This window comes from Telmatherina bonti, assembly GCF_933228915.1.
Source record: "Telmatherina bonti genome assembly, chromosome: 17".
NCBI classification, from domain to species: Eukaryota; Metazoa; Chordata; class Actinopteri; order Atheriniformes; family Telmatherinidae; genus Telmatherina; species Telmatherina bonti.
Window position 1 is genome coordinate 23,197,859 of NC_136615.1, and position 138,216 is coordinate 23,336,074.

At 37.9% G+C, this 138,216-nt stretch overlaps 2 protein-coding genes across 2 annotated transcripts in view; both read left to right on the forward strand.

Annotated features, from left to right (window-relative positions):
- Nucleotides 1–16,186: 16,186 nt before the first annotated feature.
- Nucleotides 16,187–120,986, forward strand: LOC306768652 (matrix metalloproteinase-17-like; the record flags this gene model as incomplete). Its single annotated transcript, XM_079257067.1, has 10 exons — nucleotides 16,187–16,321; nucleotides 76,976–77,108; nucleotides 77,955–78,090; nucleotides 93,905–94,191; nucleotides 103,875–104,051; nucleotides 104,462–104,564; nucleotides 108,736–108,818; nucleotides 111,706–111,858; nucleotides 111,950–112,207; nucleotides 120,661–120,986. 10 exons carry the CDS (start codon nucleotides 16,187–16,189, stop codon nucleotides 120,984–120,986), a joined length of 1,791 nt encoding a protein of 596 aa, XP_079113193.1.
- A 14,569-nt stretch (nucleotides 120,987–135,555) lies between these two features.
- Nucleotides 135,556–138,216, forward strand: part of ulk1b (unc-51 like autophagy activating kinase 1) — a gene marked incomplete at its 5' end in the record, with an annotated part of 20,781 nt that continues 18,120 nt past the window's right edge. Inside the window, 3 exons of the mRNA XM_079257105.1 lie at nucleotides 135,556–135,645; nucleotides 136,862–136,954; nucleotides 137,181–137,222. Of these exons, the coding sequence (XP_079113231.1) occupies nucleotides 135,556–135,645; nucleotides 136,862–136,954; nucleotides 137,181–137,222 (225 nt within the window). The remainder of the gene's footprint in view (nucleotides 135,646–136,861; nucleotides 136,955–137,180; nucleotides 137,223–138,216) is intronic.

Sequence of the window (138,216 nt, forward strand, 5' to 3'; positions counted from 1 at the left end):
TGCCACAATTTACCTCAGCATTGTGAAGCAGGTTTATCAGCGGTGGACTTCTGCTGTGAAAGAAGCAGCAGTGAAACACTCTAAAGGGCACCTGATACCCTAAATGTGCTCCGTCTGCAAAACACAACATTGCACATCTGGTAAGAAGTTGGTAACACAAGATGATGTGTGGGGATTTTTTTTTTGGTTTTGTATTTTATTTTTTTTTTTTGAATACAAGAAAGCAAAATACTTGTATAAAATAGCCATTCTTGCCCCGTACATATATACAGAAATTTATTTTCTTTTTGGCTTTAGTTTTGTCCTTAAGATTTATACCACAAAGTGCTTCTGTGTGGAAGTGGCTAAAATCATTGCAGTGTAGATAAGCTATGACAAGTTTATGAATAAAAGCAGCATGTACCAATATCTATTAGTAGAGCATCCTGAATAACTCTTAATCCATACCTGCCACGACAAGAGACCTACTTCACTCCAAACTATAAGAGTTATACTGATCTAAATGCAGGACGATTTGGTCAGAATTCTTCCCCTATTTGAATGGATTAAGATTGAAACCAGTTGTTGTTGACAATATCTAAAGACTTTTGTTATAGGACTTCACTTTCTGGATGATCAGCGAATAAAAAGGACCCATTAATTTCCACCACAACAGTAAGTGTACTCTATTGAGAGGGCAAATTATAAGCTACCCTTTCCCCAAGAGAGCACTTAAATATTTTTTCTCCTGTGGAGAGACTCTATTCACCATGTTTTTGTTCATTAAAAGGGCATTCATCGTGGCATCATGTTTTTTCACTCAAAAGGACACTTTGAATTGTGTGTGTGTGTGTGTGTGTGTGTGTGTGTGTGTGTGTGTGTGTGTGTGTGTGTGTGTGTGTGTGTGTGTGTGTTCTAGTTTTATTGAAAAGGTTTCAGCATGTCAGGCTTAGTTTAATTCTAAATGGCACTTTTTACAGTTTTCCAGCAGATGATGACACATGCAGTGTGGGACTGCATTTCATCGTCACCTGTGGGGATATCATACCAGCAAAGTCATATTCTCTTCCAAAGAAAGGGCACCCGTGTTGTTACTTCATTCCAGATGGTCCCAATGAGAGGGGTTTTTTTTTTTCTTTTTTTTTTTTTTTTTGTCAGGGATTGCTGTCCTCATTTACCCTTAAATAACACTACTAGCACACCTCAGGATTTTGTCTTTTTTCCATCTTTAAGGGAATTCTATTCATCTTCCTTCTGAATTCTGATTGCACTAGCTAATGGGGTTAAACTGGAAGCTTGTTGCATACAAGCATATAAATTATATAGAATAAGTACATAAAGCTAATCAGTTGTTTTTTTTATCTTGATATCCTGGAAATTGATGCTTTTGAAGATGCAAAGTCATCCTTTGCTGTGCAGAGGTTGGACATTAAAGCCAGAAAAATCAAATCTTGTATCAATCCTTTGCACGCACTTTCCAGCTTCCTATAGCATGTTTTCTTCTTAATACTATTCTTTATTCTAATTCTATCAAGCTTCTCACTGATATTTTGATGTCAAAGCAAGAGGTTTAGTCATACAGCTTGTGGTTCGTTCATTCTGAGTCACTTTCATGTCTTTTGTTTAATTAGCAACTGACATTTAAGAGGCAGCAGGTTATGGTTGGATAAACTTCAAACGTTATTAATCATCTAGCTTGTAAGGACATTTATTTTCACTGCATTATTTCAGAATGAGTCAAATCATATTATTTTCTCCAGAAACCAGAGATGAAAATTGAATACTTCCACTAACTGAAGCCGTATGGTCAAAGAAATCCTTTACCATATTAAATGTGGTGGCTACAGAAAAAAAAAAAACTCCTACATTCAGAACATTGTTGAAGGGTTTTGTCATGTTTTATTACAGTACATCTTCTGATTCAAGGACATCGGTGTTCTATCTCTTACAAAAACTGACAGAATGCTGCAAGTGATGCCATTCAGTCTAAACTTCCAGTATGTCTAACTTATGACCTGAAAAACTGCCAAGAACGTACAGTACTTTTCTTTCTGTGGTTAATTTTTCTACACAGTCTAAAAAACGTAACTGTTCTAAATTAATTAATTAACAAATCACAGGATTAAGGTGTTTGTGCAAATGCACATCTCTTTCACTGAAAGCCAGGATAAGAGACACCTGATTTTGCCTCGGGTCTTTTTACACAGTACAAACCTGGGCTTTATGCAGTCGCACTGACAGAATGCTGCAGGCTGGTAATTAGGCTGGATAACTAAATAGCTATTAACCTCATTGTTTTTACTGTTACTTGCTAATATAAGAGTGTTTAATTGGACTCCCTGGGGTGTTTTCATGGCCTAATTCTGTCTGTTCTGAGGAAAATGAGACAGCACTTTGGTGCAGGAAGTCTTGTCGGCCTATATACAAGGATTTTGGAAGAAGTGGTATTTAGTTCTATGTTTTTATATATTATTAGTTAACTAAAATGTTAAGTTTTGTTTTTTTACTATTCATTTCTGAACCTTAAATCGTGATTTATAATATAATATAATATAATGTAATCTAATATAATATAATATAATATAATATAATATAATATAATATGATATGATATGATATAATAATTTAAGTTCTTAAATACTACAGCTTTTTTATAATAACAGTTTGCAACATTATGGCATTGAAGCAGCACCTATGAAAGCAATCTTTCATTTGAACTTGTCTACTAGTTTAACACTTGTTGTCAATATCCATTTTTTTTATTTTATTTTTTTTTTATTTTTATTGTTTTGCAGGCAAGACACGGCAGGCATTCAAAGACATGTACTGAACACTGACAGCTGGAAATTATGAGAATGGTATCTGAGATAGAATAGCAATGTGTGAAGAGCAGATGTAAGGGGAATATAGAGAAGGAAAAGGAGGGAGTAGACTATTGGTTCCATGATGTATTGGTCTGTTGCATCCCCTATGGTGCCGCTGTTTGTTATCTGTCAGAGTCACTGCACAGAGGAAGCAGGAAGGGGGGGAAGCTAACTAGTCCTCACTGTGTTGACATTTATTAGCACTGAATAAATGATGCCTAACAGACCACCCAACATCTAAACATATAGAGTACACAGAAAAGCAAGCAGTAAATCTTGCTGCAGTGTAAGTTGTTATTGCTAGGTGCTATACTTAATAAAATTAGGCTGTCCCAGGGGTTTGGAGAAAGCAGCCAAGGAAAGTTGTGTAACTGTATAACAACTCCATGTAAAGATTGGTGGGGTTGGTTATATATTACATAAATTAAGTAAGCTCATGATCAACTAAATAACACAACCCATTAAGAAGAAATCGTGCTAAAAATCATGAAACCTACTTCAAACAAGCAGCTTACATCATTGCAGTATTTTTCACAACTTTAACTGAGCATTTAAAGGACTCAGCTCAAGATGAACTGGCATTATGCTCGGATACGTCAGCATGTTGCTCTTGACCTGTTTCGTTTAAAAATTCCATGCCTGCTGGCAAAAGAGCGGGAGGGAAATTGTATGTGTTAAACTTTGGACATTCATCTCTTTTACATGGGTATTGCCCTGAATGCAGCCGCCCGCATGCTGCCAACAACTTAGATTTCATCACCCTGTGCTGAAGCTGGGTTGTAGCCTCATATTTAATAAAGCGTGTAATCATATATTTGCCATGCACAAAAATATGGAAATGCATTCTAAGGTCAGTGATATGACTGCCGTGGAAGCAAAGTACTGTAGGCGTGCAGTAACTTTAGTTTTTGTGATCATGCTCCTGCTTGCCTACTCGATTTCTCTTCTGGAGGTGAGATTGTCCGACCACATGTAAATTGGCTTTAACTTGTGGAGCAGCAGGCAAATCTGTTGGAGGATTCCAACTGTGTTGAAAGAAGCAGAGTTGCTTTCCATAATTTATGTTCTCTTTCAAAAATGGAGCTCTGAAGTTGGAGGGAAAACTGATAATGGTTTCCTCAACTGCAGCTTAGCTAATTTCCAGTGTTTAAATCTGAACCCCAGTGGCTTTTGAGCAGAAGATGAAAGGAAACCATGTCAATTTCAGGATAAACCTTGACTGTTGACGTGTTGAGAGGTTTGCTGGGCAACCCCACTCCACCACCCCCACCCCAACGCACTGCTGCTGTCTTGAATGACCCTCTGCATTGAGTGTTGCAGCTGAAATGAGTCAAAAGAGTTCCTTTTTTTTATTCAGTGTTGGGTCAATTAAAGAACCAATACTGAACCTGAGTGATGCACAAGAACTACATCAATCAGACTTAGTCAGCCTCAAAATGTCAATGTTCCCTCCCAAGACGTCGTCTACCATGGTGGTTTTGGTGGTCAGTCCCTTCTTTCTGTCTTCTGGCCATGTTCCAGACTTCAGCAGCCACACATTTCTGTTTGTTTCCATTACTTTCACTCATCCAAAGAAACATGAAGAAAAGTGAGTAAGCATCAAGGCCATCTTGTGTATCTGGCTGCAGTCATTTGAATAGTAGAAGAAAAATGAGAACAAGCATGGCGTAAATCGACATTGCAAAGAAACTGAGTCATAGAAATAAAAACTGGTATATCAACATAATTTAGCATCAATGGTCACTGATTCTGTGTTAACTAACCTTACGTTGTCATGGTGTCGTGTCACCAGAGGAGACTGGCAAGCATGAGCACAATGTTATTTGTGTACGGTGCTGAGTTTCTTCTTATTTGAGTATCAATATCGATGAAGCTCATGAGGTGGCTGCTGATGGGGTCATAATGAGGTCTGTCATGGCTTTTTTGGTTGGAAGTTCACCCACTGTTGGAATGAAACCATGGATGAGGAAATGGCATGGATCTTGAGGGCTGATCTGATGTCAGACGGGAGGTCAGTTGGGAGGCAAAGAGGATGTGATAGTAATAAAAGAAACAGTTCCACTGAACCACAGACCTTCGTCCAGGATGATGGACAAGATGTGGTGAAGTATCTAGGGAATGGCAATGAAAACTGTGTTTGTTTTTATATGTATGAGTAACATGAGATATTCTGGTAAAAACAGCTGAATTAAGTGTGATGGATGATATTTTTCTGAGGCATGTGGATTACAGAATTCATTTGGGAGTCTGCTGGGGTTTATCAAGTTTAAGCTCAATCCATGCACAGATAAATAAAGCAATGGATACAATGTTTGTAGTCTGTCTGGGAACAATTAAGTGAACACAAACAGAGAGGGGAAAAGAAGTCTGACATACCTGCAGCACATTTTATAATGTCCTTATTTATGTAAGTCTCAAGTTAAAACAGATTGAAGCAATTTACCCTTTTTTCGTCCCTTATGTTGTGTCGCCTTGGCAACTTAAAACACTGAAATGTCCCTAATTTAGTCCTTGGTTGAATCAGATGCATTATTATAAAACAGAGGTGGTCCTCAGGAGTGTTGGAAGTTTCCCTGCTGTTACATACCTGATTCAAATCATTGGGTAATTAGCAGACTTGTGCAGAGTTTAATATCAAGCAGCGGATAAGTTAGCCTGATGTGCATCAAGTGTGTGTGTCGGGACTCCCAATGCTTGCAGAGCCGGAGTTGATCACCCCGGTTATAAAGGGATGCACAGATACTGACTCAAGTCTTCCTGGCTTAACGTTGTGGTGCCTGTTGATACCTCTTTCCTGCCCTGTCAACCACAAACTGGTCAAAGCAAACAGCCACCCTCCCTGAGCTAGGTTCAGACAGAGGTTTTTCTTTCCTGATAAAAAGTTTTTTTTTGTTTTTTTTTCCCACTCTTTGCTCACCACATCTCGCATACTGAAGATGGGGGACAAAAATGAAGACAAGATTTGACGCAATTTCTTGATTTTCCCTAGAAAGACAAGTATTTGTTTATGTAATGGAGTATTTAATGAACAGTATTTACTATAAACTGTGGACTTGTTTTAATTGGATCACAATGTAATGGATTAAATTGATTATGTCTGTAAAAAGTACCTTGACATGACTTTTTAATGTGAATTGTCAGCATATAAAGAAAACTGAAGTAAAGGGCTATAACACTTTAAATTTTATTTTGTAATTCAGTTATTATTAATTATTTTGCATGTTTTTCAGGATCAAAGGGAAAACATAAGATGATAACCACTAGTAAAGGCTGTGGGACAGATTACTTCTAAAATCAGTATTATTAGATATTCTCTCTCATCCCTGGCAGCAATGGCATCAATAAGTCTGTTAGTGAATAATCCAACAAATGTTCAAGATTTTTTTCTGACAGGTGGTTTTAGCAAGGAGTTTCATTTCTGTTTGATTTTGGTTGCTATGGAGATGGAAATGTTTACCTCGGCCAGAGCTCTTCTCCATGTCACAAACATGGCAATATTTCTACAGAATTTCGTTGCTTCCATCTGCAGCTTTGACTGCAGAGATGGTATTTATGAGGTGATGCTCAGACTTCTTCCACAAACACCACTGCTGGAAACTGTGGCCACACAGTTTAATCTGTGGCTCATCGGCTCAGAGGAGTTTTCTTTGATCATGCTGAGAGTCATTCAGATGAATCTGGGCAAAAAGCAGACTTGGCAGGTTTCTTTTAGTGAGGAATGGCTTATGACTGGACACTTCACAGTAAAATCCTGATAGGTGCACTGTTGTGCTAACAACTTTCACGCTGTCAGGATCTTCCATCTCCAAATGCAACTCTGAATCTTTCTCAGACTGAACCTGGCCTTGTTTGCCTGAGACCCTTTGTCTGTTCTTTATTTGACAGAGCAACAAAATCTAAATACTCTACTGGTGATTAGTCTTTTTTTTTTTAACTATTTTGCTTTAGGACTCTTTAAATTGCGCAGATTTGTTTATTTTTTAATAATTAAAGTAAGTGATGATTCCTCAGGTTCGTACCTTTACATGATTTAGTCCTGCATATCTACATTATTTCTCTCAACCTCATAGATTTCCTACATGACCATTTTCAATACTTTAAAGGCTCAGAAAGTCTGCAATATTTCTTGAAGTTGTAGAAATATTGTTTGGATAATATGGTGAGATGAGGAAAAGCTGAGGGGTACAACAGCTTCCCACCTACAATGTTGGCATGGGGGCTTAACTGGTCTGAAAAGGTAAAATTCTTGCAGACGCCTCAAGGTGAAATTGTTCTTGGGGGAGCAACCTATTCTGCACATTGTGCAATTTTTATGTCCTCAGTTCCCATCTCTTCTGACATATTCTAACTGTTCCAGCAACGTGTCCACATGTGCGCATCCTTCTGTGGATTCCGACAAGAATTTAACCCAGAATTTATCATCTTCTAATTACAACCCATTAATCTCATTAAAGCTGATTAATTACAAATCTGCGAGCACAAACTTTTGCCAGGCGGAGAACATGACTGATAAAAACAATGCTGTAGATTGTTTGTGTAGTCGGAGAGGGAGGGAAGGAGCATTTCTCTCGGTGCCACCGTAAGAAATCTGGAGGAGAAAGGATAATATTTTAGTGATGAATGATGTTGCCAGCACACCTGCGGATTCTGTTAAGGAGCGAGGAGAGGGCTGTTGATCTAAATCATTGATGTCTCACACTGATGTCCCACGTTGAGAACCAACAAATGAGACGAGCATGTTCTTAACACCGAGCACGTTTTCTATTAGAGCAGCAACTGTAACAAGATGAGAGCAGGTGTGGGTCTCTCTTCACTGCTTTGACTATGGTATCACTGGCAATAAGAGATCATGTTAAGGAGACAAGGAAGGCGCGTGCTCTGCAGGTACAAATATATCTCTAAATACAACTTGCATTGTGGCCTCTTTGTAACTGTCAGTCATGCTTGCATACTAGATTTAATTCTTCCTATATCTTTTAATTAAATCTTTTAATTATTCTTTGTACAGTAGCTTCTCAATTAAGTTTATCAAGAAACGATTACTTAAAGGCATCTTATCATCTGAACCTTTTTTTTTTTTTCCTTTTTTTAAATGTTTAGATGATAAGCTTGATACAACTCTGTTTACTGTGAAGCTCAAGTCAGGAGGATTAGCTTAGCATCAGTAGCGGTAGCAGGGAGAAGCAACCAGTCTTGCTTTGTACTTTGGTCACAAAATCCAAGCTGATGTCCTGAAAATTTGTATAATGGCCACACTGATACACAATACGAAATGCTGCAGCCTCACAACGACTTAAAGCCTGTGCAGTGTTTGTGTGACTTATTTATCTTTGCAAATACAGATACATATCTGGATTAGGTTTGAATTGGGACATGCTGATACGTGTTCACATACAACATATTTTAACTTCCTACTCGAACATGGCAGGTTTTTCTTTCTGTAGCGCATTGGGTACCTCTTTATTGTTGTGTTGTGATGCACAGGGAGCTGCTTCGCAGCTGTATAATGCCATTTATCAATGTACAGCAGGCAGCAGAGGCTCATGGCAGTGCTAAAAGAAGGTGGTGACTTGTATAGGCAAGACATAGGGGCGTTAGAGAGTAAGAAGATGACAGAGATGTCCATCTTCGATGCACTTCATTATGTAGTCAGAGGAGCAATGCTTAAGTTGGGAAAAGATTGTTTGTAGATGTGGAAATAAACTCGTTTTTCTACATTGTCACATAAATGCTTCCTGTCTCTAAAACATTGCCGCCGCCGGAAAGTCTCCCCTGAGGGGTTCCTGATCAGATCTCAACGAGTTAGGAGTAATAAGGAGTTTTCATGTGTCGTGGTTTTTTGTTTTTTTTTCTTGTTTTTATGTTGTTGTTTGGGTATCCTGTCCAGATGTATCTTGCTCCTTGTGTTATAACTTTCCCACAACCCTTAACTCAATGAGCTTAGCAGTAAAAGCTAAGAAAAGGAATGACTGAATGAATGAATTTTACTTATATTAGTAAATCTGAACTTTGCTTTTGTGGTGAGAAACTAACGTCTGCATGTTATGTGTTTAGATCAACATATTCTTATTACGTATTCATAAAACATCCTCCAAAAGGTTATGCGCAATTTTACTGCTTTTTGTAGGAAATCATACGAGCCATTTGTGCAAGCGACCTGTGTTGATTATGTTTTTCAGCTCGGAGATATATAATCTCCCAGGCTCTGCTTCAAGCGTGATCATGGATTTAATCTCTGAAAGGAGCCAAGTTAACTTTTCTTTTTTTTACTCAGCATTATTTAAGGCTCAGCCATCTGTCCCTTGGTTGTAGCTGGTTTTAAAGTATATTTTCTCAATTTAAAGGAGAAAGGATGAGTTAAATATTGAACATCCCTCTTCATTTGCTTTGGAACAAGAAAAAGTGAACAGGATTTGTTTGAGACTGGGCAGAAAAACGGGGCTTGTCCCACATAAAATATAAACTAAATTAATTTTTTTAAAAAGGCTCATTTTAACTAATATATTTTGATTTTCAGATTGATAGATAATTGTATTCCTTTTGTGTTGTTGGTTTGTTTGTTTGTCGTATATTTTTTTCAATGTGTACTTTGACAGTAATGTGTTGATTTGAAAAATTGTATTACCTTTGTTATTGACTGTTTATTTACTTTTTTACCTTCAATTTTTTCTTTCTGTTTTTCTACATTCCAGGGAGCCTTTTTAAGATCATGCAAGGAATACAAAGAAAAATATAGTCTTAATTTTAATCCGACATATTTTTGCATTCTTTTGTTTAATAATCTGTTTTATAAATTGTACAACCACTAAAAAATGTAAAGAAATACATAGAAATAAAAAATAGAATTGCAGTCGCTACTGGCTGGCATCATTTTAGCTTTTCTATGTAAACAGAGCATATTTTCCGGTCAAGGACAAGGAGTTCTGACTTCTGCTAATTCTGCTAACACCCTCAGCATATACTGTACATCAGTCCATTGCTTGTAGAGACTAGTTTACTGTCTGACTTTTCACTGTGTAACATTTATTGCTTATGTTGCACCACTTCTTTCAGATGTACATTTGAAAAATGGACTAAAATGTAGTTTTCCACTTTCAAACTTCCCTGGGGTGACAGATATTGAATTTGCATCTTTTAAAACTCATTTTTTCACAACAGTCCCATAAACTCCCTTTGCATTCAGCATGAAATGTAAATATTTGGAGGGGGACTGCACTTTATACAACTCAAGTAGACTACTGTTTTTTATAAGAACAGTAAGTTATTTTCTCTTTGCTGTTCACTCCATTGGATGTCAGCAGAAGAAAAGGATGTGTTCATAAATGTAACCAAAATTAAAGGGGTGCTATTATGGTATTTCAAGTTTTCTGAGCTTTCTACAGTGTTACAGTATTGAATCCTCATCAGACATGTGAACGGCACTGTTTTTTATCACCTAAACGCATGTTTGAGTTTGAGTTCCAGCACGCTCTCCGTTCGGTTTTCATGGCGACGAAAAACGTGTCGTTTTAGAGAGTTTTTTCTACTTCGAAATCCTTGTGACGTTCCGGGGGATAAGGTTCGGTGATTGGTTACCTTCTACTGGTTAACAAGGGCATGTACAAATACATCAGGCGGGTGGAAAACGTCGGATAAAGTTATTTCCAACGATGGCTGGTGAGTTTACCAAAGAGAGACATCCTGCTGCATTCGTTGCTGTGGGTTGCTGTTTTCCACTTGTTTTCAGGATCTGATTCAGGTTCCAACATGTAGGGCTGTATGCTATGTGTTGACATTGTATTTTTTTTTTTTTTTTTTTAATTGAGTTCATATTAGCGTAATCCTTCTGTTTATGAGATGTTACAATGACGGCGAAAGCTGTTTCGGTGCGCGCTCCCGATGTAGTGCAGTGGCGGGAGGCGGGGCTTAATGTGGAAGAGTCTCAATCCACCCGTTTTGCCCACAGGCTGATCTGACAGCCTACGGAGAGGGTCGGTCTGAAGTAAATAAAGCGATTTGTGACAATAACTCGATCAATCCCAGCCCAGTCCCAATTCTGAGCCCAGAAATAAAAATAAATTAGCCTGAAATGCACATAATAGTTCCACTTTAATGATCCTTAGACAGTTTAGCCATTATATCTTTCTGCATGACCAATATAGGAGAAATATTTTTTTAAAAAACCAAAAGTTTAAAAAATTGTCTTGCATGCACATGAAAACATATAATAAGAGACCAAGTAACATTAGATCAAACATTTAGTAGTCATTTGTTGTTCACAAACTTTTTTTTATTAACTTATTATATTCTTTTTAGTATTGACTATTACATATTTTTATTAATGACTTAGTTTAAATTGTCATTAATGTTAATGTTTGCTTTCTTAATGTCTGTTATCTTTTAGTGTTCAGTTTGTTTAACATCTATTATGATTTTTTATATAAGAGCCACAAAAACGTTGAAAGTATGTGCATGTGGCATGGAAAATAAGAAGCCATCTTAGGAACATTAAAAAATAGCTGTGGATAAGTGGTTTGATCTCACTAGCAGCTTTAGTGTATATGTGCAGCTTTTTCACAGGGACTGGATGCTCCTGCTGTATTGTGATGAATTATTTCAATTAATCCTTAGCAATGAACGTTTACAGGTGCTTTTAAAGAGAGAAAACTCACATGCGTGCAGGTATTATTTTAAAGCATTCAAAGTAATAGTTCAAAAGTAAATGTAAGTACAATCCCGATTACATATCAACTGGGAATGCTGTGGGAAATATAAGTTAAAATTCAAACCACAGTTTACCTTAATTTATCACATAAATCCACATTTTATATTTTGATACCTTGGTAATTTTGCATTGAGCAACATTTTTTTTTCAGAAATTGTTTTGTTTTGGGTTGTATTTGGTTGCAGATTGGTAAACCTCTACCCAGCTTTGCATCTGAGAGGCTTCATCTCTCTGAAATGCTCCTTTTACAGCCAGTCATGTGACTGGCCTTTTTCCAGTTAACCGAGTTGTCAAGCACTCCTCCAGATGTTTTGACCTGTGCTGCATTTCCAGCTTTTTTTGCGTCTGTATGTTGCAGCTTCTTTTAAGTGTGTCGCTGTCCTCAAATTCAAAACGAACATATTATTTCTGTAAATAAAAATGTCTCTGTTATATCATCCGATATGATGTTTATGGGAATGAAATATGGGGATGTGAGATTTTCAAATGTTTGCATTCTGCCCAACTTTTTACAGAAATAGGGTTGTGAGTCCTCTCCAAGCGCAAACAACTAAAATGCACTTTAAGTCATGCTCACATGTTCTAGACAGAGACAAATGAAGTCTTAGTTTTTAACCTTACAATGTTAGGATGAGTGATGGGAATAATGGGAGGATCAATTATGTAGCTTGTGTAGTGTGAATATAAAACAAATAAGACATGAATTATGTGGTAGACATTAATAGTTCATCAAACACTGTCTCCAAACAACATCCCGATAAGTCACAAATAAACTGGTGTCCCTTCTAAGTAATATTGCATGACATATATTGACAGTATAGCTCATTCATTTTCTCTTCAAGACTCAAAGGAGAACAGCTAATAAACTTTATTCAACACTCATTTACTGGGAAACTGGGTTTTCTTGTGTGTTTTACGAACTGAGTATTCCAAAGCAAAAGACTTTGGATTATATGTAATGTTTAAATAATTATTACATTGATCCCTATTCAAAAGAACCTAAGAGTGGGAATACTGAGCTGTGTTCACCAATCTGGATAGTCCCTGCTATGCTTACTAAAATCAGAAGAAAGCTTCAGTGGAATGAAGAGTACAAAACCTCAGTATTTGATAAATGAGCTCCTGTTTTACCTGAGATAGTAAGTTTGTGCTGATATGTGACAGTTACCTTTTTAACAACTGGCTGTTGGAAAGCTATAATAAATATCTTAAATACATAAACGATTTGAAATGGAGATGTGATGGGCAATAGAAATAAATGAAATGGGTAAACTTAATTTGTGTCCGTGTTCGCTCTAACTCAGGCGGTCATTATGCATTTCAGTCCAGGCATGAGGCTGCGCTACAATAAAGGAGAGCAGTAAATCATAAGTGAGATTGTGGTCAGAATATGAAGACTGTCTGTCAAACACAATGTAGTTTTGATCCTTGCCTGAGTGTAGGTGCACTAAGGTGTGTGTGTGTGTATGTCTGCAGTATCATTTAAAGTTATGAGTTCATTTTAAAGTGATTCTCAGCAAAAACACAAGGTATTTTTTATTGTTTAAAACTTGTAGAAACTATTTTCCTATGTACAGTATACTGGAAGGTCTCATTGGTGTGGTGCAGGTGCAGCTTCGGGTCAGCATCACCAGGACTAATAAGGATTCTTTGACACAATGACATTTCATGTGGGTGGACAGTTCCTGTATTGGGGCCTTGAACTTGGATCCTGAAGTTAAACTTTCTTGTCAGTTTTATAACTTTATTTCCTAAGCTTTAAACTGCAACAAAAGTTTTCTCGTTGCTCATGCTTCCATTGCAAGACTGTTTAAATGGAAATGTATTTATGTTTTGGTTTTTTTTCCTCATTACTCTGTAACAAACTCATTGTGTGTGCAGTCATTTTTCCATGTTACAAAGCTCATATTCCATACCAGAGGAAGAAGTTATTAACTCTCACAGATGAAGGGCTCCTAAATGGATTGAAACGCCTCATTTGTTAGTCCAGGGTTCATGAACTTGGCAACATTACGATGAAAAAAGTTGCCTTACAGACTGCCAAGTGGCTTGTTTGTAATTCATTAAATCAAAGAATGAGACTTTGTCTTTTTTGAGTGATGAGTCGACCAGTCAGAGTAGACTGGACCTTTCAGCTAAAACTAAGCATTTGGAAAGAAAATGGCAAGAAGTGATAACAATTTACATAATTAGAAAAAAAAAAAAAAAAAAGACAGTTTTAACTTTTTCAAGAAAAACACAAAAAATAAATGATCAGTCTATGGATAATGCTTTCGTTTAAAAGCCAGCAGCGGCAGCAGCATTTATCAGAAACACAAATGTAACACAAAAAGTAAGGAATTTGCTTGTAGTTGCTTGGTTGTAACAACCTGGAACGGTTGGAAAGATGGTTAATTTCTTTTTAAATGGTCTTTCATTTGCATGCAAATGTAGTTGTGGGATGGGCAGCAAAGTTGAGAATGTGGAATGACAGCAGCTAATTGTTGGAGATGTGATTCACATGTTGGCCATTCAGCAGTAGGAAATGGTAGCAACTTTAAGCTCTCTTTCTGGTGCTAAATGGGGTTGGCTTCAGGACTGCAGGCAGGTATTTCTGACAAACTTGACTCTGCAGGGGCCAGCAACTTGAAGAATAAAGTTCCGAGATATGAGATTGTTGCTGGTTGCAGAATTTAACTTTAACATCACTCTGCACTTAGATTGCCTTCAATGCTGACCGGCCTTGTTTTTTCCACCTTGTTTTTTGTCACACTGCCTTGGTCAAAAGCTGCTACTCTATCAATGCAGTATTCATCATAGAGTGTTGTACACAACTTCCTGCAATTCCACCTGACCACTGTAGCAGAGTACTCAAAGGTGCTGTTAATCAGGCACCAGTTAGGCTGTCAGCACCTTGAGTATCAGGAGATGAAAACAAGAGTTAATAGCAGAGTAAGCTGTTTGGCATTTAAAGATTTAGCCACATGCCTTTGCTTCTCTTCCAACAAATTTTCTTTACAAATGTTGCGGTATTTAAAACTTCAATAAAGAGGCTTTCCACCAGGATAAAATTTGTTGTCATAAAGGGTTGTTACAACAAAGAGATGATCAAACAAATAAAAGTTCCCTTCCTTCTTTTCTTAAGATAAATTGACATTTTTTTTCTTTCTTTGCTCATATCAGGGCTGTAGCAGAAGTCACCGACTCCAGTCCTTGAGGGCCAGTATCCCGCAGACGTTTCCCTGCAGCAACACACCTGATTAAAATGAATGGGTCTTTAAAAGACTTGTGCAGAACTTGACAAAATGCTGTTGAATATCCATTTTATTTTAATCAGGTGTGTTGCAAGGGGAAAAATTAAATACCTGCAGGACACTGGCCTTCAAAGACCAGATTGAGGATCCCTGGACTACAATATCAACATAATTCTGTCGAGATACTGATGTGTTTTTTTCTTATAATTTATTTATTATTAATAATCAAAGTGTAAATATATTAAATGATAGCCCCTTCAGGTTGAATTCAAATGATCTAACAGCTGTTTGAAGTAAGAAGAAAACGCTAAACTCGTCAACCGGAAGCGTGACAAGTACACTTCAAAATAAAACGCTAAAGTTAAAAAAAGGTTTATTTAATTTTTATCATCAGATATTTATTTACATGTAAATTAACAGTGGTGAAGAAGATAGTTTCCAAATAATTTATTTAGTATAAAATACATTATCAAATGTTTAAAATTAGGTTCAAACCGGTTTAATTAAGTTTAATTCCTTTTCAAGCTCACTTCAGTCAAAACATTATCTGAAAAACTCAGATTCACAAATCTCATATAATGACATGAAGGCTTACACATCTCAAACAGTTTGGTATTACCATTTTCAAGGTGTTTACAGCAGTCAGCAGCTAAACCTACAATAATAGATTAAATGTTAAATTGGATTAAAGTGATTTAGTGGACCATTCTTTGCATCATTAACTCCAAAACGTTTTAATAATGTTATAATGTTAATTATGTTAATAATGTTATAATGTTTTCAACTTCAAAAAGTACATTTCACGGTTGTCATAATGACCATCTAGGCTACGTTTTATTTTATTTTATCATTATTATTATTATTTTTTTTTTTATCAAGCTACGATTTAAATTCCCGGAGATTTTTCCACGTGTCAGTAATCGCACAGTCTAGTTTTGTTTCGCCGTAAGGATTTTATTCTGGTACGAACTTCCGGATATTGAATTGGTTTTTGTGTCTGACTTAGGGCGCTCCCGCGCGCGAGACAACCGCACGCAGCTGGCAGATGCCGCTTTCACTCCTACCCCGCTCGAGACGCAACCGGAGCTCGCACTCCTTGTAGTCAGGGAAACCGTACGTTGGCTGGACTTGACATAAAGAGAAGAGTCGCATCTCTTACGGGAGCCCAGAAGGTGTTTGCACCAAGTTTTTCCCAGTTTTTTTTTTCTATGGAAAGGAGTAAAGTGCTCTGATGGTCGCAACTGTGTCCAGCAGCTCCGCTTTTCATGTGTTTTACGTGTTTGAGGTGAACAGTGATGTAGAATTATCCGGTGACGTTTCACAGTGTCGGCGTGCCATTCATTCCGTGGATGCGTCTTGCGGGGTCCATGTCTGAGCCCTTCGGGATCAGCCCGTCATAGGGCATCATGATTTCTCTGCTTCTTCAAAAGTTGATGGGGAATATCTCCACTGAGATGCTGCTTTTAGTGCCGATGTTCTGTTTTCTACCCCTGACTGGAGGGGCTCCTTCTCTGACGCCCGAGCAGCTGGACATGGGGGTGGTAAGTTTTTTTTTTTTTTTTTTTTGTTTGTTTTTTTTTCTTATTCTTTTTCTCCCCTCTGCCTACTTAGATAAGTTTTCCCACCTCGCCTCAGTTTTTCTATCATCCCATGACCAATGGGCCAGCAGCTTTTTTTCCTTGAACGTCCAGTAAAGAGCAAACGCTGTCTTCTCCACATACTTGCTCTGAATTTTAACATCGCTCTGCAGTCCAATTCACGAGCCAGAGTGGCAGCACAGCATGCAAACAGCAGGAATAAAAATAAAGAAAGAAAATGTGATCCTACTCTTTCTCACGAGCACGAATCATCTCATTAGAACACGAATTCCAAATGATGATGATGATGATGATAAATAAATGCATGCGAGGGGATTTGTTTTGTCCTCATAGGCTGTTCTAACACGTCTCAGATAGACTAAATCCACGAAGGATACTTTATTAATTCTTTATCATCCTCTGAAAGGGCTTAACAGAGAGGATCCACCACTGCTGTCAATCACAGAGCTGAATTAATTCACAAAAATAGGCATAATCATCACTAGAAAATGCAAATAAATCCGTTCGAGCTGCGATTGTGTTTTGAAATGATGTTAAACTTGTTCTTACCCGGTAATTCTTGCTCTAAAATGCATTATTAATTCTAATGCATTATATTTTTATGTACATATGTTACATTGGGGATGCAGTTTGAAATCCTCTGTGCACTGGCTTTATATGATGCCCTCAGATTAACATGCATGCATGGCTGCTAAAGCAAGAGTTGGGATGACTTGATGCCTCTAATCTCATGCTTAATGTGTGTGTTTGCAGTGTTTTGAGGGACAGTGCACAATGCTGGATTTAAAAGTCTGAGAGCATGTAACATTTTTATTGGGAAGGAGTTCAACTGTAACACCTTTCTTTGGTTTCACCGCTCGGGGCAACATTAATTTTTGCTGCTGCTCATCCCAACTTTGAGATTTCTCTGTCTTGCTTTCTGTCAAGTCCTAAACTTTTCATTTTGACAACATTTCTTGGGGATTACACTTTTTTTTATTTCTCAAACAGAGCTGTAATAAATCTATTCCTTTTGTATTACTTGGGGTTTTGCTTTGAGTTTCTACTTTAGAGCATTATATATTTCCCGTTTTTTTATTTGCTGTCTTGCTGTTGATGCGTCATGCGCATCTTTCCAAAAACAGTTGTATTGTGCATCTATGTTAGTCATCGTCTATTGGAAAGTAAGAAAGGGAAATTTAATCTAATCCAAATAAAAAGTAAGCAGGCTTTCTACAGCGAAAACTGTCAATTTAAACAGAACATACCGTACACCTGAGCGCTTACATCGCCCAAATATTCTCACAGCTGAGACATGTACCAGGAAACTTGACATTAAAGCCATAATCTGTTGCACTTCAGCTTCAATCAGTTGTTTCCCGAAGGTCAGATTGCCAGTGTCTGATACGCTTTTTCCCTGAAGTGGTTTTTTTTTTTTTTTGTGTGTTTGTTTTTGTTTTTGTTGCAAACACAAACAGCCTTGAAACAAGTAATTGCAAAAGTGAACTAGTCTCATTTCATTCAAACTTCTACTTCATAATTTGTGACTTTCTGGCTGCAACATGAAGGTATGCTGCTTCCTCATGAGCAGTTAAAACATATTTAATCAACATGGAAAACTAATACTGGCGACATCGGCTAAAAATGTTCCTTTATGAAAAAATATATATTTATGTTTCTGTGCAATCTATTGAGGAGGCCGTCGTGGACTGGGGACATGTAGAGGAGGACGCGTCCTTGCTGGGTTCCAGTTATAAATGGGATAAAGTTGGTTCAGAATTTAAAGTTATGAATAATATTTATTTTTTTTCTCCTTTTTCTTCATTAGTGTCACTAAACCTTGTAAATCTTTAACCCTCTTATGACCAAGCATGGCGTTTCAGGGACCGTTTCTGGTCGTTGTCAACAGATAGAGTCAGTTTAAGACAATAGGCAGGACGTAGTTTTTTATTTCAATGGAAAAACCAGTGACACAAATTGAATGGTGGTCACTGGGAATGAATGTAAAAACATTACTGGTAGATAGTGGAACTTGTGTTAGTCAACCAGTTAGAGCTGCACAATATCTGCGATGCGCATGTGATCTGCAGTATCGCTTACATACCAATGGATTTGCAAGGATTTTTTATTTCATTTTTACACCTTTGGCTAGTTTGTTGCAGAACAAGGATTCATGTAGTCACATGGAGGGTAGCAAAGGAGACAGAGATGCTGATTTTATTCAAAATGCATCTTCGTCCTCGTGTGAAAATACATACACATGAAGCTGAACTTGGGTTTTTATACATGCCTGCATACTGGCTTTATAAAAGCAATGAAAATGTCGGTATGTAAATGTAAATGAGCGCTGCGGAAACACGTCTTCACATGATTCTCTGAGTGCGGAGATGAGACGTGATCATGACAAAATAATTAAAAAATAATAATAAAAGACTCAGCAGTCAAGTCTCATAGTAAACCACAATACAAACCTCAGTGGGGACTCATTTTCCATGCATGACTGAAATGAGAACAGAAAAAACTTGAACTTTTGACATGTACTGATGAAGTGGACAAAGACTGTTTTACAGAGTGGAGTCGCTCTAAATTTCTTTAAAGCACAGCTCTCTAAAAACAAGTGGACAGAAGTAAAAGCTGCAAAAGGCAGCATGTAATTCTCAGCATAACACCGGTGCAGAACTGCTGGAGGGAGTGGGCTCAACTTTTATGTGCATTCACAAGCATGTGTGTGTTTGTGTGTGTTGGAGCAGGAACTCAGCGTGGTGCTGTTGTGAGAAATGACACGCTGTTGTGTAAATTACATGAATAACATAAGACTGGAACGGTAACCTTAGATGTGATCTGGAGCTATAAAGAAAATGAACTGAAGTGGATGGTGTCATGTCATGGGTTTACTGTTAGGTCGACTGAAAAAGTTTGTTTTTATAGATTTATCTCAAAGCGAATGATAATTCTTTTTTTTCTTAACTGTTTATGACACAATGTTAAGGAACACCAAAGGTGTGCAGATAACAAATACATTGGCTGAGCATGAAACCCGGCCGATACAGATCCAGATGAGAGAAGCCAACTCTGGTCCACCAATAAACGTAGCTCTTGTTTCTCTTTTTGGGCCCGAAATACAGGAGGCGAGCTGAGCTACAACGCGGGCCCTGGGAAATAATATCTCACTGTCAGACGTGGAAAAACGCTGTAAAAGTTCTGATAGAAATACGCTTAAAGATGTGACGCAGCTCTATGTTTGGTTTCGGAACATGCTGTAGCCTTTTTCTCACTGGAAGTCTAGACACCGTCTGGAGAATGGAAACACAGCAGCGTTCATACGGAGAGCAATTTTAGAAACTGTTGACCTTCTTCTTATCAGGTTAATATCAGAATATTCTTGTTCATATAAACGCACTCACTTGTTTGCAGCTGCACGTTCCCATGGTAACACACAGCAGATGATTATTCAATAAATGCTCCAAAATAGTAGCTCCGGGAAGGAGAGCACAGGTCTCAGGACATGACAAAAAGTATACTGAGGGAGTCATAATGGCAGAAGAGATGTTTCCTTTTATCGTAATTATCAGCAGTGTTATTAGTCAGCACACTCGCTTTGTGTGAATCTTCCTGACAGTTGCTCTCTCCTGTAACACACTGTCTTTTTTAAAGTTTACCCCAGGGAGCCGCTGGGTAAAATCATTTGCATTTTTAAAAAAATCCACACTGCCTCTGAAAATGTCATAGCTGGAGTGTGTGCATGAAAACAGCAAACACATGACACCGGACATTCTGTCTTTGTACTTTAAAGCTGTTGACTTAAGAATACCAGGCCAGTTTTGTGCAGCGGCGCGTACACAAGCTTAATGAGTGAAACACAACAATGACATGAAAAACGCAGCGGCGTCACCATATGAAGCTGTTATCATAGCAGAGAATATAATCGTCAAAGTGGGGGCTTTCCTAGATGTTTACATGGCGACGGGGTTTGTTCTCTGCAGCATGAAGTCAGGACTTGCTGCGATATCTCAATATTGCCAGTAAAGTAAATATGTTCTTATATGCTCGATGGACTTGCAGTTAATATGCCTCTTGGAGGAGTTCAAGCAGATCATGGACTAGAAATGACTATTTACTTGGTCTGAAATCACACACACATTCTCGGTTAATGAAACTATCCGACCACTTGTTTTGGATGCTGTAAAGGTTGGAAGTTATTGAATGTTTTAGTAAATATTGCGTACATCATTGCTGTTAGTTTTTCTTGAAGTTTGTTGTTCATCTACATTCGAAACTAGTTCCTGCTAAACACTTCAAAACATTTTAGCATCCAACTGCCAGGTTTGCAGATGGTACACTGCTGCCATTTTTATATCTCACTTTCCTCTTTTTTTTTTTAAAGTCTGTCTTCAACTAAAGTTGATATGATGCATTTTCTTGGCTTATCTCATGTCATGTAAAAAAAAAAAAAAAAAGGTTTTGATCACCTGGCTGTAATTTATTTGTAGTTTCTTTGCATTTTTTTTCAGACGGCCAGTGTTTTTGTCTCGCTCTGGGGATAAGCGGCGCTGCCAAGGGAAAATGGTGGGGTAAACCCTGGTCATGTTGCCGGTTTATTACAGCAGTTACAGAGAAATAGCCAATCCTCTCAACCCCACAGTTTATTTAGGATCACCAGTTAAGTTAATATATATCATTAGAGTAAAAAAAACAAACGTAAATGCGCTTAGAAACTTCATGTGGATGGGGGTGAAAACATGCAAACGCCACACAGAGGGCAGGAGTCCATACAGATGGTCCTTATTCATTTATTTTTCTCAAAAATGTTCTGAAGTGAAATATCTGGGAAGGATCTAAGTTGTAGCTGTGATAATGAGTCAAATGAATATTAATCTGTCCCACAGTTCCTCGTAGCAGCAGCGTTTCGAAGTTACGCTTCATTATTTTCACACCGTTCTTTGTGGAATTCATGTAAATAAGTGTGAGGACAGAAAGGTGTGAGCCGCATTTGACAACAGTATCTTTTCTGTAGCTTTCTATTCATTATTGTTTAATAATCAAGTTAGATTTTGACTTTGATCTAAGTTTTAATATGAAAAATACTATTTTGATGTCTTTAAAACAACTGAATAATTATGTTTGTTGTAGCCCCCAGTTAGCTGCAAACCCACATTGTGTGTGAATGCAGGTGGGTAACTGGCTTTGATGTCGTTTACCACTTTGACTCAGAGTTGTTGAAAAATCACAGGATTATTTTTTTTTTAACTCGCTATTGCACCCCAGGCATGTTCATGTTACGTGTCAACACTGCTCAGTGTATGCTGCTGAGAGTAGCAGATGTAGAGATGAGACAATAAGAAAAGCACTTCAAATATTATATATACATATATATATATATATATATATATATATATATACATATATATATATATATATATATATATATATATATATATATATATATATGTATATATGTGTATATGTATATATATATATGTATATATGTGTATATGTATATATATATATGTATATATGTGTATATGTATATATATATATGTATATATGTGTATATGTATATATATATATGTATATATGTGTATATGTATATATATATATGTATATATGTGTATATGTATATATATGTATATGTGTATATGTATATATATGTATATGTGTATATGTATATATATGTATATGTGTATATGTATGTATATGTATATATATGTATATATATATATATATGTGTGCACTATCTGTATTGTGAAATTCAAAGCACTGCTGTGTGCTTTTATTCTGTTCTTTGTACAGCTTCTGACATAAAGCTACACAAAGAACAGAAGAAAAATGATTTCTTCCAATTTTTCTAGGATCTGATAAAAATGAGGCAAATCAAACTCTTTTTCCAGACCCCTGCACCTTAATTACACTTTCTGCCATTTCCCACATGAAAGATTGACTTCCATATTAGTGCTGCTGGTTAGGTAGACGTTGTGACGTGATGTAATATGAGGACAGAAGGGGTGAGTGTGAACAGCTTGTGAGAACAGTATCACGGGGTTTGTACTTAGAGGAGTGTTAGGGGTGTGAGTAAGCAAGAGGCTGAGTCCTGGACTGGATGTTTGGTCATTAGAAAATACTAGCATGTGTGTGTGTGTGTGTGTGTGTGTGTGTGTGTGTGTGTGTGTGTGTGTAGCCAGGGGGCAGCAACTGGTCGTAGGTCCAAATGTTGTGTTAATTTCCTAAATGTTGTCAACTTCTTGAAGGCAATCCATCGTTACTCAAAATGTTGTTTTGTTTTTTTTAGAGATTTTTATGTTTGTTTTGAATTTTAAATGATTTCTTCCAAACCTACTGATGAAAAGATTTGTCACTGTCTTAGAAAATGGACAAACTAGAAATGCCAACAGGGACACAGAAGGAATACAGAGAAAGCCGTTTTCTGCTACATGGCTTCAGGAACACATCTCCCTTTCTCAAATGCCTGAACACTGTCTCAAGATTGAAATGTCAGAATGACTGCTAACCAAACTGTTAACTTTAAGCTTTTTGTCCATTTCATCTGCCCAGAAAGTTTACGTGTAGTTTTTCTGCTAGTGGTATGTATTATACTGCTACCGATATGGCTATGACATCATGAGCTCAGTTGTTGCTAGGTTACAGACACAACATCCTCACGCATTCATTGCGGCGTCTGGAGATTTCAGCAACAGTTTTTCTCTCTGCTGCTCGTCCAACAGTTTGTCAGCTGCCCCACCAGAGAAAAAAAAGATGTAAATTTATTTTATGCAGATGTAAGAAATGCAAAGTTCAGCGGGAAATGCAACACTGAGCTCATCTTCAAGAAGAAACAGATGAGACTTGACTCTTCGAGGAAGCTAAGATCATTCACCGTCTGCTCCAGGATGTTGCATATCTTCTAAATGTATTAGTCTGTTGTAAAAGTACTATCGGCTACATTATGCAGCCATTTGTTGGGATCAGCATATCAGAACCAGAGACGAGTAAACTGAACAAACTGATTATAAAGTCTGGATCTCTGTTGGGGACTCTGGAGCTCCTACAGCTGATTCGACAGATGTTTCTGAAGATAATGGACAAACTTTGCCCCCTCTACACAACAGTAAGACAAGAGTATTCAGTGATGAGCTTTACCTTTTGTATTTAGTTTATTTAACTTCCATGTTTTTTCCTTTTCTTTATTTTTAAAAGTAGGAGAAATTTACGAGCTCCTGTCTGACATTTGCCCTGTTTAGATGGTCATGGTTTCCCACAAAAATGAACAAGTATTATTGGATCTGAGAGATGCTGAAACTGATTGTCTTGAGTGGCTGCAGTCATCCACAGTGCCGCCATCTCTGATGGCATTAAGGGTTAGAGTGCTGCATGGGCTGCTGGCCATATTGAGATAGTGATTGTTTGTTCAGCTTGAAGAAAACTCGTATTTCCCAGTGCCGCCGCCTATATTTCTCAATAAAGCAGGCACTTGGAAAAAAAATAGTGGGTGTAGCTTTCTTTACTCTCATGGTTTACTCTAAAAAGCAAAATGTGGGAATCTCCTGTGCTGAGAAACCACAAAGACTTGAAAGTGCCTTTCAAGTTTATAATTTTGAACCCAGCTCGGCCATTTCTTATGAGTTACCATGGAGAAAGAACTTTGCTTGCAAGTCCAGGACAGGTCTTGCATTTCTAGGCGTTTTTTGGGGTGCTAAGAAATAGTTGAACAGAAAGTCTTTCTTCTGTTCTCTTGAGAGACCACAGAGATGGAGCTCCTTTGTAGAAACTCCGGGGAACGGGATCTGTCTCCTCAGTATCCCTATGTGACTCCCTCATGCTGGAGATCAAGGAGCAGGAAAACTTAACTTCATAATTAGAACTTATGCAAAAGATAAATGATATGTAACTATGAATTTGTGCATACTAAAAGAGGAAAAGTTGAGACAGTTGCTAAAAATCTGATTTTAAATTCCACCAAAGTTCTGTTATTGGAGAAAATGTGTTAATTAGAAATTTAGACAGTTGTGGGCACTTGAATTTTTTTTTTCTTTTGCTTTCACTTTGAAAAATAATCAGATTTCAGTGTTTGATCGTGTGTAGCAGTCAGTCTAAGCAATCTAATCTAACTACAGCTACTTATTCATCATGAAAGACAGAGAGCATATCACGGTAGACAGCTCAGATGATTATTAGTTGGACGGTGACTGATTCTTGTCACTGAGGGGGCCGGAGGACGCACTGAGATTATCATTTTGCGCCACTGGAAGGTCCATAAAGTAATTATCAGATGATTGAACATATAAATTGGCTTTCCATAGCTGATATGTTGTGTGCATGTGTGCAAATGTGTTTGTGATGTGTCAACTCAAACCATGAAAAATCCATGTAAAAATCAGTCATCTGACGGCTACAATCACTCCAACCAGTTCCATTACACTTGATGTTTAGTTGACATTGTGTGTTTTATTGGGTGTGTCCTCTCAACAAACCACACTTTGAGCTTTTTAGAAACTTAAACCATTCAGTCGAGCAAAGGCCAGAAATGTTCACTGCACAGCTATGTTACCATCCAGCTTCTTTCTACTACTGCATAGCTCGCATTGGCAATTTCAGCACTTGAGGGAACCGAGTCATAACAGCTGAAATGTAATGTGCTTTTTGTTCGGTGGAGTATTTTCTCCACCGAAACAGAGCAGTTATTTACGTGGAAACGCACAGCTTTCCCTTTTGATCACAGGGCGTGAACTGATCAGGTCGGCATAAAATAAAGTCTGTCAAATTACTGTGTACTCAGTGGGAAAGAAAGCCAAACATAACATATAATTGTAGTAAAAGTATGCCTCTATCAATTACTACTTATTAAATTTTAATTACCTCGGAGCACCACTCATCACTTTTACTTAACTTAAGATTCAGGAGGATGAGAAAACCTGAAATATACTTAATTCAATAAACACAGTCTCACTTAAAGTAGTAAATTCTCAGAACGAATGAACCAGAAATTGTACATTCAGAAATTATGACAAGAACGGATGAATTGATTATACATATTTATTACAATGATGGTAAACATACAGCAGTGAAAATGAGCAATGATGGAGAGGTTATTGGTGAGATGGTCAAGTGAATTTGTTTACAGGGATTTTCATTTATGACAGTAATAATGAGAGGTAAAAATGAATTGAATGAAATGGGGCAGAAAGGAACTGGTTGGAATTGAAGCAATTAAATCGGTATCGTTATTTCACTTAAATCTTTGTTAAAATTATACTTAGTGATATTGTGTTTGGATGAGAATTCAAATTTATACTTTGGTTAAATTTGATGTACTGTTGAACACCACAAGTGATATCAAAGCGCTATGAAGATCCTACTTTTTCCCGCTGGGTCAGTTGATGGAGCCGGCGGGCCGGGTGGTTCTGTCCTGGACTGCAAGTCTCCGGGAAATGGACCTTCTGGCGTCGGGAGAAGTAGGTCTGGAGCTGCTCTGATGAACGGGTTGGGATCTCTGTCCAGCAGAATCCCAGAACCAAGGGCGGTGTTTCTCGTACTCAAATTATTCCAAAGGTTGTGTTCCACGCGTACTGTCTGAGGGTAGGCAGTACTTGTACAGACGCAAAAATTAGTGGAACTGCGGTTCTGGTGAATTACTGATCTCAAAAAGGAAAAATAAAAATGTTCGCTGGGTAAACTTAAACAAGGCTTGTTTCGCCTTCAAAACAAATATTACTTTTCTGTTCAAACTTATCTCGTTAAGATCTTACGCGCACAAAAGAAGAGAGATGGAGTAAACTTATGAGAACAAAGAAACAGCTGCGTACAGCGGAAAGTTGCGAGAGGGCAACGAACTTAAGTCAAAGTACAAGAATCACGGCGATCGAGAGTCAAGGGCCGAGAGAGAAGACAAGGGAGGACAAAAACCCACGAAGTCCAGAGCGCGGGTCCATTTAACTGGACCCTTCCTCCTAGGTCCTGACCAATCACAAACCACTAATAGTCAGAAGGCTGGTCAGTCTTACCCAATCAGGTCAGCTTTGATTGTTAACCAAGAGGGTAGGAGTGATTCAGGTCTTATTTCACTGCGGGCCCTGGTTCCTTTCTCCCATTTCATTAACACGATCATGATAATCAAATTATTAACTTTGTTTCCTAGCTTTAAGCATGGCAATCAACATTCTGGGGACTCATGCAGATGTTTTGTTTGCTTGAAAAGGGAACATTTACCAATAGTAATACTTTTACACATGAAACCCAATTGTTGCATATTTCACATATTTCTTATCAAGTGTGGATTAATCCATTGGCATGACTTGTCTTCCTCAGCCGATGAATCCTGAAAGAGAGTTACATTCTTATCCATTCCTATTATTTGCTTAACAGGGGTTCCAAACTTGGAAGGATATAACCAACATTATGTAGTAAAGTGTTCATGATTGATTCTGATGTGTGATCAGTTCAAGGATTAAAATCACATATGAGAATGAATAAAAAAGGGAAACTTCAGTCAAACCTATCAACAAAAATCATGTAGGCTACATTAAACCAGTTAGTGAAAGGAAATTTAAAGGAGACACAAAGAAGTGCATCTGGAGTTTCTTCCTGTGGGAAGAGGGCTGAATCTGTCACCCAGAATGTATATTCGGGGAGGATCAAAGCAGAGTTGCCGGGTCTCTCTCCTGGCGCCGTTGAGTCTTATCTGGAGGTGTAAAGGTGTCATTTTGACAAGAGCCAGTTGCTTAGTTCGATGTGACATTCCGTATCTATTGACCTAAGATACGGAATGTGTTAGAGGTTTTGTTCAGACCATCTGGTTTGGGGTCTGCAGGAGGTCCTGAAAGAGAAATCTGGAGGTAAATGTGAATTGCATGTCTATCTGGGGGGGAAAAAGAAAAGAAAACTAATACACCCGAAGCCGTCCTCCTCTTTCGGGTCACAAAAGGTCATTTTCTCCAGTCCTCTAGGATGACACCACTCTGACTGCAAGAGGAGATAAAGAGCCCATAATTTAATCCAGCCAAGGAGAAAAAGAAAAGGAAAATAAAAGTTGTTTTATTCCTCCTGGGAAAGCCTTGGAGGCTACATAATAGTATAAGAAATGTAAAGATGCCAGGCAGGACATCCACATTCTACATTTTGCTGTTTCATCACTTAAAGAAAAAGCAATCTGGCATCAATTATACTGGGGTTGTTGGGGTTGCCTGCTTGTGTGCACCTTAACCTCTCCTCCCTTAAAACAAATTGTCTTATCAACACTTTATCAATTACATTTAAGAGCACTGCCAAAAGAGAAGGAAAAAGTATGTACACCTTTATGAATAAAAGAGGCGGAACAAACCAGATTATGACAACCAAAATCGCTTCATTCACAGGAGCATTTCTTCTAAATTTACAGCTAGTCGTGCTTATTTTTTGCATGATTTGAATTTGCAGAGTGGTTTGGAATAAAGATGGGTCCATTTATATGAATGCATTTTGTAATTAGGTCAATTATGTGCTGAACAGCAACAGAAGCAGAACAATGACTCAAGTAGTATTTGGCTCCAAAAATGAAGTTGTAGCTTCAAATATATTCACACAAGGATCTCCACTCACTCTGCTGTTTAAATCCCATCTCATTTTCTTCAAGTGTCATTAATCCCCCACCCAGCAGCAGCGTATCAGGAGCTTTTAATATAGAAAAACAGATGGGAAATGTTAATATTAATAATTCAGTTTTTGTTCAGAAGGGTGTAATAGGGTTTTTCATTCGACCAGTCTGGCCACCAACAGTTCCACAACCCTCATTAGTACCTCATTTCCCTGAAATTTTGCTCACATTTCCTCTGTCTTAAAGACACCCTCTTCTCTCTGTGTCTGCCTCCTTGCATGGTGCTCCTGCTTTTCACATAGCAGGGTTTCTTCTGTGCTGCCTACCAGCAAATCATGATTCCTCTGATTACTCTAGAAGCCCAGGGATAGAGGGGCTTAAAGAGGAAACTGATTGCATGAAGAGTCAAGGATTGCTGCACTAAAATAAATGAGGGTCAAGGAAAGAAGACATGCTTATTGGTTTTGTGCCTGGAGAATCAGATTTATCAACGAGCATAATTTACTAAAAGATTTTAAGGCCCTGGATGACTGATTGGTTTAATTGTTAACCTAACAAGGGAATGAGTGATGAATAGGGGTACATGATAGTGATTCTTTACTGTGAAATCTTACTTATGCCACATAATTTATCTTGTATACATCACCTATTAACCAACTTGGGGTCAACAATAACAAGGAAATAATTTTGAAGGTGTTTTCAGGTGTAGTTTGTAATTTCATGGAAAGCAGCCCCAGGGGGACACAAGCTAGTGCCGTCCTTGTGCGGTTGCCAAGCCTTGATATATGCAGAGGGTTGTGTCAGGATGAGCATTTGACATAAAACCTATACCGAATCAATATGTGAATCACTTCCCTGTCTTGGAGATGAAGATGGAGGCAGATGATTTGACATGATGCCCGCAGGGAACAGCCTAAAGGAAAATGAGTCATTTCCTAAAAAGCAAAGCGTGAAGACACAGTTTTGTTTGCTCATGCATATACTTAGTGTTAGGTAAGAATTACTGGTGTTCAGTGATAAAGATAATCACAGCAATGACTTTAAATGGCAAGCAAATGGACAGTGGCTTCCTGACAAAAATATGTTTTCATATGTGAGTGGATCCAGTGTGTAGTGATGACTGCACTACAGGGAACTACTTCAGAGTTGTGTATATGTGAACTGTCATTGTCTAGATGCCTTTCAATGTGTTATTTATCCCAATCGATGATCTAGCACAGGGGTATTCAACTGGCTTCTACAGTGGGGCTGCAATCCAGCAAACCCACTGGACTTCGTACTATGAAGGACCAAATTAAATACCCTTGCTCTGGCATTAAAGGTCAGAAGAGTCACATTTTCACACATTCAGAAACAGCAGTGGCATAAAATGGCAAATGTGATTATTGAGATTTAAATGGCTCATTTTAGGAGAATAAAACATGCTAGTAATAATAGTAAAGTGATTAGATAGTGATGAGAAGATCCTAAAGTGGCACTGGTTGCATCCACTTTTGAGAATGGTCATGACCACCTTGAGTGTCTTTGCCACCGTCAGAGGTTGCACACCTGCTGCTACAGCTTTCAGAATGGTTAATAAAGGCTACTACCATTTGAGAATGATGAATGCACATTGTTGCATCATTCAGAAGGGTTTATGGAAGATGCTACCATGTTCAGAATAGTCACTCACTGGTCTGGCCACTGGTCTGGTCATTGTCCGTGTCGTGACCACTTAGAGTGGATACGACCTGAATCAGCCAAATGCAAAATGGCTGTACACATTCTGGCAGTGGTAGCATTATGAACATTGTCAAAAGTGGTTGCAACTCGTGGCACTTCAGGATCCAGGCACCACTGGATCAGATATTTTTCTGTTATTGATCTTTGATTTTATTACCTGTTGCACTTTTAATCAAGCACTGGTCTTGAGTTTCTAATTTTAGCCAGGCGTATTTTATGTCTTGTGCTCAATCAGGCCACTTGAGATGACCAGTCAGAGGTCACTACGGCAACCTCCCAAGGTCTTGCTCGTAAAGGAATCTGAAATCAGACTCCAACAAGCTTACTTATTGACTAATTGCTGTCTGTTTTAGGGAAAGTAGTATAGATAAAGAAAATAAATAAACACATTTTTGGTATCCATGTTTTCTATCTTTTTAAACTTCAGTGTTTTGTGAACACATTTTTTGTGTTGGTTGTGTCTGTTTCCCATACAATTCTATGAATATCAACCTTCAATTTCTTTCTTTCTTATTGACCAGTCAGATTTAAGGGTTAGAACCTCTGATACAAACACTGATTGTAAAAAATGATGGAGCGGACATCCTGGATGAAGGTGTTTTTGTAACTTAGCAACACTAAGTGTTTGAAAGAAATAACCTGAAAATGAGGTTTCAGCACAAAATCCTGGTCAGAGCTCAAGTCTCTGGCGCGTGTACCTTCAAGTCACCTTCAGTCCTCATTCAGGATGTGTGAAACAGTTCAACATTAAAGCACTGAAAACATAAATAAAAAAGAGCAGCTTGGATTCTAGTTTATATCTCAGTGTTTGATTAAATTCTCAGCCCGGATCATCAAGATACTTTTAGAATTGCTGTCCCACTTCCATCAACCAGTGTGACCTCCTGTGTGTAGAAATGCATCATGGGAATCATATTCAGGGCAAGGAGATTATTTCAGGAACAATGTCATGTGGGAGATGATTTGCATATTAAGGAGACATTATTTCTCCATAAAGATTGACAGAGAGCGATTGTTCAGCATGTTCCATAGCACTTTTTCAGCTTTGCAGGGAGAGGAAACCGAGTTCTTCAATCAACGCTTATCTAATATGTCACCTCAGCCGTGTTCAGTCCTAAAGCTCTCCAGAGATGCCAGGTTTTCAGGGAGGACTGTCAGCTTTATTATGGAGTTCATGATTTCCTCAGAAATCAATTCAAAAAGGATCTTCAGACCTCTGACACCTCATTGGGAGCCATTGTAGGATAGCTGTGTGGGAGATGAAATACTTCTCCAGATGCCTTCAGACAATGATCACATCGATTTGTCAATAAAGTTTGGCAGCACCCGAGCTTAATTAACTGTTGGCTCAGTCTTGCAAGTTTTCCGAGCATATTTCAGCTTACTTTATATAAGTTAATAAATATATTTTTTCATAAAAAGTTGATTTATGCACACACTAAAAGAGTATTCCATATTAATTTATTAAATCAGAGTGCAAACCTCTTACAATGTTTGCATCTACTAAAAGCCTTAGGCCATGTTTGTGAACTATATGGTTTGAATTGATCTTACACATTCAATTTTATTTATTCAAGTCAAGCACAATGCAGGTGAAGAGTTCAGATGCAGCCAAGTTTTCGGTTTTATTCAGACTTTTATACTTTAATCCTAAATACTTTCAAGAATGCAGTTAATTTATTTTCATAAATCTTAACTTATTCACAATTTCAAAGCAGAAAGCATATATTCTTTGAGGGTGTTATTGTCAATGTATTAAAAAAATGGATTTAATCATCCAATTAATCTACATATTCAGCCCCTTCAATCAGTATGTCATTACAGAAGCACAGACAGCAATGAAAGCCATCAAATGATCTTAGAATGATCCTGCGTGATTGACACATCTCTCCTCATGGAGTTTTATTTATTCCACTAGGCCAAAATGGTCATATTGAATAAAATTCAAGAAAGAACATTTGTTCACAGTAGTGCACATGTATTTAAGCACTACAATAAAAATATAAATAAAAAGACAAACATACCATATCTACCTTTTTACTTGAGTAGAAGTAAGTAAGTACTTGCTTTTAAATATTCTTGAAGTAATAAAAGCAAAAGCAGTCGCTGAAGAAATAAACTTATGCAGTGGTTTAGCTATATTCAAATTATGTTCATCTAAACATGATTTAGTCAGCAAATAACATAGATGCCAGTTGACTATGAATGTCATGTTAACATCAATATTTGCTGGAAACACTAAAAACAAGAATCAACTTCCGCCTTTAAATAACATTAGAAAAGTGTGGAAGTCTGTTTAACTTAGATAAGAGACTGTCAAACCTTAAGGGGATTTCCTAAACTTTTCTATGCAGCGACCCTCCTGTGGAAGTATGTTTGGTCCAGCAGGACCCACCACATATTTCATGCAGCAAAAAAGTCATGTCATCACCATATTATACCAAAGTGTGTTGTTTAGCCACAGCAGCCAGCTGTCATTTGCATGCGATAACATCAAAGTAAATGCTTGTGGATAATAACACTGTGCTCAGTTCTCAGCCCCATTTTAATTTTTAGTCAATTTGTTTATTATTATTCCTGTCCTGTTGGCTTTAGATGGCTGCTTCGATTTAATCAGCTAGTATCATAAATCCAAAAGTGTTCAAACAGATGTGGACAACAAACAAAGCACCAACCACCAAATTATAGAACACAGACTCATTTACCAAGGCTGATAATTTAACCACATTAAATATTGAACTTTTTTATGTAAATTACCTTAATTGTTCAACATGGCTAAATGAAACACTTTAATGATCTCATCTTGCCTTTGTGCTTGCTGCAAGTACTCATTTATCTCAAAATAATCAGTGTGTATTTGCTTTTGACAGAAACGATGGATGGGAGTTACTCTTTAGCCCAGATAGACATGATCCTCTTCTTTTTCTGTCAACTCTTTTTGTTTTCATGGCTTACCGTAACTTGCTCATTATCTAGCTTTCCACATAGGAAACCCTAAACTAACTCCATGTGGTCTTTCTATTTTAACTGAAGCAGCTTGCTCTGTTCTGCTCATGCTCCAGATCAAATATTTGCTTGCCATTGCTTTTCACTGCCTCCTGTAATTATGGTTGTCTCTGGAATGGCATGATGAAGTTCAAGTAATCCTGAATTCCTTTAAACCACCAAATATTTCCCTGTGGATAACAGATCTCATGCTCCACCTCAAAACTTGAAAAGATCAGATACACACTTCAGGGATCTGGGGGCAAGTTTTACTCCTCCTGGAAAGTGACTGTGTCTCATCTCATGAAGTAAAGTTCTTTCCTATTGCTGATGTTTGTAAAATGATGGAAGATGACATACAATATAAGTCCTCTTTTTTTTAAATAACATCTATTGCGTTTTCCTGAAGTTTTTTTTTATATTTTTATTTTGTCTTTAGTTATTTTTCTGTTAAAGACTTTCTGGAGTCTAATCATCATTTATCTCTAGGGACCATAATTGAAATCAAAACTGTAAAGTTATAATGCAGTAGCAGGAAATAAATAGCCCTGCGATGGACTGGCAAGCTGTCCAGGGTGTACCCTGCCTTTCGCCCAAAGACTACTGGGATAGGCTCCAGCTTCCCAGCAACACGTCATCAGATTAAGCTGTAAGAATAATGAATGAATGAACGAATGAATGAATGAATGAATGAATGAATGAATGAATGAATGAATGAAAAATCAAATATGCTTTTGGACTCAAGGAACTGTTGACTTCTCACAATTGCTGGATATAATACAACCTCTTTTTTGTGTGTTTTTCCACACTCGTTTGTCACATCATGTGGTCAGTGCATTGAAAAGATCTGTACAATATTCTTTGTGAAACACAATTTTATTTTGAAAATGGCTGTACTCTGGCCCGCCATTTTACAATTAGTCCTAGACTGTCTAGATCTAGGGGTAGACTTAGAGTTGTCACATTACCAACATTTCAAACTGTATCAATGCACAAGTAAATAGTCAATATTTGATATAATTTTAGATACCATGGGGTTTAAATATGAAAAATATTTAGAGGCACATAAAACATTTTATTAACATGATCAACTATCTTTTCTATCTCAGCATGGAACATTCTTTCTCAAAGGAATTGCAGATGCTAGTTAAATAAATGTGCACATAAATGCAAAAATAATTCACCCAAATACAACACAATTTGACAATAGTTTAGGGTTGTCTCAGATTTTATCCTTTTAACATTCAAATATTCCAAAAATCAACAATTTCAACAAAAAATATGCAAATAACGCTTGTCTGAGGTCATGCAAAAAGAAATGTTAATGGTTGTCTGGGGTAAGACAACACACAGAAGACACAACAACTAGAAAAACATTATTAAAGTACACAAGTAGACAACAACCAGTTAAATTAAACATCACACACTTAAGTGCTGTGTTCTCAGCTACGTTTTTTTTTTTTTTTTTTAAAGGCTAAAATTGAAAGTGCACAAATTTTTTAAGGCACACAAGAGTTTGAAAGAGGACTTTAAAAGAAGGCTGTTTAAACGTCGGTCTCACTGACCTTAATTGTCTTCACTGTTTTAAGATTTCTGGCAATAAAGACAAGCATGTCAATATGTTTCCTCAGAGTCTTTGCTCATCTAACAGTAGTGGTAGAGTTGACTATGTCTTCCTTTTAGATCAAGTTTTCTTAGCTTCATTCTGCAACTTTTTGAGAAAACACATTTGAGAAACTTCAGCTAGCTAAAGGCTACTAGTTGCGACTAATGACATATAACATAGCAACCAACATTAATTGAGCATCAACAAAATGCAGCTAGTGTAGCCTATTAGCATGCTAGCAACAGCTAATCACAAATCAACATTAAGGCTGACCACTGGCAGCGCCAACGTCAGTAATACGTGTAAAACATTAAGTTAAATGATGAATGGGACTTTAGGTATTTAACCTGTCAGAATTCATAGTGAAGGACAGGTTGTCCGTCCTTGAAATGTTTGGCCAGGTTCCACAACATCCTTTGAAATCACTATAGTATTGTATTGGGATCAAGCTGACGATTTACACCTTTACGCCTTAGTTAACCAGAGCACAGACTTCTACAACCAAAGAGAAACCATCAGTGCTATAGCCTAACTTGCTGCACAACGACTGGTCCAGAAAAAAAGTGAATGGTTATTGGTCCAGTACGTTAACCTGCTGCTACCACCTGAAATTTTAAGAAATCTATGCTGACCACTGGAAAATGCCATTTTTGTAAAGAAATCTAAATGACCAGTTTTATATTGTTCACCAACTGCAGGCAGCCCTTTTGTCACTTTGTGAAAAACCAGCTCAAAAGGAGAGCTCTCCCAGTCCCGATTATTCTCAGGAAAGGGGCATAATGTGTGGGATGTTGACATGATCTATCCTGCAGCCTAAGATGCATCCAGTCAATGAAACCTTACTGTCTTTTACTGTATTTGTTATCAGTTATCTTTTCCTTATATTGGAAGTGCAGGATGGGAGCTGTCCTCTCTGTAATGATAATCATCTTGTCTCCTGCTTATTCCTCACTCTCAATAAACCCAAGATAAATAAAATGGCAGCATTACTCTGTCCCCTGAATTGAACTTAGAGAAACCCCAAGCAATAAGAGATCTTCACTGCACTGTCTGGAAATGTCTGAATTGGAATAAATGTGTTTGAATATGTGTTGAGGAAAAAAGCATCAGCTGTTTTTTCTCTGCACATTGACATTAGCAGAGGACTGATGAGTGATAGTAGATTTTGCTTTTTTGTTTCAAACAGTAGGGCAGTTTGTGCAAGGAATGTTTTGAACAAAGAACAAAGCTTCAGATGGAGAGCTTGAAGTATACGTTGAAATGAACCCTATATAGGCTGTGCTCTCAATTCAAGCCACATTTTCTTCTTGAATCTGGGTGAATTTTAGAAAGAATAAAATAAAACAGACCCAGAAACAATTTGCGCAACTGAAAGACTTCTAATGTCTAGCTAGTGTCTGGGAGTAATGTGTTTATTAGTATTATAATAAAAGCTTGGATTCAATAAGCGTTAGGGCATAAAAATCTGTCTCTGCCATGGAGAGTCAAATCACTTTGTCCCACCATGTAGTAAACAAATACAATAATTTGGAGAGTGACGGTTACGTTCAATATTGTATCTTGAGGTGCCCATTTGCTCAACAATTATTCACTTGCTAATTAGATGTTTGCTGGGTCTTTCTTCCCCCTTTACAGCTCAAGGGAGACAAACAAAAAGACTTATTTCTCAGTATGTTTCACCCCAAGTGACAATTAAACTAATTAGATATCCTCTGCCAAAGAACGAGTGATTTGGCGATCAGTTTTCTTTTCTTTGTCTTTTTTTAAAATACTGATAACTCAATGAAAATCCTGAACAAAGAACACAAGTGCCAAGCAGCTTGTACACTTAGACGTAAAATTAATGACTGCTGTTTTAGTCAAGTGTGAACAACTGAATATAAATGATTAGGAGGGAAACACTGGCAGTGATCTCAGGGTGATGTTTGCTCCTTGAATTGGAAGGAAACTTTTTGAAAAGTAATATCCAATCTGAATAAATGCAATAATAATTGGACCTCATCTATTTCAGTCCTTCTAAAGAGACTCAAACTGAGGGCATCAAAGAGAAATAGATGGACTGTATTGGTGATGACGGCAGGCCATCAAGGATGCATTTGGATTTTACACATATAAATATACATCTGAGACCTGAAGCTATACAACATTGGACTGAGTTTGGTTTTGTGTACCAGCATTTAAATAAAATCCCTTTTGCTTATTTTAGCATTAAAAAACAGGAAATTCTTGCTTGCGATTTGATCTTGATTGATAAGCTGGAGGAAAATCTTCACTCAAACCTCCAGCTGCCAGCATAACAGGCAGAAACTTACTGTGCACCTCCGTCGGCACCTTTATTTTTATACCAAGATGAAATTACATGTAGCAGAGGGAGACTAACAAAATTATTAGCCAAAGTAATTTGATAACTGAAAAATTAAAGACGGTCACGCTGCTCCTTGATCTTATTTGGTTTAACCAAATTAAATAAATGGATCATTTATCTGTGGATGTTTGCCTTCCTTTTGTAATCATTTCATATGGATAGTTTTATCTCTCTTTTTTTCTTTTCACGCAATTTAAAATGAAGCCAACACCAGAAAGTGTAACATTTTCCCAGATCTGCCTTTAAAAATACAGTAGCAGTCAGTATTAATGTATTTTAGATTTTACTAATTGAAATAAAAAAGGAAGCTGGTTAACAGCCAAGCACAATGCAAATTTGGTTCCTGGAATGATATGTCCTCAATCCAGGCAATATTCACACCACAACGCTACACATTCACACCTGGTGCTGGAGGGTTTGTCACTGCAGAGCAGATAATGCTTGATTAAGTGTCAGAGCTCACACTGTCTTTGTCTGGTTGAATATTCACACAGTTGGAGAATATGCTGACTTTCCACCCGGTCTTTCATGTGAATTTAAAGAAAATCCATGAATGTAACACTTGCAACACCAACCGTATGTGTGCCGGTGTGTATAGTGTCTGCAAAGAGATTAATTACAACTAGAAGCTTATGTTCAATGATTTTTGAGCCTTATCTGCAAAGAGGACCCATTGTTGCATCTGTTATTGTACTGATCCACAAAATATGTTTGAAATATTTAGAGTTTAAACTTTGATGCTAGTTTTCATCTTACCATGTCAAATTTAATTTTTACATTTAAACCATGAACCTAAAAAGCATTTGCTGGTGATGATACCGCATGTTTTGGCCATTAAATGATAAAAATAAAAGTTTTTCAGTTTAAGATTAAACCAAAAAGAAAAGCTCTTGAGCAGCTCCCTTTTTCTCGGGCCAGATATTCAAAAGACAACTTTATACCATCTGTTGCAGTGTGTTTTCTTGTCTATATCAACAAGAGGTTGCTGGAGGCCAGTGGAGTTTTTAATGCATTTTTAATGCATTTTATATTAGAATGAAGATGCAGCTTTACATCACTGCAGAATCCACCAGACACTGTTTATAACTGTGTTTGCTTAAATCTGCTCTGTTGTGTGAAATACTGCTGAGGTTAACAGAAACGCCGTAGCTCCATTAATGCTGTTGCTCTTCTTAGATCTCGATCTGCTTCCTCACACATATCATATCTAGTGTTCCCATCACTATTTGTTGACATGATATAATTATCATCCATTATCATCCAGGACTGTAAGCCTATCTCTCCGCTTTGTTCCACGTATGCAGACTCAGTCTGAATATTTTCTTTTTCTTTTAACCATCTGTGTTGTTATCGACCAGATTTGGTTGGATAAAAAATTTCTGCCCAACAGTTTTGTTCTGGAGGTTTGCTGGTATATATAGAAGATACATGTTGCAGAAGGATGTGTTGCTGGATTAGTTAGTTGATGTTACTTTAACATGGTTCATGAGAGGAAATGGCAGAAAGATTCATACAAACTAAATGGTGAGTGTGTGTCAAGAGTAGCCACACCTATTATTTTCTATTCTAAAGCTACACACTGGCGACATCTGGCCACATACAAAGGAGCAGCCTGCGTCACTTCTTTGGCACTGTCATCTTTTCAAGTGTTGGTAAAAATACAGCCAACACTCATGTCACATTCCAGCTCATGTTTGATAGGATGTTCTCAGAGAGGTTTAAATGGTAAATTTACCATATAGTACCATTATAGCAGTCATCCAGTCATAGACCACCTAATATTACCACTATGTCACATTCATCTATTCACACACATGCTCATACAGCATTTTACAGTTACATTCTAAGGGTTCGCTATTCCCCAATGGACACATCAGGGTTCAGTGTTTGCAGAGTTCAAATCGGGTTTGTTTGGGAAAACCTACAAATGTGGCTCTTGGTTCATACAAAATATAACACAAAAGGACTTGTGGGTAAACATACGGTTGCTCTGGTGCGTGGTCAAGAACAAGGTAAAAGTTCTGAAAGAAACATGACAACCAGTGACCACTAGGATTTGGTGCAGCTCCATATTTTGCTCTTATATGGTATAAAAAAGAGAGATGCTGGATTAACCAATAGATTAGCTAACTTTCTTCTTTGTTTTTGGCTTTTGTTCTCTTTCAGTAATTCTTAATGCAGTGCCACCTGTGGAGAGACTGTACCTAGTCTGGTACATGTGTAAATGTGCCCACACCGTCCAGAATTCCAGCTCCATGTAGATGCTAATAACTGAACACACATAGTGAGCACTCTGATGGCTTCAGGTAGCAAGAGAAGCGACAAAAATGCAGATGTAGAGCTCATGGCTAAAAATAAAATAACATGTCAGCTAATTGGAACTATTACAGCGACAAGAGAGATGACACATTTTTGCCAAGCACCAGGTCAAAACATTGCAAAATCCGTACTGCCATGAACTGTACAACCACAAGGAGGTACACAGAGAGCTCCAAAAAGGCAATGTTAAGTCATGCAAATGTTTTAACGTTCAACAGACATCCATCCATGCATGAGAGTTTTGCAAGTGGAACATCAAAGCAGCATCAAGTCTGATTTACTGTCGTCTTAATTTTCAACAGTATTATGGCATAGCACATGTCTTTCCTATGCTGTGAAGCCCTACTATGTGGCGCATTATTTCAGCAGACAACACAAAGGCTAAAGTGATAGAAAAGGAATCCATATTCACTGTACTTGGCGGTCCTCCTCTTTCTGGTGTTAGAAATCAGAAGTAAGATTTCTCTGACCTGTAGAAATACGTAAAGCTGAGGTATAGTTCACCAGTCACGAAATGCCTCCAAAACGCTGCTGACTAAAAAGAGTGTATTCACATTATTTAAAAGAATAAGGTGCTAGATGACAGCTAATTTTACTATTTATATTATGCTGTATTTTATTAAATAAGAGTTTTGATGCATTGGCATCAGCAGATAATCACATTTAAGAATCAAAATCAAAGGCAAGATAGGAAATCGGTGCATATTAGATATTTATCAGACATAATGCTTGTTTTCATTTTAAGTGCATAATAAGACCATAATTCTGTCATTTCGGCTGGGTATTTTTAGAAGTGTTGTAATCTTGAAAGAACAATGGGAAAAAAAAGTCACTGAACTCAAATATTTTTCCCCTGGCTATCAGACTGTCATGAGTGTAATACAAGCTCTACTTGGATTTTTCGCCTACACAGTTTCATAGCTATGCAGCTGTGTTGTGCTCTGCCAGACAAGCATCTTATTACCTTATGGCATCACAGTGTTCTCCAGAGGAGGTGAGTTGAGAACAAACACACTGCCACCCCCCTGACATCCAGCATGGGTACACACCAGAAAGAGAGATGCGGAGAAAAGGCAAGTGTGCAGAGAAATAAAGTAAATCATGTGGTGGATTTCGACGAGCTGCCTGTTTTTGTCTGGAGGTTTTGAGCATTTGTCCGAAGCAGGCCAGCGGTATCGCTAGAGTTCAAACTTTGACCCCATTTTCCAGGCTGCAGCTGGGTTTGAATTGCAAAAGCAAGAAAACCCCCATTGCTCCTTATTTTATCCTATTAATCTTTCCATTCTTCAAGTCTGAAGTTTTTGCTTCTTGCTGTAAGAGCTAAGGGTCTGGCTGTGGAGGGGTCTGCTGATTCACAACCAGGCTGTCCTTTCATTACAGGCTTATTATTGCTGTAGGTACAGTACAGTGCCTCTCTTCCCTAATGAAACAGCACAAACCCAGGCACTTCATGTCTTTCTGCAGGTGCAGCACACTCTCACATACACAAACAGCAGCAGCATCCCAATTTCTTTTGCCCCTCTGGTACTAGACTTTTCTCAGAAAAACCTTTCAGCACATTTACAATAACTGCTCATCACCAAGTGGTGTTGGATGTACTTTTCACTGCTTGGAGCTGTGGGGATTTCTAAATAGGATCCTGACTTCTTTGTCTCTTTTTCCAAGACCTTTTACTTGTTTTATTCTTTCCTGTTAATGCTGCTCGGTAACAGATAACATCAGTTTGCTTACGAGGTGAGAGGTTTGTGCGACAGTTCAGGAGATGTTTTGTTTATGTTTGTCAGACATAGCCGAGGCGTAGACAAACATGAATATAGCATGTGTGAATACACACAAAAATGATGTTGGCTGCATTCACAGCATCCCCAGTCATGTTTATTCTCCCATGTGCTGTGCAGATTTGTGCGCGTTGGGTTGTTTAATAAATTCTTTAAGCTTTTCTGTCTTTCAAGACTTAAGATTTGCATCTATTAAACAAGGATTTTCAGACTGCTGCTGCACCAAGTGCACAAGTGTATCATGCAGGTTGAGGTCAATATCAATAGGGCATGAAGCTTTGCAAACACAGCACAGTGCACTGGTCTGATTTTCCAATGAGCTTTGTGGTAAAAGCTGAACTCCCCCTGACCAAGGCACTGACAGAGGACGGTTGCTGGAGCTGAATTTCTGAAGAGTGAGTCTATTTTCAGGGTCAGGGCAGAACTCCAGCCTCTTGCTTGCATCCTGTCTTAACAGGGCGGGCAAATCTTTCACAGACACACCCACTCTAAGCAGGGACTCTGTCACATGGAGAGATGATGACGAGTCCGCCCACTTTAGTTCTCTTTTAGGTATTAGGAAGTATGTTAGGCCTTGCAAGAAAGGTTTCACCACTGTTTATGTCTTATAATGACATATTTTCATTTTGCACCATATATAAATACCCAAAACCTATATTTACTGTATATAAAGCTAACAACATAGTTTATGGTTTTGAAATATAGATTAAAAACACTGAACTTTAACCAACAACTCTAATAACCTCTTATGTGTTAGACCTATTATTTCTGCCTCCTAACCAAAGTGACAAATAATAAATTAGGTATGTCTTCGTATGTACAAAGTTTATATGTATCTTGGTCTCAAAAGAGACATGTGAGATTACTTAAGTGTCAGAATTAAGATGTGTGGTAATTTGTCAGTGTGAATTTAGCTGGAACACAGTAGAAAGTGTAAACAGTTATTTCCTCCAAAAAGAAAAATCACATTACTTTCTGTGAAAACCAATGTAGCAGCTAAATCCATCTTGGGACAGTGGTCTGCAACATTATAATAATAAAAGAGCCATTTTTACACCCTATCCCACCAAATAGTTTGGTTCTCCATGTGTCATGACAAAACAGAAATTCTAAATCTGTGCAACATCAGTTTACGCATGTATCTGCTCAAGCGGTCCACATCACTCTTTTCAGCATATATTACTGAGGTTGCTGGGGCTGCTTCTGTTTGCTAATCTGAGATGTTTGTTCTCATTTTACTGGTCTTGTCCTTGACAGTCTTTATGTAGAGGGACATGTCTCTAATTTTAACTGAGTCTAGGAATAGATGCCCCAACATTGTAGTTATTTTGTGTATTTTCATTTTGTGTGCAGACTTATTTTCTCCTGAGTTGCAACAAAACCTACAGCAGCAGTGAAGTTTGGGGATTTGAGCCACTTCTTTAAAGTTTGTTTGCACTATTCATCCTCCCACAGAAGCTCCGAAATTGCTTTTTAAATCATCTCCAGCTTGGTGCTGTCAAGCAAATGTTGTGTTTGTTCTGGAAATGTCTTTCAGTGTTCAGTTTTTGTTGCTTGCTGTTGTTTGCTAATTCCTTGGCACAAATCATATCGGTTTGCTAAGATTCTTGGCAATAAACATTAAATAATCTTTCCAATCAGAATAACACCATTTTTATCTGGAGCCAGGGAGGATGACCTGAAGAGCTTCGTGAGGATGAAGAGCCACATATTGCTGACCCCTGATCGAGGAATTAGAAATGCAATGTTTGATGAGTAACTGTGCAGAAACAGAAGCTGAAAAAGGGAACCTGAGCAGTTTTAGAGAAGTTGTAATAGAGCTGTCATACAGGTAAAATATGTCAGGAACCCATTGGCCAGTGTTGAAATTCTACACTTGTGTCAAGGAGAATAGAGGAATAGACTCCAAATACACCCCAGAAACACCATGATGGCAAAGAGGAAGTAAAGAGGAGAGGAAGACTGAATAAGTGAATACTTCATTATATTAAAAAAAAAAAAACAAAAAAAAAAAACCTCCTACATTTTAATGTGAACTGCAAGAACCTTCATGAGTCATTTTAAACAAAGGCAGACTCGGTGGGCACATTTGTGGAGTTTTTTTTACATTTTATTTCATTCCTTTTTTTATGAGGTGGACTGAAGTCATGCTAAATGACTTAATGATTGTTTTCTTTGCCACTCTTTGGCTGCTACCTCAGAGAGCTTTTGTCCCACAGTGATGAGACAGCAGAGTCTCCGCTCTCATATTACATGCTGTTTGTGTGGTTTGCCTCAAGTAGAAGAATTGGCTGAAGCACCTCAGTGGACATTGCTGTTCTCATGTTTTCATTGTATTGAGATAAAATTTCTTTGGGTTTGAATTGTTTTGTTTGAGTGGTAATGTTTGGTAGAGTCTTATGGCTTTGGCTAACAGGACTGATTCTTCCTCATATGTGCAAATATCTGCATGCCTGTCATGGTGCCAACTGTACAGGCGGCTCTAGTCAGCAAATTAACAATATTATAGGGCTCTAGGGAATAGTATAAATTTGTCTTTTAAGAGTAGTGATGAAAGTTGAACAAGGTCACATTTTTGGCGACATATTATGTGAAGTTTAAATAGTTAAAAGCACAAACCAAACTGTATAGCAAAACAAAACTTTTGCATTTATTCCAAAAACTTCTTTAAGTGCTCTTTGATCCCACCAGAATCATGCAAAATTATGGTTTGCACATTCGGGAGTGAAGCAAACTTCTCATCTGTGCTTTGGCACTTCCCAAAATGGACTTTACAGACCCACTGTAAATTACCCAAAATACATTTTTAGGTTATAATTTAACAGATGGCCATTTTCATTTGTTTATTTTCTAGGTTTTAAGGGGAAGGAAAATCTAAAACAGACCAAGATCTGTGTTTATATAAGCAGTTGCCACCGTCTCTGTGTGTGTCATCATGTACTGCCCCCCATTACGAAACCTTTCAGCCTATAAATCACATAGAAGATCCATAAATACACCGTGTATATTCCTGCAGTTTATTTGAACTTGAAGCGGACAGGGATGCATTCTTTCTTGCACATGAAAGCTTTATGAGCAAATAAACCCACACAAAGAAAAGGAGGAAAGAAACACATCTAACGTTGACTTTCACACACTTTCAATCCACTCAGATTCACCCTCTCCAACCCACACTTGGAGGAAAAAATGTTCAAAATTATTCTCGGCAGAGAGCTGCACATGTTGACAGTCGAGCAGATCTGTCAAGAAGTCATGCATGTGTGTCTGCTTATATGCATATGTATGTGTGTGATTTTGCATATTTCCGTCTCATTGTGGCATGCGAGATGAATGTCTCAGCAGGGACACTGGGCAGGCGTTATTCAGACCTTCTGTTTACGGGCTTTGGCTGAGTGCCACGCCACATTACCGACCTCAGAGAGAGGAACTTCAAAGAGGGTTTGAGGGGCTTTTTCCCCCTCGAGTGGAGCCGCTGAATCTTCAGCCTGCTAAAAAATAAAACTTCAGTTACAGGGGCATGTCCTAATTGACTCAGAAGAAAAAAAAACTTCAGTTTTCTATCTCCAAACCGAGCCTGATTTATTTTTACTGCATGCACTCTGTGTGAATCCCCCTTGGGGGGCTCACATAAAATCTGCCTTTCACTGGATAATTTTGTCCGGTGTTCATCATAAGTCACCAGGACTTCTGACAGCTGTGGAAAAACTGACACCTCTTTAATATGGAGTTGTAATACTTTTTTCTGTGCTTTGATGGGACCTAAAGAACATTAAAACCCATAAATAGACACTTATTCTGGTTTCTTCTTTTTTCTTTGTCAATCACACTTTTTATTTCTAATGAAATGCATAATTTGAGCTAAAAATGGATGAAGTCCTCACTGGACTTTAGAAAAAAAAGAACACAGACTAAAAAAGGAAAACATGGACACCGGCCCATCTTTCTTAAAGTAAATGATTCAGCAAAATGTTATCTTGGAAGGCCAACTTTTAAAATGCAATTCATGTTGCTGCGTGATTTGGGAAAATAAGTAACTAAGGTTGCAACTAAGGTCCAGCCTGCTCTTCTTCTCTTCCTCTGTTCCAGTGGATTCTGGCTGTTTTGGGGGATTTTTAATTTTCTTCTTTTGATAATCAATTTTCTGGGCGTTCCAAAGAGACGGGAAGGGATCTCATCTGAGGATACTGCGATCAGTCTTCTGCTGTCCTGCGCTTTCATCAGAAACTCAGTCTTACCTGGATGTTGTGCTTGGAGGAAAGTGGTTTTCCTTCTGCTCTTTTCAACATGAGGCCCTTGTCCTGAAGCTTTTTTTTTTTTGAGAATATTTCATTAATTTTAAAGAACATGAAAAAAAAAAAGACAAATTTATGACAGTTATAGACATAAGACAAACCAAGAGAAGAAAAAAAGGGAAATAAACAGCAATATGTGGACTATAACAGACCTCATGAGGTCACTTTTCACAGGCTTAAAATTTCAAATATTACACATAGAAGAGAAATTATGCTAAATATGCTCCTAACTGACACATCTAATTTTATACTTAAGAAAAAAAATGATAAAGATAGAGAAGCACCAAGCGTGCGCCAGTCCACAGAGCAGCAACCGCACCGTATCAGATCTACTACATCAATTGGGAAGCGGTTGGGGAAGGGTGACCACAATGTATCAAAATAACTCACATTCCCTCCCAAAACCGGGCATAGTTACTCCATTGGTTACACTTTAAGTATCTCCTTGTACCATTGTTGAACCGTTGGGGGTCTGGACTTAACCCACTGAAACAGAACACAGCTCCGAGGCAACAAAAGAAGCTTATATAAAAGTTTTTGTTGTAGACCTGAGTAGGGCTGGGCAATATGACAATATATATTGTTTGGATCTCTATCATTTCATGAGACTGTATTGTTTACGCCACAATAAGGTGTTTTACTGCAGTATTTTACGTCAAGATGCACTTTACAGCATGCACACTGCAATATATAAACCTACATGGAGAAAGATGGTAGCAGACACGTTTCAGAGCAGGGTAATTCACTAAAAGATGACCAGCCAACCAAAACTGATGAGCTTGTTCTTAAAAGAGGGGAAATTTCTGTTGCATGGATGCGGTTTGAATATAAAAAGACCAACGTAGAACCCACAACAGACTAGCTCAAAGTCCCAACAATGGACTCCAAAACACAACTAACTCATCACCAGCGCTAGAATCAGGATGAAGAATACAGAATAAAGAATAGAGTCAACGAGCAAACGCTGCAAAAGCAGCCCCAAGTGGTGGCGAAAGCACTCACAATAAACTCCAGACGCCGCAACAGGCTTTTCCCCGTGTAACCTCATGCGGCCATAGTTCCTGCAGATGGAAAGAGATCCCTGCTGCTGCTGTTGCCAAGCACATCTGACACATAACCGATGACTGACACAAAATTACACAAACAATTTCATGTTGTTATGCATATTGTTATGGGGATATAAAATGAGCGATATCGGTACATGAGATTTTGGTCATATCGCCTAGCCCTAGACTTGAGAGAGAAACACAGGTTTCTCTGCAAGTTTAATTGAAGCAGGTTGGGTTCTATTTGTATAGTCTTTGTGAAAGTTAAATGAATTTCCTGTGATATCTTTTCCCAAAATTTAAACACCAAGGGACAGCCCCATAGCCTATACACTGAATATAGGAACCAACCTCTTATTTTTAACAAAGAAGGGTGAGATCTGAGGATAGCAATAATTTAGGAAGAGTATGTTGAAGTCCTTAGAGGATCCTATATTGGTTCTATAAGAGTCTATTACACTAGAAAAGCTTTATAAATGATTGCATGAGACCAGTCTTCACCTGCAAGCTCTGTTGTCAAATCTTTGCTCCATAAACTCTTGATTTTATCAATATTACACAAATGGTGGGAATAAATAATTTATACAAGTAAGAAATCATTTTCTTGTTTTGTTGACACTATAACATAGATAAACCACTAATAGAAGTTATTGGATGAGTTTCCAAAAGACCCAGACTACTAATAAAATGCCTGACCTGAAGGTAATCATAAAAATATTGGCCTTAGTTCTTATTTGTGCTAAAGACAATAGTTTATTACCATCAAATAAGCCATTCACAAATTTAATACCAAGATTGTACCAAAGTTGGACTATATTTTTGCAAAGTCCTGGGAGGCAAGCCCTGTTCTGTGTGATAGGGAGAAGATCTAGCGTTGGACATGTGTTAGTGAAAAACGGATGAATCTTCTCCCCTGTTCTAATTGTGTTCGGCATGATGGGGCTAATTTTAACCTCAGCAGGAAGCAGAGATTTCCCAGCAGCCAGAAAGCTGAGGGGAGACAGAGAGTGGCAATGCCAGGCATCAATCTTGTATCAAGTGCTTGGAGTGTTTCAGCCACTCAAGCACAATATGCATATGACAAGTCTAGTTCTAAAGTTTGAGAATCAGGAAATGCAAGACCACCACTTTCCGTTGGGAGTCTCAGTGTTTTAAGACTGAGGCATGGTTGTCTACCATGTCAAATGAATTTGGATAAGACTTTATCTAATTCAGAAAAAACAGAGTTATTTATCCTCAGAGGGAGCATCTGCATTGCATACAGAATTCTTGGGAGAACATTAATTTTGATGAGGCTTGTTCTACCCACCCAAGAGATTGGGAGGTCAAACCACCCGCTCAGATCATTTTTAACTGATCACAAGAGAAAAATTAAGCTTTTGCATTTTATTCAAATAATCAGACATCTTAACCCCCAAATATGTGAAATCAGAATTTTCCAGAAGTTTTTTGTCAAGCAGTGCACACAGAAGCACTTTTTCACACCTGCTGTAACTGTTGTGCAAGCTCTGCACTGCCTACAACCTGGTTTCATCACTGAGACACCCCCACGATTTGGTGGGTTCATGGATGTTCTGATGCCTTTGTCAGCACAGCTGAATCTCTCACCTTGAAGTTTTTAATGATTCAGTACACAGTTCTCTAAGATGGAATAGATTCAGCAGAAATTTCTTGGCATGTGAGGCTGGTTTTTAGGCAATCCAATGATGCCCGTCTGGGTTTCAAGTTATTTTTCTATTCAATATCGTTCAAAGTGATCATGTGACTGCAGATGACTTCTATTCAGTGATGTTGACTGATTATTTTGTTAGGACCTTTGAAACTATGATAAAAAAAAATTGAATTTACTTTTAAAAGTTAACCCTTTCAATGAAAGAGAAATATTCATCTGAGTGCTCCAATAAAACAGAAGCAACGTGGCTCACCAACTTGAAAACAAAAGCAGCAAAGTACAACACAAAAGTTGAGTCACTGCCAAAACCTTTGGCCAGGACTGTACTAGGGTGACAGCCTGGGATGCAGAGTCGAGAGTCATTCCTCGCATTGCAGCTTTGTTGTCATCTGTGTGTCTCTGTGTTAGATATGAAGTGTGAAAAGCGTTTTGTTTTTTTTCTGCAAAACTTGAAAAGCACAAATTGGCTGATATTAGTCCGTCTACCCATCAAATGGACAAAAGGAAACGGTAAAGTTTATTTTTTCTTTCAAACATATCCAATAAAGACATCACTATACTGTTATGTTCCTCAGTGCATGTTATGTACTGCAATGCCCAGTGGAAAGCATGACGGAGTGCGTGCGTCTGTGGAGCGAGATGTCCGTCAGAGTTTGCAGACTAGGCTTTTCTTTGACAACAGATACAATTGTCACTCTCAAAAATTCCACATTGAAATGTTGATTCATCAAAAAGATTACTCTTACTTAAGTACTACTGATATTTCATGGTAGCTAATAGGGCTGTGACAATATGCTTTTGTCCCGTTCAATTCGATGCCAATTTTTTGGGTGTCGTTTTGATTTAAGTTGCAATTTTCACGATTCCTCCATATTGATGATTTTTGTAAACTTAAAACAAAAAAAACATTTTTTGCTAGTCATTTTTCTCAATTTCAATTAGGAAAAAAAACAACACAGTAGCCAAATCCTCCTGCTGCTACTATGATGCCCACAATTAATAAGATCAATAAAAATGACAAAAATTTTATAATGTATTTTTTTAAATTTATTTTTAAAAAAAAAACAGATTTTTTAACAAAAAAATTTATTCAAAAATTGTGACGCAAAAAAACCCAATATTCGATTTTTGAGTCGATTTTCCCACCCCTAGTAGTTGAGTACACTGCATCCTTACTGAACACAAAATGTTACTGCAGCTGATGGTTTGCTGCACATAAACAGTTGGGTCAGACATCCTGAATAGCTTTTCTTGCATGGCTTTGCATGATGCATTTTTCTGCCACCATCAAACACACACACACACACACACACACACACACACACACACACACACACACACACACACAAACAGTCCAGTCTGATCAACGGAGCATAAGCAGAGGCAGTCAGTGAATAGGCGATGTCATTAGTAGCTGATGTCACACACAAAGCTCGACCGCAAACTCTGGAGCACAGGACCAGCTGGTGTGAACAGCGTAAGAATTTTTTTTTTTTTTTTTACTTATCTTTGTGTAATTTAGCTGTCTGAGACAGTAAATGAAAAATTTTATTTGGACCATATGTTTTTTAGGCCTCCAACCCTTTCATTCATGACCTATTTTTTATTTATTTTTAAAATGCAATATTTTTTCACATAAATTATTTCACTCCCGAGGGCATTGGTTAGTGGGTGGCAGTGAATTGGATGGTACATTTATGTCCACCGAAGTGGCTCATGTGCAAGCCTACATCCTCATCCATGCGTACACTAAATAACAGCTTTTCACACAGTGTGCAAATGTTCATCTGTAATCGTGCTCAGGAGGAAGAGCTCTGAAATTGTACGCTGATAACCCACTTGCACATCCTACAACACAGCACTAAAGAGGTGCACACACAGACATGTTCAACACGTGCACTCGAAAACACAATAGGGACAGCAGGAACAAGGGCTCTTCTTGTAGTTATGTCGTTGTATTTTATGAAAAGGGTGCTGATTGTAGCAGTGCAGTTAGTCCAATGTGTGCACAGTTTGTTATCTGTATGGCGTCAGACCAATCAGGTGTCTGTAATCACCTAGAAGGTGAGGAGATCAGGTACTAAAAAGTGACTAAAGTAAGATATGGTAAGTTTAAAAAATAAATGGTCAAATTACTTATATATATATATGTATATATATATGTGTGTGTGTGTATATATATATATATATATATATATATATATATATATATATATATATATATGTATATATATGTATATATATGTATATATATGTATATATATGTATATATATGTATATATATGTATGTATATATATGTATATATATGTATGTATATATATGTATGTATATATATGTATGTATATATATGTATATATATGTATGTATATATATGTATGTATATATATGTATGTATATATATGTATATATATGTATATATATATATGTATATGTATATATGTATATGTATGTGTATATATATATATATATATATATATGTATATATATATATGTATATGTATGTGTATATATATATATATATATATATATGTATATATATATATGTATATGTATGTGTATATATATATATATATATATGTATATATATATATGTATATGTATGTGTATATATATATATATATATATATATATATATGTATATGTATATGTATATGTGTATGTGTATGTGTATATATATATATGTGTATGTGTATGTGTATATATGTATATGTATATGTGTATGTGTATATATATATATGTGTATGTGTATGTGTATATATGTATATGTATATGTGTATGTGTATATATATATGTGTATGTGTATATATATATGTGTATGTGTATATATATATATGTGTATGTGTATATATATATATATATATATATATATATATATATATATGACATGTATATATATATATATATATATATATATATATATATATATATATATATATGTATATATATATATATATATATGACATGTATATTTATTTTTAAAGTACTGCTTAATTAAAATTGACCTAACCCTTTGCAGAAGTGGCTGTGAGATATTATCCCCCTGTTCCTCTGAGATTTCGGATGTTAGTCACAGGGCACTCTCTGTGTAATCATTAGGTTACTTTGCCCTGTGCGCACAGCTTGCGAGTCATTAAATGCATTACATTATATTGGTGTCTCTGTCAGTTACCTCCAGTGTGGCAGCCTCTCAGATCAACTCCTTCTATTACCAAGTCTCCCTCAGTCTTTCCATCCTTCTTGCTTTCACTGCTGCATATTTAACAGGATTGACCAAATGGCAAGCTCCATTAACCAGGCATGTCTAGGTCACTTAGTGCTGAAGATCTGCAGGAGAGGGGTACCATTTTTAAATCTTTCCTCACTGTCAGTCAGTCTTGTTTTCTCTCCTCCACCGCCTCAACCAGCAGACTGCAGTTGTGTCTCAACTCGGCAGAACCAGCTGTCTTTAAGCCTTGGATTAAACGATTCACTTACCAGCCGCATGTTAATCCTCGATGTCATACTCACGCTCTCACACACACTTTGTTGGCTCACGTGGGGGCTCTAAATTGAATTATATTTGCATCATATGAGAGTTGGATGCATGTAATTAAACACTGATGTTAGGCTGTTATGGAAACTTTGTTCAAAAAGAGTGCACATCCAGCAGAATGTATCCATACAAGAATTCAGCAATGTGTTTCATTACAAGCACATTAGATGGAGGTACTTGTCTAATGAGGTGATTGAGTGCTTCAGCAAGCCGGGGTGTGTGCCATCTGCTTGCAGCATAGTGACTTTGAATCCAGCAGATGAATATTAGTGTACTACACTACTTGGATTTCTGTTTGGGGTTAATACAGTGCATGTAGCAGACATCTTCTTAATATTGTCTTTCATTGTGCAAAATATTCAGGAAAACCTACTACAACACATCACCATGTTTTAGTTACCTCGCCTGTTTCCCATTAAACAGGCAGATAAACACTAAAACTCCAACTCAGGTTTTTTCTGTCGGTCTTGGCAACCACAATGTTTTTGGTGTCCCTGCTTGGTCATCATTTTCTCTGTTTTTCCTTAACTCTGTACCATTGCCTTTTGATTGTTCAATATGAGCTTTTGCATGGCTCTTGATTTTGCATGATGCCTTGAGGATGTTATATCAGTATAGGCAGCATTTGGTGAGGAGGAAAACCAGACAAACACAAAAACGAAAGATCACCAGTGTTCCTTCGTGCTCGGGGGAAATACAGCTTTCAGGAGGTTTTTCTGGATTTATGCTTAAAAAGCAGAAGCTCGCTGTGGTACACCACAGGATTGTTTACTCTTGCATCTTCCTGCACATTACTGATTGTGCTAAACGTCTGGCAAAGTTTACTGATGACACAACCCTGCCAGCCTTACAGATGTGAGGCCCCTCTTAAGATATTTGGATTTGAAAAAGAGAGAACTGAGAGCACACAACACTAAAAACCGCTTAGCTTGACATCTGTAAAACATGCTCTGTTTTTACAAAAACCAGCATCCATTAACTTTTACAGGGGGAGAGAGGCTTTTCTTAATGTGCAGTTGGGGTAAGTTGTAGTTCCTCATATCCTATATGATATGAGGAAACCAAACCACAGTATTCTGGTGTATACAAGACAGGGGGCCAACCAGCTGCTGAGCTTGAGTTCTGCATGACAGCCAAGCCAGGAAATCAGCAAGAAAGTGGTCCGCCGACCCTTTCCACTCGAGAAGCCATCTGTTTCTGAAGTCCCCTCGGGAACACGATTCAGTTCTATCTCAACCAATGTCCTCCACATCCTCAGGTCCAATAACATGCTCTGTGGCTCACCAACGATGAAAAACAGACCTATCAGCTTAAATACTCTTAGATTGTGCCCTTTCCAATGGCAAGATAAGAAACCTTTAAAATTCTGTGTGGGTCTGGATCAGTTTCCTAAAAGCAGAATATTTGCCCTAGCAGGACGTTTCTAGCCATTCTTACTGAACAACCGAACACACATGTACCAAAATACAACACTGATTTCACATTAAATGCATCGTGAACTTTCATCTTTAAAATGAGCTTTAAACTAAAATTTCAGATACTTTCACACCTGCACAGCTTTCATTTGAACTGGAGGGAAGTGAAGTTGGTTGCGTGTGTGCTAGGTTGCTAGGTTGTGCTAGTCTACGAGATGGTAATCTGGTTATCACGTTTAGTAACTTGTACGCATCTCTTCCAACAGCACAAATATGAACAACTACTGCAACATAAAGGCTCAGACACACAGCATTGATTGGTTAATTGACTTATGATCAGCTTCCACGGAATTAAACAGATTGCTTGATTGAATAAATCTACCCTTTTATTGTTGGGTTTCCAAGCAGCACTAAGTTGTCTGGTTTTTAGCATCTGAGTCAAAATGAAAAGAAAAAGTAACATTTAAACTGTTCAAAAGAGCTGAGTCTGACAGTATCTCAGCATTTTAAACTGCTTCACAAGTCTAATTTGAATGTGATAGGAATTTTCACAGCAATACATGTTATGTATTATGTTAAACTAGTTATACCAGAAGGATTTATGGAATTTTGTGTGGTGCTGCAGTGCTTTTCCTAATAAACAGCCATCTTATTGGGTAAAATAAATTGTTTTGTCTTGAGTTGATAACAACTGAATAATAATAAATATAATAAATATAATTGAAAATGTTCTACATTTTATATATGGCCCCAGGTAGAATAGCTGAAGCTTTGCTGCAGATAATTAGGATCCAATTAAAACAATAAACAATCAACTGCATTCTTAAAGGAGTAAACAACTGTTCAATTGTCCTAAACATGTAAAAAAAAAAAGGGATATTTTTGGTTTCTTCCATGCAACTTTTCAATACAACTTTACACAGAAACCACTGTAGCTGTGTAATAATAATTTTAAAAAAAATCATTGTGAGAAAAACTCTTTTAGATCGTACCGATGTTATACTGTTATGTCACATCAGACATCCAGATGGCAGCATGTAAATGATTGAATCACTTTACAGAATTAATAAAGATGTGGTCTCATATGTTAAAAACGTGCTTACAATGATTGAAAATTATATTTATTTGTGTATTTCTGTGTGACTAGTGAACACAACATACTGACCAAGTGAAATGAGGACTTTTTAATGGGAATAGTAGTTGGTCTGAACATTATGTGCATCACCCGGCACATTGCTGATCATTTCCTCCCATCTCTAAATTTTTACTCACTGGAAGGCAGAGCATTTAATGTGATTATTGGCTTTCTGGTGGTCATTTCTACAGCTACGCTCGTATGTGCCATCTCTGATGCCGACATTTTATTAGATAATGACTACAATACATCAAGAGCACTATGGCTGTTTACAATCAGCTGTTTCTGGACATTCACTAGTGTTAATGTCGATAAGCACACCTAGAAATAATATTCTTCCAAAATCCTCAACTTTGTTTTCCTGCAAAGAACTCATCAGGATTTTTATGTAATGCACAAATGAAAAAGATTCATGGTCGTACACCATGTATAGATTTGTCCAAATTCAGATTTTACTTCAAAAAATAGTATTAATGCTTCAAAAGAGGTAACATTTTTAACATTCATATTCTAGATCCAAAAGCGAATCAGAAAATAAAACAAACTAAATTAAAGAGGAATACATTAAAACGCCAGCATTGTACCAACCACTTAAAGATATTAATATGCTGTTCATGTTGTATAACCTGGAAACTATTCAACAAAAAAATGATCACATGAAAAGGAAATGGCTTTATTTACAATTTTATGGACTCTTTTTCTAATGGCCGAAGGAGGACAGAGGAAGGTCAGAAACAGATGACGTGTATTTCGATATAATATATCAACAAAAGTGAACTCTGTATGCCCCCTAGAATGAATTTAGTGAATTAAACAGCACTTAAAAAATCAACTAAAATTATTTTTATTATCAAAATTACCGAACAAGAAAAAAGTCTTCAAAGCTCTGTAGTGACTACAGGCCTTCATAGCTTATTATTTTTTATATCGCATTAAACTTGGCAAAATGCCTTTTTTCCTTCATGATGTGAATAACTTTTTAGAGATATTGCTTGCAAATACACCGATGTATTATGACTTGTAGAGTATATAACAGGTTCAGTATTGATATTCTTAATGTCATAACACTTGGCATCGATCATCTGGAAGGGACTTGTGCTCGGAGTCGATAAAACATGGAACAAGCTCAGAATCAGGAAAAGCATCGATTGAATGAGCAGCCGAGGAGGCGCCAGCTGACCCACCAGTAGACTCGGGAGTGAGAGTCATTGGGCAGCGCAGGAACTGGACCTGGGGGGGTAACTTGACAAACAGACTTTTTACTAATCTTTTAATTAGAAAAGAGAGACACTAATTACAGAAGAGGTTTTGCTGTCTTTAATCGCATGTTACATGTAGGAGATAATTCAAACGAAATTTAGTGTCGTAGTCCTGGTAAATCTTTATTTTAGTGCTTCGCAAGGATTTAAAACCACTTTCAAGTCAATATTTTTTAAGTACGATCAGTATCATGCACATAATGAATAAACTCATTAGCACAAATTTAAACCCTTTCATGAATAAATATGTAGCATTGTTTCAAGCTTTTACCCATAATCCCTTCAATGTGTTCATTTTTCTGGTGTGACAAGCACTTTTGCCTTCTATTTGCAGCCCACAGGCGTTTCCACTTTTTTTATGTTCCATTTCTATTCCATTTCAAATCACTTCATATTTCCAGTAGATAAAGCCAGATACAGTATCATATTCTTGCATATCTGCTTCTGTGCCATACCATGTCTTTACTCCTTAAATGCCTTTGAAAAATGTTTTTCATTTCAGTACATTTTATAGATGGAAAGCCCTTCTTCCATCTATATATGAATATTGGTTATGCCCTCAGGAAAACAAATTCCCATTCAGTTTACACCTATCCTACCAAAGATGTGAGCACCAGATTGTGGGTGTAAAAGAATATGTTTTGAAAGTGGAAGTATTTTTCTGAAGATGTAATTGCGAAAAGAAAATGTTGTCAGTGATTTGTGTGAATAGAAAACTGGTGCAGGTCGTTAAGTCTACACTCTCTATCACCTTCCTCATTCCTCCAATAACTGAGTGCATTCATCTGTTTAATTCTGTCTCCTCTCATAAAAAATCTCCACTTTCCTCCTCTGGATGTCCAGCTGGTGCTGTTGGTGCCTTATTGTGCGAGATGGAAAGTCCAGTGAACAACAAAAACACTATTCTCAGTTTATCCCTCGGAGCTTGAATAAAGGCAATTACATTGCTTTTCGTGGTTCTTGAGGATTTATTTCTTCAACTCAGAGCAGCTGATGGAGAGTTTCAGGCTTCTAAGCTGTACAGCTAAGCTTATAGCAGCTATGTATGAAGTACACCTTTAGATGAAGTTCATGCACTCCAATGCAGTAAATACAAGTGTGCCTAATATAAGCTTCAACAGACACATTTTAGAAAAGCAGCTCTGTTTGGCATTTTGCTGAGATTAGTGATTAAAAAAACAACTTGGAAGATGTGATGACTGTGGTCCCCCATTCATATCGCTTCACACTTATTAAGAAATTGTGACTTTAGTCAAAAACCCCATTGGCATTATACCCATTGTGTCTTGGAGTTGGCATCTTTATCTTGCTTGTCATCAAATTTGACTTTATCTATATTAAAGACAAAGGAGAGAAAGCAGGTTTCAGTCTTACTCTGCTTTACAGGGTTGAGTTTTAAAATATGTCCCATTAGTTCATTTTAATCAATTCAAATTAAACAAGTCCAAGAGCAACTCATAAAACTTGGACATCTGTTTTTTTCTACATGCCTTTTTTTCCCCGTTGATGTGGCCTTAATCTTGCATGACTTACCGAGACTCAGTGAGATCTTACCGTAAATCCATATCTAGTTGTGTTTTCCATACTGGTGAATGTTTTCAATCACTAGTATTGGTTACATTTAACGGTAAACTATTTACCAGCATATTACGACACACATTAGCACCTAAGGCTAAGACCCCGTTCACACACCTGGCTAAATCGGCCCTCCACATTCCGCAGTCCTGACAGATGCTACAAAACACACAAGGCTAGACCAAGAGTTTTGGGGTTTTTTTCCCCGCAGCATTTCTGGTTGTAAATCAAGGGAAACACTGTATAGTTTGGGCATTTCAGAAATGCTTTTGAATGTATCGCATCAGATTATAACAATTGTCTGATTACTCCCAGACAACTACTTTTGTTTGTCATGGTAAACGGCTTCCTTATCATAGTCATTTGAGAATGTTTTTAATATGTCAGAAAAAGATATAATAACTTCACAATATGCTTTAAATGAATCAAAACTGAATCAAAATCAAAACGATTCAAGAAATTAGTGACGATTTGCAGCCAGACTGCTTTACTTTTACACTTTCTTGGTCTTTTGTATGACCTGGTTAAGGTAAAGAAGTGGTTATTGTTGTGATAATAAATGTTGTAGTTTACAAAGTCAAAGCAAATCGATAAGCAAAGTTAACAAGAATCACGCTGAAAAAAGCATTTCCATTAAAACAGCAGATTGCAACTTCAGCATTTATGCATAGCTGCGTTTCTGGCATCAACATAAATACTTCCTCCCTGAGCTTAAAGAGGGTCAGCTTAATCCTGCCAAGCAGTTTATTACAATGTGGACATAGAGATGGTCCCATCTGACTGATGGCACTCATTCTGTTCTCTATAACACATAAAACTATTAAGTTAAGAGGCAAGTGATGCTTACTCTCTTTGAGTTCTCATTCAGTTTGTCCTTGCATAATCTGACATCAAATATGCAAGTGTGAAAGTGACACCCACACACACACACACACACACACACACACACACACACACACACACACACACACACACACACAATGACACACTTAGAGTCACATCCTGTTGGAACATCTTGGATTAAGAGTGACCCAGGGATCAAGATATGCTGTTAGCGTGGTGCACTGATGGCACCACTGTTTCACTCTTTCACCCGGCACTCTGTATCACAGCTTAAACCAGATGCACACAGAATGCAGGAGCCTGCTAATGCACTCATTTGCATTACAGACAGTAATTGGTTTTTCTTAGAATTTATGTTGTGGATATTTTTACGCTCAGCTTGCACACCACCTTTATTTAAATTTGTTTTCAGAGTTTGGAATGAAAGAGAGGAAAATATGGGAAAATGTTTAACTGTAACACGTAGTTGAGTAGAAAGAAAGTACACTCCATATCAGTTAAGAAGTCGCAGCCGTCTTTTATTTATTATTTAGCAGAAACTAAGCCCGAAAGTCCAGAGTACTGTGCAAAGCATGCAATTACACTCTCATGATTCTTTTCCTTTTCAACCGTTCTGTTGTATGTTGTGTTTTCCAGGTTATTGTCCAGTTGCATGATCAATGTGAAACACACGCTGACTCTTGGTCTGATGGATCTGTGATACTTTAGTTGGGAAAGGATTTTTTGTTTTACTTACTGATGACAAGGTGTGCAGGTCCAATTAATCATCCCTTTGTCACAATACTTCACAATTCATATGAAGTGTTTTTGTTGGTTTTATGTTGTATTTTTTTTCCAAACATGGTGCAGTCCATTGTGTCTCATGTCCTGTCTTAGCTCTGGACTTTCAAAAGTTCATTGTGTCGGGAGTTTGGAACGGCAGGAAGCTTTTTCTCCTGGCAATTCTTCCAAACAAGGCGCACTATTTCAGTCATCTCTAATTTTACTTTCATGGACTTTAACATTAAATATTGCTGACTAAGGCCTGCAGAGTCGGAGATGTAGCCCTCAGGTTTTCTTCAGTTTCCCTTCCCATTGCACAGGCAGACCTTTGGGTGAACTTGCTGGGATGTTAACTTTTGGGTGGACTGACAGTTGTATTGAACGTTTTCCATGTGTGAATCATCTTTTTCATAGCAAAATGATGGACTTTTGTTTGGAAAAGTCTGATGGACAGCAACAGTCTTGATGTTTTTATAGAAGTACTCACAATTTTTAATCAAGTGTATTTGACTAGCAGCACCAAGCTACTACTTACATGCTTTATCCCCGTGGAAACGGTTAAGATGGAGTTAGTGTTTTTTCACACACTGCTTCTGTATTTCGGTTTAGTTTTCTTAAATAATTTAAAGACTCACAATATGTTATGAGCACTTTCTTTTATACATGATTGCATGTTACTGAGTATAATCTTCACTAAACCAATCAAAGTTAATTTGAACACATTTTAAATAATTTATTTTGTATAAATTAGGATGATGTTGATTAAAAGTAGAGTATGCTAAACAATAGAAGTGACCACAAACAGTGGAGGACCATGTGTTGCATATAGTGTATAAAAATAGCCAGTCTATCAGAGTTTTATATTGTCTGTTTGTGATGATAGATATATGATAGGTTTTTCCTGAAAAAAGAAATTATGGATTTTTTTTTTTCTTTTTCCCACATAAATATCTGACTCAGATGGGATTTTGGTGGGCAGTATAACCAAAACTTTCCTTTTTGATCTAAAAAACAAAAATGTTTTTAGAAAATTTCCTTCATAGCTTATATTTTCTTTCTGTCTTCTTTAAACCATGAACTATTTGGGCAATTCCACCAAATCCTTTTCATCATACCACATGTTACATTTCACTTGGAGACTCACCAGGCCACAAAACATCCATCTGCTTTCCTCTCCATTCTGAACAACAAATGCTAAATACCTCAATTTAACACTAATTATCAGGACAATGCTGCATTTTTGTTAATGCGTCAAGATCTCTTAAGAAACAGTCTTGTTTCTAGAGGCTTTTCTATAAATATGTAATCAACTGGCACAGCCCAGAGTGCATTTGGCTGTGGTGATTTTCACTGTACATGATGATTTATGGGATTATGTGTGACTTTCTATTTGCAGTTAGAGATGTTAGAGTGAGAAAGGCTGTTGCTCATTTTCACTCACTCCAGTACAGTTGTCAAGAAGAAGGAAGTCCTGTTAGTTTGCAAAGCCTAAGACAACAGGTGAGGAATATTCATTACAGAAACGGATAATGTCTTGGCGCAGCGTAATTCTCACATTTTTGCTGTCTGGCGGTTCAGCTTCATTGTTTTCGTCGGTGATCAAACATGAACGTGAAACCATTTCGGTATGTCAGCTAAAACCTCTCCTTTGCAAATTTTAGATCGTCTCCCTTTTCACCCAATCAGTTTGCACAGGTGAGACCGAACCTTTCATTTCTTCAAGCCGTGGCATTTGCTTAAAAAATCCCCCCGTGGCTTTGGTTTTTATGAGGTCTTTAGTCAAACACACAAACTGTCACAGCCTGCCTGTTATATCATCCCAGTGTAATACTTTAAGTAAACGATTTCTCAAAATAAGCTGGTGATATCAAACGGAAAGCTGCTTCAGCTGCTTTAGAGAACGATAGCATCGCTGCTGCTTTTTGCATACACTCTCAGGGTGATACGGAGAGAGGCTGTTGAGAGAAATGTGCTAGCCTGAAAGCTGTTACCAAAAGTGACACTATGGGACTTTTCTCTGATGGTCTGTTAGTGGTTTTCATTAATTTAAAATATCTTGATGTTCTTTTGCTGCCACCAGGAATTCCTTAAAATGACAGAAAAGCTGTTTTTGTAATATTTCAGTGTTAAACATTTATGGCAAATATGTAACATTGACCATTAACGCAGAGGTGAGACAACACCATGTTTCCTCGAATGAGATAACCATTAAAAATTATTTAACTAGCTAGCTGATTATTTATAATCATAAATATAACCAAGAGATGTTGTCAAAGCGGGTTGATTGGTTACCCTAAATACATGCTCTAAGTTAATCTAAATTGCCCATAGGTGTGATCATGAGTGGTTGTTTATCTCTGTGTGCCGATGGATTGGTGAGCTGTCCAGGGTGTACCCTGCCTGTCGCCCAAAGACTGCTGGGATAGGCTCCAGCTTCCCCTCAACCCTTAACTGGACTAACAGGTTAGGATAATGAATGAATGTGATCAAAGGTACTGCCCGCTAGTGGCAGCAGGAGGTAAAATTAATCACACCAGAAACCTGCCTTGGAGCAAACATAATTTAAAGTGAGTTTTACATAATTATATAATTATATAATAGAAATTAAAAACAGATTTTTTTTTTTTTTTTTTTAATTGGGGAAGGATGGTGTTTTGACATCTTGCTGTAGTTTCAGCCATGTCACACCAGGTAAAAAAGTCCCTCGTCTGTTTTTAGGGGCTGCAGTCCAACTAACATGCTGAGGAATCACTTGACAAAAAGCTGTTGAGGAAAGCCATTTTGTTTGAATATGGATTTTTAGATGTTACTCTGCTCCAGCACATCCTAAAACTGTAAACCTTCAGGACCGGATCTGAGTAAAACCATTTTCTCACAATTCCTGGTTAGAATATTGAAACTACTTTGTTTAGGTTGGATAATGATCGGTTTTGTCTAAAATACAATCTCTTATCATAACTATGATCACCTAAATAGAGCTTATTTTTCTGTTTGCCTTGGTGACACCTCAGCACAGCACATTACTATAACACGCTCACTTCCTCTGAGTGTAGGTGATAAAATCGCATCCCACAGTCAGCTAAATGAATACCATTTTCACACTTTATATGAGGTCACATTCATCACCACTAGAGGTCGGATATATAGGATATATTTTTTTAAAAATATATATGGAGTTCTTTTCCACTGCAGGAATGAGCCACTTAGTTTGGTTTGTAGTGGAGGACAATCATTTTTCATCCAAACACGCAGTTATTCGAAGAATAAAACATATAGAATATATAGAATATAAACATAAATTCAGCCAGTGTTTGCACATTTTTTACAGCCTTGGAAATGCGTCAAATCACAACAACTTTGATGAAACTGCGACCAATCTTATCACTCCTCCATGTGACATGGCTCACATATCAACTTTTTTTTTCGGCACCATGCATGACACTTCCCCTGCAGGTTAAGAAGCTACCATACATACAGGAGCTGCAGGTCCTCAAAGCCGCTGGCTCAGGTGTGAATCCTGGATTTGTCACGGCATGTCACCCCTGCTCCTCGCTCTCTCTGACATGGCGTCAACCAGCTGTGGAATCAAGACCCCCTAACCTAGAACTATTTTCCATTGCATTGTGGTGGAAGAGAAACAAAAGCTGTCAGGTGAAAACAGCGAGACGTGGGAACAGACTGAACAAATCACAGTGATGAGATAAAGAAACTTTAGGCACTTTTTCAAGTAAAAAGAAAATCATAAAAAACACAGCAACTTAAGTAGGAACTTTAGACAAAAACTGCTGTAAAATCAGGAATTTAAGTTGAAACTATCACAAACTACTTTTTGACCAGTGATTGTGGGCAATTAGTGAGAAGCTGTTGGCAAGGTGAGTTTATTTACAATATGTAGCCCGAGGCAACAACAGGGTTATTCAAAGTGCTTTACAGAGACAATAAAACATCTGAATATAAGAAGCATAATTTAAAATTAAAAAAAAAAAGAAGGCAAGAAAAAGGAATAAAGAAATATGCAGGTATGGACTCAAAATAAACTTAAAACTCTTTTGAATGAAATGTACTGAAATGCAGCTGAGAACAGGAGGGTCTTTAATTTTGATTTAAATAAACTGACAGTTTCAGCTGATCTGAGACTTTCTGGGACTTTGTTCCAGACATGCAGAGCATTGCAAGCTGAATGCAGCTTCTCCATGTCTTATTTTGACTCCAGAAACCTGATCCAAATGACCTGAGTGGTCTGGTTTTTAATGGGACAGGAAGTCTCTGATGTAATAGCATTGTCTCAAATGGCATAAAAATCTAAATTTACCAGAGAGCATTGGGCTGCCATGTTTCAGTTCACCCTGGTCCAGGGGCATCAGGTCCTCCAGACCCAAGTTCTTGGATTTAACATTATTGTGTGTTGTAGCATTTAAAAAAAACACATTCCAAATACTGGACACATATCTGGCTAACTTTTGATTTTCATGTTTTACTTGTCTGTGTTTTCTTTTATTTTTCTTGTGCTTACAGAAGCCGCAAAGAAAAATCTGTTTACCGTGCATGCCTTCAATTGGAATTTTATTAGTCATAAAAATCTGAAGTTTATTTAATTTTTTTTACTATTATTTTTGTAGCTTGATATAATGAGTTAATTTGCTTAATTTGATGATGCATATCCTACATTGCTACCAAGATACCTTTTAACCATATAAAGTCAAGTATCATATTGGTGCATACAGTTATTGAGACATTTTGCATCACTTTATGGCAGAAACTTTACTCAAAAACCTGTTGTACACCATTTAGTACTGGTCTCCTGCTGGTTGGTGGACACCAGAAAGCAGAAGATTACACTACAATAATGTTGACCAATGACATTGGTTAATGGTTAATAAACATTGAAAATACCAAAAGAAAAATTGTTAAAAAAAAAAAAAAATCAGATTTTATTAAAGGGCCATAAAAGACTTCAGATTTAAAACATGGACCTTTCTGCCCATTCCTTCTAAAGTTGGGGCTTTAAATGGTTAAAGTTTTTCCAGCACTTCGCTGTAAGAAGTAGCAAGTTGTTTTATAAGCGACTGACGGACTGGAAAATAAAGGTTTACCTTTTCCCCCAGAGACGTTGAAGAACAATGTAAACACTAAAGTGGCCACTGCTACCTCATTGAGCACTGAGAGACAGTAAGGTCATGAGGTTAAACATCTCCTGGCGATTCATTTCGTGTCAGTAAGGCTGAGGTCGACGGGACTCAGCAGCTGTTCGTCGGGAGGGGAAAAACAGACGGATGTTTTTGTCAGATGGATCCCACAAGCAGGAGCATGAAACAGTCAGAGCTTTATGTAGAGGGAGACAGGGTGGTAGGGTGAGCACTGACCTCTTGGGAAATCAGAAAGAAAATTCATCCCATCTGACAGGAAGTGTTTTATGACGTTGAAATGACTTTAATCTGCAACAGCAGAGGGAGGAAGTGTCGCGGAGATAAATACAGAATGCTTCTTTTTGTCCTCAACATCCGTATTGGCTCTTTCTGCTTTAATCTCTGTGGGGATTATCAGTCTTATTTTCATCACAACACACCACTTTACTCGAGGCATTGAACAGATAGGTCAATGAAAGAAGAAGAAATGGGAATAGAGAGGTAGAAAACAAGAAACAGAGAGATGAAAGTGAAGAAGAAATGCCTGTGAAGCAATTTATCCATGGCTGTGCATGATTAAATTGGAGCTGACTCCGAACACAAACAGTTTTAAAGTCTTAGATAACGCGGCTCATCTAATGATTGCAAACACTTTACCGCGATATGATTAGAGACGCTGTAAAGCTGTGTGCATGTGATGTTATTATAAGAACCTAATGTAAATTTAAAATGTTCAAGTTGTACATTTAATATGTTTTCTTTTTCAAATTAAAGAAATACGGTAAACTAAGTTTATATTTCCGATTAAATTTTAAATGCATTTAAAAAGTTAAATAAAAAAGATATAACTCCCCTTTAGGGAAAACTAACGTATTTTTCATTTATTTCATTAATTGATGTGATCTATATGGAGAAAAATACACTACTTAGGTACTAAGGCTTACTGAAGTATTTCTTGCTTTAACTGTTAAAAAGTACAGAAGCTTCATTAATTCAAATAGTTTTCAATAAAAGTGTCAATGTCCTCTGTAATGCAACTGTAATAAAGCTTTTTGGCCTCTGTCAGAGAAAACCAAATAAAGTCTATTGATAGCATGCAGTAACAGTGAAGCAAGCCTCTTTCCGATTTCCCTTTAAATAAGAAGTCTTACAATATATTATATATTGTGAGACCTCCATGTTTCAGAGTTTAAGCAGAAACAGAAAATTATTTTATTATCTCTTTCATTTTTGTTGTCCAACAAAGCCTAAGGCTGTGGTACTCCTGGTCTCCAGTTTTACTTTTTTTTTTTTTTCCATTGCATACAAAGCTACTTTTTTAGTTTGAGATCTTTCAGATGAGTTATTTAAACCAAATACAACACAAAATATTGAATAACTGATTGTTAGCATCACTGATTAGCATGATTAACATGCAAATTTATCAGTAAAAGAACTTATTCTCCTCTTTGGTTTATGTGTGCAGCAGGGACACTGGGAGCGTGACAGCATCAGCTGAAAGACCTCCGGTCCCGTCTCTGTGAGGTGCCGTGTGAGACACTTTTTATTCACAATCATGCAACCTGATTGTTTTCTGAAGAACTATATAACTAATCAGACATAGTGATGTTGTGATGCTCATGAAACAATAAGACACGGACAAGCAGACAGAGACAAGTTGTTTAATCACCACACGGGTTTGGAGTTGATGGTTAACCTGCACATCACCAGTACTTTTTAACTATCATGATGGCATCATAAACCAAAGCAATTTACTGCAATGGCAAGACTAGGAACTGAGCTGTGCCCGATAAACAAACAGAAAAGATTCAAAGGCACATTGTGCTGTTGTTTCTAGCCTTTGTGGTGTCACATTAACACGTTAGTCCACCTCACACCTTTTAGTTTGCTGTGATTATTTCAGTGTAAAATAAAATAAATAAATAAACAAATGAATAAAAAAGTCATACTAGAAGTATAGAAGTATACCTTACCTCAAGTATGTTTTGGACAAAACATCCAGTCAGTTCAGGGAGATGTTACTTTAATCAGACACAAATGTAATAAAACAAGCTATGGATTTGCAACCTTTATAAGCAATGATTATAACTCCATTACTTCGGCAGTTCTCCATGGTGATTTTCCTTTTCTGTTTGACTTGTCCTTATCCTCATACTGTAAGCTTACAAGGCTTCATTTTGTGACTGTATCTATTTTTTAAGACCTGAAGTAAAAGCAGCACTTACATCCAAAAATGCAGTCAACCGTCCTCTCAAAATCACATTTGTTCAAAGCAAGATAAATGAGCAATTACATGCTGAATGGCTGTGGCATTGCATGTTTGGGTTTTTGGCATTTCTTGTTGTCTGCAGCTGCGTTTTCAGGTAGCTTGCAGAATATCTTGTTTTCTGTTTTGGACATTAATATATATATATATATATATATATATATATATATATATATATATATATATATATGGATTTGCAGGGTGTATAGTCGCCCTGCGATGGACTGGCGAGCTGTCCAGGGTGTACCCTGCCTGTCGCCCAAAGCCAGCTGGGATAGGCTCCAGCTTCCCCGCGACCCTGACTTGGAATAAGCGGTTCGGAAAATGAATGAATGAATGAATATATATAGTCTGGCTCTCTGGTATAGGGGAGCATAGAATATATCATGCCGAATCCTGTAGCAGGGTGTTTTACAGCTGCTTTGAGAAAAGCAAAGTGCATCATCTTAGTGTGGGAATGATTGGTGTGCCGGGGGCAAATCAGCTGTGTGGTGCTCAAGTTTTACAGTCACTGCTCCTTAATTCATTTCAATTGCCGTCCTGTTGATGTGCTTCAAAAATGCCAAATAACTCGTCGTCGAACACAAGTGGCAAATTTAAGGAGCCCAAAGTTCAAGATAAGTTCCTAAATTATGTAAAGGAAAGGATTTATGACAAGAAAAAGAAAGATTGTGTAGCCATTTGAACCTGTGCTCAGTTCTGTCTACATTTTACCATCTTTAGCTCCATCTTTAGCTGTCTGATGCTTAAGCTGTATTGATTCAATTTGAAACGAAAAGAAGTGAGCAAAAAACAAAGGTTATCACTGAGAGGTGGATCGGAATTGCTAAAGACGCTGCAAAAGGCAAGGCAAACTTGGCATGTGCAGCTTTAGCACAGAGCTTTGACTGTTTTATTTCTGATCTAAATTCAGAAATTCTTGAATGCATCATGGTTCCATGTATGCTGTCTTTATATAATGCCGCATCAAATCAGTGTGTCTGACAAAGTTCCTCTCTTTGTCTTCATCTTGACCTTAGAGCCGCAAGAAGGCCCAGCTGCCTCTCTAGTGCTCTTGCTAACTTGCTGTTGCTTTCTCATCAGTCTACCTGTCCTTCCTCCCTGTTTCTTTTCTTTCCCCTGTGCCTCTGTTTAGTAAGAAACTGATTGAAATCATATCTCTGCTGAGTGACCTCATGTCAAGATGTAGCAGGAACAAAGCTGAGTCTGTGTGGGAGGGGAAATGGAGCTGGAGACAGACAGGTCAGGGAAGGAGGTGAGGGAGAAAAAAAGTTAGAAGACCAAGGAGAAAAAAAAAAAAAAAAAAAAAAGAAGACCAAGGAAGGACTAGTTTTATTTTTTAAAAAGTTCCCGAACAGATTTAGTGGTCTGTATTTGAGATGAAGAAGTGTGTTTGTGGAGTGTTGATGAAGAAATGTTTTAGTTGATGGTACATGTGGTAATGTCCACATAAATGCCTAAATCCAGGGTTTCCAAGCAGAACATTGTGTTGTGCTAAAATGATCAATGATACTTCACCTGATAGAAGTTGTTATGGTGACCGAGGAACCGTATGCAGCAGAACAGTCCCAAGCTGTCCCAGTTTTCTGTTATAGGATGGATGACCCCTCACATCTTCCTCTGAAAACTAATCCATCAATCATTTTAATTTGTAAAAATCTGTCCTTGCAGCATAAGACTCTTGTCATAAGAAGCCAGTTCCTGAGGAGGTACTTTTAGACTTTGATAGCAAAACTCAACTTTAAACTAGAAATGCTAAGTGCAGGGTACCTAAAGAGAAGAAAAACTATGCCTGTAGTACTTTAAGACCAACCTTTCAATGTTATGAACACAAGCCATAGGTCACAAGGACATACAAATCCATTTAGACTCCGTCTGCAGGATTACTGCAGACATCAGCATCATTAAATGTCCGTTATTGTCAGTACGAGCTACCATACTCGACTGACATTGCAGCACAAAAAGTGAGACGTTAGTTAATGGTTAGAAGTGTGGAAAATAAATTAGATGTAGTCTGTTAGCAGAGCACATCTTAAGGCATGTAAACACCTATGTAATTTCAGTTATTTTTAAAAGTTCAGTTCAAGCTACGCTATACACCACATACCCAAGTCTGGGAATCAAAACTTCACTTAAAATAAGCATCATGAAGAAAATATATAGTTTCACGTTCCAAAAACCTACAAAAAACCCCCCCCCCAAAAAAGTTAATCAATTCCCGAGTGCACCAAGAGTTATGGAATGTTTTCATATATATATATATATATATATATATATATATATATATATATATATATACATACATATATATATATATATATACATACATATATATATATATATATACATACATATATATTTATATAGTTTGGAGACACTTTCCCTTTAAATCCAATGGAAAAGTGTGTCCAGTCCACTGTGACTGGGAGTTTATATATGTATATATATACGTATATGTGTGTGTGTGTGTGTGTGTGTGTGTGTGTGTGAGCATTTATTTGATTACATCTGGCCTCCAGCCTGGTTATGTTCTGCATCAATGTTAATGGTTAATGGAGAGGTTTTTAATCAATATAAAAAAATAACACTGTTCACCGTTAACATCAGTTTGATTTGTTTTTACTGTTTCACCATTTTGGTAAAACAACTATATGAACAGACATTATACTAGCTATAGGATATGACATTAATAAGAAGCATTAGTATTGATCATATTTAAATGTTTGAAGTACAGATTATAAAGAGCTGATAACTGTTAGATCAGGCTACGTCTGAGTCAAGTTCGTATAAAGTTTTATGAGCAGATGCATTGAAAAATAACTGTCCTGTTTACTGTGTGTATACACAATGTTTATTCGCTGTGAATCTTACTGCATTCCTTTCACAGCTGCAATGATTTGAACTGGAGGAGCTGCTACACAGAAAGTCTCATGCTGCTGCAACTCAGCCACATTTGCTTTGCATGAATCCCACAAGTAATGTTAGCTTTGCTTTGTTTCCATCTACGCTGTTATAAATTGTTTTTGAATGATGACGCCAGCATCTTGTTGATCAGTACATCACTCTGTGCTGCACTTGGCTGGTTTGGAGACACAGACCGTACCAGTCAGACTGAAAGATGACCATCCTAAATTTCTGACTCTGCAAATAGTCTAAGCCTGTCTTTAATCGCAAGGCTGTCAACAGGGGTCTTTTATCCTCTCTTTCTGATGCAGGACTATCATTTTTAGCCGCTATCAATGGTTTCCCCAAGATTCTTTCACCTTGCACATTTTTCATCTGGGACAGCTGAGAATCACACACAAAGGCAAAGCTTTAAAAATCCACGTCTTATACTGGCTATTGCACTGTTAATTCCCATGTTCTCTCAGAGCCTGATAATAAACCGACCCATTCAGTTATCTCTTATATTTATATATATATATATATATATATATATATATATATATATATATATATATATATATATATATATATGTATATATATATATATATATATATATATATATATATATATATGTATATATATATGTATATGTATATATATATATATATATATGTATATATATATGTATATGTATATATATATATATATATATATGTATATATATATGTATATGTATATATATATATATATATATATATATATATATATATATATATATGTATATGTATATGTGTATATATATATATATATATATATATATATATATATATATATATGTATATGTATATGTGTATATATATATATATATATATATATGTATATGTATATGTGTATATATATATATATATATATATATGTATATGTATATGTGTATATATATATATATATATATATATGTATATGTATATGTGTATATATATATATATATATGTATATGTATATGTGTATATATATATATATATATATGTATATGTATATGTGTATATATATGTATATGTATATATATATATATATATATATATATATATGTATATGTATATGTGTATATATATATATATATATATATGTATATGTATATGTGTATATATATATATATATATATATATATATATATATGTATATGTGTATATATATATATATATATATATACACATATACATATACATATATATATATATATATATATACACATATACATATACATATATGTATATGTATATATATATATATATATATATATATATATGTATATATATATATATATATGTATATATATATGTATGTATATATATATATATATATATATATTTATATATATATATATACATATTCTAATGATTTTTTAATACTGCTGATTTTTGTACACTAAAAATAACAAAATAAAATTTAGAAAACTCTTTGCTCGTCATTTTTCGTGATTTTAGTTAGGAAAAAACCACACAGCAGCCAAATCATCATTCTGCTGCTATAATGCCCAAGAAGACAAGTAAAAAAATCAATTAAAACTGAAAAATACACAAAAGTCATCTGGTGTCTATCAAATGCCAAATTAAACAATACAACCAATTACTTGATAATGTCAGCACTTTCTCACTTTTTGTTAATTTTTTCCTTCATTAATTCCTTCAATGACTGTTTTATATTCAGTATATGGCAAACCAACACACATGTAAAACTGTAAATAGACTTTGAGTTTACTCTGTGGTGCCAGTATGCTGCCTGTGTTGGCTTGAAAAGTAGCGTTTAAACATTGAGTTTTATGGAGAAAAGGCTGTTATGTTCAGCTTAAATTCACAGCGTTGGGTAGGAAACATGTTTTAACAATGGAAAAACGCTGTGAAATGGGAACTTATAAAAAGCAAACTGGCAACAAACTATACTGAAAAACCACCCTGTGGTTATTAAAACCCAGCCCAGGGGGTGCAGCTACTGGTTGCACTCTGGCCTGCTGTCCGACCTCGCTCTGAAACGCTGTGTAAGGTCAATGGGGAACATGGGATGCTCTTTGTGTGTGGGCATGAAGTGCCTCTTTGTTTTTCGTCTTTTAACCTATGGTATTGATGCTGCTCGTGCATGACTGGCATTCACACACTCCTGCTCTATCTTGTGGTGTGTGAAATCACAGTCAAATGGTCTGTTTTGATGTTTACAAGGCTGTACAACAGAAAGCTCCCTTGAGCACAAGCTTATGTTAAGACTCAGGAGGCTCAGTTTTCGTTCCCTCAATGTTCTTCTCAGTCTTGCCTTTTTTTTTTTTAACAACTATTTTATCCTGTTGTTTTTGCCTTTTCTCATTATATTTCTGTGCCACATGAAGTGTTTTATAGAGTTAGCTTCTGACATTATTTTGCCCTATCACACCCTTTTGCTCACACAAATTACACCCTAGCAGTAGTCACAGTCACTGTACAGTTGCTTATGTAAACAGCAGGCAACCCTGACAGTTAGATTGATGACAGAGTTCGGGATTGTTGACAGTTCAGAACAACAACCTTGCTCGGTATCCGCAAGTACACAGCACAGTGATGTACCAGTTTCTAATAAACAGCCCCAAGGGCATGTGCAGTGGTCATTTCTGCAAAACTGTGCCAAAGTTCTTATAACCTTCAGTTTTAGTTTGGTTTTGCTTTTGTTCTTCATTTCCAACCTGTGCACTCTTACTTTTCTGCCATGTTTAGCAAAGCTTACACTGAGTCTTGTGTAGCTCTCAAAGCAGGTGTTGAAGATGTGTGAGCTAATATCAAACACAAAGGCAGGTTCTAAAGGTGTCTTACGGAGGTTTAATTATACCTTTTTTTTTTTTTTTGTATAGCGCCACTTCACAACAATGTTGTCACAGGGCACTTTACATACACGAATCAACATACACATCAATTCAAGCCAATTCATACATATCCTATAATAGAAACCAACTGATTGCATCAAGTCATGACTTCGATCCAATCCCCCATCCTGAGCATGCACGCGGCGATAGTGGGAAGGAAAAAACTCCCCTTTAACAGGAAGAAAACCTCCAGCAGAACCCGGCTCAGGGAGGGCAGCCATCTGCCTCGACTGGTTGGGGTGGATTCAACAGGAAAGACAGATCAACATGTACAACTGTACCTATTCAGGAAGAGCTGCGTAAAAAAAAGGAGAAATAAGTTACAGACGGCAATATTGGCATATATTTATACATTAACATATTAGAGAAATAGAGCGAGGTACTTCTCAGTGCATCAGGTAACATCCCCATTGCTACATAAATAATGGTTGGCTAGACTACCGATAACTATAAGAGCAATTAGTGTAACCTGGATAGTTGGAACTTGTTTTAGCAACTTATTTGATAGTTAACCAAGCACATTTCATTAATCCTTTATGTATAGGTCCTATTGGTACAATTAAATTAAGCATGCTGTTGTGCTGAACTGAGAACGTTAGCATGTCAGTCAGATCACAAGTATCCCTGCAGTCTGACAGCCAGCCAGTCACCTGGCTGTAATCTCATAGTGCTCAGCCCATTTTGCACGGCCAGGACTGCTGCATCCTTATTGCATTTTGTTTATATGTGCCGAAGATGGAGTAGACGGGTATTGTCATGAAGTCTAATGTCATGTTGCCTCTGATCTTGAAATCCTGTCACCAGGGCAGCATTACAAGCACTGTTTGACAATGAGTTAAAAAATGAGAAGAAATCCACTTTTTGCATGACAAAAGCCAAATCCCATCAACTCTACATGTCACTGGTGGAGCTGAAGAGCTGCTTTAGCAAACAGACTCATTCAGCTCCACTGTTCAAAGCAGTGATGCATCATTCCTGCCTGGGGCATCTTTATTAATATTTATTAATCAAGAAGTTGGAGTCCAACATGACCCTTACGCGCAGGAGTTTGCATGCACCTACCATTCGTCTGAGCAGTTTCAGGGACACAGTGTAAAAACTGTACTAGTTTCTGCACTGCCTTCAGAATACATGAAACTTAGGATCCTTGCAAACAACCTCTTTTCTGGTTTGTTGTCTCCATTGTTCTTTGGTTCTGGTCTCTACCCCTGACAAAAAACAAGAATCCACATTTCTTTGCAAAGCAGAGCGTAGCTGGAAGACAATACAAAAAGTTCTTATTCTTACAAAAGACAGCAAGCCAGAAGGATTCAATCTCATCTGAGACACAAGGATATTGGAATTTCGACATTATTTCTTGTCGTTTTCTGCGTGTTTGCTAATAATACTTGTTTATAAGACAACCAAAGTCTCAGCCATCTGCATGACGCCTACTTTGCCATGGTTTATCATAGATTTAGAGCGAATAAACTGATGGTTGGCTTTGATTTTTCTGCTTTCTTGCTCATAGCACCAAAATGTTTGCCATCAAGCTACCCTTTTCTATTTCTTTGCCTTTCTTTAAAGAATCTAGTGCAATCAATCATGGCCTCTGGTATCATTTAATTTCCCTGCAGGCATTTATTTAGGTGCCTGAGCACTCAGTCAGCAACTGATTTGTGAAATTCAAATAAATTAACTTTGGTTTCTACATGCTGCTGATTGTTGAAAAGTTCCTTGTTGCACGCTGTGCTGCGAATGTGTCTCCAGGATTTTAGATCAGCTGCCACTCAGCAGTCTTCTGTTTGGTTCTGGACGGATTGGTAAGTCTGCTCCAGGTGTCTGTCATGAAAACTAAATAAAAACTTTATATGTACTCAAATTTCTTATTTGCCTGCCCATTCACTTAGTTATTAGTTCTACACATGATCCTAGCCTTTAAACATGCTTCTGCCTGTAATTATTACCTGAAGCTCCTTGTTTGTTTGCCTCTCACTGTCTTAAAGCAAAGATTTTTAATGGTAATTACAACTGCAATTGATCTGTAAGAATCTTATACAGTATATTAATAAAAGGTCGACTGAAGCATAGCAAATGAAATGCATTAGTACTATGATTTTTTGTGTTTTTAATTTTTTTTTTAAATATTAAAGCATAACAAAAGTTATTTTAAATGAAGTCAGTGACATGATGTGAAACTGTTTTTGCACCACATTAGGCAAGATGCTGAACCTTTATCTGCTGGTTTTACTGGCCTGACTCCATGCTGCTGTTACCTCGTGAGACTTGGGGAAATTCAGATGGAAATTTAACAACAGGGATCAATATCAGTCCTTTTTTTTTCCTGTAGCTCCTGTAGAACATTCAGTCTGCTGACATATCATTCAGTCTGTGAAAGGTGAATTGCTCTTGAACTTTAAAGTGCTTCGCTAGAAGCTCCTGCTCAGCAGTACCTGCCCCAGATTTGCAATCCTTTTGACCCAGACTACAACTACAGTATAGCAACTGTTTCAGGAGCTTTTTCATGATGCTGAATACTTTTTGGGTGTGTTATTGGAAGGGGGTCGGGGGAGGGGGTGTAAAATCTCTACTGTATACATGCTTTTTACTTTTTTTTCCCTCCCAGATAGAAAGGATGACTTGATATCTCAGTCACTCATCTGTTCTGGGATAGCTGCAGATACTAAAAGTGCCTTCAGCATATTAACAGTAATATATGTTAATATGTTTTATAACTATATAAATAGGAAAGTATTTCTTCTGTTTATTATATTAAGTAGTATTTGCCTTATTTTTAGGCAAATACTTTTTAGGTGAATACTATCATTTTTTGTAGTTTATGCAAAGGATTAGGGTTGGGGTTCCACCATCCTATAAATGACTATGAATAAAAGAGCAAATACAGCGTTACAATTTTATTTCAACTGACTTCTTGTGTTTTTGTTTTTTTTTTTATCTTAGAAGCAAAATCAATCCAGATATCATTTTTATATATTGGAAAAAAACTGAATATAGAAGCTGTTATTTAAACTCACATTTACTCATAGTTCTGCTTGGTTGCTCAACATTTCATATTTTTTCAGGAAAGAGTTTTCTTGTCAAATATTTGGATTCTGTGAACTTGTCTTTCTCATATGCAAAGTCAATCAGGTGAGAGAGCAAATACCAGAAGAACCAAAGTCCCTTATTTTATTCATTGGATTTGGACGGCGTTGCCAAGGGAAACTATTTGCTTTACTATTTGTTTTTATTACTCAAAACAATCTGAAAATAAATCAATCAAAAAAATAAATAAAATAAAAACAACTGATTGTCAGGAAGGCAAATCATTGGGGAGGTAAAGCTGAGATTGGTGGAGATCAAGAGATATGATGAAAAGCAGTAAAAAGGGACAGATTTAGATAACAGAGGACATATTTTATAGAAATGTGTGATTATAAAGATTTGCAGGAAGTTAAATTTGGATTTTGACAATTAAATATATAAAGGTCTTCACTAATGAGCAACCTGTTATATTAGTTGCACATTTTGCAGGTAACTCTGACCTCCTTTTTTTGTTCTTTGTTTTCTTTACTTCAACAACCCTCCTGCATGTTTTCATTGGTGTAAACATAGTCATTTAGGGGTAAGCAGACAAAATAAAATGATCAAGAATTAGCTAAATCACACAAAAAGTCTCCCTGCAGCAAAAAAACAGATGAATGAATAAATCAAACAAATTAATCTGTTTTTAAGGTTATTTTGAATGCCCCTATTATAGACGGACACTTATAACTGAAAAGGTAAAACAAGCACATTCGGCTCAGTTGACAAAGCTCCAGAAAACCGCAGACTGGAACAAAAGAAATCTGCCTCACATGCTGTTTTCCTGTTGGAACCTACACATACCTCTCTCAGATGAAGTACAAGCGTCATATTTACATACAAAGAAAATTTATTTAGGAACAGAGTCTCACTACAAACTCATATATCTATATATATATATATATATATATATATATATATATATATATATATATATATATATATATATATATATATGTATATCTATCTATCTATCTATCTATCTATATATATCTATATCTATATATATATATATATATATATATATATATATATATATATATATATATATATCTATATATATATATATATATATATATATATATATATATATATATATATATATTATAATTCAGATGTGACTAATAACATCCATTCTGGCTGTGTTGCTGTTTTAACTGCTAAAAAAATGTCTGTTTGAACACGTTATTATTATATAAGGGAAAGTCAAATCAAATGTGCGAAGGAAGAAAAATGGTAGGAACTTTGGAAAAGAAAAGTGAGGAGGTGTTAATATGCAACTTCAGTCACAAAAAGGATCTGATGCTCTGGGAATCAGTGAAACATAGGGATGCTGAAACAGTAACTGTGGATTCAATCAATATTTAAAAACTGAATAAGAGAAACGATTTCATATGAATGTAGAAGCTCTTAAAGCTGGGGTAGGTAATCTTGCTCAGAAGCATTTTTTTTCAACTTTGGGTGAAGTGGTTTCTCATCCCGATAGTAGTCTATACATTTTGTAATCATGTACAATAAGAAACATAGTTAGACCCCTCTGTTTACTTTAAATATGTCAAAACTCTAACCAATCAAAACGTTCGGGCCGAATTGAAGTTGTTCATTTCTTATATTTTGTAAGCTTCTTCTCCTGGCTCTCCTCCTCCCACAGCACAAACCTGATAGCCACACCCTGCATATAAATAGTGTTAGGATGAAAATACAAAGTAGTGAAGAAGAAACTCGGAAGGTAAACATGGCTGAGAAAGGCAGAATGGATTTCCCCGACCCGGCTCAGTTCATTTGCCTCCTCCCGCTAAACAGCTGAGAAAGAGAAAATCATGGGTGGAAAAAGCTGCGAACTAGAAAAGCACTCAGAGCGTGCAAACCTCTGCCAGGGACTTTAAAAAGAAAAAAAAAAAATGGATCCAAATGGTAGGCCGGATCACCACCAAAATGAAATCAGTTCTTTTTTTTCACATTTCCAACAACTCCTGAAAATTTCAATAAAATCTACTCATAACTTTTTGAGTCATCTTTAACACAAACAAACAGATAAATGGTGGTAAAAACATAACCTCCTTGGCGTAGGTCAGAAAAAAGCCTTGGCTCATGCAAGGAGCAAAACCAAAGGGGGAGGAGCCAAGACAGGGTGCTACTTTGACATCTTGCTAGCTCCCCAACATTACCTACTCAAGCTTTAAGGCTAACTTACATTCATTTAAACATAAGGCTTAATACAGAGAACTCTCTATTTAAATCTTTCATTTTTAGGCGTTTCTGATTTATTGTTGTTTGTGGTTGAAGTTGTGCTCATGCAACATGAGGGCCACAAACTGACCTGCAGCCTGTAATCTAAATCTTTGGATGACAGTAATATGTGTGTAAACTGCCTTAGACATGGTTTAGTTTAAATTAGCTTAAAATGTTTGCATCCAGACACAATGCTCTTACATTGTACACACAGAACAGGTGTCAGACATTTGGGATGCTTATAATCCTTTTAATCTCAGGTTTTTGTTTTTTTTTAATCTCCCTCACAGGACTGGCTGAGTAAGTTCGGCTACCTCCCGCCCCCTGACCCAGTGACCGGACAGCTTCAGACTAAGGAGGCTCTGACCAGGGCCATCAAAGCCATGCAGAAGTTCGGAGGACTGAAGGAGACTGGAATCTTTGGTATGTGCCTTTCCTCTCTGAAAGCCTAAAGATAAATGCAGCCCTCGGTTACTTTGTAAGTTCTGAGCATGTCAGTCTATGGTGTAAGTACCTGGGGAAGAATATAAGCTTTGAAATATGTTACAATCTTAGCAAGGAAAACAGAGTGTGGCATTAGAGAGAAGTGAATCAATATCACTGAGACACGACCCTGAGAGGTAATATTTATTTCAGTTTTATGTATTGGGTTGCATTGCATCGCACAGCTGTCTACACACCAGCAGACACCTTGTAAACATAAATCATACTTGCTGTCAGAGAGAGAGGCTGGAATGACAATGCTGCTGTGTGACTACTGTATGTGATTTATGGTGCTCGTATGTGTGAAACAGAGCAGTATATTGATTAGTGGGCCTTCTATTTTCTCACACTCATAATTTCCTGCAGTACATATTGACATTCTCACTCATTCATACCTCAGTTCTCCTGCAAACAGCATCCTTCCTTATTTCTTACATCTACAGCAATAGGAAAGTAGAAGAAGATGCTGTGAGTGATCGTATGAGCCGTGCATGATTCTAAGCAGGTTTATGGTATTGTGTGGTAATCTTGGAGTATGCATATATTTTGTTGATTCAAATGGCTTCTCAAGCCATGCACATGCCATTTTGGGAACATGACTTTCAGCTTCTGAAGCAACCATTTTTAAACAAATGTGAAGCCATATTGTTTGTCTATAAACAGGTGCAATGCATTAAACCTAATATGAGTTCATGTTTGTTGACATTGAAGGGAAGTTGTAACTGTGCTGTACAACGTTGTTAATTTGCAACACAGTTATGTGTCCTCACTTGTGCTGTCCCTCAGACCAAGCCACGCTAGGTCTGATGAAAACACCCAGATGCTCTCTGCCAGATGTATCTGACTCCGAGGTGACCACAGGCCGCAGGAAACGAAGCTTGAACTCGCAGAACAAGTGGAACAAGAGGCATCTGTCCTGGAGGTAGGGCACAATTACAAAACATGGAATGATCACATATAAGAGGTCTAGAATAACTGTAAACAGGTCAAAGAAAAAATGAAGTTACCAGGTTGCAGTGTATTCAGCTAGTCTTACAAGACCAAAAAAAAAAAAGAATTCAGGTCCATTCCACGCTTGCTGACATCCATTGGTAAAGATGGGAATAGAAATGCCAAGAACAGTTGCCATTTGAATGGGCAGTGTCCATCAGGGGCCATCAGACAGACATGTTATCATCACCAAGTGGATCCAGTGGCCTCAGGTGCAGGGATGACTGCACTGTGGGTAACTACTTCAACATTGTATACATGTGTACTGCCCTCTTTAAGGCGTTGCTTATTCCAAATGTTGCTCTAGCACCTGTCAAACAAAGCTAGTACTCCTGTTTAAAAGAGTTTCACTTCACTTTGAGTTGTTTGTCCCTTCCGAGACGCCATAAACGCCAGTACAACAATGGCATCTGCTATATGTGGAGACCCACTGCAAGATATCTTTAATTCTAAAGTAATGAGATAACAAAAGAAACACATTTTTTAATGGTTTATTTTATATTGATGTAAATGACCTTTGATTTTGTTCTGGACTGCACTTTTAAACTATACTGACCATCTTATTGCCTTAATTAGAGATACAATTGTTACATCAGTCTTAATAGTATATCATACATGCAACTCTGAAGCCTGGGTGGACCCTAAATGTTCACTATTTGTTAAAACTTTGAAGTTGTAGATAGAGTAGATTTAATTCTCACTTTCTGTAGAAATCATTGTGTTTTGACAAAATTTGCTTGAAATGAATAGAAAGTAAAGGTATCCGAACATTTTTTGACAAGTCATGGGGAAGTAAACTGCAACAAGCCACTGAATGTTACTTTTGTGCACAATGAACAATAATCCATGTTTTGAGTTTTTCTTTCATAAAATTCAAATGTTCCCGAGTGCGCCCTCTAGTGGCATCCTTCAATAACACCCATGATCCAAACCTTCAGGTGTTGACAACCTGTAGCTGTTTACTTCTCCTGTTGCCCACATTATTAAATTAATTTTAAAAACATTTGTTTGTCCTTTTTATGGGAAATAGCCAAATACCTTCACCAAAGAAAAACAAAAAACATTTTTCAGATTTAAAAAAAAAAAAAAAAAAATAGTACTCAAGTTAGTTAATTACTTCCTTTCTAAAAGTAATGGAGTAAATAATATTTGAATAAATGTAAGATTACTTTTGGAAAATGCCCTAAATTCAGCATATATACAAGCATTAAAAATGGGCAATCCATAACTAGCACTCTGTGGATGACTGGAAAATGGAATTAGACTAGAAATCACTGTATTGTTTGATTCATAACAAATTCATCTGCTATGGCTTCGAAGCAACCGCAAAGAGTCACCTGACTGCTAGAAAAAGTACAGTAGCTGAGCTGCGGGGTGCCAAGAGGAGGTTCTTTGTTTCTACTATTATTTTCAATACTTATTTTATTTCGTTCATTAGATTAAATGGCTGATACAAGCATTAATCTTGTCATATTGAGACTATTGTTCTGTGATTTGGTCCAGTAAAACTAAATGTGACCTGGTGAAGCTGCAGGTGGCTCAGACCAAAGCAGCCACTCAGTTATTCAACGTCCTCATCAGACTAGAGTATCTATAATGAACTACCATCTAACCAGGCTAAGTGTGGGAGATCAGATGCAGCATTCATTGATATCTCTGATCAAACAAGAAGTTGTGCCTAAAACAACTAAAACATTGTCATTTTATTTCCGACACACAATCATTTTACAAGGCGGATTTCAACATGTTTGTTTTATGCTGCTCTCACATGGAGCTTACTTAAAACAGAGGGCGATGAATTACAGAACAATGGTGCCCTGAAATGCATTACTGGATTTTTTTGGTTTCAGATAATAATAATAATATGATCAGCTTGATTCAGTTGATTTTGGCAAAACTCCAGGAAGAGGATCTGCTCTGAAAGGTCAGGAGCTTCATAAGGGGATTTAATAAAACAAACAAACGAACCAGTGTGTGCAGGTAAGTGCTTTAAAAAGGAATTCTATCTGTGCTTATGTGTTAGAGGAAGGCGGTGAGATATACCGTATGGCTGGAATCTGCTGATAAACACATGCAATCCGAGGGGAGTTAAAGACGAGATGATCTACTGTAAGGTGATGCATCTGCCAGCTTGTGTAATGTGTGTTTACCCATGCAGCACAAATCGATGCAGTGGATATAAACACACAGGTGCTCGGAAGTAAATGCAAACATCCAGCAAAAATTTTAAAAAAAGATAAAACCTTGGATATGCACACATACCCAGAATGAATTTTTTTTTTTTTTTTTTAAATTGGAAAAGGCATGTTAATTTTATTTGGTTTACAAACATCACTAGGCTAATTTAACAAAGCGGACTTTGGTTAAAAAAAAAAAAAAAGGCTAAATGAAATTTAAAGATGTGCAATTCAATTCATAAATGTAGTTTTAATGATTAGCCTATGAACATCCTGACAGAGCTGTGACATAAATCAAGGAGAGGGGCGATGTAGTGCCTCCGGAGTCTAGATGCTAATGGTGGTGAAGGAGCACAGGTTGCGGACAGATGAGACGGCAGATTGAAAGTCAGCCTGGAGGAAGTTGACAGCAGAAATTCATTTTAAAAGACTCGTTGGCTTGAAAAAATTAAAAGGAAAAAAGCTGAGAGTTAAAATGAAGTTGGTTTGACAGTTCAGGAAAATGGAAGTGACAGAAGAACAGAGCAGGAGGAAAAGTCCTTACACCTGGAAATGAGTCAGGCTTGATGGAACAGATTATAATTAAACTTATATAAGTGTCTTAATGGATGTAGTCACCTTGAAACCACCCAGTGGTTTGTACACTTCTGCTCTGAACCTTTAAAGCTGCCACTTTGTCCATCACTGTTGGGGTTTCTAACATGAGGGGGGGGGGATGACAATCCAGTTGCAAGTTAATGAAAAGATACCATCCCCAAAGTGCAACTTCCCTTCTCTCCTTCCCTTTAACTGGGACTGTGACAAAAACATGATCAACATGCTGCGTTAAAGACAACGTGAGACTATTGATTGGGATAACTCATTAGAGTAGTGGTAACCGACTTGCTGGTCATTAGAAGAGATTACAGATTATTTCAGTCTGTACTTCGGAGTGGACCAACAACTAAGACGGTCTGAATGTGTGGAGGTGAGTGAACTAAACTAATAGGAAGGCAAGAAAAAAAACAAAAGAAATTGAGTCATTGGTGTCATTTTGGCCAGAATGAAGACAAAATCAAGCGAGATGAAGTGAGAAAGTAGGACATCGTGGCACCAGAGGATTGGAGTAACAGGTCGATGAGCAGGAACCTTCAGCTGAGGAGGAAAGCTGCTGAAGTGAGGTCAAGCGAGTGAGGAGGTTCTGGAAAGCAGATGAAAAGAGACAGAGTCCAGACAGAGCAGAGAAGGTGGAGACCATGAGATGGTGGGATGATGGTCCTGTCCTGTTCTGTTCTAATTGTGTAACGAGGGGCTTAAAATTTGTCATAATTTCCTCCATACTTTACCACTTCAAGCTTTTAAGAGTCCAAGCACGCAGCCACAGTGTGAATTCTACCATTATATGAGCATTATATGGCAAAATCTCAGTCGTAGAGGCTTCCACAATCTAAACTCTCTACTGTGATTTATCACACCTATATGTAGGCATTGGATTTAAAAAAAAAAAATAAAAAAAAACCTTCCAACCCTGATTCCCTACAAGTCGGGCTCATCCAGGCAGGATCAGCTGGACAGCGGGAGTGTTTTCAGCAGCTGCTCGGTCTGTGAGAGCAATGGCTTCAGAGGGATGAATCACCTGTCACCAGGGGCAAGATAGTCACGGCTTATTGAAAACAAATTACCTGGACACTTTGTCCCTCTGGCACTTCCCAGTTGAAATAATCCTCCACATCAGTGGAGGCTTTCAGTCAGAGGTTCAAACATTTTCTCAGGGCGTCGGGATGTGATTGCATGAGGGGTTGCCGTATGGTCTCTGCTGACCTGGAAAAAAAAATGAGGTGGCAGGCGGCCAGAGCGGCACACTGTACTGAGGCTACAAAGTCAAAAATCTGCTGAAGGTGACCAACGTGCACGCTGCTGTGAGGATCAGTTGTTAAATAACTGCAATACTTTTTTCTTTTCTTATAACCCGGCTTTTCTTTGTGCTACACCTGCCAGCCATCTAGAGCCAGTCTCATGACCCACACCGTCTCTGTCAGCACAGGGACACCACCTTTCTACTCCCACGCTACTGAAAGCTGACATTAACAAGGCTCATCTTTTGTTAAAAAAGAGGGGGTGAAATAATCTCCACCTGCAACTCCTGCTAAAGAGCAAATAGTTTAAGTTTTAAACACAACCCTGTGGATTCTTTGATTTTCAGAGATTTTATGGTTACTTACAGAGGATAGAAAAAGTTTACAAACAACTTTTTTCACATTCAATTCAGCTTCATTTGTATAGCGCCACTTCACAACAATGTCGTCTCCAAGTACTTTACAGACACATCAGTTCAAGCCAATTCAGAATAAATAGCCATGTTAAGAGAAACCAAGTGATTGCATCGAATCTTGACTTATATCCAATCCCCTTTCCTGAGCTGCATGAGGCAACAGTGGGAAGAAAAAGCTCCCTTTTAACAGGAAGACAAAGCCTACAGCAGAACCCTGTTCAGGGAGGACAGCCATCTGCCTCGACTGGTTGTGATGGAGAGAAGAGGAAAACCAATCAACATGTACAGTAGCTTTTATTCAGGAAGACCTGTGGAAAAAAGAAAAATATGTTAATGATGGCAATACTGTCATATATTTATACATGAAGGAAAAGGAGCAAGGTACTATTCAGTGCATCAGATGACGTCCTCATGGCTGCATAACTGATGGATGGCTAGAATACCCCTAGCTACAAGAACATAACCTGGAAAAGTACATGCAGACTCCAACTCAGAAGATGCTTTACATCTATTGAAAAAAAAAAATTATACACAAAGATATTTAAAACTCAAAAGAAAAAAAAAAAACTTGGAAACATACTTATGCAGTTTTAACAGATTTATTATACATTTTACTGCAATCATTTCTTTATTTTAATTACATTATTACATTGCTCTTTGCTCTTATAGTTATGGGTAGTCTAGCCATCCCTTACTGATGTAGTAATGGAGACGTCACCTGATGCACTGAGATGTCCCTTGCTCTATTTTTCTAATGTATTATTGTATAAATGCCAATATTGCCGTCTGCAACTTATTTCTACTTTTTCCACAGATCTTCCTGAATAGGTACAGTTGTACATGTTGATCTGTCTTTCCTGTCGTCTCCACCCCAACCAGTCGAGGCAGATGGCTGCCCTCCCTAAGCCGGGTTCTGCCGGAGGTTTTCTTCCTGTTAAAGGGGAGTTTTTTCCTTCCCACTATCGCCGCGTGCATGTTCAGGATGGGGGATTGGATCGAAGTCATGACCCGATGCAATCAGTTGGTTTCTATGATAGGATATGTATGAATTGGCTTGAATTGATGTGTATGTTGATTCGTGTATGTAAAGTGCCCTGTGACAACATTGTTGTGAAGTGGCGCTATACAAATAAAGCTGAATTGAATTGAATTTAAATTAAATACTTTCATGAAGGATTTGGATTGTTGTTGGTCATTTCACTTTGTATTGGATTACTTTTTTTCCACATTGCAACGTCACTCAACAGGACACTATTGTCAGGATTCCGTTCCTGGGCCAGGGTTGTTTCTTTTCTTCCATTTATTTTTGGCACTTCTAGAGGTTTTAGCTCTATGTCTAACTCTCCTGTTTGTTTTCTAGGTGCCTCGTCTGCCCCTCCCTCGTGTGTCCTCTCCTCCCACCAGCCTCCTGACTACTCTCATGTGTATCCTCTGTCTCTCCCTCCAGTGTATTTAGATCGCTGCCTTCTTTCCTTCCTTGCCAGATCGTCTACATGACATTCCAGTGTTACCTAAGTGTCTTCCCTTCTATTAAAAGCCCGTGTAGACTCAACCTGTCCAGCGTGTGTGTCCAACTCCTTCCAGACCTGACAACTATACCTTTTTTTTTTTTTTTTTCACTTCCCACTTTGAACTTTTCAACATAATGTTAAATGTTAACAAATGCCCTTGGCTAAGTAGGACATCGTAAATAAATGGTTTCAACAACAGGTCCATGCATTTAATTACCATCATCTGTTGCAGGGGGCCAGCAACAGTTATGGACACATGTTTCTGATTATACTCCTCTTTTCATTTTAAAATAAATAAAGATATCCCAAACTGCCCAAAACATTTGAAGAACAATAAGACAGAAAATCCCTCCCATTTGAACATTTACACTTCAGCAGATTACAAAGACTGGACAGTATCTGTAGTTTATGCATCAGGCCATTTTTCACGACCGCTACTTTGAATTCAGGGTCATTGGGAGGCTGGAGCCCATTACCAGTTGCCACTGGATAAGAGGCCGTTACACCCTGGATGGGTCACCAGTCCATCACGGCAGAGACAGAAACAAACAAGACAAACCACCACTCACACTCAGACTCTTGGACAATTATTCACTGTCAAGTCTGAATCAGATATTTGAATAAAGGCATAAATAGTGGAATTTTCAGTGCCTTTCTGACACTGCTTTGCATATTTTATCTTTTTTCTTGCCTCTTTTCCCCTTCACTCCCATCAACTACTATCAAAGCCCCCCTACCCCCCCCCCCCCCCCCCATCCTTTTCAGTCTTTCTCATCCCATTTCCTCCTCTTCCGTCGTCATTTTGTCAGTTAAGCTCCTCTGCGAAATTGTGTCCGAGACCGACTGCTCCGTAGCGTCAGGGTGTTCTTTGATGTAAGCAGTTCTTTATGTAGGTATTATATTTGATTGATGTGGAAGCATCCAACAGCACACTCTGTTCTCGGATATTTATTTGTAAGTCAATGATGCGCACTCTGAAGCTCTGCTGCTGCTAAACAGCCCTCCAGCCACCGAGCTGATGATGACTCCTTCTTTATGCCGCTGCCAAAATCTCCTGCATCTGCACTTTTTTGTTGACCAAACTGTGCAGGCTAATGCACTTATCACTCTCTCACTGCTCATGAGTCACGCTCGTAAAATTTCAAGAAATTAGACATTTATGCTGCAGTTGTTCAGCCGGATCCATCGGATGTTTGTCCCTCAGGAGCTTAAAGACAAAAGAAAAAAAGCAGCCAGTCATAAAACAAGAGCTCTTAAAAAAAATTGGCCTACATGTTAGTATGTAAACATAAGCCCGGCTTTTACTTATGTTTCCCCACTTGGGGAAATAACACTTCTACTGTAAAAATATACAAAAAAAACCTCTTTAATTTAACGTTATAACTCAGCCAGACAGCTTACAAGGAAATGGTTATTTCATAAAAATAGTTGCACAAAATAGTTGCCATGTGACCTTATCTTTCCTCGTGCTGTAAGCAGGAAGAGATGATGATAATAACTCCTCCTTGGGGGAAGTGGACTCTGAACAGTTGGATGTGAGAATTGAAGTGGAGTTTAATTAGCAGCAGCAGCAACAACAACACTGGTGCCAAGTTTAGAAATGGCTCTCAGGTCATTTCAATGTAATTAAAAAAAAGGAGGCATGCAAAAGTTCTAAAAATATAAAAGAAACAGCTATAAGATCACGTATAACTGAGTAACAGAGAGAGATTGCTGGAAATGTGGTCTTTCAGTTTCTCCCTGTGTATGAAAAGAGGGTCAGTAACCACTGTGGCTTCTGCATACCAAATGAGTTAGTTTGCAGTCAGCTCAGTTTAGCTTGAAAACTGGACAGAAGAAGCTGCTCTTACTTAAGTCGATACTTCCACCTCACCCAAAGCTGACACATTATGATGTGTTTGTTTATGCACAGAAAACGCAGTAAAAAAGGAGGTGTAAAAACCTCAGATTGTCACTTTAAAAAGGGAGTTGTATGATGGAACAATTTTCTTAGCCAGATGCACTGACTTTCTGGAGAAGCAGCGTTACTTTGAGGTTGTTTGGCGCCATGTGGAGACTTCGCTGGCACAAAAGCAGAAAAAAAACAAAAAACATTTTCATTTCACCTTAAAATGTCAAACTGTTAAACAGTTCTCTTGGAAATGCATTAGACTGATGTGGCAGGAGTATGTGAGAGGTGTGTGTGAGTGTACCAGCAGACTGATTGAAGTGTCTTGTACATTCACTTTTCATTAGACAACTGAAACCTAGGGCGCATAATTCCAGTCTTGCTCATGTCAGTTATTTAAATTGTTTAAAAATGATAATTTCCCCTAAATATATTAAAAATATCACTAAATGATATTTAATTTGCTGGTGTTTCCTTTCACTTATTAAAAACTGCTCTTTTATTATGAAAATATTTGCAACAAAAAAATTCAGTTAGCAATGAAGATTAAAAAGAAAATGATGCCAAAATAATTGCTAATTAATTCTAATAATTCCAAGATAACCTCTTCATAATTGTGGTATTGATTTGAGGTCATATCGTCAAGTTTTACTGTAGACTGTAAAAAACCTCAACATTTTTTTTTTTTAGAGTTTTGTGAAGTTCTCTTAGCCCTAGGTTCATCCTGAAATGCAGAAATCACTGCCAAGGAAATGGATCCTGAAGAAAATAATGAAATAAAACCAGTTGAAAAAAAGCAACTTTAGTGTCAAATGAAAAAATGATGCAGAAGCAGAGAATCCTAACTAAAAATAACAGCGCTGTTGCAAATAAAGCTTACTGATAGATGCAGGGAGCAAGGCGGAGGATATGGCGTTGAACAAAAGGAAAAGCTGGAGGCTAATTATAAATGAGGAGCAGGTGCAGCAATCAGTAACTTAGGACCAGGTATAATCGGGGAGCGGATTAAACAACAGAATGTAGATGATAATAACCTCCACACTGGGAGACTAGTAAGATATTAACCTGACCCAGAATAGGGAATCCTGATTTACAAAGAAATAAAGACTGATACAGAGAAATGGCACAAAATAAAATCATAAAAACACTGAAACTTCCAACTGAACTTAAGGAATTCTTACTGAAAAACCAAGAAACCAGAAGCAGAAACCTAACAAGAATTACACCCAACAAACAAAACAAATCTTAAAGAAGGCAAAGAATCGAGTTAAACATTGAAACCCAATTAACATACATCCCGGAGCAAAGATTGAACACAACACAACTTAACAAAAGCCAGAAATGATAATGAGTTTAACTTGGACAAACAAAAACAGAGAAACAAAGCCAATCCTAATTCAACTAGAAGATACAAAACAAGATATGGAACCCAGGAAGCTAAAATACAACCCAAACCCAGACTCTCGCAGATACTGCATATTGCATGACTTTCTCCTAGTGTGGCTGCTTTCTTGTCTTTTACAGCCAGACGTGACATGCAGGGTTGTAACTCCAGGCAACTGCACTTTTCTATGTGGTGACTAATCTGCAATTCACTCATGATAAACTTTAAAGTGAATTTAAATAGGTGAATTATATAAAATCAAGTTGTAACAAAAGGGGAAAAGCCTGTCAAGACCTAAACTGTTTCCAACATGTTAATTTCTGCTTTAAAGCGATTTTTAACATCTGAGCCCATGTGGACTGAATAGTTTTTTTGCAGGCAGCAAAAAGTGAAGTTTTTGCTTAATTCTTCAGTCTGAGCAGACTATTGTTGGTCATTAACATCGAACAGTTCAGGTGATTACAGGCCTGCTTTTGTAGGAAGAAGTACAAACTGAAGTTTCTCTGCTGTATACAGAGAAATGACATAATTCCAGTACGGTAATCATTTTATATCGCAAAAAATTAAAGATGGGTTGAAAGTTAAATTTACATAATGTAATATTGGATAACAATAAAGTTGTGTTTAATAGATTTGTCTGTAGAACGGAAGAAGAAACAGCAAAATCATAAAAAAATCAACACTTTAGGCTGAACAAGGACAAGCTGTTGTCATGATCTGTGTTTTGTAATCTTAGTTTTGGTCTCTTGTTTTGTATCTTAGTTCTGGTTTCCTGTTTTAATTTGAAGTTTTCCTTTCTATGTCCAGTTTCTTGTTCGCTGGTTCACCTGGTCTCGCTTTGTTCCTGTGGATTTATACTCCTTGGTTTCTGTTCCTCATTGCTGGTTCTTCTTGTTAGCTTCCTGCATTCCTGTGTCAAGTTTTTTTTCTTTAGAAATAAACATCTACATTCAGCCTTCCTGCCTCCCTATCCTGCATTGGGGTCCACCTCCAACACCCTTTCGTGACAGCTTTTTAATGTGCAGTTGACTGCTTGATTAGACTGTAATCAATATGGCAGTTAAAATCAAAGTGTTTGATTGGTAAAGTTTAGATTCACGTCACGATTGGTAAAGATAAATTGAAAGGAGACAGCACAGGGAAATGACACCCGCTTCATTTTACATGCACCTATTGTCCCTGGATGTGAGCACCAGTAGTTCAGAGACTCTTCACTTCATCCAAGATGCAGGGCAGGAATCACCTGACCTTGGCTGGCTTACCTGCGATTACATACACACGCACACACACTTACCCACAAGGTGATGCTCAGTACATTTAGATGCAGATGCATGCTTGCGGCTGACAAAAGCGTGCACCTCGCTTCTCCATCTTTCTCTCTCAAATACTCTGCCGAACACACAGACATACACAATCACCCACCCTCGTCTGTTTGAATTAGGACTAATCAGCAGGTGAATTGTCTGTGGAGGCTGAGCCATTTGCTGTGACCTTGTCTAACTCAGTGACGGTCAGATACTCAGGCGGTATGAATTAATGGACTGTGCAGTCACAATTTTAGCAAACAAATCTAAGCAAGAAAAAAAAAAAAAAAGTCTCACTGTAAAGCCCAAGTTTCCCTGCAAAATAGATGGACCAATCAGATTTTGAAGGGGCTTCCTGCATATATTTACATGCTAATGATAAACTCTATTTTAAATGAACACTTTGTTATTGCTTTAAGCTAACATTGCGTCTGAGCTAATACCGTCCATCTGTTGTGTGACAACATGTTGATATGGACATGCTTGCAAATTAATGCATTAATTAGCTCCACTAATGAACTCATTTGCATCACGAGATGTTTTTCAAACGGTGTAGGAACAACAGAACAAAACAGTGTGTAGCTTTAATGAAACTAAGGATGATGTAAAGCTGTCAAGATCCTAGAAAGGATGTCACATGAGGCAGGATTGTTTACATTTTACAATAAAGAAGTAATTTGTATTGTAAAAATGTAACGTAAGGTTTTTGGTCTCTACCCTACTGCAACAATTTGTGGGGGAGTTCTGTGGAAAAGTAAGGATTCATAATTGGGAAGAAAGTAGAAAAATGCAATAAAAGTTCAAATTATCAGGGAGTATGGGTCTTGAAGCAGCACAAAGGAATTGTTTAGCAATATTCTTCTCCACACAGCATTTATTGGCAAGTAATAAAGCCAATACAGGGAAAATGGAGGCCATCATATTATATAGGGACTCGTATAGAGATATACGATGTCGACATGCTGACAAATGAAAACTTAAGGACCAAACACAGCTCAGCACACTCACCGTTGGTGCAACACAAATCCATGTCTACTTGTTATAAGTATTTTTCAATCATTTGCGCATAGTCTCAGAAGTATCTGACTTATGCTGTGCTACTGTTTATGTGCATGCTGTTGTTGTTTCAGCTTTGCTCTGCTGTCAAAGTGGACAAAGATCTGCTCTGTGGTGGGGTGAAACTAAGTGTTGTTGGGATTTGGAGGACTGTACGTATTCCACATTTCCACTGAAAAAATGCTACATCTGTGAAGATATGACACGGTTCTCAAGCTTTATGTGTGTATCGAACAAGTAAAGTTAAAACATCATAATTACAGATTTTTTAAAATGGTGGTAAACTTTGATATTTTGCACTGTGATTTTGCAATGAGGCAATTATATGAAACATTACCTACCTACATACGGCAATCCAATGTGCCGAACATGATCTAAAGAAACAGACGAAAGAAAACACATAGTGAGATATGATGATGATGATGACATCAGTGAGAAAGCCATCACCATCATCAACATATATGTGTTTGTAAGAGAACAGTTTGTACTGTATACTGATGTTAGAGGTGCTTTAGCTAAGAAGATTAAACCTACTGATTAAATGCTGCTCGAAGTCACTGCACAGACATGACAGCTGCTGGTGTGAGTTCCCTTCAAAGACCATGAAATAGAGTAAGTGGGTATAGAAATTGGATGGATAGATCATTGTGCGCTCAGCGTTTGCAGAATGAATATTCATTTATATCAAGACAGTTTTAATGCCCTTGACAGGTCCATAGTCACTCTGCTTTCAGCTCCGTTTGGTCTTCACCAGCTTACTTACGCTGCTAATTGTGACACTTCTCTGTAAAAGCTCACATCGTGTTAGGTCACTTGTGTTTCCAAATAGGTTCTGCATCTTTACAGATTTTTAGCTGGAGAGAAGGTGCCTGCTGTAGTCAGCAGAGACATGCTAAACCGTGAAGATGCAGAACAAAAGTTGAACATTGTTGAATAAAAAATGTCTTGCATAACACAATAGACAACAAATTAAATTGCTGTTGCAGAAAACATTATCAGCCAAGGCCGATGCTTCACAGTTGTTAAAAGAAAGTTGTGTGCATCCAGATGAAAGGCTCAAATAATTTGGATTTCTACAGTTTAATACAACTTAACCGAGTAGCTTTTTGGTTAGCTTGCTGAAAAATAAACTGCTAATAGCAGACAAAAGAAATACAGTGCAACAGTCTAATTTTCCTATGGGATTAATAAGGTTTTGTTTAATTCCATAAAACAAAAGCTCTTGATGCAAGTGATAATTTGCTCAAAGCATAAAAGAGGCCTTGTGGATGGCAGCTTCTGTGGCAGATTCTCGGAAGCTTGACTTCATTCATAATCTTTTGGCTCTGAGCTACAAGCCGGGTCATTTGAACAGCTGTTCCTCATGCAGGGATGAAGAGACTAAAACGAAGAGTTGCAAAATCTATTCTCTCAGAAGGTTTCCATTTCTGGTTGCTTTTTGCAATCTATACAATGTTACCACATCCTACACACTGGACATTTAAAGTATCAGACTTATTGTTTTTTTCAGGGGTCATACAGTTCAAAGCTTTGTTGAACATATATTGATTTGTCGTGACTGGAGGGATGCATCTGATTTGTGAAAACCCTAGAGGGCAGGGCTTTGTAACTGCAGTCCATGAGGGCCGTTGTCCCACAGGTTTGAAATGTTTCATTATGTTAATACATCTGGTTTGTTGTGCAGAACATGACAATGTGCTGTTTTGATTCATTTTTATCATGCATGTTGGAGCAGGGAAAAGTCTAAGCCAGGGCTGTCTAAGTCTGGTTCATGAGAACTACCATCCTGCAAGTTTTATACACATCCCCTCTCCAACACACCTGAATCTAATGATTGGCTTGTTAGACCATTAAACTAAAAGACAAACTGATGAGGAATTTCAGCCATTTAACCTCATAAAGCTAAATGTATCATAATTTATACATGCGGTTTCTGAGACATTCCCCATCACTTTATGGTTGAAACTTTACTCAAAACCCTGCTGTGCACTGTATAATACTGGTCTCCTGCCCCCTGGTGAATACCAGAAAGTAGATTACACTACAATTTCTTTGACCAATGACAAGGGCCATATAAAAACTTTAAAAATGGAACTTTTCTGCCCAGCTGTTCTTAGGTGGGGCTTCAGAGTTAACCCTGATGTGTCAGAGAAGGGATGCAACTTGGTCACAGGGGGTTGTAATCTGTTACCTGTGAGATGTGGGAGTCAGTTAATTTAGCAACAGTTGTATGTAACGTGGAACCTTCTTTCTTTTCTTTCTTCATGTATAGCGCCACTTCATGACAATCTCATCTCAGGGCACTTTACAGACACATCAATTCATGGCAATTCATAATAAGTGGCCTAACTATGAGAAACCAACAGAGTGCATAGAATCCTAACTTTGATCCATTCCCCATAATGAGAATGCATGAGGCGACAGTGGGAAGGAAAACTCCCTTTTAACAGGATGGCAAAACCTCCAGCAGAACCCAGCTCAGGGAGGGCAGCCATCTGCCTGGACTGGTTGTGGTGGAGAGGACAGGAAAACAGATGAACCTGTACCCCAGCTTTTACCCAGGAAGACCATTAGAGTCAGTACTGTCATATGTTCATGGAAAAGCGGCAGAGAAATTAGAAGGAAGTGCTCAGTGCATCATGGGACTACCAATAGATAACTGGACTACTCCTAACGATAAAATTAGTTAAAAAGGAAGGTCTTTAGCTTGATATTAAAGATAGAGATGGTTTCCTCCCAAACTCATAGTGAGAACTGGTTCCATAAGAGAGGAGCCCGATAGTCATACTCTAGAGACTCAATAGCCATACTCTTAAGAAACTCTGGGAACCACAAGGAAACCTGTAGTCTGAGAACAAAGTGCTCTGTTTGGAATATATAGAATTATTAGATCGCTGATATACAATAGAGCTTGGTCATGGAGAGCTTAACTGTGTGGAGAATAATTTCAAAGTCTTCCCTAGATTTAACATAGAGCCAATGGAGAGAAGCTAGACCTGGAGAAATATGATTGTTCCCACTAGTCCTCATCACAACCCTCGCTGCAGCATTTTGGATCCGCTGGAGACTTTTCAGGGCATATTTGGGACAGCCCATGAATAAGGAATTACAGTAATCCAATTTTGTAGCAACACAGGCATGGAGTAATATTTTTGCATCACTCTGAGACAGGATGTCCCTAATTTTTACATTATTGCAGGTGGTAAAAGGTGGTTCTAGAAACTTCAATGTAATGCAAGTTCTCAATGCAGCCAACTAAGGCTCAAGTCCTGCCAATTTGCTGACATGCTGTGTTTAAAAAAAAAAAGCCAGCTAGTGCCCAAAAATCTTTTAAAATATAAAGACTGAGATGTTGGTACCCTCTAAGCTGCGATATTATAACATGTTCTAACATTGCTGGAGCATTTGTATTTTTACATAATAACTGGTGGTATAATAGTCAACTAAGTAAGATGGAGAGTTTTATAATTGTATCTGCAATGCAGTGAAAAACGTCCAAACTAAAATACTCGAGTAGTACAGTATTGAAGTAAACATACAGGCATCACATCACACCTCCGTTTCTCTCCAAAACACAATGGGAGATGGAAAGTCAGTGGACCAAAACCGCTACCCAGCAAAAACATTTAACTGATGCAAATTTATGTCCGTTTCTCCTGATAAATGAATGAAGAAACGGCAGACAAGGTTTTGAAATGTATTTGTCTTCACAAACAATGCAAGGTCACTGCATGTTTGCCTCAAACAAGAAAGGCTGAAACAGAGTTCTGATCTGCTGCACTGTCTGCCTCATTTAACATTTAACATTCACGTGCCTAACTTATTTTCCTTAATATGGAAGAAATGTTTTCATCTTTAAAGGAAGTTACCTAGTTTTATGTTTGTAGTTGAGACGGCACCATAAATCAGGTAGGAGTGACCTTTATTGGTAGTAGGAAGGGAAAAAAATATTTTTAACTTTGACCCTTACCCTTACCGTATGCATCAAAGTGTCAAGTGAGAAACTGCACAATAAATCAGGAATAATATTGTTTAAAAGGGAAATGGTGACACCTTTTATCTTAAAATGATACTTTTAAGTAAAAAGGAATGTATTTATTTGTCAGTCATTCGGATTCCACTGGTAGTTATTTTACTTCCAACCAACATATGATCCTTCTCTTTGGTTTTTACAGGGTGAGAACCTTTCCTAAAGATTCAGCCCTGCTGGGCAGAGACACCGTCCGAGCCCTCATGTACTACGCCTTAAAGGTCTGGAGCGACATCGCACCGCTCAACTTCCACGAGGTGGCTGGCAATGACGCCGACATTCAGATCGACTTCACTAAAGCCGACCACAATGATGGATACCCCTTCGACGGGCCAGGGGGAACAGTGGCGCACGCATTTTTCCCCGGCGAAAGGTTCACAGCTGGGGATACACACTTTGATGATGATGAGGCATGGACCTTCAGGTCACCAGGTAAGAAACTTAAGTCTCTAAATGTCAGCTTTATACACACATGCTTGAACATAAAACGTATTCAATTGCATGCTGAAAGAAAAGCGTGAGTGTGTGAAAGAAAACCAAAGCTTAAAAGAGAAAGATGATATAGTTGTAGGTGGAAAACACTGGTGAGAGGACAATAAAACAAGGAGATTGGAGCAGTCGGTGTCCACAAATGGAAAAACTAGACTGCTGACTTTACTTTGGAGGCAAGCTGTGCCTCTGTCTCTCCTATTCATGTTCCATATTTCATAATGAGTGTTTCATTCGATTGAAACAATAGTATAGCATGCAGTGGCCTCAGTGTGGTGACCAAAGCATCGCCGATTGTTATCACAAGCTTATTAGAAGTCATAAAAGACGCCCTTTCATTTCCTCCAGCTGTCACAAACAAACAAGCCACTCGTATATGCCCGCAGATAGCCATTAAATCAGTTTTTTTGCCATTAGCTGAAGTAATTGAATTTCACTGTCAACTTGCATTGATCCCACTCTATGCCACAGGATTTTTTTTTTGCTGGGAATGAGTCTATTATATTTGAATTATTGGGGAGAAAAAAAGCACCACATTTATAGTGACTGGAAGTGTATAGCAGAATCTGAGAGGTCCATTTCTTTACCGGGGCCATGATCTACTTTTACCGGACATTTGTTTTTCTTTTTTACTATTTACATATTTGTATATTTATTATTATTTATTGGTCAGTACAAACCGGCTAGTATTCAAATACTAATTGGCACCATTTAACCACAACATTACAACCTTTTGATTCACAGTGCACTGGTCACCCACGAGACCTCAAAGAGCTCATCAAAGCTTAGACTCCAAAAAGATATCTAGAAGTATCAGACACCAAGATGTTAGCAGTAGATCCTTTAAGTCTGCGGCTTACATCCACACTCTTCCAGCACGTCCCTACGGATGCTTGATCACGTTGAGATCAGTTGAATTTCGGAGGCCAAATCAATACTTTGAACTCTTTGTGGTGTTTTGAAACCAGTGGTCTTCTTAAAGAGGCGACTGGCATCAGGGAATTCTGCTGCCATGAGGGGTCAGATGTAGTCAACAGTATTCAGACAGGCTGAACGTGTCAAAGTGAGATCTATATAAATACCTGGAGTTAAGGTTTACTTTCTGAATGGTGCCCCGAGCAAGTTTGCTTGTTTTTCCATTCTCTTTTGGTTGCTTTTTTTCTCTCAGTGCATCCTGCTACCATCTCCTCCACATTTAGGACAAAAAGCTTCTTCTTTCAGCAGTAGTTCTTTTAGTGGATTGGACCACACAGGCCAGCCTTCATCCCTGTGTGCATCATTAAGTTTTGGTTGTCCATGATGCTGTTTCAAGTTGACTTTTCAATTTTCCTTGAAGCACTTTGGGTTGTTAGTAGTCAGTGCTTGTCTTGAGTACCAAACACCTATCGTTTATGTGCTGACACACTCATGTAGCCATCACATTGTGGGCTTTCATATGTCAGTCAGATCCTGGTCGCTTCCATCTGCTTAAAACCTTACAGCTGAATCAGTCTCTACAGTTGCATGTATTTTAAATTGTGCTTGAGAAGTCTTTTTTAATTTACAGGACTTCTGCTTGTAATGATGGATTTTGCACTCTGTAGCACTTTATGGAAAAGTCTGATATTTTCAGAAATGATGGCTAGTGCTTCAACTCAGAGTTAAATTTGAAGTTTTGTATTGTTTTTGTGTTTGGATTCTTAATGAGACCTTGAATAGAAACTGTCTTTTACACATCAGACACTGCCAATTCCCTTGCTGACTCATGGCTGAAATCATTTGGGTGGAGTTTAGTACTTTAGGACACAGTTATGTTTATCTTGTCCAGCTGGTTCAAGGCTTTATGTTGAGGCGCTCAGTCATATCCATTGTGCAGGCATAAGTGTGGTATTCAGTTTCTAGCTTTCAGCAAGAAAGCTAATCATTTCGTTAAAATGCCCAAACCTTCCTTTGAATATGAGATCTAAATATGCCACCACCTGTGAGTTATAACCTTATTATAGCCAGAATGAGCTGCTTTCCACATTTTTATAGTTTCAAAGTTGGAAAATAAATGTTTATGTGTGATAATTCCAAGATGATTGCTTGCAATTTGGATGGAAATACAATTCTTCTCTGCAGTCACTCCTCATGTTTATGACAAAAATCTGAAAGGTGGATCAATTTAGCCCTGAAGACATGGAGCTAACAGCTTATAAATGATGCTTATAAGGTAGGTATTACACAAACAGAGCCAGTCTTGATTTCGGTCTTTTTTTTCTTGCCCCATTACATCTGGATACTATCTTTTTACTGCAGCTTAATTAGCTTTTATTATAACTCCCAGCTGGTGTGTCATAACATGATGGCATGATGTAGCTGACTGCAGCATTTGTATCAATATGGCTTTGATTAATTGGAGCAGAGCAGTAAAAAAAAAAAAGCGCAATTCAGACGTCTCTTTTTATCAACATGACCCCAATGTGTTCACCTGTTCAAACCATGCAATTATCTGACAGTAAATTGACAGAAAGAATAATAAGAGTGAATAAAACTCTCTGCAAAGGATTATGCTCCTGAGCAGTGATTGTTTGGTGTTTAAAAACACGGCCTCATACTGTGAATCATCTTTCCTTGTTAGATGTGCCTGCTTTCAAGGCTACTTTTTCATTTTCAGTGATGGAGGGTGAAATGTACAGTGTGCTTGTATTTCTTATAAGGGGCTACAAACAGATTTCCCATGGCCAGTCACTGCCAGTTAAAATAATTGTGTTCACTGCTGTCTGTAAGCTCTTTTAGAATATGGCTTTATTAGATTCTTTAGATTTAGATTAGACTGTTACTCTTTTATTTGTTTGCTGTAAAGAAGATATTGCTCCCATGCTTGAATATCTCTCTTACTCTTGAGTTTTGAGACTGTACTCAAATGTCGTTTGCATGTTGGGACTTACCTTAAGTCCCAAAGTCTTACTAAATATAGCATTTGGAATGCTCTGTGTCTCTCTAATGCACTTGAACCAATAATAGTCGACCAATTAATTGTAACTCAAGAGCAATACGACATACACATATTTCAGCCTGACATTTAGTTAATTATATAGCATTAAAGATGTGCTTTTAAAGGTAGTAAGTGACCCACTGCATAACTCCTACTACGCTCAATAAAAAGTGCAGCCAGGGAATGTGTAATAGCATACTTGTGTTGTTTTAAACCTGCCAATTGTTAAGAAGTATTCATTGATTTTGGAATGGAGGGGTAGGATGCAGGAGTCTGAGTCTATCCCAGCTTCCACTGGAAGAGAGGCAGGGTACAACCTGGACAGGTTCCCAGTACATCATGGAGACAGAAACAAGCATCTATGTAACTAACTTCTGTAACACTCTGAGGGATTTGCAACAGGATGTTGTTTTTGCAAACACTGGAGATCCGTTTTTGTGGTGTCTGTTGAATATCCAGCATATAATGTAAAGAAATGCTCTGCAAAAATCATTTTTTATTTCCGTAACATTAATCAAAAAGCGCCCTGTGATGGACTGGTGAGCTGTCCAGGGTGTACCCTGCCTTTCGCATAAAGACTGCTGGGATAGGCTCCAGCTTCCCTGCGACCCTGCATTGGATTAAGCAGTTAGGATAATGAATGAATGAATGAATAATCAAAAGCATCAGGATCCTCGTTTTTCTTCAAGACTGCCTTTGTATATAGATATATTCCATGCATATCAGCAGTGTGTTCAGGGAAATGCACAGCCACAGCCAAGCTCGACAGTACAAATGATTTCTCACCTTTTCAGGCCAATCACTTGCTGTGTTTACATGAGGCTCATTTAAACAATTATTTTGCTTGCTACTCATGAGCTGGTGAGGTTTTGCTCAAATAAAGGTCAGTCCTTGTCTTGTGGACATTTACATGGGATGCTGCGCATGAGCAACAATAGCTAAAGCATTGGATTGCTGTGTCTGGACTTAGTTAAGGTTATATAGACATCTCAGCTTTAATCCAAAAAGTTTTTTTTTTTTTTTTTTTTATAGTTTTAATGATCTGTTTCATTTCAGCAAAGTAGTCAGAAGTCAAATGTCAGAACAACAGCTAACCTCACTGGTTGTTCAACTTGCTGCACTGAGATCTGTCCACTCAGGTTCAGCTCCATCCTCAGATCCTGTTTTCAAATTCCAACTCAAATTGATCGCTGCATTTCTCCCTGGTGGGGCTTACCGGACATGTATTCTCGTGGGGGATAATTAGCACATAGATTTATGTTAAAGCCACATGTGAACTGTTGACACGCCGGGTCATGCGGTTGTAATTACACTCACATAAATAAAGGGGGAACAGGTTCATGGAGGGATCTCAGGCGATGAAAGTGGCCATTTATCTCAGAGATATGCCTCAACCAGAATTGTTGAGAATTGTCACATCAGTCAGGTATCGTCCTCGATTCTGCCTCAGTGTTTTTGTCCATGCTGATGGCTTTGAGATATTTCCATCAGCATTTTGATTGTTACTCATTGTTACAAACTGAAAATGCATTATTCTTAAGTCGGTCGGTGTGATGTCATTTATTTCCTGCCATTACATTTCCTTTGAAAAAATATTATCCCCGCTGCTTATATCAGAAATAATGTCTTTAGAACTCCCAGCTTTACATTTCTATTCTGACTTGACACATTAGCTTTTGATATATGTTGCCTTTGTAGTCAAAGAGCCAGACAGGGGAGCCGTTTGCAGATGCAAATGCAGTCACTGTTCACAGAAAGGTGTGTTCAGTGGCGCAGCCTGGCCCACTACTCTGGAATAGAGACTTTTATTAGCTGATTACCTTCTGAGATAGGCAACAACAGATTGCAGGAAAGGGATCCAAAACATGTGATTGATGTTATTCTGATATAATGTTAGTATTAGAGTATTTCTACCAGAGAACATTGAAAAATGTGTTTGTATTGTCTTGCTCAGGCCCTGTGTCCAGGATTTACCCTGCCTCCCGCCTGAAGATTGCTGGGATAGGCTCCAGCTTCCACGCAACCCGTAATTGGAATAAGCGACATAGACAATCCGTGCATTTACATTGGAGTTTTAATTCCTGCTTAATTCTGAATAAAAGTTCATTCATGTAAACACTTAATTCCTGATGCAAATTTCTTTTCTGAATTAAACTTTATTCCGATGTAAGTGGCTGGTTTATTCGCATTTTAGTTCCAAACTATTTAATTCCTCTGTCATGTAAACCTTAATTCCGCTCTAAGTTAATTCTGGTCATTCAGCGCAAGCTTGTTACATTGTCCTGTCCCGATGACACACATTGTTTAGCCTCCCGGGTTCGGTGGTCTATCTTTCTTGTCCTCAGTTGCTGCAAAAAATGAAGTAGTATGCTCATGTTGAGCTGGTACTTCAATTTATAATAAAAATAGCAACAAAGCTGGTACTTATTATGTAGTTTTTACAGGTTACGACTGAAAAGATGAGAAGGAAGGAGCCAACTTTGTTTATTTCCGGTATATGTCACACGTCTGTCCAATCAGAACCCTTCCCAACCCGCAGCTGTAAAGAGGAATTTAGTGAGGACCTTTTTCATGTAAACGTTCATTCGGAATGAATATTTTCATGTAAACTCGTAGGAGAATACGTTAATTCCTAATTATTTATTTTCGATTTATTAATGCCGAATTAAAAAACACCATGTAACCGTACCCAATGTCTTGCTCTGTGTGATTATCAAAGGCAATTCTTTATTTTATTGTGTGTATCATAACTTTTAAATGAAAGATGACAAACCTGACCTTTAGCTTTGCTTTGAGGCCTTATAGAGTTCAGTAAACATGAATTAATATTTTAGTATTTTCATCTCTCTGGATACTTTTTTCATATATTTATAATGATTCAGGTCCATTCCTCCCAAAAAATATCAATATCAAGGTTTCAGCTGTACTTTCCTGTAATGTACTACACATGGGTAATGATACTTTCACTCTAGGGGTGAACTATGCAGTAAAGAGATAAATGGGTCATCTGTAGGTGCAAATGTTATTGTAATTAACCAAAACACTTTTTCTTTAACAGTTTGAAGAACACATCATGTGCTGGAGTCTTCTATATTTCCAATAGGAAATATAAAACCCTACCACTACCTAAACCTCATTATAATAGTTATGGAAAGGTGAAGTGTTAATGGCAGGTTTTTAAATGATCATTTTCTACATCTGTCACCATTAAGCAAAAGAGTTGTTTTTGGGGTTTTTTTGGGGTTTGTTTTTTTTTAAACTTCTCCTGAATGATGGCAGCCATGTTGTCCCAGACATTAGCTTTACCAATGGGAGCCTTGTGGATTTAAGGCTCCCCTAGAATCCCTGTTATAACCTGCAATAAAGCACATTAACCTTATAAACACGAGTGGCTGAATGATTTCAGTTAAAGGGGTCATATTTAGCTGTTTTTGGATTTCACTTCGCATTCCTTTAGTGTGTTATCTTGTCTTTGTTGGAGAATAACCTCCGTTTGGTCTGTGAAAATTACCAAATAGGCATCAATAGAGGCTGGTTAAGTATAATAATAATAATAATAATAATAATAATAATCACTGTAAAATGAATTAACCACATGACGCAGACATTTGTGGTTCGAAGTGGTCATCCTTCAGTGTGTGTGTTAAAACAGCATGAGAGCATGCATGTTTTGTAAAATACAACAGATTGTGCACCTGTTTCAGCCAAGCCTTGGGCATCATCTGTAATATTTCATGCACAGCTGGACAGACGGTCAGAAAGCCTGCTGGAGATACTTCATCATCAGCTCCTGATGATTTCCCCCACATGTACACGAACATATGAGGAGAACGCCCTGCTGTCTCTCAGCTGTTTTAAGGTTTCTTTTTACTGCATATCATTTCAGATGTTCCCATGAAAATATTAACTCCTGAGTTTTTATGGCACAAAGTAATGCAAGGTCACAATATTACGCACATCAGATGAAAAGGATTGCCCTTGGCTCACTGTGTTCCTGTTTCTTTCCATCTTTCATGCAGTACGCCACCCTCATTAAACTTTAACCGTATGCTGCAGCCTTTTGTTTGTCACATTCTGTTTACATCACGCTATATCTAAAGAAGAGGGCCCCGTCATGTGCCGTGCGTTCGCCGCGCGTCATGGAATCAGAAATATAGACATCTTCTTTACGCCAGTTCAGTTGTTTAGTCTGTTTTCTTCTTTCTCTCTTGTTTTCTGCATTAGCAGACAAACTTGCTGAAGTTTGCTAAATCTCTCAATTCTGACGTTGACTGCAGGCGGTGTTGTTTCTCTGTTAACCTCAGACGGAATGTAAATACGACTACATGGTACCTACTTTGTTCTCTCCCTCCATCCCTCCTTTCATCCACCTTGTGCGCCTGTAGATTAGAGTTTGCATTTGGCTTCTGAATATCCCAGGTGTTGTAAGCGCAAGTGCACCTCTCCACTTGTCCTTTGTCTTCCAGCGGAGCACGGCACCAAAATGTTCCCAAGTCGAGGCTAACGTGAGGTTAACGGAATGCAGATTTCATCCAAGCCACTGAGGAGCTCTAAGCTGGCTTGGCCCGAAACGCTCACACTTACATGTTTTTTCGCAAATCTAAATCGCAACACCTCAGGTTTTTGTCTTCCTTAGCAGAACCAGACAAGGACTTTGTTGGAAGCTTCGCCTTTTTTTTTTTCCCTTTAGCTGAACATCCAGGGAAATTTGCTCTAATAGCCTGCAGCTAGGTAAGGTGTCTTTCCACACTCAGGTTTTGATTGGCAGCCCAGGGGCTCAGGCAGTATTACCATAGTTATCTCACTTCACCACATCTCACAGCACTCGCAGCCACCGGAGCTGTCTGTCATGCCTCTTAACTTGTAACCTGTGGACTTCATTCAGAGGGGATAGACGTGCAAACAGAAGCTGTGTCAGTTCGACAGAAGTTCTCAACATTAAACAGCAGAGTGATTTTCATCAAAGCTGAAGGTGCTAAAGAGAAGATTTAGATCCATAGCCAAAGTATTTTATGGTTTTATGAAAGGAAATGTTTCTTTGGTTGCATGTCTAAAAAAGTGAACACCATTGTGTTTTGTTTTGTTTTTTTTTTTACAAAAAAAGAAAAAAAAGAGGAAAGTTTCCACACTTTTCTCTTTGTATCAGACCTGTTTTAAATTCTCATCTTATTACTTTGAGCCCGGTGCATATTTGTTAGGCATGTTGTAAAAAAAAAAAAAAAAAAAAAGAAAAAAGTGGCATACCCATGATGAAATGAGGATTCACAACCAGGTCTGTTTGAGTACTACTGGAGTCAGAGGAAACTTGTGAAAAAAGTTAAATTGTGTAAATGTCAATATATCTATTAGTTATGAAGAATAAATGACGATAGCACATGTCACAGATGTAAAAAAGTTTCAGACTCGCCTTAAAAAATGACAAACACTTTGCAGATGAATATGAGTTTGCCTTTGGAATGATGCAGCTGGATGAATAAAACTCTTGTACATGATAGTTAATAATGTGACATTGTTTCTGAAAAGAAACCCTGATAAAGTAAACAGAACAAAATGAAAGAAGTTTCAGTAGAGGCAGCTTGTGAGGTTGCCGAAACAGCCATTTTGGCAGTTTGACACCATCTGTTCTCTGGTTTTAAAAGGTTAAGCTGTCCCAATCAAGACTTAGATTCATTAATACCGTGCCAGCATATAAGTAGGGCTGGGTATCGATTCAAATTTCAAGAATCGATTTCGATTCTGAAAATTTTAAATTAATTATCACAATTGGATCTGATTTGTTCTGATTTAATATGGTTTTAGGTTGGTATTATTATTTCTTTTTTTCTTTTTTTCTTTACATGACTGTGTTGTTATATGCAACATATGAATACTAGTATTATATTGACATTCAACAACAAACTAATGAAGTATTGGAAGTGAAAGATGGCTGTAAGGAGCAGTCCCCTTCCCAGAATCACTGAAAAATAATTTTCACATTTTCTTTCACCGACTGGTACATGTTTGGAATGACTTCTTCAGAGAGATGTTTGCGAGACACCATAATGTAGTGCGGTTCCGCTACTTTCATTAGCCGCCTGAAGCCCTCATTTTCAACAACAAAATACGGGTGCAAATCCCTGCAAATGAAGCCCACAATGCCTGTTATTTTTTGGGAACATGCAGAATTGGCTGGTAGTTGTAAAGTTTGCTTGAGTTTCATCTGTTGTGGACAGCTTAGACATGGGATCTTGGTGGTGTCTCAACATGTGGTTCTTTAGGTTTGTTGTATTTCCGCAAAATTGATTTGCTTTTGCCGAGTTTGTCTTTCTGTTTGTCTTTTCTGAGTTCAAAATGTTTCCAGGTCTCAGCCTTAAAAGTTTCAGGTGTTTTCAAAGCCGGGGCTTGGCTAACAATGCTAGTGCCTCACGCAATGCTGATTGTTTTAAAGTCCTCACATGAAGCGCGCATGAGTAAATTCAGTGACGTGGCAAAAAGATTAAAGTTCACCGGGGTAAAAATTTCTTTTAAAAAAATCGGACTTATGGATCGATCTTTAGGAATTAATATGAAAATTGATTTAGAGTTGTTGAATCGATCTTTTCAACACACCTTTACATATAAGGACATTTTTAAAGTTATGAAAACTGCAGTAACGACTGCTTTGCGTTCTTGCTCTCATTGTCCCCTCCAGAGTCTCATGGGATGGATCTGTTTGCGGTTGCAGTCCATGAGTTCGGCCACGCCATCGGCCTGGTCCACACCTCAGCCATGGAATCCATCATGAGACCGTACTACCAGGGTCCTGTGGGAGACCCTCTAAAATACGATCTACCTTATGAGGACAAAGTCCGTGTCTGGCAGCTTTACGGTACCAGGACACATCCATCTTCTTAGTGTGTATGAAACATAGAGAGAGAGAGGAGTTAAGTTCTGTGCAGTGGAGTTATTGATTAATGAAAACATGGATGCAGTTAATTGGACCACTTTATGGACTATGACCTTATCACACCATTTCCTGTTGTAGGTAGTCGGAGCGTGCAGGGCACTGACTAATGATCATGAATGAAATGTAGGAAAAAATGAAGAGCAGTTTGGAAGAGAGTTTGGATGTGTTCGTTAAAGCTAAATTAAATACAAACACAGACATTAAGAGTCGACTGCCATACATGGTTACCGTAGATCTAATGCTTAAAAAAAACGAAAAGTTTATGTATTTCAAACAAAGACTTTTTTTTTTTTTTTAAATGTCTAATATATATTTTCATTTTAAATCTCCAGGTGTCAGAGACTCGGTGTCCCACACCATTAGGCCGGGCAGCTCCTCTCAGACACCTGAACCTCCTGTCCTGCTGGACCTCCCTGAAAACAGATCCACTCTGCTGTAAGTCAGAAATTGTATTTTTAATTTCATTCCAAAGGCCAAAGGATTTTCCCAGCTTGCTGAGATTTTTCTGCCTATTACTTTGTTCAAAATATTTGAGTTATTGGGATGTAATAAACGCTCCATGTGGATGAACACAGAAGCTGAAGCTAAAAGCAAAGAGACTCCTTTGCAAACTAAACGTTGTAATAAGAAGCTTGTGGGACAGCAGTTGAAAATCTTGTTTTCTTTAGCTCTGATGTTATTTTGAAGAAAACCTGCAACTGGATATGATGTATGCTAAGCTCATTTGGTTGCTATTACCTTTTAATTACAGCTTGAACAGCCAGAAGCTGAATATTTCAATAATCTCTTACTTTTGGCTCATAATAAGTTGTTAAAGTATTTTAGCCAGTTTACTGAAATAAACCAACTTTTTCCAACATCTCAGCTCAGTTTCTGGTTTCCTTTAACTCTGCGCCACTGTATGTAGTAATCCTTTTTTATTTAATTCATAGCGACACCGCAGAACATTTTCCTCCATGTGTGGGACAAATTCCATCTGATAGGAAAACTATAAGAAGATAATTCTGAGCATACTTTAGGATGCTCACACGTGTCATGGCAGTGTACTCCTGTGCACAACTAATGGGTCACGACACAAAGTAATTTTCCAAATTTTGCGACCATCTGGGCATTAACTCATCATTTGGCTTCAGGGTGCCTCAAGAGAAGACATCACACCCGTTAAAATGCTCAGAAATGGGCAATGGAGCATGAATATGATTAGTCAGGCTGTATGAATGGAGATTAAACTATATGATTAGAACAGATATCATTAATATCTTTTTTTTTTAAGTAGCGCAGTAGAATTCAACATGAGTGTGAGCCAAAGGAAAGATGGGGCTCAGTTGTGATATGATTGAATATAGATAAATTGCTGAGTGACACACTGTGTATATGTATTACAATCTTCTCACTGAGTAATTTCCTCCTGATTTGTAAAGGGAATTCATTCATTTCCATTCATTTATTTTCCGAACAATCTTATAGAGCTGGAAATAAAAAGATGGCTTCCCTTAAATTGACCTTGTTCATTTGCATTTATAATTCTAATAAAACAATACAGTTAAGCATCGTTGTGCTCAACTTTATGGAATAATTCATTCAAAGTAATGAATAAGGTCTAAAGATCCCTAATTACAAAAGTTCAGATCAGACGTGAATAGGCATAGTTTAGAATATAAATGGTTATTTACAGTGTGTGTCATCGGAAATGAACAAAATACCAAATAACTACAAACCCTGCTAAGGCAGGGATAATAGGAGTAAAAGAACAGAAATGTAAATTAATAAAGAAATGAATGAGGGAAAGTTCTTGGTTTTCATATTATTTATTATAAAGTGTATAATTTAATGCAAATTATAAACTTAGCACAAATCTAAGGGAATGCTTGAGATAAATCTCTTACCACTGGAAAACTTGTTTAATTCACTTTTAAATGGTGCCATATTTGTTAGAAAAATGCATTTGTGGGATGAGCTTATTGTTTTTGTCAACGGATTTTACATATTTGCAACTGTCAAATATTCATACTTGTAGCTTGAAGCCTGTACAGTTTATTCTTTCAAGTACCTAGTCTGAAGAATTCCTCTATCTTCAGTAAAACTCAGTAACATGGACAAAGGGTGCAACACAGTTTTATGTTGAATGTAGAAGCGTTGTGTAACACTGGTCGCAGTTTTTGGGAAACAGGCTCTCCTTGCCTTATGTGTCCACCCAGACTTTGGTGGTTCCTACACTATTAAGGTCACATATCTTCACGCATCTAAGGAGTTTTTTGTGTACAACTCTTTGAAAATTAAGATGGGTTGCTTTTGAGTCAAAGTGTAGCGACGAGCCAAACTGACCTTTAAGCAGTGAATAGTCACAGTGCCACAACAAGTGGGGAAATATCAAATGCAAATGACAGATGAATAAATAACAGCAGAAGTGAACATGGAAATAGTCATGGCAAAGGCTAAAAATTCACAGTAAAACGCTAAAAGAAGCTAAAGTAAATAAAGAGAAAAACCTAAAGCTTATGAAATGAAAAAAATAAACATTTCCATTCCATTGTGTTCTTTTATTTCTTCTTCTCTACTTTCTCATTCGTTTTCTTTCTCTTAAACAAAATGATTATTTTCTCGGGTTTCATACACTGCTTACAGAGAAAACATCTCAGGACATTAGGAATACAACTAAACCCTCACACAGCTACAGTTTTTAAAAAGATATCAGTAATCATTATGAAGATGGGATTAACATGAACTTTAGAGATGTAACAAGCAAACTTGGCTCTCTGATCCTATTTAAAACGAGAAAGCGCTTATTATAATTCTGTCTGGTATCACTGTGTACACCGCACCAAGTGTGGATGAGAGAGAAAAGAACATTAGTCTCAGGGGCAAGAAGACAAGCAATTGCGTAGCATGGTCATGGTAAAGCTATAAGACCCTTTATAAGCTGCCTAGCGTCCTTGTTACAACAGCTACTGATATTATTAAACTAAAATCCAGAGTCCCTGAATGCGGCTGACCCCAGATGAAGAAAAACACCGCTGGACTTGTAGAATATGTATCGACGCTCAGAATATCCTGAATCTTCCTCCAGTGGTGTCTTGTACAGCACATTAGTCTAGATAGTAAAACTATTTCCATAACATGCATCTGAAAGCACCAAACATGTTTAATTCATCGTTCTATTCCACCTGATCACCCCTGGATAGAGCTGAATCCCACTGCTGGGAGAACACACCCATTAAACCTCAGATAATTCTATTGTACAGTCATTTGGCAGGTGCTTTTATTCAATACAGTGTACATGTGAGGACTGATCAGTTAACAAACCTAACCCCTCTGGTTGATGGGAGGGAGTACAGAAAGCACTTAAAGTACATGTATGCAGCGTGTAAACGTGGAAATCAGTAGTGTAAAGTGGTTGCAAGTCAGTGTCTGAACAAACCAAGCTGAGAGCAAACAGCCCACAGCCTTATATAGGCAGGTGCTCTGATGACTGGAACCGCACATAGCACACCTACCTACAAAATAAAGAAAAACATAGTTAAGCCAGGCCGTCACAGCTCCAAACTCCCAGTAGAGAAACGTCATGTACTTGTAGTGATTCCCTTCAAACGTATGGTTATTTCTTCCTTGTCCGTGGCATTTTTGTTTGCTGTAATGCTCTGAAACAATTCTGCGTTACAATGGAAATGAAAGTGTCTGTTCTGTATGATCGGAACATAAAGTTCATTTTTAATTCTTTCCAGAATCACTGTTTTTGTTTATAAATAATCTGATAAATTTCATTCTGGTATGATCCATTACGGTTTTGCATTATTGCTTCTTGAACTAATAATATAGTAGGAAGGGTAACTGGCTGAATGATACATGAAACTGTGCTCCAAGCCTCGTTTCAAAAACTGCCCTGTACTTTGTTTTTCTCAAGCAGATATGCACTTTTAAACAAAGAATTTCCTTCGTATTATATCTTTCCAGGCTTATAAAACTTACCATCCACTGCTAATCTTGCCCTTTCGTTAACTGTCCATTTTTCACCACCTCCATCTTGTTTGCGATGGGTGGAAAAGCTAGATTATGCTTGTCAAAGGTCACAAATACAGACACTAGGCAGCCGTGCCTTGTTACCAGAGCTGTGAATAAGGATCTTTGTTGTTAATACCAGGGCTGTCAGCTTCCCACTCACAGTGGAAGGTCTGTGATGCTGATGGCTTCATCATTGGCAGGCCGACCACGTCAGAACTTTAAATCACTTATTAGCCCAGGGGATAAATACACTGGAAGACCTCCCCATTTAAGCGTAACAGTATTCACCTCATGTTTAGCCTGTTTAATTGAAGGAATTACATGCACATGCATGCTCACATACAGACTCTCTCGGTAGGCGAGTGTAATTAGAATACAGTTGTTTTGGGGGGTTTTTTTTCAGTATGCAAGCAGCTTTAACCAGTTCAGGTCATGATGTCTTCTCCTTACAATGAGTGTGGTTGTTTAATATGAAAACCTTCATTATGTTTTAAATGCTTAGTGGTCAGAATGTAAATACAATGCCTCCTTTTCTTCTTTCCAGAAGTGTAACGTCCCTGTTTTGTCTTTTTTTTCCATCTTTCCTTCTGGCTCATCTGTCTCTCAGGCTGGCGCAAGATGCCCCAGACAGATGCACCAGTCCTTTTGATGCCGTGGCCCAAATACGAGGGGAGGCTTTCTTTTTTAAAGGTATTTCAACCTTAAAGGGAGAGAGCGAGCGAATGGAGGTTGCATGTTTAATAAGAATTAGGATTTTATGTTGCTGTTTGGTGCTGATGGGAGTCATGAAGAAATTTAACTGAGGGAAAAAAAAAAAAAAAAAATCATGTATCTCTTAATGAGATACTGGTTATTTCCTCTGGCACCAGATCAGCTCTAACACAAGAGGATAATCCAGTGTACAGAAATACAACAGGGACCTTTCCTTAGCATTCTGGAGTCTGGTGGCATCTTGTGTAGTGACCTGCAGCTCAGCTGGCTAAAACACTGGCATTCAATTAAAAAGTACACAGTGGGCTGTTTGATAAGCCGAACGCAGAAAAAAGGCCGTATGCTGCAGTCAGAATTTAATGACACGCATGATACCTCTCAGATGGTTACAGGCAAAACATTCGAAGGTTTGAGGAAGACGGACTGTAATAAGTTACTTCTACAAAATCTTATGACTTGTACCAGAGTGATTTCATTAAAAACCAAATTTATTTGTTTGTTGAAACAGTGAAAATACTAAAAGACTTGATCGTGATGTTTTTCAGTAGAAAGCATTCATATGTTTTGTGTGTTTTATGCCCTGATTCACCATAAATAAGATGACTGCAACCCAGGGACGGCTTTATTGGTTAATACAAAACACTATTTTCCTTAACCATAGGCTAAAGACCATCACCCAACCCAGGTCTACAAGAAAAAAGCGATGTGTGTGCTCCTCTGCTGTTTCTAATAAACCTCAGATGTGTTTGACATAATGGTATTCAAGTAATGAGAAGTTAAAATAAGGAAGGAAAGTTGGGGGGGGGGGGGGGGGGGGGGAGGCAGTTTGGCTACAAAAGACAAAGAGTCTTTGTTTCAGAATTTAATATTTTTCATTTGAAACATTTATGATGTCATAAATGGTTACACCTGCATGTTGGAGCTCATTTGCTTCAGGAGCTTATTAACCTACAGAAATGATAGAAACGGGGAACAACAGTGGTCCAAAATATGAAACGATGGAGGTACAACCAGTGATGGATTATGAAGCAATGAGTCTCTGGACACATACCAATACAAGAGTTGCCTACAGTTGTTTTGTAATACATTACGGTCGTTTTGTCTTTTTTGGGGAGATTTTATGTCTCTTTGTTGTTGTCTTTTTGGTTTAATTACGAACTAATTTGAATTCCTTTTATGGTATCCAGTGATGTTTTGTTGAACTGTTCCAGCTTTGTGGTTGTATTGTGCCATTTTACGGTTGTCTACATCACACTCTTGTTTTATTTAAAAGAAAGCTTTTTCTATGTTTATTTTTTGTGCTTTTTTCTGTTCCATTGTTGATGTTTTGTATGTCTCTGTGATAGTTTTATCTTTGTGGTTGCGGCAGCTGCTTATTATATACAGTAGTTTGTGTCTCATTGCTGCTTTTTGTGTCTATTTGAAATAACTCAGTCTATTGAGAATCAGTTTGAGTGTCGATGTTTTGTCTCCTTTTATGACTGTCAGTTCTTTGATTTCTTTTAACGTGGCACCACTCAACTTTGGCAGATTTTAATACTTTGCCACATCCTAACAAAGAATAATTCTTTCATCCCGACTCACCTCTGAGCTCTCTCCAGTCAGTAAAAGTCAGTGTGATGTTGATGCTTCTCATTTATTTAGCTCTGTTTTATTTTTTTTTATTCCACTTTCTATCATAATGTCCTCTTAGGTTTCACTGCTGAATCCGTCAGGGTGCGTGTACAAATTGGCCAGTGGCCAGTGTGTGACGCTGTGCTTTAAATCAAAATGCAGCTATCATGTGATCCTCCAAGCTGGAAAGCAAAAGTTGTAAACCATATATATTTCCCTCAGTCCTGGGATGCTGCAAGCCAGAGACAGCACCTAGAATGTAAACAATGAATGTCACTGGCACAGATTTTTAAGGTGGAAAACTGGTGTTTTTGATTTAAACCAAAAAGTATCAACTAATTTCCAACAGAATATCAGGGCAAGTGGCCCTCTGATGCATTGGGTCCTAAATTTTGTCTTTCTTCCCTATGTAATAACCCATCTCTGGGGGACACAATTTTAACCTGAAAGATTGAAAGAATGAATAAGTTTAGTTCAGAATGATTTGATAACTGATCAAAATTATGCAAAAGTTTCCCCTTGTTATAAATTGCCCTGTCATATTCTTGTTTGCTTCATTTTTTTTCTGGGTAATTTTCTCTGCTTTGAATGTTTGAGACAAACCAAACCCCATGAATCTCAATTAAATCAGTCATCCTTAGAAACAAAGCTTTAACTTATGGCAAAATGTGATTCGTCCACTGCTGATCCGTCTTCAAGATCAAAGGATGATGCAGAGGAGTTCTGCAAGAGCGAGGTGACCGAGACAAAATGAAAATAGTGACAGCTGGACAGAAGACAAGCAAAGAGGTGAATGGAGCGGGTATAAATAGAAAGACTGGAGGCGCATGGACAGACAGGCGGCTCCAGCAATCAATAGAATGTGTGGCTTCAACATGTAACATGACAAGTTCACAAACCATCCTATATTATGCAACCTAATATAGTGTGCAGTGTGTTTCTACTGAATCTAAAATGAATCATTTTGGTCAGTTTGTTCATTTAATCAAGACTCATTCAAAGCCTCATTTAACAAAAGCAAATATTATCTTATAGGAAATGTTGATTTCTGATGTAAATGGAAAACATGACTCTTGCCAGTCACCTCATTACACAAAGACAAGATCAATATTCTTATTCTGATTCCCCACTTGTATTCTCACCCAGCAGACACAGCAAACTGCATGCCAACGATCCTCCAAACCAATCATGGCTTTTCTTGTGTTATCATCTGGTGAGGAAGTTCTAACCAGACCTCCTCCTTCTGTTGCAGGGAAATATTTTTGGAGACTAACAAGGGAGAAACACCTGGTGTCTCTTCGTCCAGCTCAGATCCATCGCTTTTGGAGGGGCCTCCCTCCCAGTCTGGACAGCGTGGATGCTGTTTATGAGAGACCAGGGGATCACAAAATAGTGTTTTTCAAAGGTGATAAGCTCTACCTGATCTCACATGGGCTCAAACATATTCATTCTGAAATATTTTCCTTTTAATTGTTCCCTCTGCATTCACCCCTCAGGTCTTAAGTATTGGGTTTTCAAAGACAATAATGTAGAGGAGGGTTACCCTCGTCCAATCACTGACTTTGGCCTTCCAGTGGAAAGAGTGGATGCAGCCTTTGTGTGGTTGCACAACGACAAAACCTACTTCTTTAAGGATAGCAGCTACTGGCGCTACGATGACCACCTCCGACGGATGGACCTGGGCTACCCTAAAGATAGCGCACTTTGGAAGGGACTGCCACCACATCTGGATGACGCCATGAGGTGGTCTGACGGTAAGATGCTCCAGTCTTTATCTTCTATTCAGCTTTAGCAAACTGAGAAATCGCTCCAGAGTGGGTTGCCTTTATGATTAGCAATAAAAACACATAAATAAACGAGAGAGTAACGTTTAAAAACCATTCTGTCTATGTGCTCTATACCTAGATAAACAGACAGAGAGAATACAGCTCTTCATCAATGCTTTTGATTTTCATAGAAGTGATCGGGGCTTAGTAGGTCTTTCACTTCTCGATGTTTCACTTCTGCATCAAGGTTTCTGTCATTTTATTAACACGGAGGCAAAATAAACTAAGGGCATAAAAACCCACCTTTGCTTCTGCCTTTGTAAGGAATAAACCAAAGCTGGAAATTAATAGAAAAAAAAGAACACAAGGAAAGATTTATAGAGTTTCAAGTGGTTCCAAAGAAAACTATAAAAACTATGTAGAAATAACATGTGAATTTGACTTGGAGTCAGAGAAAACAAACTTTATAGGAGAATTTGATGAAGTTAGAGACCTGGAACCTGATGCCAAATAAACATCTGGAATATAAATAAAAAATTCCAAAAAAGCAACAATTTGAAGGACTTTTTTAATATGAGAATTTATTTTACCATGTCTAACATCTAATAGCATCCAGGTAGGTTTGATGTATGACATTGCTGGGGCATATGAGTGGCTCGCTGATGTCCCTGGAAGACACGGATTTTTTTATACTTATGATCAACATGAGTGCAGATGGTATCATATGGCAGACAGGAAATCTAAAGAAGTAGCTTTATGATGCCAAATATTCTATGCAGGCATAGACAGTAAGCTCTTTGTCATGTTTTTTGGCTAAACGAAATCCAGGATTGTTTTACTTCATAACTTCTGTTACTTTATATAAGTTATGTATATGATCATTTTGACTCATTGCAGTTTTATACAATTCTTGATGTGATTACACATTATTATTGTTTTCATTTTTGTTTAATAATATGTTCATTATTTTGGTCTATTTTTTTAAGTGGTCTGTACAACAAACGGAATTGTTGTTTTTGGATTTTTTTTGTTTTCTTTTCTTTTTGTTTATATAAAGTTCTGGTAATCTCTTCAGTATGCTATATTATGACTTTTGAAATTTAAATGAACTATATTGATCAATTAATAACTCTTAGCACCAAACCCACCAGCCTGCCCATCTCTTCTTCTCTACAAACTGTGTAACAGCTTTAATTCTGTTACCTGAAAAAATAACGTTACATTGCTGAAACATTTTTCTAAACTATTATTATCACTATTATTAATGACTAAATAGCAGCTGGAGAATATTTTCATTCCGCCTTCAACTTTAATGTTGACCCACTAATATTACTCCTGATGTCCACTTTTTTTGGCTTCTGACGTGCTGACTGAAGACACAACCACCATCAGCACCGCTCTCTGCCACTAGCTAGCACTAGCCAGAAGTGTGACAGACTTACGACAGAATGAGTAACTGCAGGTCACATTAGCAGGAAAGGAAAGATCAAAACCAGTCATGACAGCTGAAATGGTTTATAAGACGGGACTTTCTAACAGCAACCTTTCAAACAGTTTGCACATCAGAATTTATACCACAGTGTGAACATGCAAACAAGTTCTGACCTTTATAGTGTAAAAACAGCAGAGGTGTGTGATGCCATAAATCCACAAGCTGCCCCAGTGACCTCACTCAGCTTAGAAGCAGCACAATTTTCTGAGAAAAAGAACATAACATGGGATGAAAAGCTCTAATCAAAGAAGTCCAAAAGAGAGGGACTGTAGGACTTAAACTGGATCTGATCAGTCTGTCTTGATGTTTTACCACAGATCCAGCTTCTGATCGAGCTTTGCTTGTTTCTGCTCCTAAGTGCAAGTCACCTCTGTCTTCCTAAAGCACCTTGTGTGCCACCAGAAAAGGGAAATAAAAGCACCTCCTGATTTTATTCCTTTTGGGGAGCAACGCATATTACAGGCTGCACACAGCTCTCAGTTCAGCAGCACTTATTTTACTGCAGCCATCAAGCTCCACAGCAGCCCTGCTGTCACAGCTGCATCCACTAACACCAGCATGCTCCACACAGGCCTGACTGTATAATGCAAGTGTGCAAATGAGGACTAATGTCAGCTGTTCAGACAGGTATCACTTTTTGCATGTGTTCTGCTGAGAGACAAAGTGAGCTGTGTAAATCCAGCAGAGCTGATTTCAGAGCTAAATTAGGTTGATTTCAGGGGGGAAGACATCAGGCACCTTGTGTGCCACCAGAAAAGGGAAATAAAAGCACCTCCTGATTTTATTCCTTTTGGGGAGCAACGCATATTACAGGCTGCACACAGCTCTCTAAATGCACTTTGGTGTGTGGGAGCCGGAAGTTTTACAGCTCGCTCTTAGCCTCGGCGACTGCAGCCAAATCATTGTTGTTTTCTAGGATGTGTTGTCACCAAGCTTTGCAGTTTGGCATCCAGGGTCCTGCCGTCTGCTTGTATATAATTAATCTGCCTTCAGAATATATGAAAGCCCATCAGCAAGGGGAGTCTCAGGGCCAGATGGATGACAGAAGTATTGTTTTCCGCTAACTGGCACAAATTGGCTCATTGCTTTTATGACACACGGTGAACCACTGACCCCCGCACTTGACAGTTACTCGAAAAAAATCATCACATCCACTGATGGCCCCTTTCGAACGTAAATCAGCATATTGTGACCTTTCACTAACTGAGTCAGAAGTGGTCCTTGTTTATGCCGAGGAAGTGCACACTTATGTGACAATGGGATTTGGGAGACGCTCTGAAATAAGTAATGCATGCAAACCTGTGTGCCGCACAAATTATATTTAATATCCGGTTCAATGCAAATAGCATCCATGGGATATTCCATGCATATGTGTGGTTAATATTTTTATTTAAGGTTCTTGCGTTTTGAATATATTGCCTTATTTATTGTCCCCAATTTGCATGTATCGCTACCAAGCATATGATATAACGCCAAAGTCAGTTTTTGCTTTGTATATTAATGCAGCCACCAAAGAAATCCCAGCTGGTACACCCACAAGATGCAGATGTTAATACGTGTGTGTATGTTCCCTTTCCTTCACCTCTGCATGAACTTTCCTTAAAACATCTCTATTTCTTTTCTGCTCCTTTTGTTTCCCTGAAAGTGGCAAGCTTTAAGGGAGGAGGTGAGGTAATGTGATCATACCCAGAGCGTGTTACGCCTGAGCCAGAAATGTTTACAGACGATGTGCATCTGTGGCTGTAAAACATTCTGGTATGTTACCTCCTATAAAATATACCAGCCGAATGCCTTATAAAACCCACACATACAGTAAGCTTGAGCTTGAAATCATCTGTTTGTTGTGTGTGTGTGTGTGTGTGTGTGTGTGTGTGTGTGTGTGTGTGTGTGTGTGAGAGAGAGCTCACAGCTGGTCCTGTGTAATTATATGTAGCTTAGCAAGGCATTACCCATTAAGATGAGATATTAGCTTGCACTGGATGATAATTGCAACAAATAGAAACTTAATCAAAAATAAAACATTTAGCAACTCTGTATGAACAGTGTGGAATAAGTACACAGAAGATGCTGACACAGTTAAATCATTTGACTGGAGTTTAATAGCTTCATTTATTCATTATTTTGTGTCTTTGTTACATGAAATATTTGCTTGTGCTTTCTTGGTTTAATGTTCTTTTGTTCAGTTCAAAGCTTAAGAAGCTCCTTCGGAAGCTTGCTGATTCCCTGCAATGTAGTTTGAAGCTCTTTCAGAGCTCCATTTAACCACTGCAGAGCGTATCAGATTATAGAGGACATAATAGTGATACTTAATGAGTCAAAAAGATGTGAATCAATAAGGCAGCTGCCAACACTAATGAACATTTATGCCAGTTTCAGGGACACAAATTGAGAATTAAAGAGAAAATACCCACCTGCTTTGAAAAACTGCTCAAGTCAACATTAAGGATGTAATGGTCAATGCAAATGTAAATTTGTGTGTTTATTATTCACAAGTTAACTGCTAGTTAAAATTGACAAATTTTGAAAACGCTCCTGATTTGACTTCGCTTTGAGCTAGGATAGCGGCATGTGTTTTTAGCTTGAATCACCATATTTCAATATAAATAAACAAATACAAATGAGATTTTTTTGCAAGTGCGGATGAGCGCAGCAAAACAAATCAAATAGCTTGAGAACAAGTCCCATAGATAATTATAAAAAACGCTGAAAGATGAAGCTCCAATCCATTGCTCCGTCTCTTGCTGCATCCTGCCATCAGTTGAACATGAACAACATGCTGAGATACTTTCACTCCTCTGCTTGTCGCAAGGACTTATTCCCAACCTAGAGGGAGTTTGTCACGCTTTTCCCAATTGAGAACCATGGCTGACCATTTCACACTTAGCTGCAAACTGCCCCAGTCCATGCTGGAGATCATGGACAATGGAAACCAATAGAGCAACATCATCTGTAAAAGGGAGGGATGCAACCCTGAGGTCTCCAACTTGACTTACTGACTGCGCTTCAAGATGCTATCCATGAACACCACAAACGGCAGCATTGAGGGTGCTTCCCCAATCCATTGTTGGGACTGGGAAAGAGACAGCTGGGCCAGAAGGCAAACCTCCCAAATTTACTGGTGTATCTTTGCTCCAGCACTTACCTCTGGTTGGTCTTTCTCAAAAGGTGAGCTGAGGTGGTTTGGACATCACGAAGGATGCCTCTTGGTCACCTCCCTTTGGAGGTTTACTGGGCACATCCAACTTGAAGGGAACCCCAGGACAGACCCAGAAACTCCTGGAGGTACTATGTACCCATTCTGGGCTCTGAATACCTTGGAATCCTCCATTCTTTCTGTGGTTAACAATTAGGATGATTAGTTTGATGAGTACAACTGAATTCTTCAGCTGGATATTTAGTTAAATACGTGTAAAGAAAAGGTTTTGTATTTGCAAACTTCACTTTTTTCCAAGATTATATTTGTACTTGTACTTGTTTGAACTTTTCTCTTGCATGGTGTCACAAATAACAGAACATGGGTACAAATTACAAGAATTATTCCCCAATACTAGCTACAATTTTGCCATTATTTGCAAGTGGAAGTTATTTGTCTTGTTTACAACATGAGTAATGCTGTTATAGAATTCAAGTCCAATCATAAAAGGTTTGTGGGCTGGATGGGGCTAATTAGATTCATATAGAGGTCAAGGAGTTGTGGATCAATATGTTTTTTTGCCCGTTTCATATATAACAGACTGAATGCTTGAGTATGAGTCAAGCATCAGCTGTTATTTGACAGAGCTGACATTTAATTTGGGATCACCTGCTGAGATGTTGGAATTGATATTCCTAGTTCAAACTTATGAGCTGCAAGTATATTGGATTTCCAAAAGATTTTACTCAATTCAATTAAATGTGATTCAGAACACAATGACTGGTCATAAGAACTTGTTTCAAGGTAAAAAGTTTGAAATAAATAGATGAAGCCCAAGCAGCAGTGTGTGTGAAAGGCTTATACATGGATATTGGGATTTACATCTACCGTAAGTGTATATTTTACACCTGAGCAGTGTAAGAAGTTGAGATGTGTTGTAAGTCATTATTTCTTCCACAAAATGCTGTACATGTTCTTGTTCTACAACATGATCTGCCTCACTCTCTTAAACGTGCAAAGATACTCTTAATTCTTTTATTCGTATAATCGATGGAAGATGCAGTACTTTCATGTAGATGTAATTTATTTCTTTTGTTCGCCGCACCTCCTTAATGTGCACATGCAAGGAGTTTGTTGTGACACATGTTATGAAAGTTTATATAAAACCAGGAAAGTAAAAGCACATAGATCCTCATTGGTTAGATTATAATGTGACGTTATGTGTCAAATTGCCTGGAGGACCATATAAATGATCTAAGTGTATGGGGTAGCATGTGTATTAGGTTTTTTCTTTGGATATGTTTATTGCAAAATATAGGTAAAGACCTCTGAATTTCAGTTGAGGAAAAGTGCTTAAACCAGTTTTTCTTCTTGTAAAAACTCTAAACGGCTCAATTTGACCAGAAGACCCCACATGGACAAAAGCAGAGAAACTACATTTATTCCCAGATGCTTTGGAAAGGTTACTTGTTGCTTCCCAGTTACAGTAGGTACAGTTCTGGAGACATAGTGCATAACACTCCCATAGAGATCACTAATAATCACTTTTTTCCACTGTTTTGGAAGCCTTAACAAAGGAGAATAACCCTAAAACATGTTTAATCACAGGAGAGGGGAGGTGGATTTTTGCTTTCAAATAAATGTGGGCACAGATACTCTTCCAGTGCTTTAGAGAAGGTCGTTTAAATCTGAAGACAGCTGCTTAGTATACCTTGAAATAAGTTTGTCCATCTATTGGTCAGTTCAGCTGCTTTGGCTTTGTTAGTTATGCGTGGCATTCAAACATAATTTAATATGAGGTACCCAGTCTGTATTTCCACATGCTTTAAAAAAAAAAAAAACTCCAGCAACACCTGGCTTTTGAGTGGTATTCAGTCTGAATGGTCAACTGAGTGGCTGTGGCAGGATTTGATAAGTTCAGGCTTGGCACAGAATTGATGCGAACCCAATTCTAAATGCTATTTCATTAATATTATTGAGGACGCTGCTGACTTTGTAGAAGCACGTTTTCCTCACCACAATGTTTCACATGTAGGCTCCGAAACTGACTGCAAAAGATTGTTTTCTGTTTTAGTGATCCTACTTATAGTTTATTGCTTATTTCAAACAGCAATTAGATTACAACTCAAACATGAATATAAAACAACAAGCAAAATTAAGAGGTCACACATGTGATGCAAAAAAAAATAGAATATACAAGGGTACAATCTATATGTTCGAAAAGGAGTAGGAAGAAGTGTAAAACTTATTAAATCCTGCCCCTTTTTCTGATTGTCAATGTTACACATGATATAATCACACTGTCTACAAGCATAAATCCACATGTAGATACAGAATTACAGCTTCAGACATCAGACCATGCATATTATCCAAGCCCCCATTATAGGGCATGCAAGATCTTAACTCACACATAATCACCCCAGACTACATTATCCATGCAATCCAAAACATATCAACAAACAGTACTCCATCATATTTGTTACAATTCACAATCATCTGTGCCTAAATACTACAATATAATCCACCAAGCACATCCATGTGCTACCTGCAAATGCATATTAAGCCTATTCATTCCCATACCTTCTATATTTTTTTCTTAAATAGGATGCTGTTTGGACATTGTTTCATCTCTACATTCAATCCGTTCCAGCGTCTCACTTCATTAATTGTTATACTAAATCCTTTTTTAGTTGTTCAATATCGCCTTATTTTAAGTTCTGACCTGTCTCTAAAGTTGAACCCCCCCACTTCTTAATTACTTCAAAATGGGTCTATAAAACTAGTTGATAAATGAACATGTAGCGTTTGTACAAGTCCTACACAGATATACATTCATATATGACAGTGTGCACACACCTTGGGCAGTGGATTGTAGGAAGTGCAACATAGCATCCTTTATAGGACTTTAGGTTGCATCCATGAACTTATCCGCACAACTGACCACATGTTTTAAAATCATAGAAGAAGAAAGTATTGCAGCTTAATTTGGTCATGAGCTGATGAGAGGCGCAGTTGCGGTCCTTGCTCTCAACTGACTGTGTCAATATTGGATTTAATCCGTATTATTGATCAGCTGCGCGGTATCATGAAGAGAAACTCTGCATAGCTGAGTAATTACATGCATAACAACATTATACATTTTCAGCCCAAAGCAATCAGTCTGCTCCTCTATCAGCTGTCACCAAGTCCCACACTGGAATTCTAAACACATGTCAAACAAAGACCGAGTTCATTAGCTGTATTTATCAGAAAGCCTTAAACACACACACACACACACACACACACACACACACACACACACACACATAGAGCCAGTGTGAGCTGTCTTATTGAAGAACAGGATTTTATTCCTGCAGATTTCAGCACGAAACCTCGTGGCCTTCATAAAATCCAGGTCTCTGACCAAATCACTCACGCTAATAGCTCATTATGCACACCGAGGTAACACACGCATTTCCTTCTTGGGATAATGGCCATTTTCCACTCATTACTCTTGTAATTTTTCACAGATTTAGCCACGAAAACAGCTTTTAAATGTTGGACTCTTTGTAAAATCTCAGCCATTCTGGGTCATTTTCTTTGAGTCTCGCTAACGACTTGACTTGGAAACTTTCTTCTTATAAATTCAGTGCTGAAGTTTTATGACAGAAACGCCACTCGTGCTTCTTTCCAGTCTTGAGGGGGAAAAACAAAACCCAGTTTCAACCCAGTGAGAGGTTTTGTGTTCTTGTTTCCTGCTCCATGTTCTGTTCTGTTCCTTCCCTCCTTATACAGCAGTGCCAACCATTTGTCTCTTTCCTGTTTCTGTCTGTAAAGGTTCGTCCTATTTCTTCAAGGGGAAGGAGTACTGGCGAGTGCCTGGCAGTGACATGGAGGTGGAGGTTGGATACCCCCGCCTCATCGCGAAGGACTGGCTGCTTTGCACCGAGATGCAGTCAGACTCTCCAGACACAGAGACTAAAAGCACGGAGACAAGAGTCAACGTCCACCGCCACCCAGACCACGCAGAGAACGGATACGAGGTGTGCTCCTGCACCTCTGACACTGCCTCGCCTTTAGGCGCCCGTCCCTCCGCATCTCCAGTCTGGCTGCTGCCACCTCTCTGGACGCTTGCATTCTCTCTCCAATCTGAAGTGCTATGATGCTAAAGCTCGGGACTAAGTTCTCACACTGGGAACGAGAGCGAAAAGACCCACTGTGGAGGGCAAGTGGACGCTGAGCCAAAACAAACTGGAAGAATTTGCTCATATAAATATTAATTGGTATTATTTTTGCTGTTATTTATTTCACATGCCGTTTAATGGTCTTTAAAAGCGCCTTGCATTATGGGTACTACAGGCAGTTCTCATCTTATCAGTCTCAATTATACCTTATAGCATCAGTCTGCGGACTAATGCTGGGCTTTACAAACACAACTTGTATCTCTTACTTTTTGAATGGCTACACTGCTTCATTGTTATGAGTCGCGGAGAGGGGGGGGGCTAAATGGTTGCCACTGTTCAGAGACATATTTAATCTGGAATTACTTGGACACTAACACAGTATTTGGTAATTTAGCTTATCGCCAAAGCATGTTTAAGTGATGAATTGAATGAATTTGAGCTACAATTCCAAATTCTTGACTTGAGATGAAAAGTTTTCACAAAAAAAAAAAAGAGTTTAGGTATTTATGTTCAGCCGTCTTGTTCAAAGATAATCAGACAAATTATTATGACCATAAGCAAAGTGTTTATCTTTTTTTAATAGGTGGTTAAGAATCTTCATGAGGAAGTGACTGAAGTCTGGAGCCCATAAACGTCTGTGAGCGTTTCCTCCCGTGTTGCTTTGCCAGGCTTTTCCTGCAGCTCTCTTCAGGTCATTGTGGGTCTTATCTGGCGTTAATCCTGCCATCAGCAAGTGCAATGAAGCTTGATGGGGCTTGAAATCATTGGATTGACTTGAATATTTCCCATCTTTCTCCCCGAATATCTTCTGGTAGTTGTCCTTCTGTACTCCGAAGCAGCATCCAGTCGGTTGTGCCACATTTGGCTGAATGTGAGCTGACTAAATATGCTGTTGTACCTCACAATCTTTTGTTACATCATCAGTAAACAACAGAAACCCATTTCCACCAGAAACTATCCATGCCTGTGCCAGGGGTTAAATTGGGCAAGGGCTGTCCCTCCAAGCTGGTGCTGGATTGCTTGGAATAAAAAAAAGTCAACTTTTCTCAGTCTGTTTGGTTTTGAAGAATTAAAACAATATTTTTTTTAACAGTTAAGACAAAAGAAGTTCTTTGTGGTTCATTTGCCGAATTCTTATTAGATCTGTAGTGCTCAAAATTTTGCCGTGATACACCATTTGGTTGTAGATGCACAGAGCGCAATAAAGGATTATAGATTTATCATTAGTAAATAATAAGTAAATGGGAAAAAGGGCTAGATTGGGAAAAAAAATTTAACATATTATTGCAACTAAAATGCAACAAACAAAGCAATATTTTGAAAGTTAACAGCCAATGATCGTTTTTGCATTGACAGTTGTTTACTTACACAATTACTTTTACTTAACAAGTTCGGAACAAACCACAAGATTTATCAGCCAATAAGCTTCACACAGTGAACACATCTGGTGGTTTCATCACTTTAAGATCGGATTCATAAACCATAAAACAGTTTAGAAAGACAGATATAATCGCCAACGTATGTAATTTGTGACGGGAAGCTGTATGAATGCTAGGGATGGTTAGTCAAGTAGTAGAGGTGATTTGTGACGTCGGTATTGTCGAAAGATTGTCATCTACATAAAAAATAATTTTTTTAAGATTTGTAATTGATGCCAGATTTTAACTTTATGATATAAATGGTAGTTAGTGTTCAAATGCCCCTTTCCCACATAGCAAATCTCAGTTTAGCCCCTGGCCCGTGCTGTCATGTTACAGATAATAAGCTGTTCCAACCTTCTGAAGTTTTTCTACTTCAGTTCAGGTTAGTTTTAGTTTTATCTAAATCTTTTTGCAGATCTGTCTTTTTCAGATTTTTTTTTGACAACATCCATTCAACCCTTCCCGTCTTGACACTTCTAAATGGCTTTAACCTTATGGTGAGCCTTCTCGAGGTTTTCTCTTTAAAGTAGACTTGGATATAGATAGGTTTTACTTTAACACAGTGCCGTGGCATGTCTGCTGTTCTGTGGACATCCTGGTCTTTTTATGTTGCCAAGCTCGCATCTGAATTATTTATTTATTTCTCTTTTCTCAAAACATACAAAGGTGTTTATTTGATGTTCATCTGCTGACAGATTTGAGTCTATGGATGGCGTGCACTTATGCTAAGAGCTGCTTTGACCATATGTCGTGTATTCACAGCAGCACCTTTGAAATACAAAAAACCCCACATCTCCACACCTTTTACTTCTTTTAGTGAAAATAGATCACTGAAAAATATAAACCAAAGCTTTGATGAAAAAAGTTTTTAGAGATAGTTTTACATAGGAGCCAATGATAAACAGGGTCCTACAACTTTTTGAGGTGTAACTCCTAAACTCTTTTGGACATTAAATTAAATCTCAGTCTGCATTAAAAGTTCAGTGTTGGGTCAAGTGTCAGTGTCCAAATATTTTCGCCTCGACATGCATGTCGTTAAATTGCATGCATGCATGTTAAATTTAGCAGTGTTTAATCAAAAGTCTTTTTTTTTCTCCATGTATAAGTATACAGCTAAAACTGAACAGCATGATTGGGGGGGGAGATGATGAGAACATGAGAACACATGAAGAAAACAGTTGTCTTGCTGAGAGTTATGTGAGAATGTGGCTACTTCTTCTTTTACATCAAGTCGGTACACAAGCATCAGCTGACTATTTTTGTAGGAAAATTTAATGGACAGCTTGTCTGTCTCTGCAAAAATAGCACATTACACACGCCATGATCCTTTCGAAAACATTAAAAGGTATGTTTTTCAGTCTGAATTTGGGATTGATCCAGAAACCTTCTACATGCCTCACCTTTCTTTTTTTTTTCATTTAACTCTCAACAAGAAAGAAGAAGGATATTTCCTAAAAATTGTCAAGCTATTGCTTCAAGTAGAGTCTGACAGTCAAAACTCCCTGCCAGGCTTCAGGTGGCTTATAGTTTATTGGCCATGTTAAAATCAGTTGGGAGTTTGGGTCCACCAGTCCAAGAGGAGGGTACAGAACAGTCACGAAGCCACATATAGACTCAAACCAGGTTGAAGAATGATACTCTGACTTATCGTAGTTAGACACTTGATTGACACTGTGGCACCTGTCTTTGCAGACAGGTGCCAAGCACCCTGAGATTTCGTGTAGATGGATAGTTAGGTTTACAGATTCATAGCCTCATGGGAGCCTGACAAGAAGACACATGAATGGCATGCTGGATGTTGACAGTTAGATGAATGACATTTAGGCTTGTAAAGAGAAAGACAGGTGAATACCACCAAGAAAATGTCACGCTGGGTGGTGGGAAGTACGACAAATGAATGTTAGACAGAAAGTTCAACTCCGAGACTCCCACTGACGCTAAGCACCATTATTCCTGCTTACATCCTTCACCCGCTTTCCCACTCTTCGACGAAGTGAATCTCGCACATTGACACAAATGACTTTCACCACATGCATATCCTGCCGATCTCAGAGGTAGTACTGGTTTGTTGTCGGTTTTTTTTTGGTTTTTTTGGTCTTTTTTTTTGTAATAAATATGGATATATTGTGAGTCCATTTTTCTTTGAGATGAGAGCTTACGGAGCATTTCCGACACTAGTTTAAGCTCCTAGTGGTGACGTCCATCGCAGATTCACAAGGCAGCAACCAGATTTATAATTGTTGCTAATTATATTTACCTACAATTTAAATATAGACACATATATTTGAGTCCAGATGTTCCACGGTTACTGCAAAGCAAGTGGACTGTGTATATTTCAAGCTGTGTTTTCTATTGTAAAATATTTTTGTAAAAAAAAATAAATAAAGGATCTGATTGACTTTACTGGCTAATTGTGGTCACATGAATGCATAATGACATGTAACTTTGGAGTATTCTGTCTTCTAGCTGAGTGGGCTGAGGGTGTAATTATCTAGCAGTGCTGAAAAGGAACCCAGGCTTGAAAGCAGATGAAGGTAACATGACAGCCTGCAGATGCCAACTGGGATCTGCTGTCTGTCTCTCTGGTGTTCCTCAGCATGTTTCTTCTCTTGTAATGGTCATTTATGTTCATTAGGAAAGCAAATATAGCATATCACCACACACCACACACACTTTATAAAGACATGATAGCAGAGGATTACTTTTTTTTTTTCTTAATACCACCTCTTACACTGTTTGGCAAAAGTTTTGATTTGTGAAAAGTTTGAAAGTTAATATTGATAAGCTTTTATGTAATTTCTTCAATTCTGTTCTGACTTATTTGATGGCACAGTGAGATTTAATAATTTATACATTTCTGGAGCCACCTTTGCCCAGCAGCATCCCAAGGCTGAAGGACCACAATTCACATTTTTTTCACAGACCAGTGTATGACATGCTAGCAGCTGAATATCAATATACTCACTGTGGCTGATATAGCAGAGACACCCGAGCAGACGTTACTAGAAACAAACAGAGAAAGGAATAACAGACTGACTTTTATTGACTGGCAAGAGTTCAGAGAAGAGGCAAGATGCAACATGAATGCTAATTCTGTTGTTAGGGGGACCTCGGTGAGGGAAATCTCTCAAAGTTTAGTAGAAGAGCTTTAAGTTGTCTTAAAGAATAGATTTCCATTCTTCCTGAGGGACATTTTAAAGCTCTCATGTGGATGTTTTCTGTTTTTTGTTCTGGTTTTTGTCAGTATCACCCCAATTATTTAATCATCATCAGTCCGTAAGACTGTTGTGAACTGATGCTATACAAATAAAGCTGAATCGCATTTTTATTATAAATTGTATATTTGACTCATACAAATTTTTCAATCACCTTGTTGATGATTTGTTGGTGCAAAAATACAAACTTACCCTTTTCAAATTGTGTCATCTTCTATAGGTGCAACTCAAAACGTTTTGCCAAAAGATAAAGGAATTGAAACCAACAATGGATCATTTCTAGAGTTAGATGACTTCTTCACAGTTGCTAATAGCAAGTGTGGTCGTAACATGTGGTTACTGTTAATTTAATTAAAAAACACACAAAGATTATTGTCAGTGAATGCAATGTTATTCTCTTTGCACAGGCCTTTGATTACATCTTGCAGGTTGGGGTGGGAAACTGCTAAAAGTAGCGCTTTTTGTTCCCTGACAAACTTGAGTGGTGTTAATTAACTGGTGTGGCTTGCCGATCACCAAGAGAGCACCTGCTCTCTGAAGTAGCAGCAGGATCTGTCAGAACAATTGATCCTTCAGTTGGAAGCAACAATGTATATATATATATATATATATATATATATGTATGTATGTATGTATGTATGTATGTATGTATGTATGTATGTATGTATGTATGTATGTGTGTGTGTGTGTGTGTGTGTGTGTGTGTGTGTGTGTGTGTGTGTGTGTGTGTGTGTGTATATATATGTGTATATATATATATATATATATATATATATATATATATATATATATATATAGTGCTATAGAAACTTTCCAACATCTACTGAGATAAACAGAACACATCAGGTGTGTCTTTAAAAGTGTCTGAATATCTAAATGAATGTTACATCACACACTTCACCGGATGAAAGAAAACTTTCAAACAATCTGCATTTCTTCTGGTGCTTATCACAAGAACAATCAAACAGTGAGCCATAATCATCAAATTATGATGAACATCTGGATGATGTTCTGATACACTTTCAACAGATGATGGGGGTTGAGTTATATAAGGTGGGATTCAGAAAGGGAAAAAAAATGGAAACACATGGACAGCTGGACCACCAGATGGAAAGACTTTCATACTGTTGCAGCGAACATGTGGACAAAATATGGTCGATTAATCAGAAAACTATCCCCTGGAAACTGAGGAAAACTTTCTGCTGTGTGTTCATGTGATGAGTATTCAACATCCATTTCTGTCTGATTGGCAGACAGATGACAAGCTCACAAGGTTTAAGTAACACAGTCGGAAATAATACTATGCAAATAGCATGTGTGGTGTAAAAAAAGAAAAACAAAAGCAGGCCATAGAGTCCTCTGTTAAAGAATGCGTCTATGTAACTGTGCCACTGCACGGCGGTGAAGTGATGCTGTCATGGGAGTGTCATTGGGATCTGCAGGAGCTCGCACAGTGAGAGAATCATTTGGCAGACTTGTCAGACTGGGCTCTGGCAGCCCTCTGCAGTCACATTCCACTAAAGGTCATATTGGATTCAACTCCTGCCCACACACACAAGCCAGCGGATACGGGAGGACTCAGTCCAAAGCAGAGGTAATACCTCCACTGTTGATGTATGGTGTGACAAAGTGACAGTGACGGACAGAGAAGTCTTCACCTTAATGGAAGATGTGTGCACCAGTGTTGCAAAAATAGACCTAGACACAGCTTTCCTCTGGTGGACAAACTGACATATTTAATCCAAAAATAACTCCTAGATGCTCCTGACTTGAGTCAAAGGTGACTAAGCGCAGTGGGCTACCCAGAACATGCACCCTGAAACTAGTTCAGCTATGTAGAATGCAAACTTTAATGCTTTTAGAGAAGTCTGTGCAGTTCCTGCTCTTACAAGCCAGATTGTCTGCTAAGTGAGATGTTTTCTGTTGGACTTGGGGGTTTCTTCATGCTTTAGAAAAGTTACACATCCATTCTGTGAACACAAGAGGCGTCCCCTGAGTATAAGACTTCTTCAGTTGTATGAGAGTATCGAATTTCCTTGAGCTTCTCTGTTTAATTATCTGGCATGACCTATTGGAAGGGATGGTGAGCTTTAGCCCAGCAGTGCAGTGTGCAAACTCCTATGCCGATCAAGTCTTGAAAGTGCATTTCAGGGCAGAGATGGCTTTGAAAAAGCAGTGACCTTCATGGCAAGATTAGTAGCCACTGGTCTGTATGAAAGGCTGAAAAGATGAGCAAGGCATAATACCAAAGCATGAATGGCCTTGGAGGAAGTGGCTGTCCTCTGACTAGCAATCGGGGCTGTGAAGCTTGTCGTAACAGTTACAAAATTAAATCTAATGCACATGGTGCATGATCTAAAGACCTTTTGCAATCAATACTGTGAGCCCTAACAAGTCAAGCCAACTTTATTTATAAAGCACTTTCTGACAGCAACTGCTAACACAGTGCTAAACATAACAGAATTCACATATTAAAACATAAAACAATAAAACTGTAAAGTTTAAAACCATAATAAAAGCAATAAAAGCAAACTCATTCTGGGTAAAATGCCAGTGAAAATAGGTGGGTCTTAAGATGGGATTTAAAAACAGATGCAAGCAAATATAAAACTATTGTTTTTTTTATTGTATTAGAACTTTTAAGCAAATGTGCAGACTAAGTTGCACAGTAAAAAAACTAAAACACACTAAAAAAGTTTTTTAAAAAAAGATCCAAATAATGAGAGAAAAGGTAAAGAGTTGCGAGTTGCACCCTGTTGAATGATTCTGCAATGAACATTGTCATGGCTTAGAGGTGAGGGTGTCAGAATTTGATGTAAAAACCAAATCCATCAAAGGTTTAATATTTCCAAACAAGCATAGAGGCTAAACTTCATCAGCGGGTGATCAATCAGTTAAATATGGTTCAATATCAGTGCTAAAATACAAAGAGTTATAATCTTTAACATTTTTGTATAACACTGTGAAAAAGTTCAGAGTGTCGAGAGAAATGCTTGTCAGCAAAGGCAAAGGATGGAAACCACTGTTAGATGCAGGTAACTTTTGAGCTTCAGGTAGCGCTGTATGAGTAATCATCATGCCACCATCAGCATTACACACAGACTCACTGGACAAGGATTGTCGCTCAGAACAGCCCAACTCTGTCTCTGGAAGTGTATTTCTAAAAAATAAGGAAGCCAAATATCTGCACAGAAATGTTTCCAAGTTTTGCGGGCATGAACTTATCTCAGATGCACAGAAAGACGGTGGACATTTTCTGCAGTCAGATAAGTCCATGTTTCCACAAGCTATCCAGGCGGATATAAGCAAAAGGTCCACCAGTGTCCTCGCATGAATTACTTGCATACATGCGAGTTCACCAGATATCCAAAGGCATGTCTTTTCCAAGGAGGTAAGTGGTCAGTTCATCAGGATGACGCCAGACCTCGTTCTGCATCGTGGAGATACAAAGTGAGCGAGCTTGACTGACCTGCGGATTAGACAACAAAACAAAAGCACTGTTGAGTAGCAGAATTCTTCTATTGTTTAATAAGTGGACTAAGAAGTGGTGTCAATTGTGATTGAGTATTTGCAAGAAAAAAATATTCAAATTGGACATAACATTACATAAAATGCTCCATGTTTATGTTCGGTGCTCTTCACAAGGATAAAAGTCATGCCTGGTGTCCATAGTGAAATGGAAATACTCCATTCACACTGGAGTTTACTGGACAAACTGACACAGTTTTGCTTGCAGTGCACATGTAACTTTTGGAAAACCAACCTGCTGAGAAGTCGCCTGTTGTAACTACAACAAACACCTTAAAGGCTTTTGCACCAGTTGATGCAAAAAAAAAAAAAGTGGGGCAGAAATAACCAATCAATCATTCTGTTGGAGACACAGAGCAGAAAAAAGTCCAAATAAGAGCAAACTCTAGCCAAGTGCACACCTACAACGTTGTCTGCTGTGTAGCCCTCAGCAGAAAACACCAAGCGTCTTGTTGTACATTCAGACAGACACAGAGAAATAGCTGAAGGCCAGTGGAGTAAAAACTGAATTAACATTTCTTTATATGAACACACCACAGCGTGCACCTGACTGCAACTTGCTGTCAGTGGTGCATCATTATGCTTGACTTGCACGAGTTTTGGAAATGTTACAGTTATTTTCCAGGCTGAGAGGATTCAGTAAGACTGCAGTAGTTTTACGGAATAGGTGGCTTGAACACCGTCTTAAGGGTGTGATTACAAACCAAGAGTAATAGAAGATTTAGATGTCTCAAATAATCTACAAACATCCTCTTTTAGATTCTCTGGAAGAACTTTCCTAAATTTGTTCCATAGAAATATCACATATTACACTCCCAGAGTAAATGTAGTCACTAAATATTCCACTTTTTTTTTGTTATTGTTGTTTTGTTTTTTTTTTGGAACAATGACATATAATAAATGCTGCAAAAGTAGCATAAATTCTTTCTTCTTTTAAATGTTAAAACTCAAGTGCTTGCAATAGTAATAAATTTAGCTTAATTCTTTTACAGTCCTCTACTGCCCTCATCTGGGCTTTTGGTATTTTACATAAATTGCTTAAATAATAATTTAACCTTAATTCCTGCAGAAATATATTAATACGTTGGAAAACTGCTCTGTTTAATGTGTCTTGAGGTTAATGATAGCATTTTCTGCCTATAGTAAATACACTCTGCTACTGTTTATCCTAAATTCATGTTGATCGTCTTCTGTAGTAATGCAGGTACATCTCAGAAAATTAGAATATTATGAAAAAGTTCAATATGTTTTTGTCACTCATTTCAGAATGTGAAACCTTATATTTTATATATTCATTACACATAGTGAAACTTTTCAAAGTTCAATCCGAGAAATTTTATGGTTGCGGCTTATAGATAATGAAAACCCAAAATGCAGTGTCTCAGAAAATTAGAATATTGTGAAAAAACTTCAATTTTAGAAAGTCATGGTGTCACACCCTAATCATCTAATTAACTCAGAATACCTGCAAAGGTATCTTAAACCTTTAAATGGTCTCTCAGTCTGGTTTAGATGGCTACACAATCATGGGGAAGTCTGCTGACTTGACAGATGTCCAGAAGACGGCCATTGACCCTCCACAAGGAGGGAAAGCCATAAAAGGTCCTTTCTAAAGAAGCTGGTTGTTCACAGAGTGCTGTATCCAAGCATATTAATGGAAAGTTGAGTGGAAGGAAAAGGTGCACCAGCAGAAGGCAGAACCGCAGCCTTTAGAGGATTGTCAAGCAACATCCATTCAAGAATTTGGGAAGCTTCACAAGGAGTGGACTGAAGCTGGACTCAGCACATCAAGAGCCACTACACACAGACGAATCCTAGACATGGGCTACAAATGTCCCATTCCTCGTGTCGAGCCACTCCTGAACCAGAGACAACGTCAGAAGCATCTCATCTGGGCTAAGGAGAAAAAGGACCGGTCTGTTTCTCAGATGAAAGCAACTTTTGCATTTCATTTGGAAATCCAGGTCCCAGAGTCTGGAGGAAGAGTGGAGAGGCACAGAATCCATGTTGCTTGAAGTCCAGTGTGAAGTTTCCAGTCAGTGATGATTTGGGAGCCATGTCATCTGCTGGTGTTGGTCCACTGTGTTTTCTGAAGTGCACAGTAAACACAGCCATCTACCAGGACATTTTATATCACTTCATGCTTCCTTCTGCTGACAAGCTTTATGGAGATGCCTATTTTTTTCCCAGCAGGACTTGGCACCTGTCTACACTGCCAAAGGTACCAAAAGCTGCTTCAGTGACCATGGTGTTATGGTGCACGATTGGTCAACAAACTCACCTGATCTGTCAAGAGGAAGTTGAGACCAGACCCAACTATGTAGATGACCTGAAGGCTGCTATCAAAGCAACCTGGGCTTCCATTAGACCTGAGCAGTGCCACACACAGATCGCTTCCATTGCCACTCCGCGTTGATGCAGTAATTCATGCAAAAGGAGGCCCAACCAAGTAATGAGTGCATGGAAATGAACATACTTTTCAGAAGCCTGATGCTTCTGTTTAAAATGTCCTTTTTTTCCATTTATCTTGTGTAATATTCTAATTTTCTGAGACACTGCATTTTTGGGATTTCATTATCTATAAGCCAAAATCATCAAAATTTCAAGAAATAAATGTTTGAAATGTTTCAATCTATGTGGAATGAATCTATATAATATTTGGGCTTCACATTTGGAAGTGAGTGATGAAAAATATTGAACTTTTTCATAATATTCACATTTTCTGAGATACCTGTATTTGTTCTTATGTCCTGAAGGAATAAAAAGAAACAAACTGAATTAAATTAATATGGAAAACATAGATAGTAATTAGTAATTAATAGTAACTAATTATATCAGGAAAACAATAATAAACTTATGTTACTGTGGAAAGTCGCGTGAACTTTTAAAATAAGTGAATTTAGAGTTGAGTGTTTGGAATCAATGATAAAAGTCAGATATATGGGGAATCCAGTTTTGTTTTGTGTTTATTCTCGTGAGGCTAAAAAAAAGTTACCGAACCATCTCTAGACTTTCATCTCAGTGAGTCTCTACAGAAAGTGGGTCATGCAGCAACACAACAACTCCACACACCTCAGGTTGTTTTACCAAAGAAAAATAAGGGGAAAACATTGGAAACATTGGAAACATGTATCAACAAAACCTGACAGCATCCTAGAGTTGGAGCTACTCTGCACAGTTTAATAGATTAAAAGTCACCCAGCAGCTGCAGTCCATCAGCAAAGGTTCTGATCAACACACTGATTACCTAAAACAAAGAATGATGCATTTTTATGACTCAAAAACATGTCAAACTTGATTGAATTCCTTAGTAAATAAGTGGGATTTTTGTTTTAACTTATTTTTGCATTAGAATATATGTTTAAAGTTATCTATCCATCCAGTTTTACTGGTGCAGGGTTGTGGGGACAGCTGGGCCTATCCCAACAGTTATTAAGTAATATGCAGAGTAGGACTTATTTATGAATAAAATTAGAAATGAATATGCTCATAATCAGTATATTGTGTGAAAAATATTCCTTCTAAGAAAATAAAAAAATAAATAAACAATATGATAACTGAGTATACTGCATTTGTTTATCAAAGTGATCCCACCCTGCTACGTTATATAGGACACTGTGTAAAATGTACTTAAGACAGATTGCAGTAATTTTGCAAATCATATAACAGCCTAATTTTATCCCAGTAGAACATAAACATAGTGTCAGATGTTGAAACTGAGACATCTTAACTTTCATGGAAAATATTCATTCATTTAGAATTTGAGGGCAGCAACCCATCAGATGCCCTGCTGGTCCTAATATTCTAGAAATAGTTTGTCACAGATTTAACTTCTTAATCTAAACTTTTAATAAAGCTTCAAAGTGTTACTTTGTCAAAAAGTAGTATCTTCAACAGTGTAGAAACCAGAAGTGTTGTGGACACATTTCTGGTGCAGAAATGCAATAGCAGTTTTTTATTTGTCCAGTAGGGGGCAACGTTAAATAAATAAAAATAAATAGGGGTCTGAAACTGCAGCTCTCCTCTTCTGCAAAGACAGGTTGTTGTAGAGACACAACTGCCCAACTGGGGGGCTTTAAAGTGTGAAAATCAGTGTTGCCTTATTATCCCACCAAAGCAATCCAGTCAGGTTAAGGTTGAAACTGTTTTAAATTCCCCTTCATGTTTGGGATCATTGTCCTGCTGAAAGATTCAGTTTCAACCGAGCTTTAACTGTCTGACAGATGGCTTCACATTTGAGTCTAGATTATTTCAGTATGCAAATGAGCGTCATGGTCAGCTCAGTGACTGCAAGGTGTCCAGGTTCAGCTTTTCAACTCCATTGCTTGACAGCTGATATGAGGTTTGTCTGGGGTATTTTACAAACATGATGCCAAAATAGGCAGAATGTCTCCACTTCTGTGGAGCCTGTCTAGAATATATAGTTGAGAGATCCTGTTACTTTTGAGAAGCAGCTCTGCAAACTTAAGCTGTGCTGCAATGTTATTCTGAGAGTGAAGAGCTTTTTTTTAAATTTATTTATTCATTTGTTTGTTTATTTATTTTCACCTACAGTCTGTTTTATATTGATATGATGTGAATAATAAAACTTTGTTTTGTTCATATGATATGCATTAACATATGATGACCATTATGGAGACATTGTACTTTTATTCAGGATGATAAAGATACAGGCTGTTGTGTACCAGATAGAAAAGGAACAATGCACAGAACACTGATTACTGATAACTGTGTATCAGCTGAGACCTACAATTATTTGTGTTATAAGTGATATGGCAGGGGGAAGGTTCTTGGAGGGAAATATCACAGAAGGAAGTACAAAGTACTCTTTGATGCCCATCTCCTGATCAATCAGCTGCTCAGTCTTGAAAAGATTACATATTTGTCTTGCATCACCTTGCTCCTGTTATTGGGGCTCTGTATTGATCTGGGGAAGTAACATGCGTGTACAAGAGGAATAAAAGCCCTGCAGAGAGTGGTGAAATCCACACATGAGATCACCACCGACTGCCTGCCCAAGTTTGTGACATTTACAGCAACTCCTGCATCATGAACGACCCCTTCCACCCTACACACGACTTATTTGTCTTTCTCTTTTTGTCCTGCCTCAGGCAGGAAGCTGTGCAGCATCAGTGCCACAACCACCAGGCTAAGCAGAAGTTGTTACCCTGAAGCTGTAAACTAAGTCACTAGGTCAACAGCCTGTGCATAACACCCCCTGTATAACATGTTGCCTTATAATGTACAATGACCCAGTTATAATTATGTAGAATATCTCATGTTTCCTATTTTAATACCTCTTTCACAACTGATTTATTTATATTTATTCATCTTTAGCTTATTTTACTATTTCACTCTCTTATCACTATTATTTCACTTTCAATCTAATACCATGCCTCAATATCAAGCCTTTGGATTGTAATTTCGCTCAAACGTGTCATAAATACTTTACAACCAAGACTCATATAAAACAACAGCAGGTAGCGAAATAAAGAAGACATTAATAGTGTTAACTTATCAAAGTATTATTTGTTTTCAGCTTATTTACTATATATTTTGGATATAATTTAGTTTTCTGTTCATCATAAAACAGAAAATGAAAAGTTTCTGTAATAGCTTTGATATAATGTACACATTGAAATATTCATGTGACTCGTTGTTTCTGAAAAATAATATCAGAACGATCCCTTTCATTGATGTCATGTTTACAGGGGTGCAATCAGCCGAAACAACCGTATTTATGTTGTCATTTATTTATGTTGTCATTTTGTGACTGCCCAGAAAAGCTGACGAGTGACGTCAAACCTACAGCTGTAAACGCGCTGCGCATGCGCCCTGGGGGGAAAAGAGACGGGGATCTGCTTTGTTGGGACCATCGATGCTTTGACTTTCGGCGAGTCAGCTGTTAATTCCTGGATATTGCGGGGAGTTTTCACTGTTCTTGCTGGATACTAAGCACTGTTACCGTCTTGTGAGTTGACAGTTGTCGCTCTTTTCGCCGTATGGACGCTTAGACGACACAGTCTGGACGTCCTGTATATAAACAAAACGCTGCGAGCTGCTATTTAAGGTGGCACGTCAGAGACAGCTGCAAGCGGCAGACTCGTCCGACTCTCGTTTGTGAAGTCAGCTAACTTCGTGTTGGCAACTCGACCCAACATGGCAACAGTCGGACAACTCTGCTAGGAGGTAACCTCCTAAACGTGTCCGTGCTAACATGAGAGAAGAGGACAGTTTGTTGGGAAGCCAACTCATGGCAAGTGAAAGAAGGGGTGAACATCCCTGCAGCTGCCCCCACTTGACAGAGGAGAAAGGACCTGCCGACAACCTGAGGCCTCCTGGTCATTTGTCTAGGTCTTAGTGAAAGAAAATCCCAATTTGGACATGGAGACGGTGGGGAAATTTGAGTTCAGTCGGAAGGACCTGATAGGACATGGCGCATTTGCTGTCGTCTTCAAAGGCAGACATCGAGAGGTGATTGTCGCTTTTTCACTGTTCACACTGCCTTTCACATACACACACACACACACACGCAGCATATACTACACGGATGAGAAGTCGTTTTTAATGCTGTGTGTTGTGTTGTGTTGTTAGAAATAGGTCGCCTTTTTTCAGCCATCTGGGGCATTTGTTGTCATTGTACGTCCTTAAGAGGCCTGACCTCACATGCAGGATGTTCCTAGAAAAAAAGAGCCAGCTTATAACAAAACAGATGAAAACGCTTTTTTAAATACTGGTGACGCCTTTTGCGAAATGCACGATCACTAAAACTATGATTGCCTCTATTTTTCAGGCTTTTGTGAATCATGGATGTTGCTTTTAGTTTGGTTAATTCAAATATAGGCCAGCAGACTTGTATTGTTTGCTTCAGAAACAGGGCCGGATTAAAAGTGCACAGGCCCCTGGGCCCAGAGTGTTCCATGGGCCCCCCTCCCAACATTGTGAAAATTGTGAATGATACACCGTGAAACACCTATTGGTAGTAGTGTAACTATGTACATTTTGTTTCATGTCCAAACAGCTGGTGTTTGCCCTATGTGGGCCCCACATGGTCCCCAAGTTGGCATGGGCCCCTGGGCCTGTGCCCATAATTCCCATTGGATAATCCAACCTTGTTCAAAAAGCTCCACACTCTGGCCCCTAATAGACATGCTGGTGCATGTACTGTACCCAGATTGAAAGCATGTAAAACTATAAATACTGAGATTACAGACAACTTGATCCCAGAGCATCTGCTGAGCCAGATATACTAACAATGGAGAAATTTGACCTGCAGCTTTTTTTGTTGCTCCGTCAACTAAAATGATTCAGAGATAAAGCTTGTTCACTTCAGGGAGATTGCTATATTTCCCCACATCCTGCAGGACAGAGCTAAAGCAAATGCTTTGAAATATGTTCAGAGTTAGGCAGATGTACTGAGAAAGACAATGCATTGAATTAGTGAAAATAGAAGTCAGTGATTGTTCTAAAAAAAAGAAAATCTTAATCATCTTGTTTCAAAAATCGGTAAGCAAACTACATATGTATACAAATATATCCGTGCAACAACTATAGCATGCTATGTCATTGTGTCACATATCTTATGCAGCAATGGGCTAAACAAAGCCATAGCATAACACAAACTGTGCATTGTGTTTGTTCCTTACACCAAAACATACTTTTTTTTTCTACATATAATGTGTTCCTCCAGAAACATGACTGGGAGGTGGCCGTAAAATGCATAAACAAGAAGAACTTGGCCAAATCTCAGACACTGTTGGGAAAAGAGATCAAAATACTGAAGGTAAGGCAGTTAATGGGAATCAACAAGCAAATGCAGATCATGCCCAATTTAACAGCAATAACTGAGACATCTGCTGTTCAACGCTAAGACTTGCACTGATGTGCCGTCTCTCCAGTTGGATTTGTAAAGTTGTACATTTTTCTGGTGTAAAAGGTTTCAAAACTGCTTATGTTGATGTAATTGATCCATTGAACATGCACATGTTAACAATGTTTTCTTTCTGCAGGAACTCAAACATGAGAACATTGTTGCGTTACTGGACTTTCAGGTGTGTAATAGTTGAATCACAAATGGCATCTGCACTACGCGTTGAGGCCTCTGTTTACATATATTATCACACCTCTTGCTGTCCCACATTTCCTTCAGCCTGCGCTTGCAAAGTAGAGCAGACATATCTGTCTACTCCCTTTTGCTTTCATGCAGTTTGAACAGTTTTGCTCTTCCTGCATGTTAATTAAAGGAACCTCTAAAAAGCATTTCATGTTTTTGCACCCCCTCACTGCCCTCGGTGGGCAGCTAATCGTTATAATCTTCAGTTTGAACTCTGGCTTTGTGTCCTGTTGCGCTCAGTCATCATTTCCTGTGTTTACATTGTGTCCGCAGTCACGTAGCCTGTTTTACCAGCCTTCTTTATCAAGCTTTTCTGGAAAAATGTTGTGTTTCTGCTTTTGCAAAGTAACAACATAGATGACTTCTACACAGTAAAGTCAAATGCTTGCCTCCGTGTAACTCTGTCATGCTGCATTGCTGGTTGAGGGACGGGAATCCTGAGTATTACCAGGCTACAGGCAACAGCCAGTAGCCTAGTAACCAGTCTAAAGCTCAGTTTTAACACCTGCTGATAGATTGTGTCCTCATACACAGTCTTATCTGAACTCAGCAGGACTGTCTTTTTTTCCCCCCTTTTCTTTTCTCTCCGTCCATCTTGGCAAAGAAAAAAAAAAAAACAGGAGGCTAATTTGCATCATACTAGAGATCATTATTTCACATTAACATTAGCTCAGCGGTAAGCCAAGCTTGCTCTTATTTACAAGGCTCTGTTATTTCTTTTTTCCTCATATTAAACCTCCTCTCTGGCTGTTGAGGATCTCTATCATGTGAGACTGTTTAGTCACGATGCAACAAGTCACAACCAGTTGCATGAATTTTCTCCTCTAAAGCCGGCGTCGAAGTGCTGCTGGCAAATATGGCCGTAACTGCTTTGCTAGCTCATTATCAGTGGCTCGTGAAAAATCACTCGCAACCGGTTTGTAGTGTCTCTG